The sequence below is a fragment of the Schistocerca piceifrons genome, chromosome 4 (genome assembly GCF_021461385.2).
Source record: "Schistocerca piceifrons isolate TAMUIC-IGC-003096 chromosome 4, iqSchPice1.1, whole genome shotgun sequence".
Lineage (NCBI taxonomy): Eukaryota > Metazoa > Arthropoda > Insecta > Orthoptera > Acrididae > Schistocerca > Schistocerca piceifrons.
This window is the reverse complement of record NC_060141.1, coordinates 683,136,754-683,280,932: the sequence shown is the minus strand read 5'-3', so window position 1 is coordinate 683,280,932 and position 144,179 is coordinate 683,136,754.

Here is a 144,179-nt window from a genome sequence, read left to right as displayed (position 1 = left end):
GCAGACGATGTTTCACTACCATACAATGCTGTACTGCAGACATACATTCTCAGAAATTTCTTCCTCAAATTAAGGCCTATGTTAAATACAAGTAGACTTTTCTTAGCCAGAAATGCCCTTTTTGCCATTGCTGGTCTGCTCTTGATGTCCTTGTTCCGTCCATCATCGGATATTTTGCTGCCTAAGCAGCAGAATTCCTTAACTTCGTCTACTTCGTGACCACCTGTCCTTATGTTAACTTTCTGGGTTCTCTCATTTCTTTACTTCTCATTACTTTCGTCTTTCTTCGATTTACTCTCAATCCATATTCTGTATTCATTAGATTGTCCATCACATTCCTCAGATCCTGTAAGACTTCCTCACTTCCACTCAAGTTAACAATGTCATCAGCCAATCCTAAAACCGATAACTTCCGCCTTGAATTTTAGTTACACTCATGCACATTTTAATTATTTCCATCACTGCTCCTACGATGTGGAGATTGAACAGTAGAGGCGGAAGACTAACACCCTTTTAAATCCTAGTACTCCGTTTTTGGTCGTCCGCTCTTATTATTCTCTCTTAGCTCTTGTACATATTGTACGTTACACCTCTTTCTCAGAATTTTGAATATCTTGCACCATTTTACTTTGTCGAGCGCTTTTTGCAGGTCAACAAATAATGTGAACGTGTCTTGATTTTTTCTTTAGTCTTGCTTCCAATCTCAACCGCAACGTCAGAATTGCCTCTCTGGTGCCTTTACTTTACCTAAAGCCAAAGTCGTCATCATTTAACATATCCTCAATTTTTTCCGTTTATCTTTATATTATTCTTGCAAATAATTTAGATGCATTACCTGTTAAGCTGATTGTGCAATAATTGAAGCACTTGTCAGCTCTTGTAGTCTTCCGAATTGTGTAGATGGTATTTTTTCCGAAAGTGAGATGGTATGTCACCAGACTCACATATTCAACACGTCAACGTGAATAGTCGTTTTGTTGCTACTTCTCCCAATGATTTTAGTAATTTTAAACGAATGTCGTCTTCTTCTTTATTTGATCTTAATTCCTCTAAAGTTCTTACATATTCTGATTCTACTATTGTTTGCCCAATATTTTTTTTTAAAAAATAACTCCTGTTTCTTCTTCTGTCACATCACACAAATCATCCCTCTCATAGAGACTTTCAGTATATTCTTTCCACCTATCCGCTCTCTCCTCTGCACTTAACAGTGGAATTTCCTTTGCACTCTTGGTATTGTTGCTTTTAATATCCGAGAGGATTGTTTTGACTTTCCTGTATGCTGAGTATGTCTTTCCAAAAATCATTTCTTTTTCGATATCTTCAAATTTTTCAATCAGCCATTTCATCTTAGCCTCCCTGCACTTCCTATTTATTTCATTCCCCAGCGACTTGTATTTCTGCATTCCTGAGGTTAACGCACCATTTTGTACTCCCTCCTTTGATTGATAAACTCATGTATTTATTCTGTTACCCAAGGTTTCTACGCAGTTACCTTCTTTGTACCTTTCCAACATCTGTGATAGCCTTAGAGAACTTTGAGCATGTCTTGTCATTCCTCAATACTTTTGTGTCCCAGTTCTTTGCGTATTGGTCCTTCCTGACTTATGTCTTAAACTTCAGCCTACTTTTCATCACAGCTATATTGTGACCTGAGACTATATCTGCTCCAGGGTACAATCCAGTATCTGGTTTGGGAATCTGTGGCTCAACATGACGTAATCTAAGTGAAATCTTTCCGTATCATCCGGCCTTTTCCAAGTGTACCACATCCTCTTGTGAATTTTTAAGAAATTATTCTCTATTAAACGCCGAAATTTATTACAGAACTCAATTACTATTTCTCCTCTCTGATTTCTTGTCCCAAGCCTATAATCACCTGTAAGCTTTTCTTCTACCCTTTCCCCTACAACTGCGTTCCATTTCACCATGTTCATCAGATTTTCATCTCCCTTCACGAATTGTATTTCCCTCTGAATATCCTCATGTACTTCTTCTCTCTCTTCATCTTCAGCTTGCGACGTCGCTTGTGTACCTGAACTATCGTTGTCGATGTTGGTTTGCTGTCGATTGCGATAAGAACAACGCTATCATTGTAACACGCGCTGTGCCCTACCTTGCTATTCATAACGAATCCTGCTCCCATTACACCATTTCCTGCTAATGTTGATATTACCTTATACTCATCTGACCAAAAATCCTTGTCTTCTTTGCATCTCATTTCACTGACCCCGCCAATATCTAGATTGAGCCTCTGCATTTACCTTTTCAGATTTTGTAGTTTCCTTACCACGTTCAAGTTTCTGATATTCCACGCCTCGACTAATAGAACGTTATCCTTTTGTTGGTTATTCAGTCTTTTCCTCATCGTCACCTCCCCGTTGGCAGTCCCCTCCGAGAGATCCGAGTGGGGGACTATCCTGGAATTTTTTGCGAGTGGACAGGTCATCATGTCTCTTTTTCAAGTGCAGGCCACATGTAACGCGTCCTTAATGCAGTGTTTTCCATTGCCTTTTGCATTCTCATGCCGTTGATCTCTGCTGATTCTTCCACCTTTAGGGGCATTTTCCCACGTCCTAGGATAAGAGAGTGCCCTGAACCACTGTCCGCTACTCCGCCCTCTTCGACAAGGCCTTTGGCAGAATGAGAGTGACTTCCTATGTCGGAAGACTTCGCCGGCCGATGCTGCTCATTAATCAAAATTTAAGCAGCGGTGGGATTCGAACCTGGGACCTTGAATTCTACTCCTAGTCCAGCTCATGTAAGGATATTTCAGTACGGGTCCTCTCGTCGTGTTGCGGCCCGTCTGTCCCATCGTCCAAGGTCTGTGGTGTCATACGTAAGTCGGCAATACACATCAGTACCACGGATATTAGCTAGGTCTCGCGGCAGTCTCCACTTCTGATGACCATGCCTTCTCTCAGTAGAGCATCGAGCTGTCACTGTGGTCAGTGTGGAGACAAGCTCGGGGGCACCCGTCTCCAGTTCGTGAATTCAGCTGAAGCAGTTAGCATTATCTATTAGGGTCAGAGAGTTATCCAAGTCTTAGATGGAAATGGTGAACAGAACAGTTTCTTAATTAGTGCACCAATAGTCAATGAGAGTTGCAAAGTTTCAACTCCTGTGTCAAAGACTTCTATCACATTAATTAAATTTTTTAACATGCATATAATAAGGTGAATAATATTTCATATGTTGTACAATACCTCGTGTAAAACATAAAGCACTCAGGAACAATGATCTACAGTATGCCACATTAGGAGGACATGTAGATCAGTGGAACAGTAATAAATATTTTAAGTGGCAGAAGGGTGGTGGGCACATAGGTCCAACTCGCCCTCCTTTGTATGTGTGCACAGGCCAGTGTTACTCAGTTTACAGTCGTTACAGAACTGTCATACGAAGTGCCACTATCCCTTGCCATCACCGGTTAGAATGATTGGTCTCCAGGGGATGAGTCTGTCGTTCCGCGACACTGCAGCTTCTACAGGGCGGGCTGCTTTAACAGTGAAGGCATATGTGGAACCAGGCAGTGAGAAGGAGGCCATACAAGGAGACGACAGGGAATTGAACGCCACAATTTCATCACAGCGCAGGATAACCACTATCTTGACTGTTTGGAAGTAACGGTCAGACCAGCTTCGCCCACAGTGTTGGCGCGACGTTGGAGCACTGCAACGGGCTTGGACATAACTGCGTCGACGGTTCGACGTTCTCTTCTGGTGGCTGGACTGGTGTCAAGCATGTCACTCTACTGCCTTCCTAAGATCAGGAACCACCAACGCTGCTGACTGCAATGGGCACATCAATACCGACAATGGACCTTGCTGCAATTTATCCTACGGTGATGGAGTTTGACGCTGCCATGGTGAACGCAATTAGTCACACTTTATTGTTGTGTGGTATAGCAGACAAATGGTAAGTGTGATGATCTGGTGCAGCATTGTATATAACACGCGATCTCGCCTCCTGGGATTACTGAAGAATCGGATACAACCCGTCGGCTTTGGCCACTGACGTCAGAAGTTACTAGAGACAATGTATTGCACATATTTACAACTAAGACGAATGTTGAGAAACAAAGGAATGCAGGACAGAGAAAGCAGATGGTAAACATATAACGTACATCCACGCTTGGAACATAATGTTAAGTATATCGCTTCTTTGAGTCCTATTCTTCAGTTGACCTATATAACTCAACTGAGGAATGGGATACTAGTGAAAATAAGAAAGAAAGAAGAAGAAGAAAAACAGAAGTAACGTTAGCATGGAATACTTCAGTTGACATATATAAGATGTATCGTAAACTGCCGGCCGGAGTGGCCGTGCGGTTCTAGGCGCTACAGTCTGGAACCTAGCGACCGCTACAGTCGCAGGTTCGAATCCTGCCTAGGGCATGGATGTTGTGTGATGTCCTTAGGTTAGTTAGGTTTAATTATTTCTAAGTTCTATGTGACTGATGATCTCAGATGTTAAGTCGCATAGTGATCTGTATAGTTAACTACAGTACGGGACACAAATTTAAGGCATGTCGAAAAGACAAACTTTCTTAAAACGTCTTTCCCATACTTCAGTTGACCTATATAGGTCAACTAGGAGTAGGATACTAATGATAGCGAAGATGAAAACATCGACGTACGTAACATTGGCATTGTCCGCAGCTCGTGGTCGTGCGGTAGCGTTCTCGCTTCCCACGCCCGGGTTCGCGGGTTAGATTCGCGGCGGGGTCGGGGATTTTCTCTGCCTCGTGATGACTGGGTGTTGTGTGATGTCCTTAGGTTAGTTAGGCTTAAGTGGTTCTAAGTTCTAGGGGACTGATGACCATAGATGTTAAGTCCCATAGTGCTCAAAGCCATTTTTTAACATCGGCAACCTCTACCTAAGGTGAACTACACCCAGGCGAAAAAAAGCGACATTCATAAAATTTGTGTCCCATACTGCAGTTTATCTATAAAGGTCAAATAAAGTATGGGATACAAATTTCTTTTGCGCCTTCGTCAATAGTACTATCGACTGAAAATTATTTTAGCAGTATTAGCGACGGTGAAAAAACTTACAACTATAAAATTGGTATCCCGTACTTCAGTTGAGCTATATATGTCAGCTGAAAAACAGGATACTAGAGGTAGCGAAGGCGAAATAACATTTGTATCCTGTACTTCAGTGACCTATATACGTCAGCTGCAGAACAGAGTACTACCTTCCTAGTTCAAATGTACAGTATTCCAATGTTACTTATGTGGCTATTTTCGTCTTCGCTAGCGCTAATATCCCATTCATCAGCTGACCTATATTGGTCAACTGAAATACGGGATACAAATTTTTAGTATGTCGCTCCTTTCCCCTTCGATGGTACCAGTGAGGACTGAAGAATATGGTAATAATACTAATTCTAGGGAAGTCGAAAGAAAGCAACATCTGTAAAATTAGCATTCCTTGCTGCAGTTGACAAATCCTACTTCAAGTCCTCCATAGCCATAGGAATAGATAAATCCATACCTACAAACGAACATCAAAAAGTAAAAACTGTCCATAATGAAAAACAATTCTTCCAAAATATCTCAAACTCTCTAAGAATGAAAATAAGTCCGAATAAATCGGAGTGGACAAATGGTTTAGATTAATACAAGCGACAAAAATTGTACAGTGACTAACTCTATTTTAAAAAAACACATTCATTTATTTCAATTTATAATGACGACGCCTCGCAACAAGAGATAACCGATTTATTATATATGGTTCGAAAATAAAGACATTAATGTCTGTCAGTAAAGTAGGACGTCATTGGTCAAAGCCGACGGGTTGTATCCCATCCTTCAGTTGACCCCTCCTCCTATGTCTTGAGGACAATCGGAGCAGCTACGTCTTCATCAGGAAGATCGTACAGCCCGAGGCATTGTGTCTCTTGTATGCCGTTTGACAAGCAATATTTCAGCGAGACAAGCCTCGGCTGCACGTGACGAGGAATGTACAAGCTTTCTTCGAAGAACCACTGGTACGACTCTTTCCCAGGCCTGCCCATTTACCTGACATGTCGCTCATCGAAGAAGTCTGGGATGTGGTCGGTCGCAAATTGTTCTTAGCCAGAGTGGACACTTTGTGGCGTGTCTCCAAACGGTGTTTCAAAGTATTACCTAGCTGCACATTCAGGTGATCTTTGAATCCATCCAGAATGTCTCGTGGCTATGACTGTAGCACGTGGTGCTGAATTTCCAGTTACAATACGGCTCTTTAATGGTAATCATTTGTGTAGTTTCATGTTCTTATTCGGTGGGATAAATTTCACTGCGATCAATTGCGTCAGTCTTGGTGTTTCTATTTTTCAAACACAGTGTAGTTCGATGAGCCATATCCACGATCATAAGCATTCAGATGATGTTCTGCAGACATGCTGGGGTACCCCACAACATTTCGCATCAATTGGTTCCACAACAGTCTTCGTCATACGTTGTATTACGTGAACTTTCAAACGCTTAAAGAACGTTTGTGCACAGTCTTTGCTACAGTTCACACGCCCTGGGTGATCGGTATCGATTGTCAGTTGTTTTGCAGCAATTCGCAGTTGTTCCCTAGCAAGCGTCAAGCAGTGTAAGTCAATCCCCAACAGGCACACACACACACACGCACACATACATATATATATATATATATATATATATATATATATATATATATATATATATACACTATTCAGGTCTCATATACATCCTACTAACTTAATTGTCAGTTGCTGCAGAAAACAATGTCTACTTATATCCCTTGGATACTGGCGTTACATTTCTGATAACTTATCACATGGCACATACTGGTCACCGCTGTAGTATTTTCAAGTTTACTGTAGAGTTCACAAGATGCTGCACTTGGCTTCCACTCTTAGCCAACTCACTTCATTTGGTAAAGGCTCCATCGCACTATGGTGCCACGTGTCTCAATCCGCAGGTACAGATCGGGCAAATACAACACAGATACCTGCTGCTCACGGCGGTCGTGCTCTGCGTATTACTGGCGCTGCCTCTCTCTCTGGTGTCCCCGGCGCACGCAGCGTCGTCGGTCATCGACACCACCCGACAGTTGGTCGCGCGTCTGATGGCTGACCACCAGCTGGGCCAGCAAGCGGTCGTCGAACTCGAGCTGTTCGCCGACCAGCTGACTCACTGCCCACCGGACTTCAGGCTGCTCGGGCCCCTGAAGCTGGACCTCAAGCTGCTGCTCTCCAGCCTTTCCGTCCTCACCACTTACTGTGTTGCGCTCGTCACGCTCAACTATGGTTGAGACCTGATTGGTAGGTACTCAGAGAACGCACAGGATGAGGTTGCGGATGGCTGTAAACAGTGACTGTGAGTTGCACAATCAGACACACAAATTTGTTTTTTCTAAGAACCACTTATTTACACATTGGCTTAAAAGATCACAAGTAAACACTACGGCTGAAGGCCTGGTTAAAGAAAACTTGAGATGCTCTCTGGCTTGAAGACCCAAAACCACACAGCAAACACAAGAACGGCTGAAGGACTAGCTTAGAATTCAAAAGCAATTAAAAACAGAAGAAAAAATAATTTAAGAAACATGCAATGGAAACAATTATCAGCTGAAGGCCTACACTACACGCCTGAAGGACATTAATAAACAAATTTTTTTAAGCAAGAAAATTTCCTTTTAATCTTAAAACATAACAACCGAAACCTGATTAACTTAATGCACAGCTGAAAGCCACAAAAATCTGAACAACGACTGAAGACCTGAACAACAAGTCAAATAAATAATTTAGAATAAACCCTTAGCTTCTTAAATAAAAAATTTTCCTTTAGAGAAGACACACTTGAAGGCCTTATTATAGGGTTCACGCAAATAATCGGCTGAAGGCCACACGTAACACATGGAACAACTAACGGCTTAGGGCCTGGATTACAAACAATTTCAGATAGAACAATTTCTAAGAATAAAATTTTTTCCCGTAACAATCAATGCTCTAAATTTTAATTTGACAAGGCTGAATGCCTTTATGTAAAATTTAAAAAAACCTGAATTAATACACTGCCAAAAGCCTCGCACATTACTTCAACTAAATTGAAAATAACAATTTAAAACAAACAGAACAAGCGATGCTCAGAAGTGTTCCTAGGGTCGGCCTGGGAAGGTTCCTCAGACGTAAGTTGGGGTGAGGCAGGCAGCCAAGTGTTGAAGTTAGGTAATCGGATGGCAACCCAAACTAGGGACGGCCCAAGGACCGACCAACAATTTAAGGAATTCCATTCCGTCAGACCAACGGCACAACGATGGAGAATATCGGCCGAGGACGAGAATACGATCAGCACTACGCCTCCAGAAATTGGCGTAGAAAAACAGTCAGGAAAACAATAACCACTCGAAGCAAATATGAACCAAACAACTTAAAAGGCGGTCAAACTACACGCGGTGGTGGACAGCAACAACACGACGAGGAAAAGGTGCACTGCCTACAAACCACGCTAACGACCAGAGCAGGTAACTGGACCGTAAACGGCCCCAGGGCAGAAAATACCGCTGGTGCACTTCACTGATAAATAACAGTCAAATTAATAATTAATCACGACATAGGAAGACGGCTGCAAGATTTCGCAGACTCCAACACAATCATACGATGCTGCTAGCCGGAATGGCCAAGGGAGCAACACCTTCAACTGAACGAAGAGATGTCACAATAGTTGAGGTTTGATAACAGATTAACTGATCACTCAACTTCAGCGTCCAGGTGCGCTGGGATACGAACCTGTCGCTCTCACACCTAGCGCCTCACCATCTGACAGCGTGTGCACACCGCCAGCAGCCCCGGCCTGGCTTTGTGCTACAGAAACTTATTTTCTGCTCCATCCCAGCTGACCCACTGTATCCAATACGCAGACAGTGAAACAGTAACTGGTCAAGCAAAACCACAAGCTACACACGGTTCCGTGAAAACACATAAACAACTCGAAAGATACTAAAACCAGTCACTGAGGAACAACAAGGACGAATCACAAGTAGACACACAGATGGAATCCAGAAGCGGTCGGCGACCAAATACACATCTTCCGATGAGACAACCAACCAAGATCGTCCACACTCAAGTCATGGGTGTCGGCAACGATCGGGCAAGTCATGGGTGCCCGGACCTCACTGCTCCTCCGTCCCAACTCCCTTGATGTCCGTTCGCTACTCGGACACACGACGACCCAAATACACCGGCTCGGACCCAACCATGCAGAGCGAACACTTGCCCATTGGCCACCCAACATCTCTGCACAAGGAATGACCCAACCCAAGTCTCACAAAATGACCATTTGAACGGGCCCAGAAGCGGTTGGAAGACCAACTACACGTCGCCCGATGACACGACCAACCGAACGACCAACCAACGGTCGTCCCCGCTCAAATCTCCCTCCGTCGGACAGTGCATGTGCGTCGCCAGCAGTCGGATGAGTACTTGGTGTCCGGATCTCACTGCTGCTCCATCCCTACTGAACTCCCCGACACACGACGACCGGGAAATACTAGCGGTCGCTCCAAAGATAGTACGACAGTGCTTTTATCGATAAGCGCTGCTGATGCTACTCACGGGCCTGCAAGCCAGCAACTTACTGAAGCCAATAAATCGAATAAGAAGCGGCACGGCACAACCGCAAAGACAAGATGTCAAGCAATAAATGGCACGAAACAAGCAACGCACGGCTCAAAGGTCTGATACCCTTCGCTGGTCTCCTCTGATGACGCCGCAGGCTCTTCGAACACCACTGGAGTCACTAGTAAGACACGTAATGGTACATAAGCATAAATAAGTCAGGGGAGACACACGGTAGTGGCAAAAGTCATGAAATGGCACCTAACATCTGTTGGACTTCATTTTTCCTGGCATAGTGCAGCAACGCGACGTGCCATGGACTCAACAAGTCGTTTTCTGCCCCTCCAGATATACTGAGCCATGCTGCCTCTATAGCAGTCCAAAGCTGCGAAAGTGTTGCGGGTGCTGGTTTTTGTTCACGAATTGATTAGATCACATAAATGTTTGATGGGACACAGACAATCTGGGTGGCCAGCAATTTGCTCGAACTACCCAGAATGTGCTTCAAACCAATCCTAAACAGTTGTGGCACGATGACATGTTTAACAACATGAAGTCCATGAATGACTGCAAGTAGTCTTCAAGTAGCCAAACATAACCATTTCTAGTAAATAATAGGTACAGCTGCACCCAATCAATTCCGTGTAAACCCAGCCCACACAATTACACCACCAGCTCTTACAATGTCTTGTTGACAACTAGGGTCCATGGCTTTGTGGTCTGTGCTCCAACCAGTGCTACCATCAGCTGGACTCACCTGACCAGCCTCGGTGTTCCAGTCGCCTACATCCAATAGACAATGTCACAAGCCCAGGAGAAGCGCTGCAGATCATGTTGTGCTGTAAGCAAAGGCACTCAGGTCGGTAATTTGTTGTCAAATCACATTATCTCCAAATTTTGCCGCAGTGTCCCAATGGACACATTGCTTTCTGCGGTTATTATGTGCAGTGTTGCTTGTCTGTTAGCACTGGCAGATCAACGCATATGGCCGCTGAAATCGATCATTAAGTGAATGCTGTCGATTACTACGTTGTCTGCAGAGAGAGATAACGCCTGAAAATCGGAATTCTCGGCATATTCTTGACAATGCGGATATTTCCAGACGATTTCCAAAATGGAATGTTCGTTGTGTCTAGCTCCAGTCATGTAGCCATAATGAAACCAGAAACCATTAAACATGAATCACCTGAGCACAAACGACAGCTCTGCCAATTCACTGCCCTTTTATACTTTGTATATGTGACATTTCCGTCATCTGTATATGTGCATATCGCTATCCCATGACTCTTGTAACTTCAGATTATTTCGGAAAATTTTGAAATTAAAGCATTATTAGATCAAGTGATCGACTCTCACCATTACGTTTCAACTCAACTTAGAAAAAGGAGTCTAACGCTAGCGAAAATTGATATCAGTGTTTACAATTGATAGGCCACCCAAATTAGGTTGGAACCAATAACAGAATAGACCTCCTAGCTTTTGCAGATGACTTAGCGACTCACTATCACAGCACTGACACAACGCAAGAACAAATAGAAATTCTGAAGGGAACAGCAGAACGAGCAGGGCTCTTAACATCGTTTGAAAAACAAACGTACTCATCCAGCGCTAACCTAGTAGCCAAAATACTAAAATCTATTACAAGAAATGAACAGAATTTCTCAGTTCTTATCTTTTGGTGAAAAGAATCAGCAAACAGGTCTGGAAAAGATGGGTTAACAAATTCTGTGTCACACAGTGGGAAAATCTTCCAGGCTTACAAATCGCTCTATACCAGAGAATGCATCTCAGAACAGACCAAAGTGAGACATCACAATGCAGCCATCGAAACAGATTATCTTCATAGGACTAAAACATCCATTGCAAACACAAAGAGGGACATCGAAGAATTAATCTAAAAGAAAGAAGGGAAAATACTGAGGAGAATTTTAGCTGTAAATTATATTGACCAAGTAACAGCAAGAAATTGAAAAATATTCCTCCTTTTATTTAGATATGACAAAGACGTCGCCTGAAAGTCTAGCACATACTAAAATAATGGCGCCACTCAGGTTAATTAGATCAGTTTCGCAATTTTGTAAATATCGAACCAATGAAATTGGTGGTTTTAGCAGAGAACAATTAAAACAACTTTATGTAACAGACAGAAAAGTTTTTGGGCAGAAAATTCACAACTAGTTGCTTAGCCTGGCAGAAAAAGCTGGGAATGCGGGGACAGTTTCGTCTAAGTAGCGGGAATGTGTTTATTCTGAGAGAGTGAAAGCAATCTGTCTACAAAGAAAATCGAACAAAATCCCTAAAAATGCCTCTTGTTGTATATTGTATGATCCTGTAGGGCCAAAGTGTCAATAATCAATGTGTATTTGAAATTAGCTTTGCCTTTTTTCTCTCCTTCTTTATTGTTCTTGGAGCTATAGCGATTACTTCCATTGAAATCTTTCATTTTTAATTTTTCTGTCCGTGAACCTTTACTGTGAGGTATGGAATGGAAATGTATATTGTATCACGTATACGGGAAAGAAAGCGATAAACCTACCGCTTTCACGATAGTGTGTAGCTAAGAACAGGAACCAATTTCCTGTGCTATTGAAGATGTAGGTATTTAAATATTGCTTTACTCACCGTATTTTAAAATCCTACAATTATGAGGAAATGAAAATGTAATATTATATTTCAAGAGAGGGAATTCTCATGAGCTTGTAAAGAATTTAGTCGACGATGAAGTATGACACACATTTTTAACATAAAAATTAAGGCTTAATTAGTTTACAGGTATGAGGAAGATAGATTAGTGTACAACTGAATAAGTATGTGGTTATGTTTCATAAATTTCTTTCAAAGCTTTGTAAAAGTTTGGAAGGCGAAGTCGGAGGCATACATATGTGCTGTTAAAAGCTGCTGATAGCTAATCAATGACAATAAAATTATTTCCATCAACAATATCATAATCACAGCACTTCCTTTCTCAATTGACAAACTACTATTACTGTAATGAAACATTTTGCTTTCATACCGCTGAACCATCAACAGTTTCGGTTTAAAATATTTAAAAAAAACAGGATCTGTAAAATTGTTTTCTTACTAGTAATGAGAAAGTCAGTTGCACAATGTTAAACTAATTATTTTTGATAATGTTTTCCTAACCTTATGTTGGCTCACAGTGACTTCCGTATGATAAACTGTAATCGTCAGTGAGGTTGCTCCTCTCATGATTTAGAAGTTGAGACTGCAACAATAAAGCCAATGAAAAGCTCACATCACAATATTTTGATCACATAAGCATGGCGCAAAAAGGAAATCATTCCACAAAATTTATGTGGCACATTCTTAGATCAGTACAAGATCCTAACGTGGATGAAACACTTTTATCGGTAAATGTCATCATGTTGCAAGTTGTGTTCAGTAGGGCCTTTTGGTCACATTAGGCGTTTCTTTCGTAGGAAACGAGGTCAGTTGAGCTAGGACTGACTTACAAGGTTACGTCTAATAAAGATCTAGACATAAAGTTACAGAGCGTCAGACAATGGAGCATCAATATGAGATCAGGTGCAGGGAGAGCGGGTGAACATAATTTTGGGAAAGCATTGCTCGTCTGTAAAGGAAAAACCTAAGGACCACTTGAGCAATCCATTCCTGACTATTCCTCGAATGTTTGGGATTCCAGTCCGTTTGCATTAAAGGAACACATGGAAGCAGTTCAAAGAAGTGCTGCTAGATTTGTAAGCGGCAGGTTTGATCAAAACGCGAGTATTAAAGAAATGCTTTGTTACCTCAAATGGGAGTCTGTTGAGAAAAGAAGATATTCTTTTCGCAAAATTCTGTTTAAAAACCTGCATTTGCAAAGGACTGTATGTAGTACAGGCACCAACTCTGTCACTCAAATTTAAGCAGGTGCCACAGAACTGTAGTCACTGGCAGTATTTGGAAATTTGAAATTGCAGAATGGGCAAAGTACCACAGAAAAGTAAAAAAAATGCAAGATATTGGGGAATTTGAAAAAATATATAAAAACGTCAACAAATTCACGACGGGGAAGTAGTTCAGTTGTGGTTTGTACCCGCTCTTCCCAGTCTCTTCACACTTCATCATGAAACACAAGCTAGTAGTTAACTACGCATTAAAATAAAAAAGCCGATTACTGACTAGTAATTGAAATGAAACAACCGATCACAATGTACTACCTCGTCAGCTAACCTGACCATTCTCAAAAGTACCTGATCAATTTAAATTTTTTGCGCCATCTTCTAAAGTGCATACAAATTACATACTGATTTTGCGATTCTGAAAGTCCTTCATTCGATCTCTCTACCATACTTGGTGTAACGTACAATGGACAGTCACTTATTTTCAACGTCTAATTTCTTCTAGAACGCTTATCAAGTGTCAGAAAGTCAATTCAGAGTTTAAAACTCTGCAGACGTGCGTAAGAACCATAAAATTTTGTATGTCAAGTGTCACAATGTTATTTTCACATACTTGTGTATACTGCGTCACAATTGATACCTAAGACATGAACGTGGACTTTCAAATAAAATTTGCGGAAGCCATTCCACATCTAAAGATCTACAAAACACATGGGGCTAAAAAATAACATCCTAAGCTAGAGAACTTCATAGGGCATTTGATGCGAAATTTTTACATAAGACATTACGAAATACAATGGTAGAGTAAGACAGAGAATAAAAATTGGTGTCTCCAAAATTACTGATGACAATAAGTAAATAGTTTGAGTACAAAAGTGCAGGCTACCTTTCGCCCATTGTAAATACAATTACAAAATTTTTCATTGCTATCATTAATTCGGACTTTGCACGAAAATAGAACATTATTATTTCTGAAAACATGTAAAGCCTCAAGTATCGAAGACGTGGCACTACTGTTGTAGCTTAATGGTTCTTTGGAATTGTACGTGTTTGATTTGCATAGTGGCACCTATTGATGACCAAAGTTAATTACCTGTTACACTTTTTGGAAGCCTGATTTGCCTGTATTGTTTATAAAATAAATGTGGTTCTACTGAAATAAATTACAGGTTAGTCAGCAAGTATAGTTCTAGATTCGTACCGTTTATTAAAGAAAAGAAATACGTAAAAATTAGTTTTATAACGCCAAAAAACACACACGGGCACTGCTGCACAAATTGTTGTACCTTAAAGTGCACATGGGACGACAGTGCCAAAGTGACATGGTTATTCACATACATTCGCATTGACAACTTCTTAACCTCGTAGAAAGAAGCCTCAGTTAGTTTAGCATTACTTATCGAAGCTAACGTTCGAATGCTTTTCAGGAAAGCATCAATGAAACGTTTCCTCTATTCTTGAGACCATAATACCAATAGAATTTGTGCCACCACTTAAGAAACTATAGCTTTGCTACAAAAGTGACAATCTGGTGATATTTCTATTATCAGTAACTGTAATAATAATAAAGATAATTGTAATGACTAATCTATTGTGGCTCTAGTAAGTAAAATACCACTTTTTATTCCCACTACAAAGACTTTCAAGGTCGTTCTCCACTTTCTTTTTATTTATGTGGCTGCCACCTAGCATGTCTCATGATCGTTGATTCCTACAAAATAGTGTTTTACATGAAGTTTAGTCAGAAATTATTTCAGAATTGTAACGACAGATGTAGCACAATCTTGTTTCAGTTAAATTAAATGATAACATGAGAGAAATCTAACCTTTGGAGCATAAGCGGTGATTGGTCCCCCCTATTTATATTTTTACATTTTTCAGCACGTGTAGCAGTACAACTATTAGATACAATATGTGTGGTGAACACTATTTTAAAATGCATTACTACGATATAAAAAGGTAGTCTGTGATACACTTTATAATATGGCGCTGTATTTATTAAACTTAGTTTTTATTGTACAGAAATGTGTCTAAACTATTTTACTGCTGAGTAAGTATTGTTATATGTATATAAATTGTGAAGAGACTTTAAATGCTTTCGAGAATATAGATGCTTAGCTTCACAAACAGATGTTTAGGTTCTCACACGAGAAAATCAATCATTTTTCCCATTCCATTTATCACATATTTAGAGACTTGTTGTCTAGTATTTTAAAACAGGTCGCACATTTTACAATTTTGCAAATGATAACGTAAATTGTTCTATCATTTCCAGCGAATACTGTATAAACCAATAAAAATTGAACTAGTAATAACGAAATTTTTCCACATCATTTGCCGGGATGGATCAGCAACCTGTTATATACGAAGAAGAAACGAATTGCCTTGGTTGCGGGTCTGTAATAACTACTTTTTTACCAATGATGCGTTTCGATTCAGGCACACTCAGGTTGGTTGATATTAGACGGTATTAGTCAAGTAGGGTAGTGAGCTTACAAAATGTCGCAGCGAATAATTGGCTTCGTCAGATATTCGGAAACATTGGCAAGACTGTTTGTTTCTCATTTTAATGACTTACAAAAGAAAAACATTATATTAACTAACACAAAAGGAAAGTTAAGGCTGTTAGAAAACCGTAGAAACTGCAGGAAGCTTAAAGGTCACGGGAAAGATGAGAAATGAGTTCTGGATTCCCACCGCCTAGACCAGCGGGGAGGAGTCGCCGGGTCTACCTCAGAAATACACAAGGCCATGTGCCCATCGCTAGTTCTTGTTGTCTCTGCGCTGTGTGTCTACTTCTACCGTATAGGTTTCACGTGACTCTAGGTACAATAACCTACCACGGCTGATATACTGAGTGACTCGTTGAAGAAAGTTATCATCGTCAGTGTCGTTCCTTCGATCAGTTTCGCCATCGTCCTCTGTGGTGTCTACCTTGTTGATTGCTTGCTGTGTCGTGGGTCTCATGTCAGGTCTTATCAGTCGTTTGTTAACGTGTTGAAGGTGACTGACTTTTGAGCTCGAGTCGGCCTTAGTCGTCCGGCTTGTGTGAGCAGTGTATTACAACTTGGTCTGGGGAACCTCTCTCCCCACAAGTACATTCCTCCCTTTCCATGAGATGCATGTCACGTAAATGCGTTGGGTGACAACCGTATCTAGTCAGTAAATGTACCATACCTCTGCTTGGATCGATGAACCTCACTCCTGACCATTCGTTATCTTGGGGAAACTCTCCGACATCATCATTGCTATCCAATTTCCGATGACAGCTACCTGATCGCCACATGTTTAAGTAACGTTTGTCTCATATTTTCGCTCTCGTTATCTTCTCAAGTCAACCTTGAGCTGATGCGCTGCTGCAGAGTTTCAAGCGATGTGGTCCAGAAAGCCTCTGATAGCGTATGCAACACACTTGCCTAAAGGATGTGCTATTAGTAACAAAGATCAGGCGGTGGGCCCAGGCATTGACCAAACAGCAAGCGATTGATCCAAATATCGCACACTGGTATGTACGAAGAGTGACAAGTGGTAATTTAAGTGTTCAGTGTTTAATCTGGCTAGTTTGTATAACATTCATTCAGCCTTGCCCGAAACTACTTGCACGTGTTTATGAAAGATTATTCGTTCGTCATCATGTACGGCAATCTGAACTATTCCAATCAAAATTCTCAGCTGATCATGTACAAGGCCTGGCTATAACACCCATTTTGTTTACTTGGTGGAATCACAATAGAGATAAGGATATGTTAATAGTGTGGAATCACCATGGAGTTAGTGGTATGTTAATGGTATAATTTGGAGGGCGGCACAGTTTATAAGACTCTGCCCTGCATGGTTTCATGAATAAAAGCGTTCTAAAACTTGTCGGAAAAAAATGATTGGACTTTAAGGGGAACTGATAAAATTCTACATAAAATACTGAATCACTACGAATGTGTCAGAATATCTTTCACAACGCCGCGCAGAAAAATAAGATTTTTCAGGGAACAATATCTCGGATTCTATGGGTGAGTCAAGTAGGCAAATGTTCCATATAGCCCTTGGGCTAGGGACGGCTTGTATATCAAACACAAGGGCCGCCTCACTACAACTATCCCACACTAGAGAGTCAAAGTTTGGATATGGCACCCTTCCTCCAACTTAGGCAAATGGAGCAAATCGGTTGGTTCCCTTTGTATCACATGTCTTCTATGGTGTGCCTTAAACTACCAAAATTGAGACCCAAATTCCGAGACGTTTTTACAGTATGTTCGTAAGATCATGATCTCAAAAAACTTTAAAAATTTAAATGATATCATTATCCGTTTATGTTTTACAGAAGATCAAAGCTACCCCACTGGTAAAAGTAAAAGCTGACGTGAGACGAAAACGTCACTTATAACAAAGTGACAGTTTATTCTTTGTTTTTCTATTCTTTCTGTCTATCTTTCCTTTTATTTTCTTGAGTCGGCAACCTCCTGCCTCATTTTTTTTTTTTTTTTTTTTTAGTTATCAATTTCGTGTCTGGTTTGATGCCTTCCGTCTCGAATTTCACACCATTTACTTGCCGCGTCATCATTTATTTGCTGAGTATACTTCAGTCTGTCTTCCTCTATGGCTTTTACCCTCTACAGCTCCCGCTAGATCCAAGGCACCTATTCTGTATCGTAACTGTTGTCCTATCATCCCGTCCCTTACTCTTATCAGTGTTTTCCTAATATTCCTTTTCTCGCCTATTCTGTGGAGAACCTTTCCATTGCATACATCATCAGAATTTGTATTTTTCAACGTTTTTTCTGCAGGACCACATCTCAAATGCTTCGATTCTCTTCTGTTTTGGTTTTTCCACAGTCCATGGTCCACAGCCTTACTATGCTGTTCATCAAACGTACATTCTCAGAAATTTCTACCGCAAATTAAGGACTATGTTTGATATTAGAAGAATATCCATTTCTCCAGTGTCAGTATTCTTTTTACCCCTCCCCCCCCCCCCATTCCTCCGTCCGTTACGTGTTATTTTACTGCATAGGTAGCAGAATACATTAAATTCATGTACATCGTAATCGTCTAAGTTTCTTGCTGATCTCATTTCAGCTACTTCTCACTAAATTTGTCTTTCTTCGATTTAATCTCAATCCATATTCTGTATTTATTACACTGTTCTTTCCATTCAACATGTCTTGCAGTTCTTCTTCACTTTCATACAGGATAGCTATGTCATCAGCAAATATTATCATCTGCATCCTTGAACCTCGAATTTTAATTCCATTCTTGAAACTTGGTTTTATTTCCATCATTGCTTCTTCGATACAGGTACAACAATTAGTTAAATTTGTCTCCTTCGTGATCACCTATTTCGATGTTAAGATCCTCGCTGTTCTCATTTCTGCTACTTCTCATTAGTTTCATTGTTCTTCAATTTACTCTCAATTTATATTGTATTCTCATTATACTGTTCATCCCATTCAACAAGACCCGTAGCTTTAAAATTTTCCCGGCGAATCAACTGTTGAAAGAGATTGCGAGATTGCAGCCGCTCGTCGTAAACTCCATTCCACGATATTTCGGCTGGGAAACTGCCAGCCATCTTCAGGTGAGCCGAACGAGGACTGACGAAGACGCTACCCGCCTGTGCACAAGGTAATCCCGTCATATCCGAAATTTGCTCGAGACGAAGACGCCAGAAGACTTCGATAGCTGCGGCCAGCGACAATACCGACAGCAGGTGAGTCTTGCAGTTCCACCAGCGAGGGCGCTGCCGCTGAGCGGTGTGGTCCTTCTGTCTCCGAGACAGTACCATCAGCGCACTATGTAAGACGGAGCGGAGAAAGTCTTCGTCAGTCCTCGTTCGACTCACCTGAAGATGGCTCTTCTTCACTTTCCCTGAGGATAGCAACGTCATCACCGAATTTTATCTTTGATATCCATTTACCTTGAACTTTAATCTCTATCTTCAAGCCTTCTTTTAATTTCATCATTGCTTCAGACTATGTGTGGACTAAACAGCAAGGAAAAAGGCTACGTTTGCTTTACACCTTTTTTAATCCGAGCACTCCGTTCTTGGTCATCCTGTGTTATTGCCTGTTTTCCCTACACCTTACATATTTTTTCTCAGAATTTTGAACACCTAGCTCAGTTTAAAATTGTCGAACGCTTTTCGAATGTATACAAAGGCTGCGAATGTCCTTTGATTTTTCTTTATCTTGGTTCCATTATCAAGAGCAATGGCAGAACTTCTGACGGTATTCATGTAAGCATGAGCTTTTAAGTTGATTGCACTGTAACTCTCGCACTTGTCGGGTTTTGTCATCTAAGGAAGCGTGAGAATACCTCGCCAGTATTACGTATTCTACACACCATCGTAAATAGTCGCTTTGCTGTCACTTCCCCTATGATTTTAGATAGACGATGCGATTTTATGTACCCCCTCTTATCTGATGTCAGATCCAATGTTTTTTCAAGTTAGGATTTTATTATTGGATGCTCTTTTTCTTCCCTGTCAACTCCTGTTCCTTCTTCCGTCAAGTCATCGGAAAAGTCTTCAAGTCTTCTCCCTCGTAGAGACCATCAATGTACGCTTTCCAGCTGTCCGCTCTCTCTTCTTCATTTGACAGTGAAATTCCCATTACACTCTTAATGTTAATACCCTTCCATTTAATTTCACTGAAAGCTCTTTTAACTTTTCTATCCGTAAAGTCCATCCTTTCGACACTCACTATTTCTATTTTTTTCACATTTTTCAAGCAGCCATTTTGCCTTACCTTCACAGACTTGCCTATTTATTTCCTTTCTAAGTGACCTGTTTTCCTACATTCCTGAATTTCCCTTCTTCTTTCTATCGCCAATCACCTAAAGTATTCCTTCTGTTATCTGTAGTTTCTTCACAGTTATCTTCCTTGCTCCTTCTGTTTTCTTTGCAACTTCCGTAATAAGCCCTTTTAGTACTGTCCATTCCTCGTCAACTGAACTGCCTACTGAACTATACTTTCTCGCAGTACCCTTAATCTAAGAGAACTTCAAGCATGTCTATTGATTTCTTAGTGCTTCCGTCTTTTACGCTATTGCGCACTGATGCTTCCGATCTCTTTCAATTCAGTCGACTCTTCAGCATTACTAAATTGTGATCTCTATATCTGCTCCTAGGTAATCCTAACAACCCAGTATCTGATTTCCGAATCTCTGCCTGACCATGATGCAATGTAATTGATATCCTCCCATATCTCGCGGCCTTTTCCAAGTAGAAGTCCTTCCCTAGTTATTCTTGGACACAGTATACGATGTTACTAATTCACATTTACTGCAGAACACAGTTAGCCTTTCTGCTCTCTCATTCCTTGTACCAAGCTCATATTCTCCCGTAACCCTTTCTTCTTCTTCTTCTTCTTCTTCCCCTACAACTGCATTCCGAGACTTCATCATGTTAGATTTGCATTTCCCTTTACCCGTTCAGTATCCTCATGTACTTTCTCTACCACTTGACCTTCTGCTTGCGACGCCGTCATGTATACCTCAACTATCATTGCCTTTTTTGGTTTGTGTTCGTTTCTGATAATAACCCTGTCACTGAACTGTTCAAAGTAACTCATTTTCTGACGAACATTCTTAATGACAACGAAACGTACTCTCGTTATACCATTTCCATCTGCTGTTAATATTCCGTATACTCAATTGACCAGAAATCGTTCTCTTCTTTCCATTTTCCTTCACTGATCACGACTGTATCTAGATTGATCCTTTGCCTATTCGGTTGCAGATTTTCTAGTTTCCCTACCACGTGCAAAATCCTGACATTCCACTCCCTGACTCGTAGAACGTTACCCTTTCGATGTGTTGGCTATTCAATAATTTTCTAATGGTCACGTCTCCCTTGGCCGTCCTCTCCCGGATATCCGGGTGGAGAACTAGTCCGGCATCTTAAACTGGAGGTGTCTGATATCAGAACTAAAAAAAAAGATAAATAAGGCCTCATTTAAAAGACTCTGACTGTAAAGTGTGGTACCAGCTGCCTGATCCCACCTTACTCAACACCGGTAAAAACTCTCCCGAAAAATTTTTATGTGAATATTTTTGCTCATTTTTATGCTGAGAGAGGAGACATTGGCAGTGGGAAAGAGAAGGAAAATCAATAGATACTCGACGATTGTATACAGTGGTTGTGATATAGTAAGAACCAAGGAGATAATGGCAGATGGTTGGCTGGTTGGTAGGTTGGTTGATTTGGTGGAGTGGACCTAACAGTGAGGTCATAGGTCCCATCGGGCGAAGTGTGCCGAGCCCTTCCAAAGGAATCATCCCAGCATTGACAATCGCAGTGTGAGAAAAGGAGAGAGACACAGTGGCAGTGGCACATAGTTGACAGTGACAGAACAGTGCTATTACAAGAGTGAAGAGTTAGTGCCAGTGGGAGGGGAATAACGGGAAAGATAAAGGGGGTTAGGTAATGAGATAGATTGTATGACAATGACAATGAGAGGCAGAGAGAGAGAAAGAGACTTTGACTGTGAGAAGATACAGCAACAGTAGGAAGCAAGAAGGAATGAATGAGTTAGTAGCAGAGAGAGAGCAAGAGCAAAGTGAGAGAATGACAGTACATGGAGACAATATTAGCTGGACAGAAAGAAGTAGACTTTGGCTGTGAAGCAGGAGGTAGTCACCGTTAGAGAAACACAGAGAGATAATGGAAATTAGTTGGTGTGAATAATTGAGTGTGAGTGGTCAAGTGATAGTGGATGGGTGGGAGCGACTTGTAGCGATGGGATAGTGGGTGTGAGCAAGTTACAGTTAGGGGAGTTTGTGGAAGTCATCGATGAGTTGTACGTTGAGAAGCGTCTGAAGATATTCACACGCCAAAGTCCTCAGTAAAATTTTTAAAGCTGCTGAGAAAGGTGGAATGAGGAAGCTGGTACGCCACATAGTATTTTAGACAAGAGTATACGCGCATGATTTGTGCTCCGATAGAAGAATCAAGAAAACTGCATATGATTTGCCGACCAGGAAAAACCGTTTTACACTGTAAAATGGCGCAAGATGCTCGAAATTCTGAGAAAAGTAAGGGCAAGCTATAGGGAGAGATGTTTATTATAGAATGTGTTCAACAGCCAAGAGCAAATGAAAAGAGTGGACGTCCGAAAACGAAGTGATCGGTTTAAAAAGGTTGTAAGACAGGGACGAAAACTTTACACCATACTGTTCAATCTGTACATCGGATAAGCAATGATGGAAATAAAAGAAAGGATCAGGAGTGGAATCAAAATCCAAGGTGACACGATATCAATGATACGATTCGCTGATGACATTGCTATCCTGAATGAAAGTGAAGAAGAATTACATAATCTGCTGAACGGAACGAAAAGTCTAATGAGAACAGATTATGGATTGAGAGTAAACTGAAGAAAGACGGAAGTAATGAGAAGTAGTAAAAATGAGAACGGTGAGAAACTTCACAACAATTTTGATGGTCACGCAGTAGAGGAAGTTAAGGAATTCTGCTGCCTAGGCTTTAAAATAACCAATGACGGACAGAGCAAGGAGAACATAAAAAGCAGACTAGCAGTGGCAAAAAGGGCATCCCTGGCCACGAGAAGACTACCAGCATCAGAAAGAGGCCTTAATTTGGGGAAGAAATTTTTGAGAATGTACGACCGGAGCACAGCATTGCATGGTAGTGAAGCATGGACTGCGGGAAAACCGGAACAGAAGAGAATAGAAGCATTTGAGATGTGGTGCTAATGACGAAGTTGGTAATTAAGTGGACTGAGAAGGTAAAGAGTGAAGAGGTTGTGCACAGAATCGTAGCGGAAAGGACCATGTGGAAAACACTGACTAGGACAAGGGGCAGGATGATAGGACATCTCTTAACACATTAGGGAATAAGTCCAATGGTACTAGAAGGAGATGCATAGGGCAAAAACTCTAGAGGAAGACGGAGATTGGAATACATAAACTAAGTAATTGAGGAAGTAGGTGCAGGTGCTTCTCTGAGATGAGGTGGTTGGCACAGGAGAGAAATCCGTGGCGGGCAACATCAAACCAGGCAGAAGACTAATGACTCAAAAAATATAAAAAAAAGGGAACAGAGGAGCTGTTTCCACTTGTCGTCATATGATCAGTATTACCGAAGGTTTCTTCCGCTTAGCATGGAAGGAAAGCTAGAAATAATTAAAACTCTCGTTGAATCACTAACGGACAAAAATCCTTTGACAGGGAGGAATGTGGTACAGACATAGAAATTAAAGATGTTTACCTTTAACAGTTAATTCTAACTGTAGGAGAATTCTTAGACTGAAATACGTTTCCCGTTAGCAAACAATCAAGCAGGCCCCGTATATCCGTATTTCTATAAATACAAGTCGTAACATTTTTTGTAAATACAATCCGTACAAAATTTAATTGAACTAAGTTATATTAAAATGAGATGAAATTAATATCATGGAAAAGAGAGTTCTACAATATACACCGTGGAAGACGAGATCAGGAGAGACGGAATGCGGTAAGTAATCCGGTATGGCATTCTGAAGGATTCACTATGGAATGAATTGGACGTCAAGTTTGGATACTCCTTGTTATACTGTTACAGGTAGTTGGAACGTTGCTTTTTAAAGCTGCTTCTCGGTGGAGACACCCCTTCGGTCTTCCAGTATTCCGGATTGGATCTCGTGGTGGGACACTGTCAGTTTCTACAGATTCCAAGTGAAGTCGGTGGGCGTCGTGTCTCCTCATGCCGGAAGCAATTCAGTTTGGTATATTTTTTGTTACGGAGGAAGTCGTTTGTGCGTTATCGTCTTGGAAGAGGGAACAATAGCCGATGTTTTAATCTAGGACAGGACAAAAGTTTGGATGATCCTGTGTCAATACTGCCCTATCAACAAATTATCATCGATAAAAATTTTTCCGACGTCTTTGCATTGTACGGGCACAAAACATGACACCTACAGCCGCGAAACTGGATGCCTGTGGTGTTTATTCTTTGTTGGACTACAGTCTTCTATAACGATTGTCAGAAAATCGTACAAACACTGCACTCACCTGTGAACAGAACCCAACGCCATGGGATCAAGCTCCATTCAAGACTTTTCTGGACCCACCTTAGTCAAAAATTTTGGTGCTGAGGATTTATGCTGTTTTTCGTAACGGAGGTGGAGGAGAACTCGGTTCTGCACCCTGTCAACTGACACGTCTCTCCCTAGTGCCTCCAGAAAAGGCAGTAGAACGTTCAGTCGCCCTCTACGAGCTTTCGTTTTTAAGTACGAGTAACATTAGTCAGCTTATATGGAGACTGTGAGGCGAGCAGGCATTTCTTCAAGTTTACAATAGAAATGGGAGGAGATCAAGCCAACTACGCAGTCTATACCACTGATATTAGTTTACAAAATGATATATATCTAAGATATATATTGGGCAAGAACTTCCACAGACACAATAATGTATGGCAAATTCAAGCATCCCATATCACACAAACCCGTAGCTTTCCACTCCATGATGCACGACTTTCCACTCGTACCGCAAACCAATTGAGAATTTAAAAATGATTTAAGAGTTATTAAAGAAACTACATATAGTAATTGTTATAGTCCAGCACTGTTTGGTAAACACAGCTATAACCTACAGAATAGCGTCAGTGCTGTACCCTAATGAGAAGGCACCAAATTATGTCAAAAAGATATCCCTTTCCTTGTTATGTGTGGACTTACCAGCAGGCTGATATGTAGGAAATACATGCCAGATTTCTACGCCACGATGACAGTTACCCTCAGTCAGGTTGACAACAAAGGCGAGACTTCGCGGCCAAATGGCGGGCAAGTGACGCCCATGACTATAGCGCTCAACTTCTTATTCGCGTTTTGTGATTGTGTTTTTGTTCCTTTTTTGTCTGTTTCGCCGTTTGAACACCTTTTCCGATGTACGTAATGGCTATAATACTGAAGGTTTGCACGTAAACTGAATTCTTCATAGTCGTTATTTACATCTGATATATACTACCGAGATTCATGCTTGTAACGAATTGTGTACATCTCCGCATATCTTTATACACATACTTTACTGTGGATAAACAGCCGTAATTTTTCCCGAGGGAATGCAGCTTTACTGTATAATTAAATGTTGATGGCGTCCTGTAGGGTAAAATATTCCGGAGGTAATATAGTCCCCTATTCGGATATCCGAGCGGGGACTACTCAGGTGTATATCGTTATCAGGAGAAAGAAGACTGGCTTTCTACGGAACGGAGCGTGGAATGTCACATCCCTTAATCAATCTGGGAGGTTACAAAATTTAAAATGGGAAATGCGTATATGGAATTACATATAGTGGGAATTAAAAAAGTTTGGTGACACGAGGAACAAGACTTCTGGTCAAGTGAATACAGGGTTGCAGATACAAAGTCAAATAGGGGTAATGCAGGTGTATGTTCAATAACGAATAAAAAATAGGAGCACGGGTAAGCTACTACGAACAGCTTAGTAAAAGCATTATTGTAGCCAAGATAGGCACGAAGCCCACACACACCTTAGTAATATAAGTTTATACACCAACTAGCTCTACAGATAAGGAGAAGACTGAAGAAATGTATGATGCTTTAAGAGAAGTTATTCAGATAGTTAAGGGAGCTGAAAATTTAATAGTCATGGGGGACTGGAATTCGATAGTAGGATAAGGAATAGAAGAAAAAGTTGCAGGTGAGTATGGACTGGGCGAAAGGAGTGAAAGAGGAAGCCGCCTGGTAGAATTTTGGGCAGAGCATAACTTAATCATAGCTATGTCTTGGTGTAAGAATCATGCAAGAAAGTTATATATGTGAAACATTCCTGGAGACACAAGAAAATTTCAGATAGATTATACAGGGTGGTCCATTGATAGTGACTGGGCCAAATATCTCACGAAATAAGCATCAAACGGAAAAACTACAAAGAACGAAACTTGTCTATCTTGAAGGGGGAAAACAGATGGTGCTATGGTTGGCCCGCTAGATGGTGCTGCCAAAGGTCAAACGGATATCCACTGCATTTTTTTAAATAGGAACCCCCACTTTTATTACACATTCGTGTAGTACGTAAAGAAATATGAATATGTTAGTTGGACCACATTTTTCGCTTTGTGATAGATGGCGCTGTAATAGTCACAAACATATGGCTGACAATTTTAGACGAACAGTTGGAAACAGGTAGGTTTTTGAAATGAAAATACGGAACTTAGGTACGTTTGAACATTTTATTTCGGTTGTTCCAAAGTGATAAATGTACCTTTGTGAACTTAACATTTCTGAGAACGCATGCTGTTACAGAGTCATTACCTGAAAATACCACATTAATGCAATAAATGCTCAAAATGATGTCTGTCAACCTTAATGCATTTGGCAATACGTGTAACGACATTCCTCTCAACACCGAGTAGTTCGCCTTCCGTAATGTTCGCACATGCATTGAAAATGCGTTGACGCATGTTCTCAGGCGTTATCGGTGGATCACGATAGCAAATATCCTTCAACCTTCCCCACAGAAAGAAATCCTGGGACGTCGACTCGATGAAAGTGCGGGCCGTAGTATGGTGCTACGACGACCAATTCACTTGTCATGAAACATGCTATTCAATACCGCTTCAACCACACGCGAGCTGTGCCGGACATCCGTCATGTTGGAAGTACATCGCCATTCTGTCATGCAGTGAATTGCATGGAATTGCATGGCGACGACTCTGAACGTCGTGTACCGTTCTACCACAGGGCACAAGAGAAATTACGGGACAATGACAGATGTTTTGCACGATTTCTATTTAGCGACGAAGCGTCATTCACCAACAGCGGTGACGTAAACCGGCATAATATGCACTACTGGGCAACGGAAAATCCTCGATGGCTGCGACAAGTGGCGCATCAGCGACCTTGGCGGGCATTATGGGAGGAAGGATAATTGGCCCCCATTTTTTCGATGATAATCTAAATGGTGCAGTGTATGCTGATTTCCTACGTAATGTTCTACCGATGTTACTACAAGGTGTTTCACTGCCTGACAGAATACAGATTTTAATTTAAAAAACCTACCTGTTTCCAACTGTTCGTCTAAAATTGTGAGCCATATGTTTGTGACTACTATAGCGCCATCTATCACAAAGCGAAAAAAATGGTCCAACTAAAATATTCATATTTCTTTACGTAGTAAACGAATATTTAATAAAAATGGGGGTTCCTATTTAAAAAAAAAACGCAGTGGATATCCGTTTGACCTATGGCAGCGCCATCTAGCGTGGCAACCATAGCGCCGTCTGCTTTCCCCCTTGAAGCTAGACAAGTTTGGTTCTTTGTAGTTTTTTCGTTTGACGCTTATTTCGTGAGATATTTGGTCCGATCTATGAACCACCCTGTATATTGGTAACACAGAGGTTTAGGAACCAGGTTTAAAATTGTAAGATATTTCCAGGGGCAGAAGTGGATTTCTTGGTTATGAACTGTAGATAAAAACTGAAGACTGCCAAAAGGTAGGAATTAAAGGAGATGGGACCTGGATAAACTGAAAGAACCCAAGGTTATAGAGAGTTTCAGAGAGAACATTAGGGAAATATTGACAAATACAGGGGAAATAAGTGCAGCAGAAGAAGAATGGGGATCTTTGAGAGATGAAACAGTGAACGCCGCAGAGGTTCAAGTAGATGAAATGATGAGGGCTTGTAGAAATCTTTACGTAATTGACGAGATATTGAATTTAAACGATGAAAGGAGAAAATATAAAAATGAAGTAAACCAAGCAAGTGAGAAGAAATATAAGCTTCTCAAATTGACATCGACAGAGAGTGTAAAATAACTAAGCAGAGATGGCTAGAGGAGAAATGTAAGGAGACGAAGGCATATATCACCAGGCCTAAGATAGATACTGCCTACAGGAAAATTAAATGGACCTTTGGAGAAAAGAGAACCACCTGTATGAATATCAAAAGCTCAGATGGAAAACCAGTCGCAAGGAAAGCAGAAAGATGGAAGGAATACATACAGGGGCGCTGTACCTGAGTTAAATACTATAGAAATGGATGAGGACGTAGATGAAGATAAGATGGGAGATATGATACTGTATGAAGAATTTGACAGAGCATTGAAAGACCTAAGTCAAAAAATGGCTCCATTAGAGTCACTGACATCCTAGGAGAGCCAGCCATGACATAACTCTAGACTCTGGTGAGCAAGATGTATGAACAGTTAAAATACCCTGAGTCTTCAGGAAGAATGTAATAATTCCAACCCATAAGAAAGCAGGTGTCTAAAAGTGTGAAAATTACCGTACTAACAGTTTAATAAGTTATGGCTGCATAATACTAACACGAATTCTTTACAGACGAATGGGAAAACTGGTAGAAACCGAACTTCTGGAAGATAAGTTTCGATTCAGTAGAAATATTGGAACACGTGAGGCAATACTCACCCTACGACTTAGCATTTGTATACTTGGAGAAAGCTTTTGACAATGTTGACTGGAATATTCTTAAATTATGAAAGTGGCAGGGGTAAAATAGAGGGAGCGGAAGGTTGTTTACAGTTTGTACAGAAACCAGATGGCAGTTATAACAGTCGAGGGCATGAAAGGGAAGCAGTGGTTGGGAAGGGAGTGCGACAGGGTTGCAGACTACCCCAGATGTTATTCAATCTGCATATTTGTAACTTATTTATTCATTTCTGGAACTGCTGAGTGAAACTAATGTACTGACACTTTGCTTGACTTTATCGTTTCAACACTGACCTACAGAATTTTCACGACAAATACAACTCCAACTTATTCTATTCATTTACGACCTACAATATACAAGGATAACGCAGTCTGACTATTAATTAAGACGAAAGAATGGCTCTTGAATTAAGAAAAAAGCCTAACAATAACCCATACATTTCATAAGCCACTTGCCCCACAGAAAATTTTCATGACACGAACTACAGCATATATACCAAATATACAGCCAGCTAAATAACAATATTGTAACTACTGTAGGCTCTAACTACTAACAGGCATGTGCTTAACTAAGGAAAGATTTTGTTCCAGAGCAAACAATGCATTTAGCAGATTTTAACTTAATAATGTGACATCTAGCTCCACAAATTATACATCGTCCATGCCATCCAGCTCCAAAATTATATAATTGCCAGTAATTCCATTACCCATATTTTGCTATCCATTTCTAACCACTATTAAATGTCCATGACGGACACATGTCCAGGCCGTCCGCTCGCTCTAACTCTGCTTCTTACCTCGGACACTGCTGACCATTAACTTCTAACTGCGACTCCAACCATCCACAGAGTCTCTTAAAGAGGGCCCACAGAGCTATCAGTGATACTAATGTAGAGCGCTGCTGACATACAAACATATAAACAGGCTACTTTCATAGCCCCCCTCCTCCTCTGGAAACGTTTTACGAAGTGTTTTAGGCAGTGACCAATATTAATTTCTTAAATGTTTTTTATATTAACAATTTAAAATAGAGCAGATGCACACAATTATAGTTTACTCTTGGTCAATGAAGCAAAAATTATCCTCGCAGTCCCTAAAGACAGTCCTAATCATTCATTAGAAGCGCAGTCTATGACAGTCTTATGCACAAAGTCTGAGCAGTAAAAGACAAGCACAAATGTTCAAATGGCTCTGAGCACTACGGGACTTAACTTCTGAGGTCATCAGCGTCCTAACTAACCTAAGGACATCACACGCATCCATGCTCGAGGCAGGATTCTAATCTGCGACCGTAGCGGTCGCGCGGTTCCAGATTGTAGTGCCTAGAACCGCTCGGCCACTACGGCCGGCTAGACATGCACAAGTAAGTAGTGGACCTCCATGCAGTCTTGAAGAAGTAGTGTTGTCCTCCCAACCGAAACACAGTGCTGACTCTTGACATGAAGACATGAAGATTGGTAATGGGCCACAACAGAGCCGATCCACAGTATTCCTTGTAGAGGTTATGGTTGTAATGGGCCTCCAAAGATGCAAACCTACTGTAGTCCTTGTAGAGATGACCAGCTGCCATCTGTTGCGACTGTGCAGGTGCACAATCACAATTGATGAGTCTTGAGGATAATCTAGCAAGTCCATGAACCACCATTTGGTTCTCAATAATTATTTGTAATGTCCTTAGAACCAGCAATACTGTTAACCAGTCCCTTGCTGAATTATCAACACTCATGCAAGCACTAACACAGTCATATAACCTCTGAGAATTTATGCATGTAGTATGACCTACAGACAAATGTGTGCAGTAAAATGAATCCATGCTATTTACTTAACTCGAAGAAATGGTGTCTATACACTTAAAATTTTACAGCATAAGAATACAATTACAAAGGTAAAGAAAACATCATTACAATAAACAACTACAGATAACATTTGTAGTAATGCAGACTTTACAAAAGAATAAAAATAAGCATATACATGAGTATTGCAGTAATTATGACATATGTAAATAAATGAAAAATGAGAATATCCTAAGAAACATTCACTTGACACATGAGGATTAAAGAAAACATAACAGTCTAAATAGTGTCTCAACATCTTTCTAAAGTAAAGAATATGCTATAAAAACAGATTAGATTTGGGGATAACAGTATTCATCATAGTGAATACAGCTTAGTATTAGAAGGAAAAAAATCTACCATACTTATCTTATCAGGGAAACACACAGAGACAGAAAGAACACAGATACACAAGGGTACACATAAACACATAGCGGAATAACACAAACGGAAAGTAGACGGTCTGTTTTCAGTGTAACATTTGGTACTGCAGTACTTGTGGTGAGCATTGTATGCTACTTTTTCATTTTTATCCTCTCAGTAATATCTTCCATGCTGATTCCTCTATAACTTTCAGCCAACACTACTTCATTTAATTCTTGGAGATCTCCCTTATTTCAATACCTGTTCCCAAAAAGAATCCTGTCTATCTATATTTATACTTTCACGTATTTCATACATCATTTGATTCCAAGAAAATCCTACCTAAACCTGTTGTCTCTGTACCCTACTTATCTGTTCATTTCGTTTTTCTAAATAATTTCTTCCTTATTGTAGATACTCTTTCGCCAAACAGTTTTCTTATAGCTCCTCAATGCACTTCTTCACAACTCATCATAACTTATTTTCTTAAATATCGTACCCCATCTTAAGCTAACTTAAATGTACTGAGCTCAGATATATAAAGTAGAGAATGAGGCAGTACAGCAGCCTATGCAAACAACAATGACAAAAATGCAAATTGGCAAAGCAAGCAGCAGCATATCTAAATTAGCAAAGAAAATGCAACATTATAACTAATATAAGGCAATATGCAGTAAACAAGAAAAATAAATAATTGGTAAAACTGATTTATCACAGAAATACAAAGTAAAATTCATAGGATATGGCCTGACAGATAGCAGGAGCAAATGCACTAACTTATATCTAAACATGAGAAAGCACAAGCAGAAAAAATAAAGACAGCAATGCAGATAAGGGAAATGTCTATTCACATCTTAATATCTATGTTACATCGCAACACTAGAGTGGTGCACCACAACATCTTATTCTACCAACAACTCACCAAGTCCTTGAAAAGAAAATTATCTATACAATTCCTGATAGTAGTCCCTTCTCCTTCTTATTGTTCTTTTATTTCCAAGTGCTCTTTTTTTGAGAATGTGGAACATAAAATTATTATTTAATGAATCTGTGGACAAAAAGCATTCACAATAGCATACATATTTAATTTCATTTTATAAAACCTTTGCTGCAGCAAAGCTAGAAATTAGATATCAAATAAAATAAGCAAATACTTACAAAGCAACGAATAAAAACATCATTCACCAGCCATATGGCATTTCATAAGTCAGTAAAAATTCTCTCAACTTTCGTAGATAGACACTTGTCATACTCAGGTGCACAGACAAAAGGATACTTCTCATCACTTCATAATAATTACAGTAAGTTGCCCAATGTACAAGCTCCAAACAGTAATCATATGAATCCAAGCAATAGTGTGTCGAGTTTGTGATGCATTCTGCAAAGAAATGACGATAGCTAGGTCAACGGCATCTCTATTCTACAGCACTGTGAGTGCTAGCGGGAGTGTGGCGTGCTTCACAGTGGCTTAAGTGATACCATTTAAAGTTGGAAGGCAACACGACAATGAATTTTTCCAGGCTGCTAGTGTGCAGCTGGGCACAGCATAGCATTACCTCAAGGTCACCTACACTCTTTACCGAAATATTTATGACAACAGTTTCCCCTACAATGACAGTTTGACACAAATAAAGAATTTCACAGATTGAAAAATTACAGAAGTAGTGTGTAGCAACGAAATGTCATAAATAAGTGTCCAAAAATTTCTGTCTACATTGTGGTACTCAAATTCACATCTAAACTCACATTTCATAACTCTTAAAGTACAATGCTATTTTTCCAACATTCTTTCCCATAACCAGAATCCCCCCCCCACTCATTATTCAATAAATATACGTCGATAATGCTTCAGTACCTCAAAATAATAAATATGTAGCATAATCACATTCCTCATATAGCATGGCCTTATTAATCATAAACATATCTCAACTTCATGATACACATCGTTTTTGCAATAATATCATCATAACGCATGAATAAAATTTCAAAATCTTCGTAGCTTCCTTCATTAATCTCAAAACTTTAAAAAAATGCTCTCTACTCGTTTCAATAGAGTCGTCTATCTCAAATGAACTTCAAAAATCATGATCCCATACAATATATATCACTCAAAGTTCTTACTGTATCACAATGGCTTCAAAAATATTTGCGAACGGCTCACAAAATTCAGACAAAGTACAATTTTCTAAATGCGAAGTAATCCAACTGTGTAATTACGTAAATATTTTTCAGAGATGTAGTAAAAAAAGTTTTTTTTTGGTCATCAGTCTACTGACTGGTTTGATGCTGCCCGCCACGAATTCCTTTCCTGTGCTAACCTCTTCATCTCAGAGTAGCACTTGCAACCTACGACCTCAGTTATTTGCTTGACGTATTCTAATCTCTGTCTTCCTCTACAGTTTTTGCCCTCTACAGCTCCCTCTAGTACCATGGAAGTCATTCCCTCATGTCTTAGCAGATGTCCTATCATCCTGTCCCTTCTCCTTATCAGTGTTTTCCACATATTCCTTTCCTCTCCGATTCTGCGTAGAACCTCCTCATTCCTTACCTTATCAGTCCACCCAATTTTCAACATTCGTCTATAGCACCACATCTCAAATGCTTCGATTCTCTTCTGTTCCGGTTTTGCCACCATGTTTCACTACCATACAATGCTGTACTCCAGACGTACATCCTCAGAAATTTCTTCCTCAAATTAAGGCCGGTATTTGATATTAGTAGACTTCTCTTGGCCAGAAATGCCTTTTTTTGCCATAGCGAGTCTGCTTTTGATGTCCTCCTTGCTCCGTCCGTCATTGGTTATTTTGCTGCCTAAGTAGCAGAATTCCTTAACTTCATTGACTTCGTGACCATCAATCCTGATGTTAAGTTTCTCGCTGTTCTCATTTCTACCACTTCTCATTACCTTCGTTTTTCTCCGATTTACTCTCAAACCATACTGTGTACTCATTAGACTGTTCATTCCGTTCAGCAGATCATTTAATTCTTCTTCACTTTCCCTCAGGATAGCAATGTCATCAGCGAATCGTATCACTGATATCCTTTCACCTTGTATTTTAATTCCACTCCTGAACCTTTCTTTTATTTCCATCATTGCTTCCTCGATGTACAGATTGAAGAGTATGGGCGAAAGGCTACAGCCTTGTCTTACACCCTTCTTAATACGAGCACTTCGTTCTTGATCGTCCACTCTTATTATTCCCTCTTGGTTGTTGTACATATTGTATATGACCCGTCTCTCCCTATAGCTTACCCCTACTTTTTTCAGAATCTCGAACAGCTTGCACCATTGTCGATCGCTTTTTCCGGGTCGACAAATCCTATGAAAGTGTCTTGATTTTTCTTTAGCCTTGCTTCCATTATTAGCCGTAACGTCAGAATTGCCTCTCTCGTCCCTTTACTTTTCCTAAAGCCAAACTGATCGTTACCTAGCGCATTCTCAATTTTCTTTTCCATTCTTCTGTATATTATTCTTGTAAGCAGCTTCGATGCATGAGCTGTTAAGCTGATTGTGCGATAATTCTCGCACTTGTCGCTCTTGCCGTCTTCGGAATTGTGTGGATGATGCTTTTCCGAAGTCAGATGGTATGTCGCCAGGCTCATATATTCTACACACCAACGTGAATAGTCGTTTTGTTGCCACTTCCCCCAATGATTTTAGAAATTCTGATGGAATGTTATCTAACCCTCCTGCCTTATTTGACCGTAAGTCCTGCAAAGCTCTTTTAAATTCAGATTCTAATACTGGATCCCCTATCTCTTCTAAATCGACTCCTGTTTCTTCTTCTATCACATCAGACAAATCTTCACCCTCATAGAGGCTTTCAATGTATTCTTTCCACCTATCTGCTCTCTCCTCTGCATTTAACAGTGGAATTCCCGTTGCACTCTTAATGTTAGCACCGTTGCTTTTAATGTCAGCAAAGGTTGTTTTGACTTTCCTGTATGCTGAGTCTGTCCTTCCGACGATCATACCTTTTTCGATGTCTTCACATTTTTCCTGCAGCCATTTCGTCTTAGCTTCCCTGCAATTCCTATTTATTTCATTCCTCAGCGACTTGTATTTCTGTATTCCTGATTTTCCCGGAACATGTTTGTACTTCCTCATTTCATCAATCGACTGAAGTATTTCTTCTGTTACCCTTGGTTTCTTCGCAGCTACCTTCTTTGTACCTACGTTTTCCTTCCCAACTTCTGTGATGGCCCTTTTTAGAGATGTCCATTCCTCTTCAACTGTACTGCCTACTGCGCTATTCCTTATTGCTGTTTCTATAGCTTTAGAGAACTTCAAACGTATCTCGTCATTTCTTAGTACTTCCGTATCCCACTTCTTTGCGTATTGATTCTTCCTGACTAAAGTCTTGAACTTCAGCCTACTCTTCATCACTACTATATTGTGATCTGAGTCTATATCTGCTCCTGGGTACGCCTTACAATCCAGTATTTGATTTCGGAATCTCTGTTGACCATGATGTAATCTAATTGAAATCTTCCCGTATCTCCCGGCCTTTTCCAAGTATACCTCCTTCTCTTGTGATTCTTGAACAGGGAATTCGCTATTACTAGCTGAAACTTGTTACAGAACTCAATTAGTCTTTCTCCTCTTTCATTCCTTGACCCAGCCCATATTCTCTTGTAACCTTTTCTTCTACTCCTTCCCCTACAACTGCATTCCAGTCGCCCATGACTATTAGATTTTCGTCCCCCTTTACATACTGCACTACCCTTTCAATATCCTCATACACTTTATCTGTTCATCTTCAAATTGCGACGTCGGCATGTATACCTCAACTATCGTTGTCGGTGTTGGTGTGCTGTCGATTCTGATTAGAACAACCCGGTCACTGAACTGTTCACAGTAACACACCCTCTGCCCTACCTTCCTATTCATAATGAATCTTATTCCAGCTATACTATTTTCCGCTGCTGTTGATATTACCCTGTACCCACCTGACCAGAAATCCATGTCTTCCTTCCACTTCACTTCACTGACCCCTACTATATCTAGATTGAGCCTTTGCATTTCCCTTTCCAGATTTTCTAGTTTCCCTACCACGTTCAAGCTTCTGACATTCCACGCCCCGACTCGTAGAACATTATCCTTTCGTTGATTATTCAATCTTTTTCTCATGGTAACCTCCCCCTTGGCAGTCCCCTCCCGGAGATCCGAATGGGGGACTATTCCGGAATCTTTTGCCAATGGAGAGATCATCATGACACTTCTTCGATTACAGGCCACAAATCCTGTGGATACACGTTACGTGTCTTTAATGCAGTGGTTTCCATTGATTTCTGCATCCTCATGTCGTTGATCATTTCAGATTCTTCCGCTTTTAGGGGTAATTTCCCACCCCTAGGATAAGAGAGTGCCCTGAACCTCTATCCGCTCCTCCGCCCTCTTTGACAAGGCCGTTGGCAGAATGAGGCTGACTTCTTATGCCGGAAGCCTTCGGCCGCCAGGGACAGAAGACGTTTTTGATTATGAATCAAAGACGCTACCCCTAGACCACGGGTCATCTAAAAAAAAAAAAAAAGTTTATTCCTCTCAATTAAATGACCAGATAGCTGTGTAAAGCTGTGTTAGAGAAATACGGTACCAAAGCAAATACCAAAACTGGTGGTTAAAAAAAAAGAAAAACCTCTGCCAGACACTTAAACGTGATTTGCAGAGTATCCATGTAGATGTAGATATTAGTTAGGGGACCTTATGCTTTCCACACACATATAACACTGAGTAGGTGTACCGCCATGAGGGATAATGTAATTATATTTCAGAAGTTACAGATTAAAACTATGAAATGAAATGTATCCCCAAAAACCTTCTCTGTATCATTTTAACTCAAAAATATTTCTAAAAATGTTATAAGTACAAAAAATAGTCAGTCAAAAGCGTGTCCAGTAGCGCTGAACTGTGCTTCTTGTTGTAAGATAATTTCTGTCAATGGCTAACGGTAAAAATGTACCAAGTGTCGTAGGTATCGTCGTTCATAAGCAAAGTTCTCCAAAAATTAATGTACTTATCATATACTTGTACTTGTCATATACATGTACATGTACATATGCATGTACTTGTCACATACAAAAGAATAGTGATGTGTGTATAAATGTCGTAGTTATTACGTTCATTGCCGTGACCTTGAAAGTACTGCACTGTAACGTATTGTTGTGGTATGAAAACACCTGTCTCAATGTCGCTATGCCACAAAAGTCATTATCAAAACATGTTTTACTTTCGAAAAGAATGTAGAAAAACTGTGGAGACATAAACAGATACAGCGTGAAAGCAATAATGAAAATTGTTACTCTTAAGTAGCGTCGTACTATGATCGTGCAGCTGTCGAACAAACGGAATAGTCTGTCGTCTTTGACCTTCTAGGAAGTACTTCCAATAATAAATGTCTTTTCAAGTAAACCAAAATGTTGCAGTAGAACCTCATTATCTGTATATGTTTCAAGAATGTGGACTTTATAGTCGTGATGTAATCGTGCAACTAACAAGCAAAAACGTACACGCAATAAGACTATCTCATCTATACTCCATAAAATTGGCCCCCTAAAATCACTTTATTAATTAATATTCTATCTAGATACGTCGTCAGTTTCATAGGTACGTTTTGTGGTTGCCTGCGGTGCGAGGCATGTTCTTTTATCTCTTTGTGGTCGCGCATCGTTACTGGGATTTGGAGGTCTAATTTCTACAACGTCAGCTTGTCGAGAGGACCCTGCCCAATTTGAAAAAAGTCAATTCTGATTTAATTCAGGTCTGGTGTCATAACTACTGAGTCAGTCGTTATGTTGACAGTTTGTGACATTTCTTTCTTGTCGACCACGTAGTGGAGAATTTTTCCCGAAATCGTAATTACGAGGTGGACCTTTGGGTCTGAAGTAATTTTGTCTCCCTTGATAATAATTGTTCTGGTTCCCATACTGACTGTTTCTACGTTTGTCTCTGTGATATTCATTGCTACGAAAGTGTTAGCTTTCTGTGTAACTATTGTTATTCTGCCAATGGTTGTCATACGAGTGATGTTTTTTTTTATGACGATTTGCGTTGTAAGAATAGCCCTGCCGTGTCCAGTTATTATTCCTCTCATCACTAAATTGTGATGGATGTGGCCTGCAATTGTTTTTGTTTTCCTGTTTTCGCAACACGTGACTATCTGTGTCGATTTCTAGTTCTTGTAAAATTCCCTCAAAAGCTTCAGTATCGTCATTACAACGTCCTACCAAAATAACATGTCTTAACTGCTCAGTCAGCTTAATCAAGCAAATGCGGAAGAGTTCCGAGGGGCTGTACGGCTTTGACAAACACTGATTCTTGTGCAGCATAACTTCAAAATATGTTACAGAGCTGTAAAATTCATCATCATCATCCTCATATACCTTTGTAGATAAATTTGTTAGCAGATCCGAAAGTTCGGCTACTTTTTCTGCTAATGTGCCGATTTCCTCCGTGTGTTTTTCTGAACCAAATTTTAAAGTGTCTACTATGTCCTTTAAGTTTTCATGACCTTTTGCTAGTTGTTCGACCGTATCGGTAGATGCCACTGAGTCAATTTTAGCCCGCAAAGTGTCGTGATTTTCGTGAAGAATGATTACAGTTCGTTTATGGCTCCTGTAATGTGTCCTCACGTCGCGAAAAAATGGGCTGAAAGTGCTCACAAATTTGTGTTTTTATATCTTTACAAATCTTTTGAGATTTCGATTCCATCTTAAGTAACGCAGCGGTTAAACCTTCACGTGTTTGTTCCAGCGTTTTCTCAGTTATGTCTAATTTTTGGAACCGTTGCTGCGTTAGTTTCTGATTTTGTACAATTTGTTTCACTAATTGCAATAAAAATATATCACTGAACGAAATATGTTGCTTTGTGCTTTTCGGCAGTGCATTTGCACTGGAAATATTCGTATTTCGAAGAGCACAGAATGAATCTTGACTTAATTCAGAAAAGGGTAATGACGCAAAACCTGAATCTGCGGAATTTGAAAGGTTTTGTTCTATTGTTTCATATTTCCGAGGAGAGCTGTTATCGACCAATCGATCGACAATATTTACCTGTTCACTGATTGTTTCACTGTCTACACCGTTATGTACTGCCTGGTCTATGTCCCTATGCACAATTATCAAATTATTGTCTTGAATATTTGTCATTTAGTTACTAGGCGATGCTAACATGCTACGCTCGTCTTCACTGTCATTTCTGAATTTACTTCGCAACCTAGTGTTACGTTTCTCATACACCATGATTATCACATTATTTCACACAATAATATAGAAGAAACACAACTTGAAAAGCAAAAATAGGATCACACACTAAAATAACACTAAAATAAAGAATGTCTAATGAGCTGCAAAAGCGACTGCGAGATACCTGGTGCAAAACCACATCCATGCCACAACTACTTTAACCATTACAATACAGTGTAGCAATAAGAAACTACAAATACAAAGGAAATTCCATATATAATTACACGCTAGCAGTAAACAATAACTAATTTCTAATCATGCAGTAATTATTCAAGCTACAAGAATATCAGAAGATTCCAGTGAGGTACCCTCGGCTAATGGTCGACAGGTGAAACTTCTAAATATAATTTTTGAAATAAACTGAAATAACTGAGAAGGTAAAATTTCTACGTTTCTACTTAAATTGCTTAATGCAACTGAAACTTCTAAAACTGCTGAGTGAAACTAATGTACTGACACTTGGCTTCACTTAATCGTTTCAACACTGACCTACAGAACTTTCCCTGACAAACACAATTCAAACTTATTCTTTTCATTTATAACCCACAATATACAAGGATAACGCAATCCTTATTTGACACAAAAGAATGGCCCTTGAATTAGAAAAAACCTTAAAAATAACCCATACATTTCATAAGTCACTACAGATGGGATAAACCTTTTGGCTATGGACGCAAAATGAGTGACAATTTTGGCTTTTATTTTCTTCTAAACAAAGACGTAACGCTTTGTTCCTCTCACTCCATGTTCTTGTTCCTTGATTATTGTACTGCTCTCACTGGTTATTGTAAAGCTCTCACCTGTGCAGATACACTATGTGATCAAAAGTATGCGGACACCGGGTTGAAAATAACTTACATGTTCGTGCCCCCCTCCATCGGTAATGCTGGAATCCAGTATGGTGTTGGCCCACCCTTAGTCTTGATGACAGCTTCCCCTCTCGCAGGCATGCGTTCAGTCAGGTGCTGGAAGGTTTCTTGGGGAATGGCAGTCCATTATCCAAGACGCGCTGCACCAAGGAGAAGTATCGATGTCGGTCGGTGAGGTCTGGTAAAAAGTTGGCGTTCCAAAACTTCCCAAAGCTGTTCTGTAGGATTCAGGTCAGGACTCTGTTCAGGCCAGTCTATTACAGAGATGTTACTGTCGTGTAACCACCCCACCACAGGCCGTGCATTATGAACAGATGCTTGATCGTGTTGAAAGATGCAATCGCCATCCCCGAAGCGCTCTTCAGCAGTGGGAAGCAAGAATATGCTTAAAACTTCAATGTAGGCTTGTGCTGTGAAACAACAAGTGGTGCAAGCAAACCCGACCACACTACAATAGCACTGACTCCGAATTTTTTTTTACTACTGGCACTACACACACTGGCAGATCACGTTCACCGGGCATTTTCCATACCCACACACTGCCATCGGATCAACACATTGTGTACCGTGATTCGTCACTCCACACAACGTTTTTCCACTGTTCAATCAGTGCATTAACGTAGAATGTACACAAAGAGAGACTGAAAAGTGTCTTGTTCATAGGCTTCTATCGTCCGTTTGTTACAGCAAGTTACATGCAGTGACATAAAATTCCTATGCACGCTCAATTCTCAGGTATCAGATTATTGTCAAGGGACAGAAGGTACAAAAATGGATACAAAGTTTCAACTGCGTGAAAGGGCCGTAAGAGGAGCAGCAGAGCTCATTTTAAAGAACTATTTAGAAAACTAGGTATCATTACTGCACAAAGTGAATACATCTAAGAATGTAATTTTCTTATCAGAGAAAGCACGCTGAAGTATTTCGCTAATTTACCGAAAGATATAATGGAACGAGAGCTAGTTTGGACTTACATTTACCTAGGAGAAACAAAGCAAAAGTTCAAAACAGCATTTGCTACTAGGTTCATTCCATAAGTGATGGCCACTGTGTGGTGTATTACAATAATGTGACAAGGCGACAATTCCGCAATGTGCGTTTTACTGGTAGTGTATGTCTGAATGCCAACATATAATAGTGTTCCATTGCAGGACTCCGCAGCGAAGGGTGACATGGAATTCACGCACTGGAACTCTGTGTAAATTTATTGTCCACGACACAGATGTTACAAAAATGCATGAGAATCTACTACAGTCCTTCACAATAGTTCCCCAGTTCATCCAGACAGCGTTGCCAACGATGAGGAAGGCCCTGAATGCCATTAGCGTTGCCAACAATACGTGCCACCTGTCGCCGAAGCGCTATGAGGTTCTCCTCCTTGTTTGCAAAGTGCCTCCCTTACGATGGTTTCTTCTTTTGTAGAATGGAACTAGGGTTGCATGGATTGTGGTCTGGAGAGTAGGATAGTTAGGGGTCGGTTTCTCATCCCAACGCTGTACGCAATTCTTGATGACGTCTGCTGTGCGAGCTGTAGCGTTATCATGAAGTGAGATTTCATTATCCAGCATTGGCGGACGTCTTTACCGCCACCCAGTTCCCCTCTGTTTAGGCCATATTGAAGCACGGCGAAGCTCAGACAGAATGTTTTAGGCGATGGTACGGAGACATTCGCGCCAACAGTAGCCATTTGTCGATCGATTTCGTAACTTGTTCACACGATATACCAAGTTTCTATGACGTATGGAATTGCCCAAGGAGAAGAAAGAGCCTACTACAATACATTTGTTTCAAAACAACAGCTAAAACGTTTTTCATTAATGATGAACACTATACAATAGGGGAGTCAGAGTAGCGGTTGATAAAGAAAGAAGATAAATACAGTACCTTTTCACATTAAAGTATTAGTAATGTTCTGTCACTCTCCTGACTTCAACATCACTGCCATGTGTCTACTCAGTTGTCCAGATGGGCTGAAAGGAGAACATGAAGACGTGCATAGGGGATGGTGACATGTTAGTGGGAGTGGAGTCAGCTTTACAAAGTGACTGAAGTTAGCGCAAGGGGGAAAGCAGCAAGTTCATGGTTGGGAAATCGCCATTCGATGTCCTTGATACAGTCAGCAATGCAGAGAAAACCTGTGTTTACATCAAAGAACATTGCACTGTGGCAACGAACCGAATGAAGCGTGCAATTGTTAAGATAGTGAGCACAGACTGTCATCTTAATTTAGGTTCAGACAATTACGGAATTGTTTCCTTCACCAAGAGAATGATGAGAATGATGAACCATCTCTCTTATTCTCATAAGGCATATTTTTATATTCCACCTGTATGAATACTTATAAGCTATTTATTTTCATTGCATTATGAAGACATACGTAGTTTCGTTGCAAGATGAGCCCTGGATGGATAAATATATAAGTAAACAATACAACAAAACAGAGTGGAGTTTATAGTCTTCACAAAAATTTTGTAGCAAATTATACGTGGGTGCATCAAGTAAGGCTAAATGAATACCAGATTACTTAGCAGCAAAGGAGTTCGAGACTAAAATAGATATTTGCCATTTTTCGGAGCATTTTCTCAATGAATATCATTCAAGTTTTAAATGAGATGTTCTGCATAGATCAGATAAAAGCAGAAATCTAACACTGCTCGAAATTACAGCTATCAATAACATCAGTTAGAAACCAGAACTTGACTTACTGCTTAACAGCCAAATATAGCTGCCTTATTCGATTATTCCTAACATGACAGCACACAATTAACATATCTCTAACCATAAGATGTTACACTTATTCCAAATTCTGTAACTGTTTCCTACTCCCCACATTGCATCATCTACATCGCTACCTCTGCTATCCATCCTCATTTTGAGTTCATCAGATTTCCCAATCTCTGGGTTTTTATACCACAGTAGTCGGTGCAAGTACCCACTTGATTAACTGATTTGCATTTTATATTCATATACATTTAACACCTTATTAAGAGGTATTATTAATTTTATTTCTACTGAGGTGTGTTTTGAGACGCTTTGATAGTGTATGTTTATTTACAGTTAAGATACTTTAACGAATACCTGCCTTAACGGATGTAGTACAATATGTTTATATCAGGTAGTCTGAGTGTTTAGGGATTTGTACTCACACCTGTAGTACGTAGAATATGTATGGAATATTACATAATACTTTTTTGTTTTTTACCCATGTCAAACTGAAGCTTTGTAACTTTGTGTTTTCTGTACTGATGTCTAACATTCAAATATAACATATCTTTCGTGACTTCTTGTGGACTGTCTGTTCAGTCTTAATTTAAGAATGGCCAAGAAAGCTGAAATCTGACTCACAACATAGTGTAAAAATGTTGTTGCAGAATATTAATAGTGAGTATTTAAGTTTGTTATAGATCTTTCCTTAGGGTAGACGACTTGCATAACGAGGACAAAATTTTACCAACAACCGAAAGCTACTGACCCTTAGCTACTCACATTTCACAGATATTTCTTATTCTTTCGAAACATAAACAGTCAAGTTACTACAGTCTCAGTAAATTTTATTCCTGTGTGCTTGGTGACTTTCAGTGGTTGTTTATACATTTACATTTCCCTTACTGTAGTGGATGTTAGTTTCTTCTGCCACACATATTGAATGTTTTACCTGTACTACAGTCACTGATTCCAAACCTTCCCCAAAACAGCCAAAAATAAACGGAAAACAATACTTCATTAACATTGAAATTGCTACAGTAATTTGGTATAGACTGCACCTTTGCTTTCAAAAAATTTTATGACAGAGTAGCAAATACTAATATATGGTCTTGTCTGATGTAGAGGACAAAAAGTTAGAATGTGGTTTAAAATATAACTAAGTTAGAATGTAGTTTAAAATATAACTTATCTCCATCATCTGCGATAAAACATTAAAAAACTTATTGCATGTACAAAAATATTAGTGATCTAGCTGACCGTAGAGTGGGAAAGAAAAACCTCTTTTCCTGTAAGGGAGATAAACTTGTCAAACAACGTGTCAGTGGGAGTAAGAGAAATCAACTCAATTAGTTTGAGTATCATATTGCAATAAGTCAACGAATAGCTTGTTGAACAACAGGATGTAGTGCTAAAAATAGATATAGGTAATTTCTTAGTTATTTTATGTGTTAATGACTACATTACAAAATGTAGGAGTTCTTTGATTGTGATAATGCTGCTCAATTAGAGAATGACCTCACAGACTCTTTCCCAAAATCCCTCAACTATAATGTAGGTAAAGTTCAATAGCTGCCTCATGATTTTCAAAAAAGAATGTTACTGTAATGAACTCAAAATCAACTAGATTTACAGGCCAACCAAAGCATAATAGATAACTAAAAAAAATTCTGTATGGAATATATATGTCAAGAAACGCAAAAAATTAATTTATATACATGGACAGTTGTACGAAATACTATCCCATATCATTTTTTTTCTAAGACAAAAGACGAGAATTTCAATGATTATTATTCTTCTCTTCTGTCTTAAAAATTTGGAGAGGAACATATTAGCGTAATCTAACAGATGCTGTACAGTTATTTACTTGGTAAACAAAAATGTCGGTGTTTCATTTAAAATGACAGTATACTGACACTATTTGCTCCTGTAACAAGGAATTTGTATATGAACTTCAATATTTCGAGCAATCAGCCAATATAAATTGATGTTGCATTATGGTGCTTATTTAATATTGTGTCATCGGTCTCATAGTGTAATATGTATGCTTTCAGACCAGCAAATTAAAGTCTGACATTTCCTTGTCTGGAGATCGTAGAAATTCTAATTTGAGACCGCAACTCAGACCTCTAATAAGAATAAAACTCACCGCATCAAAATAATTCACAACAGCAGTATTACAGACTCATTTACGGACACGGTGGTTTTTCATACTTAAATAACCAGCAAACTCATTGGGAACCGATAACAAGTGTTCTGCAGCAAAACAATAATTGAATGTATCATGGCCAACCAAGCAACAATAATATGACAAATCAAAACACGACACCACACACACCAAGCCAAAACAACCACGACTGGAGCAGACAATATCCGAGTGTAAATATTGTGGACGTGGCGAGTGAAGTCACTCCAACAACCACACATTCGACAAGCTAAATAAGGTCACAACTAACCCCCAACGCGGTGACAGGAATGCTTGGGGCTCGATGCTACAATAACAGACATGTTTGACGTACCGAATGAAAAACAGTACACAAACACAACTAGCGATGTAAACAGCATTAGCGCCATATCTCACAATTTTTATAAACAAATGTTTGTATCAGGATCCATTCCTGAATTTCCACTAGAAAAATGCCGATTTTGTCTGCGGTTGGATGCAAATCAAATAGGGCAAGTAAGCAAATATTTGTGACTATGGAAGTGGGAAATGGTTCAATAGAACAACCGTTCCTTGTAGAAAACCTGGTCATAAATTGCCTGACTGGCGTAGATTTATTAAGAGAGAATGACAGTATAATTGACTTCTCACAAGGTAAATATTATATGAAGCACAACAGCACTCAGATCGGCATTACTCTGGATAAGCAGACACTGAACCAACCAGCACTGCTCGGGATACAAGATCCAGTTAGTATGTGAACAGGAAAATACTACTATCAATAAACCTATGTTTGAACTTGAGATGGAGGATCTGCAATCCCTAATAAATAATGAAGTAAATGAAACTACAGCTACTATCAAGCAACAACAAGAAACACTACACAAACTTTTGCTAAACTACAACTACCTATTTACAAAGAACCGGGTGTGATCAATACATATACTATGTGATCAAAAGTATTCGGACACACCCCAAAATACACGTTTCTCGTAATTAGATGCCACCAACTGCCAGGTATGCCACATCAACGAGATCAGTAGTCATTAGACACAGTGAGAGAGCAGAACGAAGCGCTCCACTAAATTCACGGACTTCGAACGTGGTCATGTGACTAGGTGTCTGCTGTGTCATATGTCTGTATGCGAGATTTCCACACTCCTAATCATCCCTAGGTCCACAGTTTCCGATGTGATAGTGAAGTGGAAACGTGAAGGGACACGTATAGCACAAAAGCGACCTCATTTACGACTGAGAGAGGCCCCCGACAGTTGAAGAGGGTCGTAATGTGTTATAGGCAGAAATCTATCCAGACATCACACAGGAATTCCGAAGTGCATCAGGATCTACTGCAAGTAATATGACAGTTACGCGGGAGGTGAGTAAACTTGGATTTCATGGTCGAGCGGCTGCCCATAAGCCACAAATCACGCCGGTAAATGCCACACGACGCATCGCTTGGTGTAAGGAGCGTAAACATTGGCCGATTGAACAGTGAAATAACATTGTGTGGAGTGACAAATTACGGTACACAATGTGGTGTTTCGATGGCAGGGTGTGGGTATGGCGAATTCCCGGTGAACGTCTTCTGCCATCGTTTCTTATGCCAACAGTAAAATTTTAAGCGGTGATGTTCTGGTGTGGTCGTGATTTTCATGGAGGAGCTTGCACCCGTTGTTGTTTTACAGCACAGTCCTACATTGATGTTTCAAGCACCTTCTTGCTTCCCACGTCTGGAGAGAAATTCGGAGATGGCTATTGCATATTTCAACACGATCGAGCACCCGTTCATAATGCGCAGCTGGTAGTGGGGTGGTTACGCGACAATAATATCCCTCTAACGGACTGGCCTGCACAGAGTCCTGACCTGTATCCTACGGAGCACCTCTGGGATGTTTTGGAACGCCAACTTTGTATCAGAGCTCACCGACCAACATCGATACCTATCTTCAGTGCACCACTCCGTGAAGACTGGGTTGCCATTCCCCAAGGAACCTTCCAGCACCTGACTGAACATATGCCTGCAAGATGGGAAGCTATCATCAAGGCTAAGAGTGGGCCAACACCATATTGAATTCCAGCATTACCGATGGAAGGCGCCAAGAACTTGTAAGTCACTTTCAGCCAGGTGACTGGATTCTTTTGATCACATAGTGTATGTATATAACATGGAAGTTATCCCTCACGATATCTTTTATTATAACGCATATAAGATTCCTCTGTCCAAGCAACCCACAGTGGATAATGAAATCAATAAAGTGCTTAAATGGGATCTTTGGCGACCACATTTACCAATTCTCCGTGTTACCATTCGGACTCAATGTAATTTCAGGTGTTTTCCGTACTGCTCTAGACACACTTCTGGGCACAGAATTGCTGGAAAACTTAACGTTGTATATTGATGACATCCTTATAGCCACACAGATTTGCACAAGGTGGTTGGTTGGTTGTTTCGGGGAAGGAGACCAGACAGCGAGGTCATCGGTCTCATCGGGTTAGGGAAGGACGGGGAAGGAAGTCGACCGTGCCCCCTTTGCACAAGGTGTGTTGCACCAAATCTACAGAAATCAGAGTCTCTGCGAAATGAGAATAAGTGTTTGGGACACATAAATAGTTGTGAGGGCATTAAACCAGATCCTAGTAAATTGGATAAAATTAAGAATTCTCCTTACCCGCATCCCAGAAAACAATTAAGATCTTTCCTGGGTTGAGCCTCATTTTCAGGCTCATCGTGTCAAATCAATTACTCAACAGCAAACTGTTGCTGGTATTTTAAAAAAGAATCATGCTTGGGTTTTTGCGGAGCGATGTACACGAGATTTTAACAGAATAAAGGAAGCATCGGTAAATTCAAGTATTTTTAGTCTTCTAGAACTTAATGAAGATTACTGTATTGCAAGCGATGCATTATGCACACAGCTGGGATCTTGTGTTTTTCAGGTAATAGGAACTGATGACAACCAAGAGATTAAAATTATTGGTTTTCCTAGTCGAACTCTGAGTGTGAACGTACTTATTCAACTACAGAGTCGCAAAAATTGAGAATTACATGGGCCTTTAAGAAATTTAACTATTATATTTTTGGATACATTTTGAGATGTACACTCACTACCTCCCGTTATCCTGTTTAATGACATGTAAGCTCGCACATCCACGATTATCGTAATGTACAACGACCTTGCAAAACTACTCGTTCGAAACAGTACATTAAAGCAAACAATCGTGTCGAAGGAACATCTGCAACTGAGTGTTATACCCGAGGTTGAAATTACCGCTACCACTGTAGGGTGCTTTTTTTAAAACACGACCGGTTTCGGTGTCTTATACGCCCATCTTCAGGTGTCGTACTGGACATATCAAAGATTATCGCATCACGTTGGTGCAGGACAAGCACTACCGTCAATATTATCTAGCCTTTTGTTGGAATGTGTCAACACTGCAGAAGTCTTACAGTAGGTGGAGCAAAGTAAGATCGAAAATAGCAACCAAACCTTACTACACTATTGGAAAGCATTATAAACCATGTCAGGACGTCTTATTCTACCGGCGACGTTCAGAAAATAAGCAATGGTGCGTCAGTATTCCACAAGAACCAGAAGCAAATCTAGTATGGCATAAACATTTTACTTGCGGACACTACGCCACAAAGAAATTTATGCAGAATCTATTGTTTCACAAATGAGAAGGAAAATTCACAAACTTATCAGAACATTTACTATTACTCAAAAGGTAAAACCCGAGAATCTAGATTGAAAAGACACTGTACTGACAGACAAAGGTGGGCCATATCCTAGAAGTAGAGTGGGTATCAAGTATGTATTCGCTCTGCATGGCCTTTTCTCAAAATTTGTGAGCCTATATGCCATAAAATGCGCGACAGCCAACATAATCATTAAAAGGGTAAGTAGAGATTATGTGTCTATCGTTGGCAGACAAGTCGCCATCCTTTCAGACAATGTATCATATTACACAGGTGGAGGATGTTTTTGAAAGGCGCTGACATCAAAATTGTCCTTATCTCAAGATTTAGCCTTAAGACTAAACGTGTGGAAGGGTATTCAAGGAACTAAGTCGTTTTATGTGAACGTACACATCAGGGAATCATTCCAAGTGGGTGAACTATTTGTCTCTTTTCGAGAACGTTTACAATAATTTGCCAATATCTGACTCTATCTATACACCTACAGAAATTACGTTAGATTTAAAGGAAAGTAACGGATGGTGTGGTCCCATCCAAAGATTAGTGGATTAGTGGAACCCTGAGTCAACAAGATAAAAAATGGATTAATTATGCTGCCATAAACGCCAGAATGAGAATAAACGAAATTGACAGAACTATAAAATGAACTCGAGATTTTACAACAGGCATGCAAGTACTTACACTTATTCACCAAACATCTTGTGCACTGAAGCGACGTAATGCTAAATGGGCGGTTTTTTTATGAAGATTCATACATCATTACTCGAATTCCACATGCTGGGTCGTATTTCTTACAAAATCCAGAACAAACCAAATTGTTGGTTTATACCAACATAGAAATTTACGTAAGTTTCATAAACAAAGTTATTAAGAGACAAGCAGGTAAGTAAATCACAAACGACGAATATAAAGTACACCCTCGTGTCTACACCTTTCAAATATACAAAATCGCCAAAGATATTTTATTTCAGGTTATCAGCTAAGAAGACAGGAGAGATGGCAAAGAAGAAATCTTTATTATGATTTAAATCGTGTTTGCATGATTAATGATCTATTTGATTTATTAAACTGCAAAACAAATGCTATTCACTCTCGAATATTTTATGTAACAGTAATGACAAAAGATGGAGAACGAATGAACCTAACGCAAACAGAAACCATTCCCAGAAATGAACTACGTATCGAAACACAGAATGAAATCATATAGGAAAATGTCGAAGGGACCAAAGAAAAGATGTAGATGAACGAAATCATTACACAAAATTTGAAAACGAATTGTGGTACACAGACGCAGCAAGTGCTGTATCTCGCTTTAGAGTAATTTTAATCCTTACCTTAACTGCAGTATTTGATTCATAGACATGCCCTTGTGCTCATGTGTCGTTACGCGACTTGTGCCCGGTCTAATCTTTTCTTTCAGGTTACAGGAGTAATTTTATAAAAAGAAATTGTGTGGTGACACAAAAGAAACATAGAATTTCTGCAAAAAACAAATGTGTAGTCGAATGTTTAGAATGACAGAAGTAGTTAGACAACAAAACGTTGAGAACAACGAATGAAATTTTATAAATGATGACAGGACCGTTCTAAGGTACCATAAACTGTGATAAATTCAAAAACTGAAGGTCACTGTGGTATACAGCGGAAGATGTGCGAGGCTACGGCAAGTAGCGAAAACAAATATAAACGAGTGAATACTGTGGGTCTAAGTAGTACTGGAATTTGGAGGGCGAAATGTTTTCGAAAACGCGATGACAACCTACCTGCCAAGTACAGCATCCAAAAACAGAGGTCGACGCAGAAGAAGTATAGTATGAATTGCCACCACGAAGACCACAAAATGGATATTGCTGTGTAAGTGTGTTATTCTCCAAAAGAAGGAGCATTGTAAATAAAATATATATTCTAATTAAAGCTTCGAATGGACGTAGATTATGAGCAAAGACCCTCTCACCAGTGACGTCGAATAAACTATTAACTAACCTTAGAACGATTTTAAGTGTGTCTGAGCACTTAGCAAGCACTGTGTATGATGGACAATCTGTAATGAAATTAAAAATCATTAAATTGATGACATCAGTATGTATATACCGGGTGATCAAAAAGACGCTATAAATTTGAAAACTTAATAAACCACGGAATAATGTTGATAGAGAGGTAAAAATTGACACACAAGCTTGGAATGGCATGGGGTTTTATTAGAACCAAAAAACCCCATATTGCTAGACGCATGAAAGACCTCTTGCTCGTGTCGTTTGGTGATGATCGTGTGCTCAGCCGCCACTTTCGTTATGCTTTGCCTCCCAGGTCCCCAAACCTCAGTCCGTATGATTATTGGCTTTGGGGTTACCTGAAGTCGCAAGTGTATCGTGATCGACCGACATCTCTAGGCATGCTGAAAGACAACATCCGACGCCAATGCCTCACCATAACTCCGGACATGTTTTACAGTGCTGTTCACAACATTATTCCTCCACTACAGCTATTGTTGAGGAATGATGGTGGACATATTGAGCATTTCCTCTAAAGAACATCATCTTTGCTTTGTCTTACTTTGTTATGTTAATTATTGCTGTTCTGATCAGATAAATCACCATCTGTCGGACATTTTTGAACTTTTGTATGTTTTTGGTTCTAATAAAACCCCATGTCTTTCCAAGCATGTGTGTCAATTTGTATCTCTCTATCTACATTAATCCTTGATTTATTCAGTTTTCAAATTTATTCTGACTTTTTGATCACCCGGTATATTGCAAATATACACAACATTTATTTGGTGTGTGAAAAAGGAACTGTATTTATTGTACTATCTGTTTTACAATTATCTTGTTATTTCTGCGTTAAAAAGTATGATTTTCTCTTGTATTGATGATCTTGATGTAACAAGCCAAATATTTAACCACGCTTGATAACATATTGAAACGATGCAAACTGTGCTGCAGAAAGACTGGTATACAGTGAGCTACTGTGCATATTACTGACTGTTGAACTCTAAACCTTGCGTGAAGTCGGTTTTGACCTATTCCGTTGGCCCTAAGACTAAAAGAACGCGCCAAGAAGCGCGGCGCGAGAGTTTCAGTCCGATTATTGTATAAAAATGCAAGAGAGGACTAACATATCTATGTTTTTGAAGAAGATTGTAAATAAATCTTAGTAATAAATAGTTAGACTGTTGTTATTCACTCAGCCTGCAGTCTCATATTGTAATACGAGGGCTGTTAAATAACGAATGCTCATAATTTTTAATGATCGTAATTACTTTCTCGAAAATTTAATCTTGCGGTATTCTGTTAGCTTAATGTGCAACAAACACGACGTGGTAGTTTCATTGTTGGGACTACTGATTCCTGCCTGTGAGAGGCAAGAAATGTCAGACATGTTCAGTATCGCCTACCGCTGTAAAGGAGATAACACACGAGGAAAAATATGAGGTTTTGAAATTCTGCTTTCGTCTCAACAAATCTTCAGCTGAGGCCTATATAATGTTACTGGAGGCCTACGGAGAGTCTTCCCAACAGCACAGCTCGAAGGTGGTTTAAAATGTTTAAAGAGGGGAGACAAGCAATTTCAAAGGAAAGATGATCCGGTAATCCAGTTACAGCTCTTATGGAAGAAATCATCAGCACCGTAGCTGTCATTGAGAGAGAGGATCGACGAATTGCCTTAAGATCACGTTCTGAAATAGTAAAAGTGTCATTGCGTGCCACCCACACGTTAGTGACAGAAAAATTACACATAACACGTGTATGTGCACGATGGGGTCCAAGACTGTTGGTTCCTGGACAAAAAGAGATTCGCTTGCAGGTCTGAATGCAGTTAAAGTTGATGTTAGAGGAAGATCTGGAGTTTCTTTCCAATGTAGTCACAGCTGATGAAACTTGGCTACGTCATTTTGATCCTGAAAGGAAACAGCAAAGCTCAGTGTGAAAATCTCCTTCATCACCAACCCCAAAGAGCAAAAGTGGTTGCTTCTGGTGGGAAAGTTATTGTCATCTCATTGTTTGTTATTCATGGAATGGGTTATCAGCATGCTGTACCTGCACACACATCAGTAACTAGACAATACTACAAGGATATCCTGAAAACACTGCAAGTCCACATCAGGCGCAAAAGACCACATTTCCGTGAAGCAGGCTGGATGCTGCACCACGATAATGAGCGGCCGCATATTGTCAATGATGTTGCTGACTATCTTACAAAAATCAACGTAAAGTGCATCCCTCACTCTCCCTCTAGACCAGATTTAGCCCCTTGTGACTTTTTTTGCACTAACATGAAGAAACGCCATCTAAGGAGACATAATCAATCATCAAAAGCAGTAGTGAAGGTTGCAGAGGCAATTTTGAAGGACCTCTCAAAAATTGGTTTCCAGCATATATTTGAAGACTGACAGAAACGCTGGGACAAGTGCATCGCATTCATGGGAGACTACTTTGAGAAGGACCATCAAAGTTATGAGGATTAGTAAAGGCATGTTGTCAAAAAAAAATTATGATCACTCTTTATTGATCAGCGCTCGTATGTGTGCTTTCAGACCAGCAACCTGTATCTTCTACATATCGAAGTCCGGCAAAAGTAGAAATTCTAATTTGTGAGACCACAACTCAAACCTGTAGAAAAAATAGTAACTTAATTTTATGAAGAAGTCAACTGTTAAAAGGTGCATAAAAACGGAATTGCATTCAGGTTGATTGTCAATTATATCAACAACCCAGATTACTTACTTTGTCAAAATATCAACTGCCTCATTGGTAACAAATAAGAGCTACGTCTTCCATGAGGAACGTATAATGAAATTAGTTAGGTACTTGAGTAAAATTCATGTCCCTGAGAGAGCCACGCTATCTTTCTTTGAGGTTGTGGATCTACACACTAATGCACCAGTAGTTGGTGCCATTAAGCCAGTAAGATGAAGCCTTCGCAACATAAGAAATTAGATGTTCCCCAGTATACTGAAACAATTGAACTGTTGTCCCTGTGCGATCTCATAATTACTTATGTTTCAATTGAAATTTTTTTAAACGACTTACTGCCCTTGCCATGGAGTGTTGTCTTGCCAGCACCACTTTCAACAACTCTCTTCACAATATTAAAAACAAAGTTGTGAAAAATAATTTACTTTAAAACATATGTAGATGACACCATGGTTTTAATTGACAGTGACACCAAAGATGCACATGCCTCACATCGATTATTTGATGGCATGGGCCCTCCCTTAAATTCACTATAGAAACTGAATAAAATAAGGGAATAAATTTCTTGAACATCAAAGTGGAAAAATAAAAAGACAAACATCATTTCAGTATTTACAGCTAGCCCACTACTACAGATACGCTGATTAATAATAATTCGTGTCAACCAAAAACTTACAACCACGCTTTTTCCATTCAGTGCTCGACTGGATGATGCCTGAAGGCAATGCTGATGAAAAACCTAACACATTGGAATATACAGCTGACAGAAACTGTTTTGACCCCAGACTGTAATGAGATTACGTAGAAAGAAATTAAAAGGGTAGGAAAAGGCTGATAACTCTGAAATTACATTGGAGAAAATAAATGAGAAACCAAATGTGAAATATGCAATCCTGCTTTATTGTCTCCAATAAAATTAAACAGATTTTTAAAATAAGTAATATAATTGTATCACTTTATACAGATAACAGGTTAGGTACAAAATTACTGCGTGACTTTGTACATGAACCAGTATTTGAGCAGTGTGGTTTTTAAAAAATAAATTGTCAACAATGTGATAAAATCTATGTAGATCAGACACGAACGAAATCAAGAATAAGATACAAAGGCCATGTGTACAAAGTAACCTGTGTGCTTTAGGCACCCACTTGATAGAACAAAATCACACTTTAGGAACGGAGGATGTGGAATTGCTGTACATGGTAGAGAAGGTATTAATGTGATCCTGTTAGAAGAGACTGAAATTTTTGGAAACATGACTATACACTATGATAAATTTCTTAATAAAGAGACCAATTGAAAAAAATTAAATTATTTATGTAATTTTTGTGGCATATTCAAAAGATTACTTATGACTAGCTGGGATAAGTTAATGACCCACATAAAATTTTAGCTTTAATTTACATTCCCCCTCCCGCCCACCTCTCTGATTCACCCTCTATACATTTTTCGATCAGTAGAGTTTTGATGGTATATCTATGCATGAACAGCAATTAACGAGCATGGTATTCAGAACATCCTGTTAATGATTTGTGTTTTATTGTTGTACTTCAGCGCTTTTATGGTGTATTAATGGCAATATTACAATGGTGGCACACTGATGTAGGGTGTAAATAAATACTCAGTATTGTTAAACAATGGTTCCTCAGTGTGTACTTAACTTCTCATAATGTAAGACATCCACGACCCACATTTCAAGAAAAAAAGAAAAGAAGAGAAAATTAAAAAATAAAATAAAATTTCAATTTATATGTTGCCTAATTTTCAATGAAATGGCCATTCTTGTCACATCATAGACAGCTGCCAACACTTGCTTCAAGTTAGACATCCTTTTCTGTCATTGGGGACCTGATACTAGATGGGTTCCACACAAATGCTACAAATGAGTAATAATCTATGTACTAACGGTGACAATATACATACTATTTGAGATGCCATGGATATAAAGTTTTTATATTTCTCAGACCTTAACTGCCATTTTTATACCTCTACATTCCTGTGATATCAAACCCATTTTCGCTTTATTTAATACCCCGTATTTTTTATTTGAGACATAATATGACAATGTGTCCACATACATGATGCAAATATTATATAATATATGTGTCATGGGGTAGGCCATGGAGACCCAGAGCATATTTTATTCACATGTTTGCCCCTTCTATTCTTTTTAATTTTTTACACTTTTAGAAGTGACTTGAAGTGGAGTTATTTTTGTGATGTTTCGTGTTATGTTCTCTGTTTATGATGGTATTGTTTCTGATAATGCTTCACCATTACCTGATATGGTGTTGTTATCACCAAATCGTTGGTTGGTTATGTCACATTGTAATATCATTGGATTTTTTAATAGTATCATCAGGTTATTATATTACATAGTACTGTGTAGAGTTCCTCATTTGATTACACGATTTGTGTCCTTGAACCTCTGATATGGATATGGTGTTTGAGTTGTTTGCTGCAGCCAATCGGCCGCCTGGTGCCACTGAGCGGTTCTAGGCGCTTCAGTCTGGAACCGCGCGACAGCTATGGTCACATGTTCGAATCCTTCCTCGGGCGTGGATGTGTGTGATGTCCTTAGGTTAGTTATGTTTAAGTAGTTCTAAGTTCTAGGAGTCTGATAACCTCAGATGTTAAGTCCCATAGTGCTCAGAGCCGTTTGAACCATTTTGCTGCCAGTCTGCACGATTCATGGTAGCTGGATTGCCAAAATATATTTGTTTCAACATCACATATCTATGTCAAGTAGGTGTTACTGCATGGTGAGTTTGCTTCTCTCAAGTGATATTATATCATGTGACATTGCAGTAGCACTGTGTGACTGTTGTATGGAATATTTTTGTACGTAAATATATAAATTGTCATATATGGTGGCTATCAGCAAATGATTCTCTTGTATTTTTAATATAAGATTACATAACATTGTTTTGAAACTAAGTGAAAAATAAAGTGGAAAAAATAAAAATTAAATTAAACTGAACAATAATAAAATAAAATAAAAATGTAAAAAGCAGGAAGGAAGAAGTTGGAAGAAATGTACCGTACTGAGAAGAAAAATATATTTATACATTTCTGTCTTATTTTATTCTATTTGTTTTATGTTAATTTGAGTGAATGTGTATCTGTGTGTGTTGTATTGTACACATATTTTGGAACTTGTTCTTTTACCTTGGCCTTTGTTATTGTCCTTTGAATTAGGTTTGCAGCTTCTTTGATCAGTACTTGTGTCTTACGATGTTTTCATGTCAGCAATAACGTATACATTTCTGGTTAACTAGGATGTATGAAATGTGGAGTTCGCACAATAGATATTTTTCGTAAGTTCCCTTAATTTTTCTGACTAATAAATCTCATGAAAACGTAATTTTTTGCTGATATTCACAGTTTTCACTTTGTTTCCTTTTGTGCTGTCGCATTTCAGAAATCAGATACCGCACCAATGCAATCCCTTTTTTTGAAAATTTCTCGATCTTAAATAGATGAACGTTTTGACACTTTTGCCCTCCTAACATCTCTGGTTCTTGAAATGTCTTAAGATTGTCTCTTGATTCTAAGGAAGAGCTACCATAGTTAAAAAAGAACTGAATGTTTTTACGTAAAAAGTTGCTAGGTCTTCTACAGTTGAACTTTTTGACACTTCACTAACATAGCTGGCAGGAGCTCTTCATGAAATATTACAGTTTTCCCCATAAGTAACTAATTAAATTTTTCTTAATTACCTTGAGTACCTTAAAGCCTTATATATGTATATATAGGGGTGAGAATGACATAATCCAAAGCAATTAAATGTAAATTTGTCAGTAGAGCATCTTAAAAGTTGTAATATATCCATAAACCACTTATGAATTTTTGTGAGTTTTCAATACAAGTAATTTTTTTCTGCAATGTCCTATTACACATGGCAGCACGTTCATTTTGTGGAAAAGTTGCATTTTATTGATAAAGCATAGGTCTGGGCTCTGGACTGCCTCATACTAAAAGAAGGCTTACGAAATTGTAAACATCAATAAATAACATAACTTAGAACAATAGTGACTACACTATTTTAAACAGTATTGTTGACACTTCCCTTCGTACCTCTAGTGTATATGTGGCAGTAATGATATAGCGTCTCTCACTTTTGCTCTCGATTTGACACTTCCCTTCGAAGCCTCTAGTGTATATATGGCGTTAATGATATAGCATCATTCACTTTTGCTCCCTATTTGGAGTGGATTTTAAGTATTTCCCTGATAGCTGGAATGGATTAAGTTCCTTAAGCGTGACCCCTTTTCTAGTGATATTTACAGTTCTGAATTTTTCGGAATCAGTGTACTGATACTTCACTTTTAAATATGACGGCATTTCTTCATCAAAACGAAAAGCGGTTTCTTCCAGAAATCACAGCTGAGATACACAATCATGTTTATCCGTCATTGCATTATTTACCAGCAAAGGTGTCAGATATATGAAGTCTGCTTGACTCACTGTAACAACTGAAAATGGCTTCTTCTTTGAGGGATCTTAAATGCCTCTAACCCCATCATCAGGGTTGTACATTACGTGGTTTTTATTCTTAACATGCTTCTCATTACGACTGAAATCTCGGTTGCAGGGCTGTCGTGTATGCTCAACATGTAGAAATCAATGTCCAATGACATTAAATTTCCTTGACTGCACTATTGGTCTCTCTAGTTCAACAGTTGTCCAGTTTGTACCCTGGCCTCTGCAGTTATCACCACTGATGGGGACTGTGGTTGCTTGAGACTGTTCTGTTTCTAGAAATTTTATGAGACAGCTTTCCATCTCATCAGATCCACGCTTTCTCCATCAACGTTCCACACAAACGTATGTCAATTTTCAGACCCACAATTAAGAATACCTAAATTGCACGAGCGTAAGTTCCTCTTATAGTAAGCAGACCCAGAGGTCAGTTGCAGTGTTGGGAAAGTTTGTTGTAGAATGTAGATCAAAGATTATTGTAATATGTTCTGTGGGATTTTCTCTAGCTAACTAGGAAAACTTTGTAATGATATATTGTCCTGTGGATGCTTTGGCCTGATGTAGGTCTCTTAAAAATTTTAATTTTCTAATCATATCTTCAGAGTCAGTCAATTTTGCATTTTGTATATGAATTTTAAATTCATCCCATGCGTGACATGTGTCTGAATGAGGAAATTTAAAAACATTCTTAAAATCATGGTCTAAAATATCTCAAAAATTTGGAATATTTCCTTCTGATGCATTATTTTCTTTAGGTATTTCAAATAACGTTCTTGATCTAATGAAAAGATCAACATGTCATGGTTGAAGTACATTTTATTAGGGTTCTGTGAGTGGCTGTAATGACTGGCATACTTAGGGTTTGAGCAGCTAAACTGCTTCTGGTGAAGTTTTTCTTCAAGAATACCCCCTATCTCCAAGAAACCAAAATAGTTGCTTTTAAAGATTAATGCCCTACTCAGGGAAATTTGGTCAATTTGTAACTGAAAGTGATACTTACTAAAAAAGCAACATAAATAAGTAGAATCCAACATGCTTATGTAATTTCTAGGACCCTACATTAATTAAATTTTTGGATAACTTTTATGCCTTTTGGATAACTGTGATGACCATCTTGCAGGCATTTCTGTATGTTCTTAAGAAGTCCTTAATTGTTCTCGATCCCTAACAATGCTTCTCTGCATACCAAAATATTGCAGCTGTTGAGTGCAACCTGATACAGAAAGATAGCCATTCCCTGAGAAATTGCACTTTTCTTTTTCTTTCGGTATCCGAATTATGTAATATAAAAATGTAATTTCTGATTTTCATTCATGATAGTTACCTCCTTTGCACTTGTTCCACCTCAGTATTATTCAGAAGGTAATTATTTTGATAATTGAAGCCACCCATATTCCAGAAATAATGGAATAATTGCTCTATACATCCATGACTTTGCCTCCAACACTTGCTTTTACATGTATATCCAGTACCAAAAATTTCACCACCAATAGTTTGCCCTGTTTTACGAGATATGTATTCTCTTGTTTGTTCATACTTCTCTTCTTTTGCCTTTAGGAGTATCATTGGGTGACAGTTTGTCAGCACCCTAAGTCAAACAAAATATTCAAAATCAGAAAGACCACAGCTATTTTAACATAAACAACATACACTTGTATATTATACAAACACCTTGAAATATTTAAATTATCACCAATAATGCAGTAATTAATAGGAGCAATATAATTTTTTTTATGATTTGCACATATGTATTTTAATTAGTGTGACAAAAATAGGTAGACTTATTCTATAACATAGTAGTAAGAAACAAACATTGCTCTTAATGTGCTTATTATTTCCAAAATTAAGTATTTTCGACTTGACATGTTAGTTTTGGATGAAAATTCATCAGAGTCGCCACAACTGCTTCCACAGGATGAATAACCTTTATCAGAACTAGCCGTTTCTTTCTCAGAATCTTCCTTTTTGGCTACATATGGAAATATACTCTTCTTTGGAAGCGTCATTTTACTTTGGTTTCAGGTTGTTTCACACCCAAGAAACACTAGTTTCGCAATGCATGAGAACATAAGGTGTGAACTGTTCTGCCATCAGGTGGGTGTAAGTTATAATATCTTTGCAATAGTTTCTCCTATTGAATAAAATTTAACACAAAACGCGTGTTTGGAGGAAAGTGTGACTTTGGACTAAATCATTCTCACCTATTTATGTATATTGCAGAACTAGATCCCACACTGGTGAAGTTAATTGCATTATGAACTTACTACTAGCCGTTTGGCTGTAAAGATCTGGAGAAGCTGTTTCTATATGATTACTAATTACTTTTTCTTAATTTCCCTTATTATTTTCCAGCAATTTTCAATTCGTTTGCAGTTAGACATAATGCTGGTCAGTTTTTAACTCATTTGCCCATTTTGCATTCGTCGTTTGGCTAGCAAAAATCGGAATATATCTGTGTCATTTACGGGGAGATTTAGTGTTCGCTCCGCCAAAACCTTTAACCAAAAACAACGATGTGCTCTGTTGCAGCTGCCACGTACACATAACGAGGAAATAATATTCCTAGTGATGTGCCGTCAAAGTTTGGAAGGCTTCATGGTTTCGATTTCAAACTGAGAGCATAATTTTCTCCACATTCTAAGAATGTAAATCATTTGCGACTCTGACATTGTCAGTTATGCATGACACGGAGCGCTCTTTCTGTATTTAGGTACGAAAACAGCCAACACGAATCGATGGCAATTTAATTACTGCGGCTGCACCATTAAGAAAGGACAGTGACAGCGCCTTGGCCTGCTGTAGTGGTTGGATCGACCGCAGGTGACAAACGACTCAGTGTTCCGGGGCATGTGGAAGGCGATAGTTCGTGTTCTGGGGTCAGGCGGTGAGGTGTGACAGGTAAGCGTGAACCACAGCTTGGGTGTCCTGTGGCGAGTCACATACCTTTAGGGAATCTTCGGTAGAGGATGATCTGGAGTTTCTGTAGACTTGGCAGGGAGCACCTCGTGTCGACATGTTCGGGAGCCAAACGAGCTCTAATTTTAATGTAACGTGTTACTGACAGAAGATACGACGCAGGGGGTAAAAATGTGTCAACTGAATATACGCCCTAATCTGCGATCACTGGGCCTTGACTCAGGACTCAAAGTTCGGCTCACTGTTGCGTCCACATTAACCCTTCCAGTAATAATGGGACAATAAGCTCATGGGACAAAGAATTAGCAACGACTAAAGAATTGAAGACAAACCATGTAATACCGTGGAATCCCGCCCCTACTTGAGAGACGTCTGGTGTTGGTTTGGATTGAGTCCAAAAGGTTATACAGGTAAGTCGCATCCAGGTTAAGACGCTCGTTGAGGATCTGCCCGCACAATTCCTACAAATTACTGGGATGATGATGAAGTTTTACGCGTCATTCCAATCTGAGACGCAGGTTTTCTGTGGATTTCAAGTGAGGCGATTTTGTAGGACATTCGAGATTTAACAAGGTGGGAGAGTGTTCAGAGAACCAGCCACATATTCTACCAGGTGGACGAATTTTACTGTTGTCATCTTTACATGCTTGTGTGAGCAATTGCCTCTTGCAAAGTGACTGATACGAAATGTTCATTCCTTGCAATTCAAGTCACATTGTTCTGTTGCTAATTGGTTGGGATGAACCTGCATTCGCCGACTGCCGTAATTCCTGTCCACCGAGTGGGTTGGTGCAGTGGTCAGCACACTGGACACGCTTTTGAGAGGATGACAGTTCAAACCCGCCACTAGCCATCCTGCTTTAGGTTTTCCGTGATTTCCATAAATCCTCTCAGGTAACTACCGGGATGGTTTCGTCGAAAGATCAAAGACGATTTCATTCCCCATCTTTCTGGAGGGACTGATTTTCTCGCTGTTTGGTCCCCTCACACAAATCAACCAATCAACCAATTCCCTCCGGTTTTGGAAGAGATTTTGCTTCTTAAAACGAGAAACGCGTCTCTGACCGCTCTTAATCACAATTTTTTCCGGCCACAACACTTACGTGGTGTGTCCGTGGCCACATGTTTTACGCTGACTACAGAAAATTCGAACAGTCCGTCGCGATACATCAACCACATACACGGTATGTCCAGGGCACGTCCTTACATTTTCCCGTGTTCACGTACAATGTGCGCTAGAAAAATAAATGTCTCACTAATCACTACTGTTTTATCCCCAGATAGAGGCACTGCGCCTGCTGTTGGGCACGTGAATCGATCGCTGCATCATTTGCAAAGGTTTAATGTTTTGCTTTGTACTGAGGATACTGACCTACATCAGCTTGCACATCTAGGTAAATATTCCGCAAGCCACCCTACGGTGCTCGGGGAGAGCACCCTGACGCACTATTTGTCATTTCCTCCCTGTTCCACTCATAAATAGAACGAGGAAAAACGACCGTCTGTATACTTCCGTACTTTATTTTTATATTTTTATTTTACACGTCCAATTCCGTCAGAGAAAACTGAGGAGCAAATCTTCAAGGTCATGGAACGTGTCAGTGCGTGAAATTACATCATAAAAGTAGTAACAGATAAAATAAAATATTTATTAACTCAAAGAATAAGTAAGCCAGAAGTATATGTAAAGGAAAAAACCAATTTGACACAGGAATGAGCTTAATTTTTCAAGGAATAGTAGAAGTGACTCATGAGGAAACTCTTCAGTTTAGATTTGAAAGAGCGTGGATTACTGCTAAGATTTCTGATTCCTTATGGTAGCTTACTGAAAATAGATGCAGCATTATACTGCAAAAGAGCCAATCAAGTGCGATCCAAATGCTGATTAGGTTTCTGTCTCGTATTAATTGAGTAAAAGCTGCTAATTCTTGGGAATAAGCTGGTACTGTTAACAAGAAACGACAATATATATGGGTTGTTACAAAAAGGTACGGCCAAACTTTCAGGGAACATTCCTCACACACAAATAAAGAAAAGATGTGATGTGGACATGTGTTCGGAAACGCTTAATTTCCATGTTAGAGCTCATTTTAGTTTCGTTCTTCCACCTACGCTCAATGGAGCACGTTATCATGATTTCATACGGGATACTCTACCTGTGCTGCCAGAACATGTGCCTTTACGACACAACATGTGGTTCATGCACGATGGAGCTCGTACACATTTCAGTCGAAGTGTTCGTACGCTTCTTAACAACAGATTCGGTGACCGATGGATTGGTAGAGGCGGACCAATTCCATGGAATCCACGCTCTCCTGACCTTAACCCTCTTGACTTTGATTTATGGGGGCATTTGAAAGCTCTTATCTACGCTACCCCGGTACCAAATGTAGAGACTCTTCGTGCTCGTATTGTGGACAGCTGTGATACAATACGCCATTCTCCAGGCTGCATCAGCGCACCAGGGATTCCATGCGACGGAGGGTGGAGCCATGTATCCTCGCTAACGGAGGACATTTTGAACGCTTCCTGTAACAAAGTGTTTGAAGTCACGCTGGTACGTTCTGTTGCTGTGTGTTTCCATTCCATGGTTAATGTGATTTGAAGAGAAGTAATAAAATGAGCTCTAACATGGAATGTAAGCGTTTACGGACACATGTCCACATAGCATATTTTCATTCTTTGTGTTTCCTGAAAGTTTAGCCGTACCTTTTTGTAACACCCTATATACAGGGTGAGTCACCTAACGTTACCGCTGGATATATTTCGTAAACCACATCAAATACTGACGCACCGATTCCACAGACCGAACGTGAGGAGAGGGGCTAGTGTAATTGTTTAATACAAACCATACAAAAATGCACGGAAGTATGTTTTTTAACAAAAACCTACCTTCTTTTAAATGGAACCACGTTAGTTTTGTTAGCACATCTGATCATATAAACAAATACGTAATCGGTGCCGTTTGTTGCATTGTATAATGTTAATTACATCCAGAGATATTGTAACCTAAAGTTTACGCTTGAAACCTCCGACGTTCAGTCGCGTGTTGTAACAAACACGGGCCACGGTCGGCGAACAGCATCTGCAGGGACATGTTTACGATGACGACTGTGTTTACGAGTGTGGCTGTAGTGCACTGTTGTGGTTTGGTCTAGCTGTCACAGTGTCCGCATGTAGCGCTTGCTGCTATTGTTATTCTGCATTCGTCTCCGCACGCAGACCAACTGTAGTACACCGTTTTACCAGACGTCTGTGATAGTGTAGTGTTGTAGGAACTGTGATCATGGTGTATTCGAACTCTGAAAAGGTGGAGATGATAGTCATCTATGGCGAGTGTCGAGGAAATGCAGCTGAAGCCTGCAGAGTGTATGCAGAACGGTACCCGGACAGAGAGCATCCTACGGGCCGCACATTGCAAAACATCTACCGCCAACTGGATGCAACAAAAGAAAAGTATGGGAAATCTTGTGGGACTTAACTGCTAAGGTCATCAGTCCCTAAGCTTACACACTACTTAACCTAAATTATCCTAAGGACAAACACACACACCCATGCCCGAGGGATGACTCTAACCTCCGCCGGGACCAGCCGCACAGTCCATTGTATGCAACAGGTATGGTCGTAGCACGCAAACGGGTCCGTAACAGGCCCGTCACAGGAGAAGCGAGTGCAGTTGTTGTGTTAGCTGCTGTTGCCATGAACCCACACATGAGTACACGGGACATTGCGAGAGCCGATGGACTGAGTCAAAGTAGTGTCATGCGCATACTGCATCGTCACCGCTTTCACCCGTTTCATGTGTCGCTACATCAGCAATTATATGGTGATGACTTTAATCATCGAGTGCAATTCTGTCAATGGGCATTAACAGAGAATGCGTTGCAGTTCTACCTGTTTACTGATGAAGCGGGTTTCACAAACCACGGGGCAGTGAATCTACGGAACATGCATTACTGGTCCGTGGACAATCCTCGCTGGCTCAGACAGGTAGAGCGACAGCGACCGTGGACTGTAAATGTATGGTGCGGAATCATTGGCGACCACCTCATTGGTCCTCACTTCACTGCTGGGGCCCAAACAGCTGCAACATACATCGCATTTCTACAGAATGATCTGCCAACGTTGCTCGAAAATGTCCCACTGGAAACGTGTCGACGTATGTTGTATCAGCATGATGGTGCACCTGCACATTCCGCAATTAACAGTAGGCTGACCCTTGACAGGATGTTCGACGGGCGTTTCATAGGACGTGGAGGACGCATAAATTGGCCGGCCCGTTCTCCTGATCTTATACCTTTGGACTTCTTTCTGTGGGGTACGTTAAAGGAGAATGTGTACCGTGATGTGCCTACAACCCCAGAGGATATAAAACAACGTATTGTGGCAGCCTGCGCCGACATTACACCAGATGTACTGCGGCGTGGACGACATTCATTACGCCAGAGATTGCAATTGTGTGCAGCAAATGATGGCCACCACATTGAACATCTATTGGCCTGACATGTCGGGACACACTCTATTCCACTCCGTAATTGAAAACGGAAACCACGTGCGTCCGTGTACCTCACCCCTCATGGTAATGTACATGTGCGTCAGTGAAAATGACCAATAAAAAGGTGTTAGCATGTGGACGTAATGTGCTGTTCCAGTCTCTTCTGTACCTAAGGTCCATCACCGTTCGCTTTCGATCCCTACGTAATTCGGTGCTCTCCGATACGCACGATCGACCAGCGGAGGAGTGGTACTCAAGCGTCAACTTTAGGTTACAATATCTCCGGATGTAATTAACATTTTACAATGCAACAAACGGTACTGATTACGTATTTGTTTATATGTTCGGATGTGCTAACTAAACTAACGTGGTCCCATTTAAAAAAACATACTTCCGTGCATTTTTGTATGGTTTGTATTAACCAATTACACAGCCTCTCTCCTCACGTTCGGTCTGTGGAACCGATTCGTCAGTATTTGATGTCGTTTACGAAATATATCCAGCGGTAATTTTAGGTTACTCACCCTGTATATATATATATATATATATATATATATATATATATATATATATATATATATATATATTAAGAGGCCAGTGTCAGAATACCCGGAATAATGAACAGGGTTCGACAAGAGGTTCGCGAACTTACACCATTTATTACTGAAACCGCCCGTTCCTGAGCCAACAATATCCTTTTAGAACCGGAAGAGTTAGACCAAAATATAATACCATAGATCATAAGCGAATGAAAATAGGCTAACTAGACTACTTTTCGTGTCAAACTTCCACTGATTTCAGGTATCGTTCGAATAGTAAAAATGGCAGCTTTTAGTCTTTCAACAAATCCTGCACAGGAGCTTTCTACGACAGTTTGCAATCTTTTTGAACACCTGAAATTTAAACCGTTCAATTTCACCAATCACAGGCCCATTCTGTGAAATTAAAACGTCGTATTTTGCTGAATTGAGTGTTCGAAACTATAAAAACTGGGTCTTAATGTGATTTAGCGTCAGTTTGTTTCTACAAGCCATGAGCTTCTGTCGCTCCTTTCTACAGGTGCTAGAAGTCTGTAACTGGAATTTCCGAACACCCTCTATAACACAAATAATACATCGCTGTCACCACTATGATAGGGATGGATGGGTAGTATCTACTGTTTAACAAGCCGTTTATTGCGTCACACATATGGTGACTTCAGGACGGGAGGAGTAGGATATTGACCAGTATCTGCACCACGCACCAAACAGCCGACCCCGCAGTTCGAGACACAGTGGTCGGAGTCGCCAGAGTCAAGAGTACCTCTTCACTCCACACGCCCCCGAAAGTTTCCGTGGAACACGAAGGTTGATTCACTTTACCCATAAGTAACAGCCACCCATTCACGAACAGGTGATAACACACACACACATACGCAGGCCAAAGAGCTGGGACATTCACACTATACATAGATAAATGCTGTTTTGTCCGACATTCGAATTTTATAAATGACGTTCTTATTGTCAGGAATGATACATTATTATTACTATTATTATTGTTATTAAGATTGCTACACCTTGTGCTTTGCTATAAACACATTTTGGTCACTAACTTTTAGAGTATAAAACTCCAGGTAAGAAGTGCGGGTACGACATAGTCATTTTATTAGAGCACACACACACACACACACACACACACACACACACACACACACACACACACACACAAACTCACGCACGCACACGCACGTTAACAATTCCACTGCTCATTATGCATATCAGGTAGAAAACCAGCTAACAAAGTACCTCTGCCACACATCCTCAGCCATGCACAATTTAAGGTATGTGCTATTTGTGCTGTGACTGAAAACTTTCTGTAACAAGACTTGTAACAGCCCTCCCAATGCGATCCTTTAAAAACAAATGGTGTTAGAAAATAAATTCATTAAGACCGTGTTCTTAGAGGAATAATTGTTAATAGCAGGAAAACTAGCGAAGATGAATGAATAGTTCTCCAATGATTAAATAGAATTCATTTCTGCAAATTTAATTATTCATTGCTTACTTTTAATATAATGGCGTCGATGTAGCGTCTTTTGTGTATTCTTATGTTCTCAGAGGGCAGAGAGCCGTAGTTTGGAAAGTAGGAGACGACGTACTGGCAGAAGTAAGGCTGTGAGGACGGACCGTGAGTCGTGCTTGGGTAGCTCAGTTGGTAGAGCACTTGCCCGCGAAAGGCAAAGGTTCCGAGTTCGTGTCTCGGTCCAGCACACAGTTTTAATCTGCCAGGAAGTTTCATATCAGCGCACACTCCGCTGCAGAGTGAAAAGTTCATTCAGTCACAGATGGTCATATGACCACCTATAGCGATAATCGCGTCCGGCACCAGTGTATTCCACGCATTTGTATCTGTCTTGTGCTAACATATAAATCTGTGTGCTGTTGTGAAATGTGAATGTGCGATTCACTAACGCCGGCCTGGGTGGCCGAGCGGTTCTAGGCGCTACAGTCTGGAACCGCATGACCGCTACGGTCGCAATTTCGAGTCCTCACTTGGGCATGGATGTGTGTGATGTCCTTAGTTTAGTTAGGTTTATGTAGTTCTAAGTTCTAGGGTACTGATGACCTTAACAGTTAAGTTCTATAGTGCTCAGAGCCATTTGAACCATTTTGATTGACTAACATACTATAAAGCTAAAACAGTGGGTTAACCCTATAACTTCCGAAACTTTTAAGAACTTTTCCATAGGATTTAATCTTTGGATTACAGTATTACGAAAGAGGGTAGAAGGCAGAGTTGTGCATTGTAATATAAATATTTGTTTTAATTAATTTCCAAAACTGAAGTGAGGATTCTGAGACGCTTTATATCTGGATTGTGCACTTATTTCATTAGCAACATCAGTTTACATTAACTACAAGAATACGAAATCGTTATTTGAACATCGAAACTCTTTCACACTGGAGTACTTGTACTTTCTTATGACGAAATGAACAATGCTGCATTTCATGGTATTCTGTGCTCTGTAGGCATAGGTACTGAACTATCACAATTGAAGAGTCAATGTGCTACAGAACACGTACACATACGTCCAAGCTTTCTCACGCCCACGATAGAGAGATGTGGGTGTTTACGGCTCATACTACCGTATACACAGTGACTGATGATGGTCAGCAGATACAGCGTGCTAGCATTCCTATGAGATAATGAATACTCCCAGAACTGTTTGACACCAGGTGTTTCACACAAAAGGTAATGATACAGAATGTCAGAGAGTGACTGTGTCACGTAAACGTAGAAGAGGTTTGCAAAGAAAAGTAAATATTTAGAAGAGGAGTGGCTGAGAATAATTTCACATTTCTAGAATAACTACACATTATTACACATGTGTAGTGGTGCTTCATCTAATTTACACAACGTAATCATTTGATGGTGATGTACAGGAGGAAGGAGTGTTAATCATTCTATAGAGCAATGAGCAGTTAAATCTGCATGTAACTTCAATTATACTCTGCTAAGTATAGTACAACAGTTTATTTCTGTGAGGTTCTTGCACACTCTCTATTCATTTTCTATTTGAGACTGTGGAATTAGATTTCTGCTAGAGTATCACATATCTTCTTCTACAGTACAATATGCACTTGGTAATTCATATGTATTTTTAATAACCACTGCATCTGCTATAATGTAGTTGCCATTGTAATAAAATTGATAGTAGTAGTAGTAGTAGCAGTAGTAGTAGTAGAACTGTACTGAATTTCTTTCTATATGTTACCTACACTATCCCTGCGATTTGTTGTAGTATGCCGGCATGTCTTCCGCTTATAGAAAATGGCATTCAGTTACCGTGTGTATTACTACAACAGAAGTATATCCCTCCATTAAATGAATTGACGTTTATTATATAGACATCACTGCCACATTACAGCTCTTTCCCATGCTTATAAAAGCAGTTCATTTCTTTGTGTCCTCTACATCATGCTCAATATCCACGAAATTCAAGAACAATACCACTCCTCATATTGGGCTGACAAGTTTCAACTTGAGAATCCTCTCACCACAACTGCACTACTGTTATTAGTATACAGCAATTGACAGATTGGTATATAAATGTGTCAGTCCATACACAGCTACTTAGCTGTCAGGGGGACGTTGCTGCTAGCCAGTAGCAGTCACTTCACCACCAATGTCTAGCAAACTGTTAATGTTGGGATAGCACCCTACATTAACATCGAGTTTACTGCTGAAGTTGAAAATGTATGGCAAGGTGTCAAGTCAAGGCTGATTCAGCTGAACAGGAATCTGTCCTATATAATCAGTTAACAGCTATCATTGCGTTCCTGTCTCTCACAGCAATAGCACTGTCAGTGCATCAGCAGTCATTGTGTTTGGTGGTGCTGTGTTAAAATTAACAGCTCAAGAATTCTCGAAGAGCATATTGATACTGCATCAAGCGTTGTGAACAGTGTGGAGTATGTGGTACACAATCTAGTGGACAAACTACGTCAAGAGTGAGTCTATACCATTACACTTTTGAAATATATTGTAATGTGTGCATTTGAATGTAATGTTCATGATGATAATGTTGAGTTAGGTATCTGAAAGAATGATAAGGTGTTACCACCAATGCGTAGGTGTGTGAAGGAGCACCAGTCTCACTTCAGTGTAGAAGCATCTCTAGGTATATGCTAAAAATGCAAATCATTGTTGATATTTTATGAAGCGGTTGGAATAGAGACCCATACATAGTGTTGGCATTCAACAAAAATAGTGACAAGTAGTAACAGTTGTTATATTTTCATAATGAAGTCCCAGAGCATGACTACGGAATGAGACAGGCCTAGAAAAAAGCTGTGGGTGGGGGTGGGGGAACAGATTATGAATGAGCACTAATATGAGCAGGTATGAAGTGCCTCTAATTATTCCCTTATGTTAATCTCTTGGTAATTTTAAAATATGAAGTGCTGATCTAAAGCTTATTACGTTTGTCCTTTGTTCTGTATCTAGAATAAGCTATGAATTATTTAAAATTGCTTAAAGCAGTTATGAGCCTACAGTTCTTTTCATAGTTATGAGTGTTTGGTTCCATTAAAAATAAAACCAACCAACCTAGTTATGAGTTCCTCTATGCAGCAGTTGACATGCTTGCTTTGCATTCCTCTTCAGCACCGTAGCGTTCAATCTTCCAAATTACTGCGAACCTCCCTGGCTGCTTTCACCACATTGACCTGCTGGTAATACGACACATGAACACACATCACACCAAACTTTAAGTATTACTTTGGTTTTATACACCTGGTATCCTGTAATATAATGCATGGAGTGTTTTCCAGTAAGGTATTTCTCACATTTCTTCCATTCTAAACACTTATGTTTTGTATTACAGAAATAATTTTTGGATGATAACATCTCATGTACATATAGTACATTCATTATTTGTTCCCCCCACCCACCCACCCAAATTTTTTTCTAGGCCTTTTTCATTCAGCAGACATGCTTTCTACATTTTTGATAGAGATATTTTGCGTGTACTCAATTTTTTAAGTTAACCCATTAGCGTGGTTTAACCCATAACGTGAATAACTACCTAAATGCTGGGACTCTGAATTGTTCATCTACATTATGAAAATACAGCACTGTAAGTACTTGTCATTCTTTTCTGTTCAATGCCAACAATACTCATGGAACTGTTTCCTACAGTTTCACACAGTGCTTTGTGTTCTTCGCAGATAAACCTCAAGATATGCCTAGAATGACATGAAACCGGTAGTAGGGAATAAAAACCGCCTTCACACAGCTATGCGGCTTTTGGAAACACCTCATTATGCTTAATTTCTTAATTGTTATAATTTTTATCATAATTTGAATGGTTATCTACGTTGAATGTATTTATAGTTACTCGCAATATCTCTGGGATGTGGTTGTCCTGCTCACTGGTGAGAGAGTTGCTTGAGACTAAATAATGTAGGGAAATGCTATTGATTTTTGTGCCACTTAAAGCCTCAATTCTTTCACCTGTTTGACAGTTACACCCAGAAACATATGTCCAGGTCGTCATAATGAATTAATAAAACTCTATATTGATTTCGTGGGATATGAATGAATGCACTCAATAGCGAGAAATACACCTCACACAATCTGGCTAGGAGAAATTGCCGAACACTGGAACAAGTTGGTGCTACCTATGCAGGAGCCAAGACCAGCAGTTCTAGTGTATTCAATGACCGTGTGTGGTGGCCGTGGAGCAGTAGTGGCCTCCCCGACCCAGTATTTGTAGCAAAGTGTCCAAACATTACGTTATTTCTGTCTCATAGATGCGTGTTGTACCTTATGTCACTCAAACGATGTGTACTGCATGTATTGGACTGTGATGATGAAGAAAGCAGTTATAATCACTCACGATTTCGTAATGGTAGCTGTACTGTGTGGGCAGAGTGCTACGTTTCTTATTCTGAAAAGTCTAACGTCATTGTCAAATGCGCTAGATAATATTGGCTTGATGATGTTATCTCTATTTCACGATGCTTGTGCATTGTTATATGTAGGGCACACACAATAAATCACAATACATTTATGCAGTTACTATAAAAACGTAGGAAGTTAGTACATTTTCTTGAAATAAAGCCCTACAGTAAATGTGAAACGAATTAAGTCTTCAAAAAATAGGTATTTTTATTTGGTTTGTCGCTGATGTCTCTTTGGTTCTACAGCGCAGTTTATTATCCTTCAATAACATTCACAATGAAAAATGCAAAATACGTAATTGCATGTAACAATGGTATATTGCTACATCATCATAGTTCGTAACAAGCTGTCCATACATCATCACTTAATATATCGGTTACAGACAAATCCCTGCATATTTCAAATATAACTATAGATAACAGACAATTCTGAATCTTCTCTGTATGTAAAGTGTTAGAAAGTTTTAGATATACAAAAATAAGCTTCTGTTACATGCACTTATTCTGCTGCTTAATTCAACTTGCATCATTAACACTATGTTCAAATACACTCTTTACAACACCAAGTTTTAGCATGGGCCCGCCCTTGACTTTATCGTACACTACAGCACATACCACAAGCTAAAAACAAAGTGTGTTGGCACCTTAGAACTATGCTTCATGATTATTTTTTAACTATGAATTTTAACGCAGCAGTACCACACGTAAAGACTGGAGATGCAATGTTACTGATGCTGCCGCTGCCAAAGACAGGAATGTCATGAGAATGTGGTCAGTACTTAGTTGTCAACGGGTCCTCAATATTTTTCGGATGGATACCCAGTTTCCTTTTATTTTAATGTACCAGACTTTCTACATTGCAATATATCTTCAGCTTTAACCATAACCTCAGTGTCAATGGTGTATGGAAACCTAACATTAACATACTCCAATCTGTTGGCAGTCAAATGACTAGTACTGCTGTGCAGCAACATCTCATTCACAGCTAAGTAAATGTATGTAGACTGATGGGATTACACACCGATCTACCAACTGCTGTCTACCAGTAGAAATAGTTTGGTGTTGGTGGGATAACTGTCAAAGTGAAACGTACCAGGCCACAGTGGCATATTTAACTGATTTTATAAGCATAGAAGCTGGATGGTGGCAATACTACGTAAATAACAAACTGGGCATGGATTTCACATGGTTTCATGTGAGAAAAGCGAAATCATTTTTGTATCATAATGTATGCAGACGCAAGATGCAAATGTCTATATAAGCAAGATATGCTGGTAGATTTTAGTTAATTACTGAGAGTCTTGAGGTAGACTGGATGTAGTATACACAAGGAAAGAAATTCAGTACTGTTTTCACTACTACCATATTAGTGTGGGAACCAGTCGTTACCACAAAATAGATAGGAATAACCACAAGTGCAGTGTCCATATAGGATAGGATATTTTGTACACTAGCTGAAAGTAAGTTCCACATTCTCAAATTATGCATGAATCATGCATGTGCAAGCACCTTGTGGAAGATACTTTAGTAGTATTCTAAGTATATGATAATAAAAGATGGAGCAACTGCAGGGTTTAATCGGTAATTGCTGTAGGATACGACTAATCCACCTTCCCCCAGAATATCATCATCAGCAAAATACATGGTGTAGATGAGGCAAAATGCTGCTGAACAAATGGGATTATCCTTTATCTCTCAGCTATTCCTCTTCAACATATATAGGTCTTTTCACGTATCCTCTGCCTCATTATATCTAGCGTAGTCGTTGTTTGATGTGCTGTATATTTGCTTTTGTGTAAACATGTGGTGCCTTATTACTACTGGAGAATCCAGCATCATATTTGTTTGCTACCATGCTCAGTTTGCTAACCAGCAGCCACTGTATGCAGAGTGTGTTAGCTGTAACAGTGACCTCTCTCTACCATCATCATCTGTAAGCTTGCACGTCAGTTTATCTCTTCTGTAGCCCACAAAACTCTTCGACTGTGTACAATATCTCTGGCAAAGAGGACAGAACACCAAATACTGCTGCGCTGTGCATTTCGTGATAAGAAAGTACGGTATCTGTTGATGTGAAAGGACATAATTTTGAATTTTTTTATATTTAAATTCTGGTTTTGTATTCTTGCAGGTAATCTAAACTGATTACTAAGTGATAAGTACATAACCTGACCAGATGTGGTGAATGTATGCTGACAGTACTGAGAATTCACACTTGCCTTTTGTACATGAATTAAACTAAATAAGTGTATAACACAGCACTATTCTCTCATATTAGTAATTTCGGTAACATTGTCCCCTAAACATTAAATCCTTAGGCATAGTTTCGTAGTTTGAGCAGGATAGGGCTACCCCAAACTTTCATCTTGGCTGTATGTTAAAACCAGTCGCACCTCAGAGTTCTCAGCTGCTTCCAAAGTCACATGATAGCACAAAATACATAAAAATGCGTAAATACTCACAGGCTGCAGACGCGTTTATCACTATAGATTGACCGATCATGCCTAACATTTAGTCTAAATAAACTTCGTCAAGGCTATAGCAGAACAGTATGGCAATTAATACATCTTGGTAGATCCTACATAAGACCCTTTAACGGATACTGAATGAATCTTATACAATAAACAGCACTCATCTGAAATTTCAAGTATATGATCACATATCTGCACCGTGCATACCATAGAATCACCTACAAATGAAACCATGCTCCTAATGTTTAATAGTTTTCCCCATTGTGCCCCTTCAAACTATAAGAATACACTGAAGAATCTACACCACTGACGTGGTATTAAAATTGGGCAATGTATAGATAATTAAATGTGCAGAAGTGAGGCTTGGTTACTCCTTCCTCTGCAGTATTGTCTTACCTTTGCCAACATTCCGGCCAAAGTTAAGTTTATCACAACAACTGTTTTTTTTAGATAGTCGTTTTGCAAAGGCTGTTACTACCTAACTGAACTTTCCTAACTGTGAAATTTGAAAGGTGATTCACACTCATTACATGAATCGTACATTTTTAGAGATTTAGTTCCATTTTATTGACTCTGTAGCAAATCACATTACCGTCCGATTATTGTATTGACGTAGGCTTCGAATTATTTTAGCCTATTTCACTTCTAAAGATGACAGTATATGTTGTTGTTGTGGTCTTCAGTCCTGAGACTGGTTTGATGCAGCTCTCCATGCTACTCTATCCTGTGCAAGCTTCTTCATCTCCCAGTACCTACTGCAACCTACATCCTTCTGAATCTGCTTAGTGTATTCATCTCCTGGTCTCCCCCTATGAGTTTTACCCTCCACGCTGCCCTCCAATGCTAAATTGGTGATCCCTTGATGCCTCAGAACATGTCCTACGAACCGATCCCTTCTTCTGGCCAAGTTGTGCCACAAACTTCTCATCTCCCCAATCCTATTCAATACTTCCTCATTAGTTAAGTGATCTACCCATCTAATCTTCAGCATTCTTCTGTAGCACCACATTTCAAAAGCTTCTATTCTCTTCTTGTCCAAACTATTTACCGTCCATGTTTCACTTCCATACATGGCTACACTCCATACAAATACTTTCAGAAATAACTTCCTGATACTTAAATCTATACTCGATGTTAACAAATTTCTCTTCTTCAGAAACGCTTTCCTTGCCATTGCCAGTCTACATTTTATATCCTCTCTACTTCGTCCATCATCAGTTATTTTGCTCCCCAAATAGCAAAACTCCTTTACTACTTTAAGTGTCTCATTTCCTAATCTAATACCCTCAGCATCACCCGACTTAACTCGACTACATTCCATTATCCTCGTTTTGCTTTTGTTGATGTTCATCTGTTTCTTTTGTTTCCTTTACTGCTTGCTCAATATAGAGATTGAATAACATCGGGGAGAGGCTACAACCCTGTCTTACTCCCTTCCCAACCACTGCTTCCCTTTCATGTCCCTCAACTCTTATAACTGCCATCTGGTTTCTGTAGAAGTTGTAAATAGCCTTTCGCTCCCTGTATTTTACCCCTGCCACCTTTAGAATTTGAAAGAGAGTATGCCAGTCTACATTGTCAAAAGCTTTCTCTAAGTCTACAAATGCTAGAAACGTAGGTTTGCCTTTCCTTAATCTTTCTTCTAAGATAAGTCGTAAGATCAGTATTGCCTCACGTGTTCCAGTATTTCTACGGAATCCAAACTGATCTTCCCCGAGGTCGGCTTCTACTAGTTTTTCCATTCGTCTGTAAAGAATTCGTGTTAGTACTTTGCAGCTGCGACTTATTAAACTGATTGTTCGGTAATTTTCACATCTGTCAACACCTGCTTTCTTTGGGATTGGAATTATTATATTCTTCTTGAAGTATAAACTGTTGAAAACCGTAGAGAGCATCAAATAAAGGTTTTCTTGTGCTGATGATGACCGACTTTTTATCATTGTGGAAATTTTTTCCTGTGCTGAACTACGTCTATGATCAAAATCATCGACTACTAGGCCATGGTGATATCGTGGTCACCCCACTCGTAAATGATGTCATAGTGTATATGGGTCATCATTCTTTTTAACACCAACGTGTTAGATCAATGTATATATCTATACAATTTTGGCTAGTAATTTCCTATACCAAAATTGGCTGTTAATAGTTTAAATGTGTAAATTGTTTAAATAATACAGTTTTTGGTGAGGGAGGTAGTGGGTGTTCTGAGTACTTGTTTAAGCCTCTACTTATGAAACCAACACCTCACTCACTGGACTACAGTGATTACACGTTCTTGTTAGTACATATTTAATTTGACAGAATGGAGTTTGGGAATTTTTGTTGGATAATATTGTTACTCATTATGTATTTTGATACATCAGTAAACATCATACATTTGGTGCAGTAATTCGTTACCTTTTAAAAATTTCACTGTTTTCATTACATCGACAACTGTGCATTATTTTCCTAATAATAATAATTTCGTCCTTTAAGCCCTAAATTCTTTCTCATAGTCTTCAGACAGATTGCTGCAACACAAAAATAGGTGATGGGGGTAACACTAATGGTGGTGATAGCAGTCGACTTTGGTACTGCATGGACACATGAATATGAACGCTGTTCTAAGTCATCTACAAGTACATGGCACTCTTGCAGATAACACTCAACGTCTCTGCATACAGATTCGACATACTGTTGCCAATAATTCAATCTGACATACACAATCCATAATCCCACTAACTAAGTCCTTTAAGTTCATGATACACGAATGACGTAAGTAAATGGATTTCCCTCGAGTGCCGCATCCTCATAAATACTGTATCTATTCTACACGGAGGCAAGCCAAGGAGGTGGATGCCGGGAGGAGGACAAGATGGGCCATACTCTATCGTCATATGATTGGCATTTTAGTAATATGTACTGATGGACGCGACCATTTAGCTGAGACTTGACAGTTAGTGGTTGTGGTGGTAGTGGTGACGGTGCAGGAAACGCTTGAGTGTACTGATCAGAAAAATTTGTACGTTTCTGCTGCTGCTTGAATAGTTATGGTGCAGTTGACATATCAGATAGTGATGCACCAGCGGTTTTTTTGCGTTGTGGAAAAGAAGGAAAACCCTAAGTACCGCGAAACAAAAAAAATTGTTCAAATGGCTCTGAGCATTATGGGACTTAACTTCTGAGGTCATCAGTCCCCTAGAACTTAGAACTAGTTAAACCCAAATAAGGACGTCACACACATCCATGCCCGAGGCAGGATTCGAACCTGCGACCGTAGCGGTCGCGCGATTCCAGATTGTAGCACCTAGAACCGCTTGGCCACTCTGGCTGGCACAGCGAAAGAGTAGAATAATAGTTATGAGATAGGACAATTGGTTAACGAACTCTACGTGGTAGTTTGCGTTTCTTATTTTATGTGGAAATGGTTGTGGTAGGGAAAAGTTTCGTCCCCTTCTCGGATATGTCAGGTAGACCATCGACGTGTTGCGGCTCGATAAGCGATGGTGCATGGAACATATCAGCTAGGGTCACATAAGGTGACAATCGTGGTGTTGAAAACAGAAACACATCACGACAATTTTCGACATTACACACACGTGAAATGATTAATAAGATTGAAGAGTCGATAATAATGACATACAGGCGTCTTATTCTTTTTATTCTGCCTGTGAGCTAACCTCTACTGATACGTCTTAATGATACTCTCACCATAGATCTACGTAACACAAGTAAGGGGCAAGTCTGATGGTTAGTAATACCAGGGGTATGGTGATTCTTTTTGGGGCAGTGGGGAGAAACCCTTCTTTCTGGTAATGAATCGCTATAAGTGTCTGATAAATACGATATGTCATTAATTAAAAGGTAAATAATGGTTATAAGAATGACAGGCAATGCATTATTATAGCTGACATGCTTTTGTATGACATAAGGAAACTAGGCCAAGTGTCTGACTTCTAGAGAAAAACAACTGACCCTCTGTCCCAGGAGGACTTTACCCCAGGACGACTTTGACCAAGGAGGACTTTGACTCATAATCTTGTAGTATAACTCCGACCAAGGAGTACTATCGCCCCTTAGGGGAGATCTGGCAACACTGTAACCTTAACCCATGACCTTTGGGAGACACGGCAATAATGCAGACTGGTTTCGGACTGTAGCTTCCCCAGCACTAGTAATGGTTATTGTGGTAATCAGCAGTGGCAGATGTAATAGGGAAAAAATGTTCTTGTTCAGTATAAATTTCTATGTGGACTAGAGAAATAAAAGTATGTATTTATTCATAACAGCGCACAGCAGCAAACACAAAACAACTGTAAAGGAGAGTAGACAAAATAAATCGTGTGACTGAGATGGAGTTAGGTAGGAAATGAGAGACTACAAATCCTAATATAAACGGTATGGGCAAATGAGAAAAGCATCTTTCAGAATGTGAGGCTACAGAACACATCAGAGGGTTAGGTATTCAGACTGGATTTATACAATACGTGCCATCTTATGAAATGAAGTGACTGTTTTATAAAGCATATGCAGTGGCATGGAGTATGGCCAATTTACTTCTGGAGAGGAAAGAATAGAAGTGAAAGATGCTGGGGGAGACCAAAACTTGACTGCAGTAAATAGTTTGAAGTGGGTTAAGGTTGCCTGTATTGTGGAGAGCTGCATCAGACCAGTCTTGGCACCTATAACGGTAAAGAATAACAATCTGTTAAGTTTTAATCATAATAACGCCATATGTATGTCGTGGAGAGTATGCCAAGTTGTTTATTGCTGCAGGAGGTTCTATACTGGACGCAACACGTTACCAAATTATATACTCTTCTGCGTAACAGTTTGTTCCTAAAAATATTGTTGTTCTAGTTGATGATTTCCTAAGACGTTAATCAATGAAAAGGGAAGAAAATAAATCAGTTATCATCTCCAAAGACTGCTGATCTCTAGCAAAAAATTCAAATCGTTTATAATTCGTCACATAATCAGCTCTAAATCTGTGAATACCATTTAAGATTATTATAACTAGAAACTCCTCAGAATTTAAAACATCCTGTTCAGTTTATCGATAATCTTTACCTCGAGGGACAGTATCTTTGATTAGTAATCAAAACGTGCTCGTCCCTGGTTAAGGGCCTCACCACCGCGTGAATTTCTAATAAAAGTCATCAGCTTTGGGGCCCGAAGATTTCCCGCATATAAGGTCACCCACATTTTGCCAACGGCCCTTTCAGAGATGGCGGTGGAGCACGCAGAGTTTCAGGACACCATCATGCCCTCTGGATGGGAAACTGACCCTAAAGACGGAAGAATCAGGGATGATCAGCGGCATGAGGATACAGAAGACAATGGAATCCATTGCACAAAAGACATATAATGTGTATCACTTGTGGCCTGTAACTGAAAAAGGTGTCATGATGATCTCTCCATTCGCAATATATTCCGAAATAGTCCCCTGTTCGGGGAGGCGACCATGAGAAACAGATTCCATAAACAACAAAATGATACGTGTCAGGACGTGGAATGTCTGAAGTTTCAACATGGTAGAGGAAATAGAAAATGTGAAAACGGAAATGCAAAGGCACAATCTACATATAGTCTGGGTCCAGAAAGTTACACGGAAGATGTCTATGATTTCTGGTCAGGTGCATACACGATAACATCAACAGCAGCAGATGATGTCACATCGCAAGCAGGATTCGTTGGGAGTAGGATGGTAGGACTGTGAGTGAGTTATTGTGAACAGGTCAGTGACAGGGCTGTTCTCATCAGAATCTACAGCAAACCATCACCGATAAATTTACTGCAGTTATACATCACAAGCAGAAGATGGAAAGATACAGAAAGTATATGAAGATATCGAACAGGTAATTCAGCATGAAAAGGGAGATGGAACTCTAATAGTCATGGGGGACTGAAATGCGATTGTAGGGGAAAGAGTAAAAGGACGCGTTACGGGGAAATATGGGCAAGTTACTAACAATGAAAGAGGAGAAAGGCTAATCGAGTTCTGAAGTAAATATCAGAACCTAATAGCGAATACAAGAGGAGGAGGAGGTAAATTTGGAAAGATAGGGAAGAATGGGAAGATTTCAATTGCATTACATCAGGGTGTGAAATGCGATACTGAGTTGCAAGGCTTAATGCTAAGAGACTAGTCAGGAAGAGTCAATGTGCGATGAGGTGGGATACCGAAGGTCTAAGGAATGAATAGATATGCTTGAAGCTCTCTGAGGCTGTAGATACTGAGGTAAGGATTAGCTCAGTAGGCAATTCATTTGGATATCACTAAAAGGCGCAATCGTACAAGTAGGAAGGGAGACCGTAGGGACACGGAAGGTAACTGTGACGAATCTCTAGATAACGGAAGGAACGTTTCAATTGATCGACGAAAGACTGAATTAGAAAAATGTTCAGTGAAATTCATTAATATGAAAGTATAAGTCGCTCAGGAATGAGATAAACAGGAAATGCGGGGCACTTACAGGAAATGGCTGAGTGAGAAAATGTGAAGAAATAATAAATGGAATGATTGTTGGAAGGGCTCAATATATATTAGAGTCAAATAACCCTTATGTGAATATAAAAGCAAGGGTAGTAATATTAGGAAGGCATTGGGAATTTCTCTGTTAAAGGCTGAAGAGAGAGCGGATAGGTGGGGAGAGTACATCGAAGACCTATATGAAGGGGAAGATTCCACTGATGTGACTGACGGAGAAACAGCAATCGATAGGGAAGAATAGGGGATCTACTATCAAAATCCGAATTTATAAGAGCTTTGGAAGCCGTAACCTCAAATAAGGCAGAAGGGATAGACGATATTCCATTACATTTCTCAAATCATTGGGTGACGTGACAACAAAACGAATATTCCTGCTGATGTGTCGAATGCAAGAGTCTGGCGATGTATCATCCGACTTTCGGAAAAATATCAACAAAGAATTGCGAAGACTGTAAGAGCTGACAAGTGCGAGAATTATAGCACAAACAGCTTAACAACTCATGCATCCAAATTGCTGACAAGAATAATAAAAAGAAAAAAGGAAAAGGAGATTGAGGATGTGTTAAACGACGACCAGTTTGGCTTTAGGAAATGTAAAGGCACCAAAGAGGCGACTCTGACGTTGCTGTTGATAATGGAAGCAAGACTAAAAAAATATCAAGGCATAATCATTGGTTTTGTCGACCTGTGAATGCGTTCGACAATGTCAAATGATGCCAGATATTCGAAATTCTTAGAAAAATAGGGGTAAGCTATAGGGAGAACAGGATAACATGGAACATGTACAAGAACCAAGAAGTAATAATAATAGTACAAGACCATGAACGAAGTGCTTGGATAAAAGACTGTGTAAGACACGGTTGTAGTCTTTCGTCCCTACTGTTCAGTCTGTATACCAGAAAAGCAATGATGGAAATAAAGGAAGAGTTCAAGAACGTAATTAAAATTCAGTGTGAAAGAATATCAGTGATAAGATTCGCTATCGACGTTGTTATCTTCAGTGAAAGTAAGAATTACAGGATATGTTGAATGGAATGAAAAAGCTAATGAATTCAGAATATGGACTGAGAGTAAATTGGAAAGAGAGAAAAGTGATGAGATGTAGCAGAAGTGAGAACTGTGAGAAAGTTTACATTAGCATTGATGGTGACGATGTAGATGAATTTAAGGAATTCTGCTACATAGACAGCAAAATAACCCATGACATACAGAGGAAGGGGGACTACCACTGCACTAGAAGAGTTTACTAGTGTCAAACGCAGGGCTTAATTTGAGGATTAAATTTCTCAGAATTTATGTTTCATTAGCAGCATGGTGAAACATGGACTATGGGAAAAACGAAGCAAAAGAGAATCGAATAATTTTAGATATGTTTCTACAAACAAATGTTGAAAATTAAGTATACCGATCAGGTAAGGAATGTGGAGGTTCTGTACAGAATGGGAGAGGAAAAGAAAATATTGAAAACACTGATAACAAGAAAGGTCAGGATAGGTAGGACATCTGTTAAGGCATCAGGGAATAACTACCACGCTATTAGAGAGAGCTGTAGACGGTAAAAATTATAGAAGGAGAGAGAGATTGGAATACACCCAGAAAATAATTGAGGACTTAACATGCAAGTGCTATTCGGAGATAAGAGATTAGCACTGGAGAGGAAGTCGTTACCGGCCGCAGCGAAACAATCTGAAGACCTTTTCTAATAGTTGTACTGTTTTTTATGTTAGTTCTTTGTCACTCGGTGAGAAATTGGTAATAATTTTCAAATAAACAATTATCAGTTGTTTCAATTAAAATATGTTCAAATTGATTCATTATTCCTGCTTGTAGTAAACTGCGAGAACGACATTTCATCCCATGGATTAATAGTGGCAAGTCATTTACACGTAACAATGGCACGAGGATGAAGTGCAGTATCAATTACTTTGATACACCTACAGTGATTATTGCCCATTCTGCAGATATTGCTTCGTTATGCACACTTCGTGACTTGATGTTTTTTCAGGTGATAGCCTGTATTCTTTTAGCACAATAACGGATACCTGCAGGATGTCTGATACTATAACAGTTGCAGTTCTTTGGTAGAGTATTGTGAACTGTACCATCACATCATTTTGAAGAATCACCGTGATAGCATTAGACATTAATTTGGCACGTAAAATCTATATAATGTCATTATTGAGTTGAAAAGTGACACGTCTTGTTGAGAGACCCTTTCGAATCAAACAGACACTGGTAGCACTCCTATTTTCAGAGAAGTACTTTAGAAAAGAAGTAGTGAGAATGGTTCCCAAACATTAATACTCGTATCTCTCTTCAAGTCGGTCTGTAAATATCATGTGTGATAGTGATGTATTGCATTTGTGAGTGAATACACTCCATATACATAAAAAACTGAGTTTGACTATTTTACTTGAGACATTATCATCTCCACGAAAGTTTTAGCTTTTCAGGGAGCTAATTAGAAGTGCATGGTGGTAAATACTATATCAAATTTTTAAGTGAAAACTCTTAGGACTTTATAGTTAAAACAGATTTTATTAACATTATACACCTTTATTGTTTAAGTCTTCATATACACTTGTCAACCTAGTCACCATGACGACGAAGTTATTTCTCCCTACATGAGACCAATTTGTTGATACCGTCACGGCAGAATGTTTGACTTCGTTGACGAAGTCATAACCACACCTCTGCTTGTACCGTCTCATGACTGTCAAAGAGATCTCCTTAAAGATATTCTTTATGTTTTGGAAACAGCTGGCAATCAGATGCGACCATGTCGGGACTGTATGGAGGATGATCGGTGACGGTGAACCCCGGGAGTCGGATTGTTGCAGATGTTGCAACAGTCATGCGTGTTCTGGAATTGTCATGCTGAAGAGGAAGGCGCTCCATACGTGGACGAATTCTTCCCATTTCAAAGTCGATTCCAGTGTGCTGTTCCTCAAACGCCGACATAGCTACCCTACAAACCATCATGTTACACACTACAATTTGGAGCCCTCCCGCGGTAAAGGGCCTGAAAATATGTAGGCATGAAGAAAACTGATGTAGAATGTTAACAACGTCTGTTTTATTTAATAAGCTTCAAGGGTTTCTTAAAAAAATCATAATTATTTTGGTAGAGCCCGGAAGTGATTAGATGGTATGTATAGCGTATTGGTCATTCTTCTTGCGTGTGTTATGCTGTTTTGTGTAGCGTCGTCATATAATGTATTGAAACTCACTGTAAAATTTCCAGGGAAGATGCTGGATACGAAAGAGCAGACACCTGGTGGGACGCAGCAACTACTACTGACTGTGAGGCCGCTCCATGCAGTCAACAGGATACTGGCTCTGGAGCCGTTCACCATCGACGTGAAGGGGCAGAAGCTGATGACCAGCTACCTGCAGATAGCGTTCATGTGCCTCTCTCTATCTCTAGAGCTGTACTTTTATATACTAAACTCTTACGATCTGATGAGCGACGCACACACTCAGTCTGCTTTCGAGATGATTCGAAGTCTTACCGATATTGGGTACAGGCTCTTGAGCCTGACGAGCATTGTTGCAGACCTTTTGGGAAACCGGAAGAGATTGGACAAGATGGTGCGCATCGTACAATATTGCGAGGAACACATAGGCAGGGATACCAGTGCACTCATCACCAAGACCCGGCGTGTTATTTGGATGTTGGTGGGGCTGATTTGTTGCATCACTGGACTACTCATTTGTGTAATACTCCTCGCTGATTTCATGAAAATACTCCAGAAAATATTCGCAGCACTGACAGTCATAGGAGGACTCAGGATTTTCTCCTGCAGCTTCAGATTTGTCAGTCTGGCTTTCCTGCTCCGCTCGAAGATCCGCTCAGTGAATGGCCAGTTGGCCAGCCTGCGAAGAGCACGGTGGGAAAGTGGCGCCACGGAGGATGGGCGGTTGTGGAGCGTCACACGGGACGACGCGGGCACTGCCGGCGCAGTCTTGAAGCTACGACGTGTCATGTGGGCACTGCGCGACTTGTCCCACCTGATGATGGACGCTCATCGCTGCTTCATGCTACTGTCACTGGCATTTGCCATGGTGGGCAGTGTTTTGATTCTTTACTGGACCACGAAGGTAAGTTGCGAACGGTGCATAAAGGTCTTATACAGGGTGTTACAAAAAGGTACGGCCAAACTTTCAGGAAACATTCCTCACACACAAATAAAGAACAGATGTTATGTGGACATGTGTCCGGAAACGCTTAATTTCCATGCTACAGCTCATTTTAGTTTCGTCAGTATGTTGTATCACGTTGGATTGAAGACTCATCCGTAAAGAGAACATTTGCACTGAAATGAGGGTTGACATACTGGTGGATGAACCTATCGCAGAAGTGTACCCGTGGAGGTCAATCAGCTGCTGCACACGCTGTACATGGTACGGAAACAACTGGTTCTCCCGTAGCACTCTCCATACAGCGACGTGGTCAACGTTACCTTGTACAGCAGCAACTTCTAAGACGCTGACATTAGGGTTATCGTCAACTGCACGAAGAATTGCCTCGTCCATTTCAGGTGTCCTCGTCGTTCTAGGTCTTCCCCAGTCGCGAGTCATAGGCTGGAATGTTCCGTGCTCCCTAAGACGCCGATCAATTGCTTCGAACGTCTTCCTCTCGGGACACCTTCGTTCTGGATATCTGTCTCGATACAAACGTACCGCGCCACGGCTATTGCCCAGTGCTAATCCATATATCGAATGGGCATCGGCCAACTCGGCATTTGTTAACATTGCAATGACTGCAAAACAACGTTCGTGATGAACACTAACCTGTTGATGCTACGTACTGATGTGCTTGATGCTAGTACTGTAGAGCAATGAGTCGCATGTCAACACAAGCACCGAAGTCAACATTACCTTCCTTCAATTGGGCCAACTGGCGGTGAATCGAGGAAGTACAGTACATACTGACGAAACTGAAATGAGCTCTAACATGGGAATTAAGTGTTTCCGGACACATGTCCACATAACATCTTTTCTTTATTTGTGTGTGACGAATGTTTCCTGAAAGTTTGGCCGTACCTTTTTGTAACACCCTGTATTGTTACTGAAGTTATTTTAGACTTTAATTCATTTAGAGCATGGAGTTATCCATTCTGCTACACGTTTAATATCTTTTTTTAAATTTTATTTTCTCGTGTTTCTATAACCTACTGAGTGTCCCAAAAGTCGCTGTGCCTCTCTTGACTTTGTTTGGTTTGTGAAAATAGTTTGACTGGTTTCCCAGCGTTGTTACTAAGAAACTAATCGTTATTGGTACCTATTCAACTGTTCTGTTTCGCAATTAAGTTGTTTTTGTTGTGAAATTGGGCAATTAAAGGACTACGCCTACTCGTCGTATCACAGATTCTGTCTAAATTGATGGTGCATGCAGGGTTTGGCCAGAATTGAAAGTAACAAAAGTGGGATAATTAGATGGCCAAGCGATTAAAAAAGTAGCATTTTTTGGGGCGGATTAGGTGAGGTACGAATAATTTATGGTAGAGTTGCAGCGGTTGGCGCAGTGGAAAGAATATAGAATGGTGTTCTTTCCTTACGAGAAAACATATTTTTTCTGTCCTATTTTATGTGACCTACATAACAAATACATCGAAATAATGCTCAGTATATTCTGTTTATCAACATTTTCGTAAAGTCCTGAAATGGAAAGGCAAATGAAATATAGACCTTTCCGCGTAGTGTGCCGTGTTCATGGCGCTTGCTGTAATTTTAACGCCGTGAAGCTGTTTCTTTATTTAGTGTTAAATTTTAGTTTAAAGTTTTTAATTTTGGAGTGATTTTCTATGACAAAGGCGTCAGGTTTATACGGGTATCTAAGGCATGGTAACAAAATGCAGTATTTCGTTGGTACCACCAGTTTTTGCCAGTGAGTAGTTCAATAAGAAGTTCCGAAGTTTCCGTTTCGCACAAATTAGCCGTCAAGCTAAGACAGTGTCATAACAGTTACATTAACTTTCACATTCCTTCCATGTTTTGGTGGAGAACACAAGACACTTTGGATCTTGTAAATGGAAGACGTTGAACTTCCATAGACCTCAGCCTACTTAGGTTTGCCATCTTTCCCTATTGGTGGTGCGAATATTGGTACGTGATCAGAGTAGCTGGTAGGCCAGATTTCTCTCTTTCTAAAATGTGGCTTGTGAGGTTATTCGATATGCGAATTCTGTCAAGTCAGCAAGCCGAATTGGTTGTAACATGGGTAAAACTGGGCAGGGCGCTATGCTTATACTCCCAAGAAACAACCAAATCTAAGTCTTTAACTATCTGTTGTAATTTTACCGAATTGTTAAAATTTGGTAATTAGTGTCTGGGGTTGATGACACAATTAAAATCTTCAACCAGTATATCGTCAAACAGTGCTTAAAACGTGGAGCAAAGTCTTATTTAAAAACTTTGTCTCGGTAGCCCCTATTACTTGTGCCAGACGGCCCATATATGTTAATTTCGCTTTGTTAACGGTGGCTGTTAGCCCTTACTATTGGCTACTCTGACCATGCCTGTAATAATAATACCTTCTTCAGTAGGTAACCAGTACCGAACCATTCCGTCGATTTGTTGCAGCCTTATGGCCTGGTATTTGGTCTAAATTTAGGTTTATCACCTCTTGTGGCAAAATGACATCAACGTCGGCTTTGTATAAGAGATCTTCAACATATTTTAACTTCAGGGCACTGCGCATCTTATTCATGTTTAACGTGGCGATTCTGTATAATTATAGGTTATCCATCTTATAACAGAATTTTTCATTTGCTACACAGTCTGAGACAGTATCTTTTTTTATGTTCAGGACATCCATTGTCATATTTGCAGGTGTAACAACGTCGTTTACTGGAGACTGTCCTGTGTTCCTGTCATCTGTGCGAGTGTCTGTCAGTCAGGCGTCGGAACTTTCTTCTGCTTCTATTGTCCGATCGTCAAAGTAACAAGTTGTTTCTTAATTAAAGTTGTAGAGTTTTTGGTCTGTTTTTGGAATTCCGTCGGTTCATCTTCATTAGTTTCATTTGATAGCTTATTGGGTGCCTCTTTGGTGCTTGTTGTCGAAGTCAACATGCTCTCTAGGATTTTTGTTTTGTCTGATCGCTCTGTGTTTAGGGTTCCACTGACGAACTTGGCTTTGTATCGCAGAGCCGGTGCAATCTTCTCCGCTCCTTGAGGTGCAATTCTCTGTTTTTCGTTTTTTATTTTGACACTGAATACGGGAGCTGTTTTCACTGATTGCACCGACAAATCGGTGCTGTTACAAATCTGTTTTTTCATGGATAATCACTGGTTTGGTATCAATTATGACCTCCTGGTATATTAACGGAGGACAGGCTTTTTTGTTTCCTGACGAATACGTGTACCACCTTCTTGTCGCTCGTTGTAGTCGATAGGAATCTCTGTGTTATTCAGCAGTATTCATTACGCGTCTCTGAATGCATTCCGAACGTACGTGATCAACGCAGTTACAGTTATCACACGTTCTAGGCTGACTGTCATGGGTAAGGATCGCATGGTACCTACATGCAGTAATACTTAAATGTATAACTTGAGAATGTCGACTTTTAATCCCGATTCAGCACGAGATACATCAGAGAACTAGCTCATTCCTCATCAAAGCTACTGATAGCTCTCCCAAAAGGTGACACAACCGTATTTATTCTATCTGCAGGGACTTCAAATGGCAACTCGAATACTCAAGTCGTTCGAACCGCTATACCAGCGTGAAAGTTCACAAATCGTACCCTCATTGCGATTGAATTTCAGTGATCTTCGGGTAAATCAATTACTTTCTCACAGTGGTAAGATGTTTTCAGGTTCAGGAACACTACTGCACTTGTTATCAAAAAACGTATACCTGATAGTGTGATCCACTGGAACTTCCACAACAGCTTCCAGCGAATCATCAAATCCATATCATTCCGGTTTAGTGAAAGAGCAATCGACTGTGAACTTCAAGGTGTGTTTTCGGTTAATCTTGAAACCTTCCAGTCTCCTCTATATCCCTTTTATTACGCAACCTTCCCTTCTACAATAACCTATGAAACCTTCCCTTAGGATTTATCTCTCTTCCTTAATAATAACAAATGAAATCTTCCCTTGCAAATTAATTCTCTTTCTTAATCTTCGCGTACAAATTTAAACGCCGCTTGTTAAAAGTGATTTGCTGATTATTTCGACGAAACATAGAATGTGTCGTCGTCGTGGCCCTCAGTCGTTACCTGCAATAACCCAAAACTGTTCGTTACCTTTTTTACTGTCACTGGGTCGCCATTTGACTGCTACATCGAACTGCGACATGAATATACACTACTGGCCATTAAAATTGCTACAACACGAAGATGACGTGCTACAGACGCGAAATTTAACCGACGGGAAGAAGATGCTGTGATATGCAAATGATTAGCTTTTCAGAGCATTCACACAAGGTTGGCGCCGGTGGCGACACCTACAACGTGCTGACATGAGGAAACTTTCCCATCGATTTCTCATACACAAACACCAGTTGACCGGCGTTGCCTGGTGAAACGTTGTTGTGATGCCTCGTGTAAGGAGGAGAAATGCATACCATCACGTTTCCGACTCTGATAAATGTCGGATTGTAGCCTATATCGATTGCGGTTTATCCCATGGAGACATTGCTACTCGCGTTGGTCAAGATCCAGTGACTATTTATGGAATCGGTCAGTCCAGGTGGGTAACAGGGAACGTCGTGCTGGATCCCAACTGCCTCGGATCACTAGCAGTCGAGACGACAGGCATCTTATCCGCACAGCTGTAACGGATCGTGCAGTCACGTTTCGATCCCTGAGTCAACAGATGGGGACGCTTGCAAGACAACAACCATCTGCACGAACAGTTCGACGACGTTTGCACCAGCATAGATTATCAGCTCGGAGACGATGGCTGCGGTTACCCTTGACTCTGCATCACAGAGAGGAGCGCCTTGGATGGTGTACTCAATGACGAACGTGGGTGCACGAATGGCAAAACGTCATTTTTTTGCATGAATCCAGGTTCTGTTTACAGCATCATGATGGTCGCATCCGTGTTTGGTGACATCGCGGTGAACGCACATTGGAAGCGTGTATTCGTCATCACCAACTGGCGTATCACCCGGCGTGATGGTATGGGGTGCCATTGGTTACACGTCTTGGTCACCTCTTGTTCGCATTGACGGCACTTTGAACAGTGGACTTTACATTTCAGATGTGTTACAACCCGTAGCTCTACCCTTCACTCGATACCTGCGAATTCCTAGATTTCAGTAGGATAATGCACGACCGTAAGTTATAGGTCCTGTACGGGCCTTTCTGGATACAGAAAATGTTCGACTGCTGCCCTGGCCAGCACATTCTCCAGATCTCTCACCAATTGAAAACGTCTGGTCAATGGTGGCCGAGCAACTAGCTCGTCACAATACGCCAGTCACTACTCTTGATGAACAGTAGAATCGTGTTGAAGCTGCATGGACAGCTGTACCTGTACACTGTTTGACTCAATGCCTAGGCGATCAAGGCCGTTATTGCGGCCAGAGGTGGTTGTTCTGGGTAATAATTTCTCAGGATCTATGCACCCAAATTGCGTGAAAATGTAATCACATGTCAGTTATAGTATAATACATTTGTCCAATAAATACCAGTTTATCATCTGCATTTGTCCTTCGTGTAGCAATTTTAAAGGTCAGTGGCGTACTTACTCTGTTTTACTATACTCTATTAGCTATTGGTGGGCTATCATAATCAGTGGCTGTGTTTATTACCAAAGTTGACGTTATTCTTTAATTAATTTGACTAAAGTCACGTAATTCATAGTTAAACTTTTTCTTGAAAAGAATAAAGTTTTTCAAAGTTTTACGTTGGTGGTTCTTGGGATGGATTACAATCAGTAATGCAATTTTGTTGCCAAAAATTAATTATATTCTGAAAACGATTCTTGAAATATCTACGGTTGGTAATGAAATTATTTTACAAACGTTCAAATGGGACTTACTTTTAACAATAATCTTACAACTATCATTGCGCAAACATACCTTCAGTAGTCTTGAGTTTCTCAAAAAAATAAAATAAAATAAAATAATATAATTCAATGATATAAGTTTCTTTTATGATAATAGTTAGTTGATGTCTCTGTACGTCCGTTTATAATCTCCTGTAAATGACAGCTGGTGCCTGGCAGGCACACTGCTCCTCTCAACCTCTCGCTTCAGACCTGCTACCAACTCGCTTCACATCTCGCTTACTATTGACTTCCTACGAACGCTAAAGTGCGGTCTCTCCCGCCAACAATGCTTTCTTGTGCAGTCAATCCCTGCTAGCATTACAAAATGTATCAATGCGCGATCTTTTCCTCTCTTTTCTTAAAATGTATCGTTACGCGGTATATCCCGCCCTTTTTAAAGTTATATCAATGTGCGGTCTCTCCCGCCAACAATACTTTGGTGCAGACATTCCCTGCTACCACAGTTATTTCCAAAATGACAAAGATTAGTTATTCCTACTTAATCCTATTAATAAAATATAAACATCTTTCATAAATTGTTGTTTGACAATAGACAATAGAAGTATACACGTCTTACAATCTCAGCCATAACTTCATAACAGTTTCAACAAACACAATTATAGTTGAATGACGCAGCAAGCTCCCTACCTATCGCACCGATTTAAATAAAGCCAGTCACTCAACAGATCCGCACATCGTCGCTCCGCCAGGCAGAATGCCTTTAGATCGACGGAGGTACGCAATCAGACCCACAACAAATCCCCACTGCTATGCTTCCATCGGTACCTCAGCTCCTACTTTCCAAAGTTCGCAAAGTATTCCCTGTGAAAGTAGCACGTCTATGAACATTTCATGCTGTAAACATACCCCAGGCTGAGGCAAAACCATGTCTAATCCCGCAAGTTTCGCAAGAAAACATCTGCGAAGTTTGGAGGGCAGACGGAAGTAAAGAAGTGACGAGGTGTCGAGAGACGTGCATTGGTGGCTCAGTTGACTGTTCCCAGTCGGTAGCATCATGACCTCGTTTGCACTCATCGCAGCTTTCATTCCGGAATCCCGTTATGTTTGCAGCGAACTCCCGTGAATGCACCGGCAGTGGGCAAATAGATTTCTACGTCCTTTCCCTGCGTGGCGTCGCCCCTGACGACGTATAACGCAAGTTCCCATTGTTCACAGGGCGCCACAACAGTGGCTGACTCTCCCTTCTGCGTCGTCTACCGTAGTGTCGACAATGATTACCACCAGACGTTTCTGATGTCTGGTTGTTGGGACGACAATTGGTCCCGTGTTTTCTGGGAGTACCGCCGCATGTTACTGGGCAACAGTCGTTACTTTACCTAGCGATGGACTATTTTCCTGCCAGAAACTCTCGGGTGTTTCTCTGGATAAAGGCTCTCGACTTTGGCATATCGATATGAAAATGTTCCTCACTCGCGACTCGATTGTTTGCAGTGCTTAGAGACTGGACATGCGAAGGTTGCACGCTGTTCCCGTTATCGCACGTATTTTGTCAAATACCTTAACAACATTTTTACTACGCTGTCACTAAGTTGACATGTTCCCAGGGAGGTATCCACCCGCCGGATTAGGAATGAAATGTGACACGCCTACCGCTTTGACTCATTCCTCCCACCAGTCTTTATCCCCTTGAGGGCTTTTCGTGGCTCCGGGTGGGTGGACTACTTTTAATTTGTTCTTCCAATGTATATGTGCAAAAAGAAATGAGTCCTGCTGAGACGCAGCTGAGCGATAGGGGAGGGGAGGTACCGTGACAAGGACTCGGGATTTGGCACCTTGTCTCCTCCAGCCTGTAGTTGACTGTGACGTTAAAAAAGTTAAATTAAAGAGAAAGATGCCTTATTTGTTTCACAGCATTGTGAATACGTGATTAATTTGGAAATTTTAAAAGTATTGCTCCAGGGCAGAATTTGATAAATTGTCTACAAATCGCAAAGGTTCGAGTTAGAATCTCGGTCTGGAATGCCATTTCAGTCTGTTTGAGACGCTGCAGAGCGAAAAAAAATTCTAACATCACCAAAGTAAAGGTTAGGATTACAACAAGTGAAAGCAGGTTCAGCGCGTGATCACATGATAAGCGTTTATTTTATTTTTTTTTTTTTTTTTAGAAATTCAGAGCTCCCGACTTGACCCCAGCAATATCTTCAAAATTTTTTTCTGGTGGAAAGGTCTGAAAGGCGGTTCACACAGACTCGTAAGGCAAAGTCTGATGTATGATTGTGTCATTATCTCCTACTGTGAATCATATCATTGTGTGTATTATGTTCATATCTGCTGTTAGTTCATGTGACAAAGAAAGGATACCATCCATGAATCTGACCCAAGAGAGCATGTTGAAATTATTCGTGATAATTTTTTTAAAAATCAGGTTGTCTGTATGAATTGTGAAAATGTTTGCTAGGGCATCTGACACTAAGGATCCCATTTGTAGCTCATCTTCTTGCAAATAGTATTCATTATTAAACTGAAAATAGTAGTTTTCATTTGTCAAATCCAGGAACTTGTGTATTTCTTAGATGTGCTTATGTAAAGTCGTCAATTGTGCTGTCTTCTACTTCATACGTTGCAGGCAGCAATTCAGTTGTGTCCTGGAAGTTTGTATGTGGTCGGCTTCTTTAGTTTAAAATGGTTCTTACTGTAATATTTGTCTTCTAGATTACTGGCTGCTACCGTTGTGTCGGTGCAGTAAGGCTACTCCGTATTAATTTCCCTTTGTCTCTGTCATATGGTGTGTTGTCTAGATTATTTGTTAGATTCTTTTATCTTAAACTGAAGTCTGTTTGTTGGAAGTGATTTAAATTATTATTAGTTTCTGAACTGAGGTCTTGCGTTTTGTCAGCGTGTGTATCCTTTTTGGTCTATAGAACAACTATATTTCCGTTGTCTGCTTTGGAAATAATACTGTTTCCATTTTGAAGTATATTTCTGTGTGTTTTGAGTGTCATGATTTTTTTGTTTTGTTTTCGTCATTCTGCTTTTTCATGTCTGTTATAACTTTACGTAGTTCTATTGTTGACCCAATGCTCACATTGATATTTTCACTTTTCTCCTCTCACTTTAGAAACGCTTCTGACTGCATTGACAGATTTTCCCTGTATTCTCCAGCTATTTTTGTATTCTCTTTATACATTAAACTTTTTTCTAAAATCTCTTTTTCCTCGCTGTTTAGTTGCGTACCTGCGATGTTCATCAGTAATTGGTGTGGGTGTTTTGATCGTTTCCTTTCTCGCTGACCACATAAGAGAAAACAGCAGTGGCATTAATGTTATGTGCAAGATGTACATGAGTTTTGTACAGCTTTTGAAATAAAGCTTTTTTCTGTGCCAGGAGAGAAAAGGGCAGTTCCGCCTGGAATTTTTGTCTTTTCATGGGGTTTTAAACCGTTAATGTTACTTATAGATCTTCAATCTAGTTTTGGAGAGTAATTTCAACATGTATGTTCCAAATTGGCATGTGGGAGCGTTCTTAAAGATTAAAGTATGTATTACTGTAATATATAACTACCATCAGAGAGAGAGAGTGAGTGAAATAAAATTACTCTGTATTAATTTTCTGTGTCTTCTAGTGTGTAGTTTATATTTTTAAAGCTAGTTTTTACATTGGCTTAAAATCGAAGTGTTGTGTTTTGTCAAAGTATATTGTTTGCCTATAAGACTAACGCTGTTTCTTTCACGTTTTTGGAAATAATAATGTTTTCTTTTTCAAGATTTTTGTTAACATTTGAGTCATTTAGATTCTGTGTTTTTATTGTTTGTGTTATACCTCTTTTTCATTTTCTGTTACAATTTTGGGTATCTATTTCCTCATTAGTTCTCTTGTTAGCCAAGTGTCACTTTTGTCCTCTCCATTTGGAACAGCTTCTAACTGTATTAAGTGGTTTTGTGTATATATTTCATTTACCTTTGTGAAGAAACTATTTTTCAGTCCTTTCTCAAATTGCGCTTTTCCTTCATTATTTAATTATTGACCAGTGACGTTCATGGGTAGGATTGATGTGTGTGATTTGGTTGTTAATGCATTGTGTTTCTATCCTTAGTTTGTTGTCTTATGAGCTGTGTTACCTTTTTCTTATGTTCTTCTTCAATATATTTGATGAACCAAATCCATCTATCTTTCAGTCTTGTAGACTTTATAAGAGAATGGAGCAGTGTTGTTAACATTACATAATTTCTTCCCAGGAGTTTTATCCAGATTTTCGTACAAAGCGTGTTTTTGTTTGAAGACATAGGTTTGATTTGTTTCATCCAAACTTTCTGTGCTGCTTACTTTGCTTATTGAGTGATAAACAAGATATTGCGCTTAATGTGATGCTTCTTTTTATGGTCATAGAAATGTATTCTGAGAATATATTGTCAATGTCAACTGGAAATGCCTTGCTGGGATTATGTAACTATTTTCTTCTATTGGCCATATTCACAGCAACAGTACATAAATTGCAGAAGTTTAAAGGAAAATCGTTTTTTCCTAATGCACATTCGTGATTTTGATTTCCTTTGTGCGCCCAGACATGTTTTGGTTTATTTACAAGGTTCTTCAGAGGGTGTTCTGATAGATTATATGATGTTTCCGATTGCACATAAAGGTTATTGACAGAAAGCAGTTCATGGAAGTTTTTATAATAAGATGGGAGGTAATTAACATTTCTGCTTGAGTTATTATTTCTAAGCCAAACGGTTTTCTCTCTGCTGGAATAGTAGTTGAAAGCTTACAGTTTTTGTTTTGATTTCTGTGTCTTCGAAACATAGCATGGTAACTGCCGCTTTCTGGATCTGGAGTGTAGTTCATTCTCATATGTGTTGTGAACATGTACACTTACCATTGGTGTGAGTTCCTGCAATTCAAAGGTATATAATCGCAAGTACTCTTGTAATCTACGCGATTTTTATACACTCAAAACTATTTAATCTTCGGTTATACCAATACTTTCTTCCCGACATGTTCTGTGGACATCTCAACCTCATAGTGTATGCTCAGGATTCTTGGTACTGCGATACTAATAACAATAACAGTCCTATTTTAATTATGTTTTCTGCTTATACATAAAATCAGATGAATGGAACAACACAACAGATAACTCTTGTTGCACCAAAAAAAATCAGTATACTTTCATTATGGAGGACTGTTATACTCTCCTGATAATGAAAAGAATGGAAATTTTATTTTCATATTGTTCTTCTAATATTTTCATATTGTTCCACACACATACACACACACACACACACACACATATATATATATATATATATATATATATATATATATATATATATATATATTCAATACAATGAACTTGTAGTAAGGAGAAGGACAGATGATCTGGTTAGATTGACCTCAAAATGCAGTTCTTCATAATTATCTACATTTATTGATCTAAAGCGCAACATTCACCTTTAGGTGATGTAAATCTGACATTTCTACTAGTTATGATAATCACGTTTGAACTAATGACAATAGTAATGAATTTTGCATTACTTCATCTCCTACATACAAAAATGGCAGCTCTGTCAGGTTATGTGGAAGAATTATAGGTTAAATTCAATGTTGTTCCACATATCACCATGTAAAAGACACCCAAAGCATGAAAAACTTCACCCAATTGGAATGGTCATCACATGGAGTCTATTTCGATTAATTGTATCAGCTTGCACTGTAGGAAAGCGAGGCAAAGCAGATTCCTGAGAAGCTTTGTTCACAAATTACTATTCACACTATCAGAATAGACAATGTATCTGATACTGCCTAGTGAACTATATTGATGTGGATGGTCTCAACAAAGAAAGTCTACCATGGTGTCTAAAATTTGAGATAAGTTAATGAATTTAACTTTTACAAGTTAGTACTGGGCACCAAGGGATTGAAACAAATTACTTGACAGACGGGAGTAACAAACTCACAATAGTGGAAAGATATGGTAGTCAGTTAGGATACATATAAGGAATTCACAGGAAATTACTAAATTAAAAAATAAGGTTTCGTTGATGGCCATGAAAACCATCATGTTATACTGCAGGAAATTAAGTAACATTTGAATCACTATCAAATTTATGTACTATATTAACTACTATTACTCACATGTCCAAACAATACTCACAAAGAAGTTAAAATAGAACAAAAGTTCTCACAAAAGGGGCTATCAAACTCACTTTTGGGGAACATTATTACACTTGAGCACACTTTTACATCTCAAGTCGGTCCAGGAAAATTCCATACACCCACTGGCGATCACAGTAAGTGCATTATATGTAACAAAGTAAATGGCATAAAATATCTCAAATAACTGAGTGAATATACAGTGAACCTGTTTCCACTCTCATTACAAGCATTAAGGAAGTTTAACCAACCGCAAAAACTTGAATTTCTAGTTGTTAATCTGTACTCACATAATTGTCACAAAGGTGCACTTGTGACAATATCACAAAGAAAGCTGATATAAAATTTAATTTTACCCTCCAAATCTTTGCTAATTAAGCAATAACTTGACACATTCACACAAATGAATACATTTTACCCACAATTATTACACTATCAGAGTGCACAACTGAAGGCTAACTCTCACACTTGATATTCATGTCACGAATTTACCAGTTATTTTATACCAACGAAATTATGATAATTAAATCATCTCCTGACATTTACCTGACAAAACTGACTCAAAACTACACATAATAGACGCTATGTATGATAATATAACTCAGTTATATACCTTTTTGTTCAACATCCATGAGAGCTCTGAAACAGTAGCATCCATACCATATGGCAGCCTATTAAACAGTGCCCAAGCATGGTGGACTTCTGGAGTCAACGACTCCTTGTTGAAACTATCCAGAGATGAACCTCTCACATTGCCCATTGCCACCTGACAACCACTAATCTCTCGACCTTTTCTGAAGCCTTTTTCCTTTTACTGCAGGTCATACCTTGACCAAGCCCACTACAATCTGTGTTTGGCTAGTCTCTCCCCTTTCTATATACCATCACATCCAAACTTCGTGAGGTTACACACTAATGGCAGGGTGTAGCTAGGAGCTTGGAATTGTGATATATCAAAGTAAGAACCAGATGTGTTCATTCTATTGTCTACAGCACATATTTCATGATTAAAAGATTAGAAAAATTCTGTTGTGGCACAAAGTACCATGACATTGAGTCTACTGATATTCTAACGTCACTGCTATGCATGCTATTTAAATGAAGTGTACTAACACTGCTACTCCAAACATTCTCAGTTTCTGCTTTTAATTCCTTTAGGTCTGACAGTGAGTGGAGTTCATGTAAGTTTTTTCTCTGGGTGTATGTTTCTATGCTGTATTCAGTTTTAACTTTTTCCTATTTTTTATTTTATTTATTTATATTCTCATTCTTATACATTTTTACTTCGTTTCCATTTTCTTTACTTATTTTTTTCTATACTTTGGAGAGAAATGGAAATTGTGGTCATCCATTGGCATCATCTTGGATTCAACTTCCTGTTTCAAATGCTATATTTGTGCCTCTATTTTGAAAATTTTTGTATTTTAATGTGCGAGTATGTGCATGTGTACGATTTTGAATCTTCTTTCTTGTTTCCATGTATTCGTCATGTGGTGGCTGTCCTGTCTTGTTTATGTGGTGTTTCCCTGTTTATTGCCTATATTTGTTGTTTAATGTTTTGGTTTAATTTAGTGACTAGACTACTATTGCACCAATTGTTTCTTGTTCTTTATTTGAAGATGTTTAGATCCTACTATATAGGGACACTGAGGATCCCCTCTTGTCGTCGAATTCACTATTAAAGTTATGTTACAAATTGCAGCAGACTGTATTTCTCTCATGTTTTTATGTTAAGGGTGGTTATTATCAGTCACATTTTATTCCATGATGTTTATTGGTTTTTATATGTGTATGCTAGAGTACATATTTCCCATATCAAAAAAGGGAAGTATTGCTTTGTCTGAGATTTTCATATCACTCGTAAGTTTCTTTAACTATGAGTGGATCCTTATAGTTTTGTTATATACTGTTTTAAAGTTTTCAGATTATAATTTGAAGATGTGTCCCTCAAGTTTGTGATCTGCACCTTTCTTACAGCTCACAGTAGGACTGACAGATATTTGATTTATGGATTTTTGGTTGCCACTGGGCAATAGGTATAGTGGGATTGCTTTATGTTAATTTCCCTTCATCTCTCTTATCTAGTGTGTAGTCTAAATCGCTATGATATATGTTAACTTAGCCTGATAGTTTTATTGGATGTAATTTCAGCTTTTCTAACTATATTTTGTGACATGGAGCGTTGCGAATTGCCAATGTCTTGTTGTTCGTCCATAAGTACAATTATATTTCCCTAGTCAGGTTTTTAAATAATTTCTTTTAAGTTTTGAGCATCTTCGTGAGGTTTCTCAGTGTTATGGACACTGTGTTTTCATTGTTTCTGTCACACCGCTTATCACGTCTGCTATAATATCATAGACTACATCATATTTCAGTACTTTTGGGGTAAGTTTTTTGTTCATGGTTTAGTTGTCATTTCGTGAGATTAATCAGTCTTGAGCGAAGGTGGTGAGTTTATTTTCGTTGATTATGTTTTACTTTTATGTGTCTAGTTTGTTGTTGCTTGATCTGTTCTAGCATTTTCTTATGTATTTCTTCAATTTCTTTGATTACAGCATCTGTGTAGCTTTTAGCCGTATTGAGCAGACGAGAGAAAACAGAAGTATTGTTAACGTTATACGCAGTTGTAACTATGCTTTAAACAAATTTTGAGATAAAATTTCTTTTTTTAGTGTAAAGGCGATTATTCACATCACTCTTGTGCACAGACTTAACTGTATATTCACATAGCTTAGAACATACATAATACAAATGCGAGTTGTAATAACGTTCTGTAATTTTTCGATTTTGGTAGCATAGTTTGAAATCAAAGGAAATGTGACTATAGGTAGTTTCTTGCAACCTAGTTTGGAACATGTCCATGCTAAGTAAATACACTAGTATATTTTGTAATTATTGATAGTTTTATACTGTGCAGTATGGTTAGATGCTTAAATTGTGCAATCAACATTTAGAAAGCACTAAAGTAGGAGAATCTGGTATCGGCCTAATCATTGTACTCAATCTAATCTGAATATTACCACTTCCGGTAAACTGGTGAACGGCACATAAAAAGGCCACGACACGTAATTCCATTTTCACTGTCCAGATCAACTAAACCGCTGTCTGTAATGATCAACTCATTATTACTTTTCTTTCATATAGTGCAGCCCATCTGACATATAAATCCCCTTCCATAATCCGAAAGATAGTCGATTCCTGAGCGACTGGCACACACATAAATCCTTGATGGCATCGCTTGGTCTTGTGTTGTTTTACTGCAATGTCATACTTTCATTTTTCTGAGAGAGTATGGGCTTATAGTTCTGTACTAGGATCAGAGATGAGAAATTGTTAGGTCTACAAACTTCCACTGAGCTTTTGATGTTTCTCCATCCTAATACAAATTAGTGGCACAACTAGGACCACCTTTCACTCAGCAATATATGCTCCCAGTCCATTAATGTCAAGGCACGTGACACTTATTCCACCTGCATAAATCCCAACCTGCACATGTCTACTCAATAAGACACCTTGTAGTGTGCGGAGGAGCGTATTTTTTGTTCTACTGTCACTTTCCCTATTTCCAGTTCCTGTCGTGGTGCGTTGGAAAATCGATTGTTGTTTAGCCCCCACGTGAGCTGGAATCTCTCTAACGTTACCTTTGTGGTTTTTCCTTGAGATACATATTGGAGGAAGCTACTCGTATATTATTGATTGAATATTCTAGGAATGGACGCTAATGGGATGTTAACAGTAAACGACAACGCTGTTCGAAATTCCATTACAGTAGACCACTGAAAGTGCAGCTGTGAGTGAAGTAGTGTGTGGAGTTTTGAGTCTATCGAAGCGAAGCATCGGTTAGCTGTGTTTGTGCTCGAACTGGCTAAAATGCCACACATCTGCACTCGTGAGGAATGTGAGTATATGGTGTATGTTTACAACTTATTCGATTGTCATGCATCTGTTGCTGTCGAAGATCACCTTAGAAGTTTCCCGACTTATCGAAAGTTGAATTCCTAATCACGGAGTTTGTCCTAGCGTTTTCCTAACATGACTTGAAACGCGTAGTCTTCCAAATCCCGTTTTTCTCCTGAACGTGTAACTCAACAACCTCTACAGAAAGAGGAACACATTTTTGAAATGACACAGCGTAGTCCTACTGCCAGCACATGGTGACGTTGTGCACATGCCAATATGCCATAAACACGTGTATGGTTAACATTACGTTCGGAAAACCTATACCCATTTCTTATACACCGTGTCCACAATCTTCGCATTGTCGATACTGCTTCGTGATTTAAATTTCGCCACTAGTTAAATGAGATTCATCATTTGGGTCCATTAATACTTTTCAATGGTGAAGACACGTTTAAACGAAATGGAATTTGTGATATACATACCATTCATCGATGGTAGCAGGAAAATACGAACGCTGCAGTGGAAACCTATACTATGTTATCAAAAGTATCCGGACAACTGGCTGAAAAATGACTTACAAGTTCGTCGTGCCCTCCATCGGTAATGCTGGAATTCAATATGGTGTTGGCCCACCCTTAGCCTTGATGACAGCTTCCACTCTTGCAGGCATACGTTCCATTAGGTGGTGGAAGGTTTCTTGGGGAATGGCAGCACTTTCTTCACAGAATGTTGCACTGAGGAGAGGTATCGACGTTGGTCGGTGAGGTCTGGCACGAAGTCGGCGTTCAGAATCATCCCAAAGGTATTGTATAGTATTGACGTCAGAACATTGTGCACACCTGTACAGGGATGTTATTGTCGTGTAACAACTCCGCAACAGGCCGTGCATTATGAACAGGTGTTCGATCGTGTTGAAAGATGCAATCGCCATGCCCAAATTGTTCTTTAACAGTGGGAGGCAAGCAGGTGTTGGAAACATCAATGTAGGCCCGTGTCATGCAAAACAACAAGCGGTGCAAGCCCCCTCCATGAAAAACACGACCACAACGTAACACCACCTCCTCCGAATTGTACTGTTGGCGCTGTACACGCTGGCTGATGACCTTCACCGGGCATTCGCCATACCCACATCCTGCCATCGAAACGCCACATTGTGTACCGTAATTTGTCACTTCACACAATGTTATTCCACTGTTCAATAGTCCAATGTTTACGCTCCTTACACTAAGTGAGGTGTCGCTTGCCATTTACCGGGATGTGTGGCTTATGAGCAGCCACTCAACCACGTAATCCAAGTTTTCTTACCTCACGCCTAATTGTCATAGTACTTGCAGTGGATCCTGGTGCAGTTTGGAATTCCTGTGTGATGGTCTGGATAGATGTCTGCCTATTACACATTACAACCCCCTTCAGCAGTCGGCAGTCTCTGTCAGTCAATATACAACGTCGGCCTACGCGCTTTTGTGCTGTACGTGTCCCTTCACATTTACACTTCACTACCACGTCGGAAACAGTGGACCTAGGAATGTTTAGGAGATATAGAATATAGACGTATGACACAAGTGAAACCCAATCACCTGACGACGTTCGAAGTCCGTGAGTTCCACGGAGAGCCCCATTCTGCTCCCTGGCGATGTCTAATGACTAGTGAGGTCGCTGACATGGAGTTCCTGGCAGTAGGTGGCAGCACAATGAACGTAATAGGAAACACGTATGGTTTTTTGGTGTCTGGATACTTTTACAATTTCGTTATTCGACCAGTGTTTGGTGTGGCACGATCGGTAACATGTTGAGCGATCCAGTTATCTTAGAAAAGGAATTCCTTTGGTTTCGGGAACTGAAATGCCATCCAACGTCACGGAGACAATCCGCATTCTACCAGTCGTGTGAGGCAACGCCGTGACTGCACGTATCCTACTCACGGGAGTGGTCATAGTATCACAATTAACGAGTTACCAGGATCGACAAAACTTACATCTTTTTATTGTGTTGGATGAAGTCTCAGGTGTACAAACGAAAGGTGAAAACAGGAAATAAAGTATTTGGTCGTATTGTGGACGCTCTTGCCCTCAGACGCAGACAAGCGACACAAGTTATTTTCCGCTGAGCGCACAAGTACATTGAAGCTAACGGTGGAATATTCGAACACTTATTGTAAACTGCGCAGCAGCTCTAATGTGACATTTTCTATAACAAAAGATATCTCTCAGTTACGAATTTCGTTCTAGGAACACTTCGTTTGAGTCACAAATCAGGGCTGATTCTCTGCATCCTTGTAATTCGTTCAATGGGCGGATGGTTGACAACTGCTAAGGAACGTTTTGTTGGGCAGGAATGATCACAGGCAATGATGGACGACATGAAATATAGTACATACGTAGTAGACACAGAGTGGTACATTTATAACGAGAAATAGTACACATTTCAACACATTGGAAAGCATGATACAAGATATAATAGCGTTCATGTTTGACACAGAGTGCCAACATAAAGATCGATATTGAACTCTCTGTAAGGAATATGGTCTCCTCGTACACTATTGCACATTTTGCTACAGTTATTCATGCTGGCTATCAAACTGTTAAGTAGTCCTTAGAGGATACTGTCCCATGTCTCTCTAAAGGCAATTACTGTACACTTCTGGGAAGGATGTGTTGATTCAGAGTCGCTTCTGCCAAGAGCATCCCATGTCCGCCCCAGAGGCTTTAGATCCGGGATGTAGACACATCATTCTATACATTCATTATCTTCACTTTCCAGCGTGTCAAATACGTCAGTGCTCATGTACGGGCGGCCATTACCGTCCATTTACAGAAAGTTCGGAACTACCACACCCCTAAACAGTCGGATAAACGCCCTTGCAATACCGCTATGTTGCACCTCGCAAAAAGATATGTAGTGTTTTCGGACATTGTGCATAATGCCTCCACACACCATAACGCCTAGACTATACTAATGACGTTTATGAATATTATGTAGCGTGTAACGCATTCCCTTCCCTCTTCACTCTAACTAGTGGCCTGAATCACCTATTACAGTGAAGCGAGATTTTTCGGAGCACTTCACCCTGGAATACTTTTGCTGACCCCAACCAACAAGCTGCTTACACCAACGAACTATTACTCTATGATGGCGTTCTTGATACTGAGTTCATTCAACAGTCTTCAGAGTATACAAACCAAACTGGTTCAGTCTGTGTATATTGCATGTGTCAGAGACAAGTGTACTGATAGCGGATCTAAGATCTGAAGCAATGTGCCTAGGAGTGAGATGACTATTCCTTTTCGTCAGTAAGACTACACTTCGATCCTTGGTGTGTTGGTCCATCTGTGGTATCTTCCGTAGATCTGATGTTCCACATGGAAGTTTACAACACACATCACCACCACAGATATTAGCGATGTATTGCTACAATCTGCACTTCTGAAGACAATACCGCTTTCTCAGCACAGCAGTGGCCACTCTCTTAGATCAATATACAGCCGAGCTTGAGAACAATCCATCCCATTTCATGACCTCAGCTCAAGCAGTCAAAATCATGGAGCAGGATCGAAGACTTATTCAAGTTTCAGGCAGAAATGTTCTTTTACAAATTTTGAACATTGTACTTCCAGAGAGCAGTGTCTTATTAGTAGTGCTTTAATAGTCAACTCCTACGGCCAAACCACAGTTGTAGCTTTGTGGATAGTCCTACAAACGGTGTGGTGGAGTATACCCCAGCTAAATGTTTAGGTGTTCTTTGATTCCAAGACAGAAAATCTAGTGAGTCTGATTGCAGTATGTTATGGCACTATTCCATACTGAATTTTCACAGCCGCTGTACAGGTCCGTAAAGTTAATCATTTGAGTAGTGTCTCCTTAATCGGTAGAGTAAATTTCATTGTCATAACATATCTCTTTCTTGCTGTTTCATTTCTCTCAAACAGTTGTGTAGTTCGATGATCAATCGCCCAGAGCATTCAAAGAAGCCTCAGTTATAGACGGACGAATATAGTTTTGACTGGTCATAACTGTATACGACCACCAGTTTACTTTTGCACCGGATTTCCACCTTCGGCGGCTATTTTAATCGCGAGATGACACTTTTGGGCTACCCAATGAGGTGGAAACAGCAATGGCGCATTGACCAGCTTCGAGCAGTCCAATAGCTCGTCCATGACCATTATCATTCAGATAATGTTTTGCAGACGTGATGCTGCACCACATATCATGTAGCAGTAATTGGCTCCACAGGAACCTTCATCACACATCGTATAACATGAACCGTCCAAACCCTACAGAATTGTTTTTGCACAGGCTTTGCTGCAGTTAACACATCCCAGGTGTTCGGTAGCGAATGTAAGTTGTTTTTTAGCAATTGACAGTGGTTCATTAGCAAGTGTCAAGCAGTGTTCCCTAACAGTCACAGAAATGTAATCTATGATCCAGGCCACGAATTTTACTGCTACACATACATCCTAATAACTTAATTTTCCGTACTACAGGCAACTTAGGCCATTTATAATTCTTAGATATGGTCGTTACATTTCTGTCAACTGATCACATGGCACTTACTTCATAGTGATTGTTGCCTGTCAGTGCTCCAGTCAGTTCCATGTGACAATGGAGTTCACTCGTATAATACAGCACATGGCTTGCACTCTTAGCTACTTCACCTCAATTGGTAAAAGTTCAACCAGTTTATGGTACCATGTGGTCTTCATTCCGCAGATTGTGTTCGGCCGAATGGACCTGTTCGTTCAACTGATTGCGGCGGTCTTGCTGTGCGCATTCCTTGCGCTGCCCGTATCACTGGTGATCCCGGCACACAAAACGTCGTCGGTCGTCGACACCACAAGGCAGTTGGTTGCGCGTCTGATGGCCGACCATGCGCAGGATCAGCAGGTGGTCGTCGAGCTCGAGCTGTTCGCCGACCAGCTGACTCACTGCCCGCCAGACTTCAGGCTGCTCGGCCCCCTGAAGCTGAACCTGATGCTGCTGCTCTCGAGCCTGTCATTCCTCACCACTTACCTTGTGGTGCTGGTCACACTCAACTAGAGTGGAACACCACGTTCCTCCAGCGCCCACAACGTCATCAGAGGCGAACAGCACTATAATTGTTAGTAAAACGCTAATGTTAAAAAAAGGTAAAAGTCAGAGGAGATACACTGACATGACTAAAGTCATAGGATACCTCCTAATATCGTATCAGACCTCATTTTGTCAGCCTTAGTGGATCAACTAGACGTGTCATGGACTCAAGAAGTCGTTGGGCAGTTCCATACAGAATAAGTGACCCATTCTGTCTCAATAGCAGTCCATAATTGTGAAAATGTTGCCGATGCAGGATTTTGTGCACGAACTGACCTCTCGATTATTTCCCATACATGTTCGATGTGATTCATGTCAGGCAATCTGGGTGGCCGAACTGTTCGTTCGAACTGTCCAAAATGTTCTTGAAACCAGTTGCGAATAATGGTGGTCTGGTAACATATTTAGGAAAATGAAATCCACGAATGGCTGAAGATGTTCTGCAAGTAGCAGATCACAGCCATCTAGAGTGTGATCGGTTTCTTTGGACCGGATTATCACGTCCATTTGAGAGTCACTGCCAGCTTACATAGTGCCCTGTTGGCAACTTGAGTCCATGGCATCGTGGGGTCTGCGCCACACTCGAACACTAGCATCAGCTCTTACCAAGTGATACCGTGCCCCATCTGAGGAGGCCATGGTATCCCTGTCGTCTAGGCTCCAAACGATATGGTCACGACCCCAGGACAAGCGCTGCAGGGGATGTTGTGCTGTTAGCAAAAGCACTGGCCTCGGTCGTCTGCTGCGATATAAAGTCAAATTTCGCCACGTTGTCCTAACGGACACGGTCTTTGTACGTTCCACATCGATTTCTGCGACTATTTCATCCAGTATTGCTTGTCTGTTGGAATTGACAGTTCTATGCAAACGCTGTGGCTTTCGGCCGTTACGTGAGGGGCGTCGGCCACTGCGTCGCCTGTGCAGAGAGGTAATGCTTGAAATCTGATTTTCTCTACACACTATGGACAATGTGGATCTCGGAATATTAACTTCCCTAATGGTTTCAGAAATTAAATGTTCCATGCGTCTACCTCAACTACCATTCCGCATTCAAAGTCTGTTATTTCCAGTCCTTCGTCCATAATCACGTCGGCAACATTTTCACATGAATCACTTGAGTACTAAAAACAACTCCGCCAATTCACTGCCGCTTCATACCGTGTGTTCGCTCCATCTGTATAACTACATGTCACTATTACACGACTTTTGTCACCTCAGTTTATCTAGGAAAGTTTTGAAAATAAAACGCTAGTGAGACCAGGCAATGGACTCTCGCCACACTTTTCAATTGAGCTTAGAAAAGAAATCTGACGGTGGCGAAAACTGATATCAGTGTTTAAAACTGACGAACCAACCAAATTGTGATGGAACCAATAAGAGAGTGGACTGCTCAGATCTGGCAGACCTGGCACTGAAACAGCGCAGAAACCAATAAAAATTCTTAAAAGGAACGGCAGAATGAGTTGGGCTCCAAACATAGTTTGTAAAACGAAAGTACACACCCAGAGTTAACGTGGCAGCCAAACTTCTGAAAACTATATACGAGAAAATCAAGTCGATTTCTAAGTTCAAATATTTAGGTGAAACAATTCAGCAGATATATCAGGAAAACGATGTTTAAGAAATTCGTTACCACAAAGGCTTAAAGCAACACCTATAACGAAAAAAGCATCTCCAAACAGATCAAACTCCAATACAGTCATCAAACAAGAGTGTTTTTATGTGACGGAAACATTCATTCCAGATACAGAGAGGTATATTGAAGACTAATCTAAAAGAGAGGACATAAAGTAATCCGGATTTTGGCCGCAAATAATACTGAAAAAGGAACTTCCAGACTCAGAGCAGATAAATTCGAAAGTCTTCCGACATTTATTTAGACATGAAGAAAAGTTGGATAAAGTTCTAATGGCACATTGAAAGAATGGATCCAGTCAGAATAATTTGCCAAATTACGTAATTTTGACGTACCTACAGTGAAGCCTAAATCAAATCAGTTTAATGGACTGTTGGAGTAAAGACACCTCAAGCAACTTGATGCACCAGACAGAAAAATTTTTGGGCAAAAGATTAGCAACTGGCTGGTTGGCCTGGTAGGAAAGCCTAAGAAAATGGGAACTGTTTGGCCTGAATAGCGGTAAAGTGTCTGTTCTGAGAGAATGAAGGGAATTTGTGTGCAAAGAAAATGTAAACGTAACCCCTTCTTGTATTGTATACTGCGTGATCCTATTATGCACATATATGTGAAATTAACTCCGTTTCTCGTGTTCTCCTTCTTTCTTATTCTTGGAACTACAGCCGATTAATTTCACATTAATCTTCCAATTTTAACTTTTCTATAGGTAATCCTTTTATGTGAGGTAAGAAAGGAAATGTGCATTATTTAACTTATACCGAGAAAGGAGTGATAAACCTCTGTATTGGGTTTCATGTCAGTGGGTAGCCAAAAACAGGAAGCAACTGTCTACGCAGGCATTTAAATATTGTGAAATCAATAAAATAAATTATTCGTGAATTCAAAGTTTTGTAGTACTCACCGTTACTTTGAAACCCTGTTATTTCCGAAATTATGTGGTAACGAAAATGAAATTTCATTTTAAGGGGAAGGGACTATCATAAAGTTCTATTAAGAAATTAAGTCGACTGTGGAGTACGGGCTGCAATAATAAATACAAACATAAAATTTTAATTATGTTTTCAGTGGTGAGGAACATAAATTAGTGTACAATTTCATGTATATGTGGTTTCATTTCATTACTTTGTTTCAAAGCAGTGTGAAAGTTTCTAAAGCAAAGTCGAGGCACAGGTACAAGTATGTTCAGTTGTGTAGGTAGCTAATTAATGATAATGAAGATCTTTTCATTAACAGTACTAGAATCATAGCACTTTTTTTTCAATTTATAGGCTGGCATTACTGTAAGATAAAGTTTTGCTTTGTTGTGGTTGAATTATCAACAGTTACGATTTCGAATATTAAAAAAAGTTGAACATGAGCCACAAATTTTGTTCTGTGTTAGCAATTAGTAGATCAACTGCGTTATAGTAACTAATTATTTTGTAAATGTTTCACTTATTCTTATCGGTTGCGCGGAAGGTGTTGAAATGACATATGTCAATGTAATGTGACTGATCAGGTTTCAGGTTGCTTCACTGTGTTTATCATTTAACAAAGTGTAAGCATCTGTCAGGTTACCCACCTTACGACATAAAAGTTGATGCAGCAACAATAAGGCAAATAAGAAGCTGACATCACAATATTTTAATCACTTTTAATAGATACTTAAGCATAATTCTAGAAGGAAGTGATTCAAAATATTAAGATTGCATTTTTTTACGTCAGTATAATCTTCCCCACCTCAATGGAACATTTTTACGAGTAAATGTCATTATGTTGCAAGCTGACATCACTAGCGCGTTTTGGTCACATTAGGTGTTGCTTTCGTAGGAAACGAGGTCAGTCGCACGAGGAGTGCTTGACACAGTCACGTCAAATATAGATCTAAACGTAACATTACAGAAAGACCGGCAATGAAGCATCCATATAAGGTCAGTTGCAATGTAGATTTCTAGGAAAGTGTAGCTCGTCAATAAAGGAAACGATGTGGAGAATGTTTGTGCAATCCAGTCTTGAGTACTACTCGAGTTTTTGGGGTTCCCATTAGTTTATGATCAATGAAGACGTCGAAGCAGTTCAGAGGTGTGTTGCTAGATTTGTAGCCGGTACGTTCGATCAGTACACGGGTATTAAGGGAATGCTTTATGATCCGGAATGGGAGTCCCATGACAGAAGAAAACATCCTTATCATGAAAGTATATTGGGAACCACCAGTTCCAACAGACTATATATAATATAGCTGTCAACTCTTTTACTCACATTTCAGGAATCTGTTTCTAGTGAGGTCTTCTCTTGTAGAATGGAAGTAACTGGCAATGGTTGGAAATTAATACATGCAAGATGGGCCAAGAAGAAAATTTAGAAAATGCCAGATATCGGGAAATTTTTAAAAATTTAAAAATATAAAATATCTTTGAATCGAAAGTGGGGGATCTAATGTAGTTGTCCTTTGGAACACCTTCCCTCCCCTCCTACCTTCCCCATCAGCACCAACAGAGCCTAATAGTTGACCTATCTTTAAAACGATATAACCAACCACAGCCTAAGAATTAAATGTTCGTTAAAATGAAATAGTCAGTCGCAACGTAGCACCAGAGCAGTCATCTGCTCCATTCTCCAAACTATCGGATCGATATGAGTTTTACGCCATGTTCAGAAATTTACCCTTATGGAGATGACATGCAGAATTTTAATATCTAAAATGCGTCCACTACACACACACACATATACATTAAAACACAAATTAACTCTTCTGAATTGCGACTGCAAACGTCCATCTTTTGATATTTATACCATACTTGGTGTAAGGTACAATAGACAGTCATTTATTCTCAATGTCTAATTTGTCTAGAGTCCTTATCAATGTCAGTTCAACTTCTAAAGCACTGCAGAATTACGCCAGACGCCTAAAATTACATGTATATGTCAAGTGGCACAGTTTTATTCCACACACATGCATTTATCCGTCAAAATTTCAAAATGAAATGTACAAATCCTATTTCCATATAAATATTTACAAAATACATGGGCCTAAATAATAACATCCAAAGCTAGAGAATTTTATAATGCATTCGAATGTGAAATGTTTACCTATAACATGGACAAAGACAGTGGTAGATGAAGACACAGATTGAGTACAAAACACACACAGGACGCCTATGGTCCAGTGTACGTACAATTACAAATCTCTGATTACGATCAGTAATATGAAATTTGCACAAAAATGAATTTTTATTATTAAAAATATGTAAGATTTTAAGTACGGATAAAACTTATAGCTTAAGAAGTACATGTTGATGACCAAAGTTAATTAGCTGTTTCATACTCTGCTGACACACGTTTACAAATCTGAATTTTCTGTACTATTTATAAAATACACGTGGCTTAGTCACTGGCACTACTGAAATGAGTTAAAGGTTAGTCAGCAAGCTTAACTCTAGTTCAGTGCCATGCGTTGAAGAAACGTAAACACTTAAAAATTTTCGTCAGGTTACCCTCCATTCAGAGGCTGTTGCACTCAGTTCCATGAACTGTGTACAAAGCCAGACCAACAGACATTACATGCATTGACCAAAAAAGGATAGTGCATTGAGAATGGCTAGTTGCTAGCCGAAATCTAGATTTGCCAATAAAAATTCCAAGGTCGACTGATAGCTGAAATCTATCATTTACAAAACTTAAAAATTTGTTGTATAACGCTACAAAATACATAAGAGCACAGCTACACTTGCACAATAACGTGTACTTGCCGACAGTTTTATTCATATACATTGGCATTGACAACATCTTATGCTCACAAAAGGGAGTTTCACCTAGTTCATCATTACATTTCAAAGGGATACTTCGAATGTATTCAGGAAAACATCAATACTACATATCTTCTTGACACCACAAAAAAAAATTTCTCATGTGTCATCATTTAAAAGGAATTTAATTTTGTTACAGAAATTATATTCTGATAATATTTCTGCTGATACCAATAATAATAATCATAATTAATCGTCTATTTTACTTGGTCACTTGGGCTTTAGTAAGTAGAAGAACAAGTGTTTTTTTCCTGCTAGGAAGACTTCTGAGGTCTTTGCCCATTCTTCAATTACACGGTGGCCAACAAACATATCTCCTGATTGTGTCACAGTAAAATGATTTGGGTACATAAATTATACTAAGAAAATATTTCAGTATGGTAATAATCGATTTAATACCATTTGCTTTGTTTTTCAGATGATTGAAATGATGATATGTGCGTAATTTAATGCAACTATTAGATACAAGACAAAGAGTGAGCACAACTTTAAAATGTGCTGGTACAATATGACAGAGAGTTTTTATACATCCTTATTAAACTTACTTTTTAATATACAGTGACTGCGGCGATTTGAAATGTTTCTGAGCTATATTATCGCTGAATACACACTGAAGCGCCAAAGAAACCGTTTCGGCGAGCGTATTCAAATACAGAAATATGTAAACAGGTAGAAGACGGCGCGGCGGTCGGCAGCGCCTATATAAGACAAGTGTCTGACGCCGTTGTTACATCGGTTACTGCTGCTACAATGGGACGTTATCAACATTTAAGTGAGTTTGAATGCGGTGTTATAGTCGGTGCACGAGTGATGGCACACAGCTTCTCCGAGGTAGCGATGAAGTAGGGATTTTCCCCTACGACCATTTCGCCAGTGTACCACGAATATCATGAATCCGGTAAAACATCAAATCTCCAACATCGCTGCGCCCGGGGACAGATCCTGCAAGAACGGAACCACCGACGACTGCATAGAATCGTTCAATGTGTCAGAAGTGCAACACTTCCGTAAATTGCTGTAGATTCCAATGCTGAGCCATCGACAAGTGTCAGCGTGCGAACCATTCAACGAAATACCATCGGTATGGGATTTCGGAGCCGAAGGTTCACTCGTACAGCGCAATGGACTCGGTTTCTGGAGGACGACGGTTCAATCCCGCGTCCGGCCATAATGGTTTACGTTTTCCGTGATTTCCCCAGATCGCTTCAGGAAAATGCCGGGGTGATTCCTTTGAAAGAGCACGACCGACATTCTTCCCCAACCTTCCCTAATCCGATGAGGCCGATAACCTCGCAGTTTGGTCTTCTACACCCAAATCAGTACAATCAAATCCCACCCGTACAACCTTGATGACTGCCTAACACAAAGCTTTAAGCCTCTCCTGGGCCGTCAACACCGACATTGGACTGTTGATGACGGAAAACATGTTGCCTGGTCGGACGAGTCTCGGTTCAAATTGTATCGAGTGGATGGACGTGTGCAGGTATTGAGACGACCTCATGAATCCATTGATCCTGCATGACAGCAGGGGACTGTTCAAGCAGGAGGAGGCTCTGTAATGGTGTGGGGTTTCCGCAGTTGGAGTGATATGGGACACCTGATACCTTTAGGTAGGACTCTGACAGGTCACACTGTAGGGCGGCGAGTGAGTTACATTTCACTAGTTTAAAGTTTTGATGCCGTCTTTAATCACGTGAGCCTGGCAACTAATTTGGTGGTCAGCCAGAAAGCGAAGGGAAACATCCGACGGTATTGAGCAATTCCAGTAGGACAATGCGACATCTCACATATCCAGAATTTGCTACAGAGTGGTTCTTTTGAGTTTAAAGTCTTCCGCTAGCCACGAAACTACGCTGACTTGAACATTATTGACCATATCTTGCATGCATTGCAACGTGCTGTTCGGAAGAAATATACACCCCGTCGTGTTCTCAGAGATTTATGGACAGCCCTGCAGAATTCATGGTGTCAAGTCCCTCCAGCACTATTTCAGACATTAGTCGAGTCCATGCCACGTCGTGTTGCGGCACTTCTGCGTGTTCGCGGGGGCTCTAAACGATATTAGGCAGGTGTGCCTGTTTCTCTGGCTCTTCTGTGCAAACAGTTGTATGTATATATATTGTGAAGAGACCTTAAATGCTTAAAAAAGTATAGACATTTACCTTCACAAAGAAATATTTAGTTTCTCAATGCATAAAATGAATTTCTTTTTCTTTTCATTGCCTGCTTATTTAGAGACTTGTTGCCTAGTATTTTATACCAGGTAGTACATCTTACAATTTTTCATGTGGTGACATAAATTTTCCACTAATCGAAGGAAGTATTGAATACAGCATTAAAAATCGGAGATAAAAACAATCTTGGTTGCGGTGGCCTTCAGATTGGCTCATATTAGATGGTGTTAGGCTCATGGGATACTGAGTATACAATACATTCCATCAAACAATCGACTCGGCAAGTACATTGGCAAGACTTAGTTTCTTCATATAATAACAGGTTACGAAGAAAGAAATTACGTTACTTAATTAAAACATATACTAATTGATAGGGTCTAGAAAGTTGTCATCATATTGTTTCGTGGGTCAATTTCATCATAGTACTTTGAGGTGCCTGTATGTCGATTATTTTCTGTGTCCTGGGACTGATTTCAGTTCTATTTTGTCATTCGTTTATGTCTTGAAGGTGAAAGGCTCTAGACATGGAGTCTGGCGAAATGTTGATTACTTTCTATGCTGTACGGGATGACAGTTATTGAACTGCAGGAAATAAAATCTTAATAGCTTCCGAACGGTTTGCGTTAGGACGTTCAAACTGCACGGTTGGGTACGGGACGTGACGGTAATTAGGATACGCTGTATGGTTTGGTTTAACGACGAACCCCACTTTAATCTGGATGGAATCGCCAATAAGCAAAACTGGCGCAGTTGAGGGAGTCAGAATCCGCATTTCACGATCGAGAAGTCTCTTGATCCTCAACGGGTGATTGTGTGCCGTGCAGTGTCTAGTCACGGAATAATCGGTGCGATATTCATTGATGGTACAGTGACGACTGAACGGTACGTGAAGGTTTTGGAAGATTATTTCACCGCTGTTATCCCAAGGGAGCCTGATTTCGACGTGATGCGGTTTATGTCAGACGGAGCTCGAACCCATCAAAGCAGGAGATTGATTGATGTTCTGGAGAAGTTTGAGACCGCATTCTGGCTTTGGGGTGCTTAGAGGCCACTGACTTGGACCTCGATTGGCAGCCATATTCTCCGGATACGAACACATGCGACTCGTTCTTGTGGGGCTATATTAAAGACAAGGTGCACAGCAATAGCCTGAAAACTCTTGCTCAGCTGAAAACACTCATTCAGGAGGTCTCCGACACCATCGACGTTCCTACACGTCGGCAGGTCATGCAGAATTTCGCTATTTGTCGGTGCCACATCATCGCCAATGATGACAGGCATATTTAACATGTAACCTAAATCCGAATATCTGTAGTGTCGTTTACAAATTGAATAACGTATAGTTTGTGACTAATTAACTTTTTTTCATAAAGTTCAATAATAGTCACCCTGGACGAGTGCCTTTATCGTCCGTCCTTATTGAGAAGTGTGTAGTGTGTTACGACATGCTCCGGGGACTCTTTCCCCACAGGTACGTTCCTCTCTCTGCATGAGATGCGTGCTGTGTAAATGCATTGTTTGCTGGACATGTCCACTCAGGAAGTGGGCCTTGCGTCTGCTAGGGTCGATGTGCTTCACTTCTCGCAGTTCCCATATGTTTGGGAATAAGGTACAAACTGTCCGGCCTTTTTCACTTCTATCCCATTTCCGCTGGCAGCTATCTGATCGCCACCTCATTAAATGGCGTTTGTCATCTATTTCCCTGTTATGGTAGTAATCTTCTAAAGTTCTCCATCTTGAGCCAATACGCTGCAGCCCGATAGCATATGGTGTAGTCTATCGGATAGATACCCAAGACGACAGAAAGAGCTTCAAGTGGTGTGGTCCAGGAATCCACCGATAGCCTAAGCATCGCACTTGCCGTTCTGGTAGTAACAAAGTTCAGGCTGTGGGCCCCACTGCGCACTGGTATGTACGATGTGTGAAGTGGTAATCTAAGGAGTCTGGTTTTTATCCTGTCTCGACTGTTTGATATTTATTCTGCCTCGTCGGAAGCTACTTGTATGTAGCTATGAAATTAGTAATTTGGTAAGGTGTATTCCAGCCTTAACTGCTCCACGCCAAAACTCTGAAGGCTCAGTCGATTTCGCCAGTAAAACACCTAGCTATAACATAATAGCTATTTCGTCCAACATATAATTTAAAAGGCGGAACAGTTTATATGATTCTGCCGCCCTCAGTTTCGTAAAGAAAAACAACAAAAAAACAAAAAAAAATTGTTTCTGAAGTCTTTTCGTGAACAAATCATTCGATATGGAGAGTAACTGATAAAAATCCACATAATATACTGAATCGGTATATGCTTCCTGTGGTGTCACCGCCAGACACCACACTTGCTAGGTGGTAGCCTTTAAATCGGCCGCGGTCCGTTAGTATACGTCGGACCCGCGTGTCGCCACTATCAGTGATTGCAGACCGAGCGCCGCCACACGGCAGGTCTAGAGAGAGACTTCCTAGCACTCGCCCCAGTTATACAGTCGACTTTACTAGCGATGGTACACTGACAAATTACTCTCTCATTTGCCGAGACGATAGTTCGCATAGCCTTCAGCTACGTCATTTGCTACGACCTACCAAAGCGCCATTACCAGTTACTATTGATGCTGTAAAACATGTTCCGTCAAGAGCCATGTTCACTGTTTATGGATTAAAGTATTCCACAGCTACGTCCTTTTTGCTAGTCTAATTTCCTTGACCTGTTCCAGACCTCACGCCAGCCTGTGTGAGTTAAAACGCGTGACTTTCGGCTTCCTCCATTCATACGGGTTGGCTCTCCTGCCAATCCACAACACTTCCTATCATCTTCCAAACATATGGCATAAACTGGCACTTGGTGTAGCGTCTATTTGTATATCCCAGAGAAGGGTCGCCTCCCTACAACTATCCCACACTACAGGGCAAAGATTGAATACTATGCAATGCCTTCAGCTTAGGAAAACGGAACAAATCGTATGGTGTTTTTCTTAATTATACAGGGTGTTACCAAAAGGTACGGCCAAACTTTCAGGAAACAGTCCTCACACACAAATAAAGAAAAGATGTTATGTGGACATGTGTCCGGAAACGCTTAATTCCCATGTTAGAGCTCATTTTAGTTTCGTCAGTATGTACTCTACTTACTCGATTCACCGCCAGTTGGCCCAATTGTAGGAAGGTAATGTCGACTTCGGTGCTTGTGTTGACATGCGACTCATTGCTCTACAGTACTAGCATCAAACACATCAGTACGTAGCATCAACTGGTTAGTGTTCATCACGAACGTGGTTTTGCAGTCAGTGCAATATTAACAAATGCGGAGTTGGCAGATGCCCATTCGATGTATGGATTAGCACTGGGCAATAGCCGTGGCGCGGTACGTTTGTATCGAGACAGATTTCCAGAACGAAGGTGTCCCGACAGGAAGACGTTCGAACCAATTGATCGTCGTCTTAGGGAGCACGGAACATTCCAGCCTATGACTGGCGACTGGGGAAGACCTAGAACGACGATGACACCTGCAATGGACGAGGCAATTCTTCGTGCAGTTCACGATAACCCTAATGTCAGCGTCAGAGAAGCTGCTGCTGTACAAGGTAACGTTGACCACGTCACTGTATGGAGAGTGTTACGGGAGAACCAGTTGTTTCCGTACCATGCACAGCGTGTGCAGGCACTATCAGCAGCTGATTGGCCTCCACGGGTACACTTCTGCGAATGGTTCATCCAACAATGTGTCAATCCTCATTTCAGTGCAAATTTTCTCTTTACGGATGAGGCTTCATTCCAACGTGATCAAATTGTAAATTTTCACAATCAACATGTGTGGGCTGACGAGAATCCGCACGCAATTGTGCAATCACGTCATCAACACAGACTTTCTGTGAACGTTTGGGCAGGCAATATTGGTGATGTCTTGATTGGGCTCCATGTTCTTCCACCTACGGTCAATGGAGCACGTTATCATGATTTCATATGGGATACTCTACCTGTGCTGCTAGACCATGTGCCTTTACAAGTACGACACAGCATGTGGTTCATGCACGATGGGGCTCCTGCACATTTCAGTCGAAGTGTTCGTACGCTTCTCAACAACAGATTCGGTGACCGATGGATTGGTAGAGGCGGACCAACTCCGTGGCCTCCACGCTCTCCTGACCTCAACCCTCTCGACTTTCATTTATGGGGGCATTTGAAAGCTCTGGTCTACGCAACCGCGGTCAGAGACTCTTCTTGCTCGTATTGTGGACGGCTGTGATACAATACGCCATTCTCCAGGGCTCCATCAGCGCATCAGGGATTCCATGCGACGGAGGGTGGATGCACGTATCCTCGCTAACGGAGGACATTTTGAACATATCCTGTAACAAAGTGTTTTAAGTCACGCTGGTACGTTCTGTTGCTGTGTGTTTCCATTCCATGATTAATGTGATTTGAAGAGAAGTAATAAAATGAGCTCTAACATGGAAAGTTAGCGTTTCCGGACACATGTCCACAAAACATATTTTCTTTCTTTGTGTGTGAGGAATGTTTCCTGAACGTTTGGCCGTACCTTTTTGTAACACCCTGTATGTGTCTATGGTACACACTAACGGGCTTACGAAGACGCCTTTTGCATGAAGGGCGGGTCCTGAGAAAAAATAAAAAACGTAGCTTTAGGGTACCGAAATCGAACCGAAGTTTTCAATACGACTATACATATAAAATGGCAGACACTTTTATAGTATATTTGTAATAACCCGATCTCGAACAGCCTTGAAAAGTTTATTGGTATCTTCATCCATTTCCATGATGCGAAGATTCAAAGTTCCCTAAAATGTACACGCAAAATACGTAAGTAAATTCCGATAAGACGAAACATAAATAATAAATGACCTTACAAAACTGTTCAGACTTTTTACGTCATACTCTCTAGGTATTTATCCGGAAGTGCCATCTTTCCCGTTTCAAAAATCTTTATCCGTTATCGAGAAGCACTAGAAAAACAAGGAGGTTGAGTACCAAAACTGACCACCAGATTCCCAGACGGTTATGCACAGCAAGTGGCTGACTTTTTTACGATACATTCCCAAGGTTCCGGTCTTGAAAAACCTTGAAAATTTTCTTGATATATTTATCCGTCGCGGAAGTACAGAGGTAAGAAGTTACCCCTACTTGTATATGTAAAATACACACCGAAAATACTACGTGAGATGAATTCGTAGTTCAAAAAGTTACGTGGCACGGAGAAATATCCTGTAAAATGTCTCCTTTGTCTTCCGTAAGGTTCTAGAAATTCTGTAGAGTAGCACTGAAGCACATGCAAAGTTTTTGTGCACCTAAAATTCAGTCTAATATGTTAAATTATATTTGTGTTACTTCAGTTTTACGTAAGTATACCATCAAAACATTACCAACCCACAAACTTTTTTTTTTTATTTTCAAATGAGTTTGGAGGGCAACGAGTGGGAACCACTGGGAAAATTTTCCTCCTTTTTTTTCTTTGTCATCATCCTTCTGACTGTTTCCGTGTGGCCGCAACGAATTCGTCATCATCAAGAGACTGGCGTCCGCTTGCTTAGCTAGGAGGTAACGAGCTCGCCTCCGATGAAAGCGAGCCCTGGTTTGATTTCCAGCCGTGGTGGAAATTTTCTCCGCTCTTGTTGTTCTCATTATGATTTCATCCTCATCACTGACGCGCAAGTTGCCCAATGTGGCGTCGACTGAAATAAGACTTGCCCTTGGCTCTCTAACTTCCTCGGTGGGGCCTCCTGGGCAACAATGACACACACTCATTATTTTAATCTCAGAATGCCACTTGCAACCTACGTCATCATTTATTTCCTGAATTTATTCAAATCTCTGTCCTGTACAGTTTTTACCCTCCACAATTCCCTCTAGTACCATGGAAGATAATCCCCGGTGTCGTAACAAATGCCCTATTGGAAAGTAACTTGTTTGGACTATTTAATTGATTGATAATGTAGGCAAAATTTAGTGTACTAACAACATTTATTTTACCAAACAAGATGTAAATTATAGTAAGAAAGTTATAGATAGAATTCCCTAAACATCTAACAGATGGTTAAATATGAAACTGGGTGGCGCCTGGTTGGCAAAGACGATGAGTCAAGTACTGTTGCTCTAAAAAATGTGGATAAAGCATGCTGAATAGATCTGACGCTGAGCAGACTTGGTCTGATCAAATCTACTGAAGTTTTTCTGCACATGTGCAGCTGAGAGCAAGTGGTGATTGGGATCTGTATGCCCTGGCAATACCGGAGTGGCAGTACGTTACCTGTCTACTTCGACAGGTGACATGACATCGAGTTGGCGAGATGTATGTGGCGGAGGAGGTAAGACGTGGAGGTGGCAGCTGCGAATCGATCTCGGAAACGACAAAAATACTAAAATGTCACGGTCTAGCGATCAGGCAGGCGGATCGCAATTTACTCTCTACCAGAGCCCTAAAATCACGGTAGATATCAATGTGTGACACACGCGTACACTGATCGTACCAAGGACCAATTTGGCTCACTTATACGACAGAGCGCACAAGGATACCAAACGTCAAGACTGGTAAACAAAAATAAATAAGTGTGCCCTCGGCAAACGAGTGAGAAATTTACCACAGTCCCCCCAGTCTAAACTACTCGCAAGTGATGTCTGTCTCAGGGCAGGTCCCAAGTACCAACCACACATGCCAGAGCTTTGACCAGAAGTCCATTACCAGACCAAAGTCCCGCACCCCAGTGCATCGCACGTATCCAGAAAAAATTTCCGATTTCCCACAAAGTGCACAAACAACACCACGTTCACCCCATCTTGAGCCAATCACAAGGCTCTGGAGGAGCTAGTTCTCCCCTCCCACACGACAGCCCAAACTAATGTCGAACCAGGGCAAGAGTTAAGAAACCTGCGTCTCTGAAAAAGAAAGAAACCGCCATTAGTGCCTTTTTTTAATGTTTCACAGAGAGGAGAGATTGTTTTCTCTTAAGTCATGGCTCTTCCCACAGCAACAAGCGAACAGATACAATATCAAAGATCTTTATCTGAATCGCCTGTGCCTTGGAGCTTGTTGGTCCTAGATGAGGTGTAATAAAGATTATATCTCTGAACATTTCTCAGATGCCAGAGTGTTCTAATACAACAGGGGCAGTCGAGGGAAGTAGCTCACTGGCCACTTGCACTATCTGAAAAAACAGAAATATTTGAATTTTTACTACAAGTGGCTCTGCATCCATCGCCCAGTTTACATCTCCATTGTCTCAACGAGAGGCTGCCCCGTCTGCTCTGTACAGCTGTGGGCCTGCCCGCCAAGATTTACTAAGGGATGGACTTGCTGCCAATTTCTTTCAACTCCCAACTAGCCGTTTCTATGAGCTTAGAAAAATACCTCACGCTTTTAGTGACCTGCCAGGTTCCATCAATGTCAACTCAGGCCATTAACTTTTTGGATTCTCAAGTTGTGTAAGGTTGTAATAGAAGCATTAATAATTGTCTATATGCAAAAAATAGGTTACAGGTCAACTTTTCCTCTCTCACTATCATCCCTCCTTCTTGTAACTGTTGTCCATATATGCATTTCCTCATCGATTTTGCAAACAACCTCCTCATTCCTAATCTTATCCATCCATCTAACAATCAACATTCTTCTGTTGCTCCAATCTCAAAGACTTTGATTCCTTCTGTTCTGGTTACCCACTGTCCATGATTCACTCCTGTAGAGAACCGTACTCCAAGCCTACTTTTTCAGAAATTTATTTAGCAAATTAAGACATGTGTTTGATACTAATAGACTTCTTTTGGCCAGGGATGGCCCTTTTTCCGTTCCTAGTCAGTTGTTTTATGACCTCCTTGCTCCGTCCGTCATGGGTTAGCAGAATTAATTAAATTCATGTCTTTCATCATCCACAATTCTGACATTAAGTTCCTAGCTATTCTCGTTTCTCCTACGTCTCATTACTTTGGTCTTTCTGAGATTTACTCCCAGTTCACATTCTGCACTCTTAGACTGTTCATTCCATTCAATATGTCCTTTAATTGTTTATCACTTACACTGAGGATAGCAATGTAATAGGTAAATCTACCATTGATATTCTTTCACCTCGAATTTTAATCCCACACCTGAAACTTTCTTTTATTTTCCTCGTTGCTTCTTCGACATATAGATTGAACAGTAGGGGCGGAAGATTAAACTCCTTCTTTACACCCTTATTAATCCGAGTACTTCTTTCTAGGTCTTCGTATCTTATTGTTCTTTTGTGATCTTTATCTCACTCCGTTTTCCATTCTTCTTATGGTTCTTTAACTGATTATAGGCTTTTGCTAGCTGATATTTAATGCAGAACTTTACCAAGGTTTCTCCCCTCTCATTCTTAGTGGCAAATCCACTTTCCCCCATTACCGTTTCTTCTACTTCTCCATATTCAACCACCCGTAAGTATTAGATTCCCATTTATATTTGTGTACTGAATTATCCGTTCACCATCCTCATATATGTTCTCCCATCTCTTCATCTTAGGCTAGCGAAGTCGGCATGTATATTTGAACTGTCGTTGTCGGAACTGTGATGACAACAGCCTATCATTAACCTGTTCACAGTAATTCACTCTCTCCCTTACCCTCAGATTCATAACGATTCCTGCTCCTGTTATATCACTTTCTGTTGCTTTTGATATTACCCTAAACTCGTCTGACCAGAAATCGTTGTCTTATCGTATTTCCATTTCTCTTAATTGGTCCTCACTATAGACTGAACCTCGGCATTTCCCTTTTCAGATTTTATAGCTTCCACACTCGAACTCGCAGAAAGCTACCCTTTCGTTCGTTATTCAATCTTTTCCTCATGGTAACCTCCCCATTGGCAATTTTCTCATGGAGATTCGAACGGGGGATCAACCTCGAATCTTTTGCTAAACGAGAGATCTTCTATCATAGGGCAAAAAGGCAAGTATGCTGTTTCTGGGCAGTGGAGTGGATGGGTATGACCGACTTGCAGCGATGGACTAGTGAGTGTGAGCGAGTTACACCTACGGGCGTTTGTAGGAATGAGTTGCACGTTAAAAGGTTGTGAAGATATTCGCATGCCAAACTCCTTGGTAAAATTTTTAAAGCTGCTGATAAACGTGGAATGAAGCAGCTGAGACACCACTTTTCAGTGAGAGTCCTTCTAAAAGTACCTTATTCACCTCTTCTGTGCTCTTATAGGAGATTTTATTCGCTGTTGGTCTTATGGTCGGTATTATTGAAGATTTCTTTTGCACAGCGTGGAAGGAAAGCTAAAAGTTAAAACTCTTATTGAATCACTAATAACAATAAAATCTCTGGCAGGAGGAATGTTGTACTCAAATAGAAATTAAAGATGTGACTCGTTAACAATTCCTTCGAACTGTAGACGAATAGTTAAGGGGCTCCGGAAAGGCTCAAAATCATGAAAAGTTCAATTTTTACTTTTTTGCGTTTTCTGAATCTGCAGACTATTACCTTTTAATAGATATATAATTTATTCAATTCTGAAGACTACAACTATTTTTAAATTTTTTTTGAAATGTGTTCTACATGGGCGAGACCCACTGTGGCGCTGTTAAACTGCTGTCAAATGGTGTTATTATTAACGTCCGTGTTCATCAGGTACATTTTAGTGATGTGAGATAAAGTATGTGTTGTGGCTAACCTGTGATGGTTCAATATATATCGCTGGTGTGATTGTCGACTGTTTCATTTTTATTTACTCTGTCGTTATCTCAAAAATATTCGTAATTAATTCTGTTTCTTGAGTCTCTGTTTTGTTGAAGTATAATAATGAGTAAAAGTAAAGGTATTAGAAATCCTCTGAAGGCTTTTAAGAAAAGGAGAAATGTTGGAAAGTCAAAGGTATGTGTTATTACTGTAAACAATAAAGAAGATAACCAAGTGACTGAACCTAACCTCTCAAGTACACCTGCCCATAGCAGTCAAAGTGGGAAAGAAAATACTTCACAGAAGAAGCTTGGTTCAATGAGTGAAAACTATGAATGTTTTATGGGCGAATCAGATGTGAATGAAATATTTGATATGTCGGTTCTCAAAGGAATTTTTTCAAACTGTGTAAGATGTATTCATTGTAGTGAAGTTGGTCTGGAACTCTCCATAATAAAGCACGTAGGACTTGCTAGTGAAATACAACTGAAATGTGATAAGTGTTCATACATGACCACCTTTTGGAACAGTGTTGCAGTAACTGCAACTGAAGAAAATGGTAGCAAAATCTACGAACACAACAACGAGCGATGCTTGCTTTAGACAAGGAACGCCTTCGGGCTGCAGACAGGGCTGTAAAGAGTCTAGAAATACAAGCAAGAGTAAACAGGAGGAGGAACAAGAGGAAGCTGGAGGAGGATTTTGCAGAGGATGAAGATAATCCATCCTATGGACCTGGAATGCACTAAAAAGTTAATCCAATCCTTGTCGCTCGATTCCCAAAACTTTTATTTTCTCATACTAATTACATGTTTTCTAAGGATCTTCCAAACATATTTGTTTCAAACTTACAGTAAATGTTACACAGTACCTTCTGCATAATTTAACACAGCCTTTTTCTAAAAAACTGTATATTTTTGAATATATAAATAAAAAATTGCAAAAAAATGTTGTGAATTTTCATTACAATTGAAAAAATCATCTTTAATAACTGAACTAAAATTTTGTAAAATCCCTGTGTTAAGTTGTAGCCCATATTCCAATAAATAATCTGTAAAAAATTCAACTTTCTACCTCAAATACTTTGTGAGGAAAGATGTAATTTATAAGCGTTGTTTTAACATTGCAAGTATAGTGCGTTCCGGAGCCCCTTAAACAGATATAAGTTTTCAATTAACAAACTTTCAAGTGTGCCCCAACTACGTGTCTGTATTTATTCAAATATATGTTATAACATATCTTCTGAATGTATATTTCTTCTGAATATAATCTAATGAAAACTTAAATGAACGAAGTAGTATTAAACTGAACTGGAAGGAATCATCCTGGGATGATCTGGGCATCACACTTGGATACTCCTTCTTATACTATCTACAAGGCACTCGGGGCGTTGCCATTGAAGTGTCTCCTGGTCCTCGGTGGATACACGTCTGAGGTATTCACAATTTTGGAAGGGATCTTGTGATGATCCAGTGCAGTTTCTACAGATTCCATGTGAGGTCGGTGGGATTCAGGCCTCGTATGTTGCGAGCCAGTGAGTTTGATAGATTTTTGTGTTACGGAGTAAGGTACCGGTACAATATCGTCTTGGAGGGCGAACCGTCGCCGAAACTTTGGTCTAGACGAGGACAAAAGCTTGGATGTACCCCTGCCAGTATTCCCCTGCTTACAAATTATCCCCCATAAAAAAGAGAGGTGTCCCACTTCCATACAATGTAACTACACAAAACGAGAGACCTACAGCCTGTTGAACCAATGTGAGTGGATGGGTGTGATGTTCATTGGTTCCTGACCATGTCCAGTCTTCTACGACCATCATCAAGCATCGTATAAAGACTAAATGCTGCACTCGCCGGTGAACAGAATCCAACGCCATTGAGTCAGGATCCGTTCCAGATGTATCGTGGCCCACTCGATTCAAGTACGATGTTCGTAATGGAAGCCTAGGAGCGAAATTGTTATTGTGAAATCAATTCTGTACCCTGTGGATTAATACAGCTTTCTCAGGCGTCTCCAAAAGTGATGGTATACTGATGTGCCGCCTTTGTCACCTGGATTCTACGAGCCATTATTTGTAAGTATCAGTAGTCAGCTGATATGGAGATTATGTGCCTCTTAGCAGTTCTTCGTGTTTGAAACAGAAATGGCTGGAAGCTAAGTAAACTTCATAGTCCCTACCACTGAAATTAGTTTATAGTGAGATATATATTTAAGATGTACTGGGAAGTAACATTTGCGGATGAAACAATGTCTGCCAAATTCAAGCATTCTTTTACAGACAAACTTATAGCCTTCCACTTCGTGAGGCACCGATTTCTACCTATACCGCAAACCCAAAGATATTTTAAAAATTAATTACGAGTTATTAAAGAAATTGCATACCATATTGGTTTAGTCCAGCACTGTTTGATTATACACTTAGGAGCTATAGGATCGCTGCACTGGTGTACACATATATACAAGAAATGGATTCTCTTGTTATATGTGGACCGAACTTCACAAGCACTTTCCAGCAAGCCGAAATCTAGGAAACATACACCAGATTTCTACACCACGAATACGGTTCCCAAAAGTCAGTTCAACAACTAGCATGTAAGGTTATCATACTGAAGGTTTACCGGTAAACTGAATTCTCGTCTGTTGTAATATACATCTCACTTACGTTTGCATAGGCTACTGTACTATATACCCACAACGAACAGAGCACTCCCCTGTGTCTATATAAACACATTTTCCTCTGTATAACGATTTAGTGTGTTTTCCCTTGTGACACAAATGAAGATTTGACAGCTCTGCGTTTAGAAAAGAAAACGCATTGTGTTGTTTTGAATTTCTGCTAGTGCAACTTGCCTCTAACGTTTGTTTACGTACGTCTGAAGTTACTCAGCTTGAGCTAATTGTGAATTCAACACATTACAATAAGTTAATTTCTTTTTATAGCGAAGCAGACGCAGTTCATCTGGCAACACTCCTTTATTTTCATATATGTAAGGAGATTTTTGTTTCCTACATATGTTTTGTTGGACAAAGAGCGGAAACTGTGCGAGTTGTCGTACGATAGTAAGTAGTGGGATGCTTGTTGAAGCTGCAGCAGGTGGATTTACTGGCCGCGTTGTTGTGCGGACCCTGCAAGGGGGTGGGTGGTAACGGCGTTCCTCTCCTGGAACTGGAAAGTACACACATAAAAAAAAGTCTTGCATCACCTAGGTTCCGTGAGTTCCGGAACCTGTACAGAAAATTGGGATAGAGATCAACATAAATATCGTTTCTGCCCTTTTTATTGCTAATGAAAACCACACATTTCATGTTGTACCACCATACAGCGAGACTTTCAGGGGTGGTGGGCCACATTGCTGTACACATTCGAACCTCTAATACCCAGTAGTACGTCCTCTTGCATCAATGCATGCCTGTGTTCATCGTGGCATACTATCCACAAGTTCATCAAGGTACTGCTAGTCCAGATTGTCCCACTCCTCGACGGAGATTCTGCGTGGATCCGTCAGAGTGGTTTCGCGTCGTCCTTAAACAGCTCTTTTCAATCTATTCCAGGCATGTTCGACAGGGTCGAGCGATGTCGTTATCCTGAAGGAAATATTTCACATTCATTTGCACGATGAGGGCACGAATTGTCGTTCATGAAGACGAATGCGTCTCCAATATGCTGCCGATATGGTTGCACTATCGGTCGGAGGATGGCATTCACGTATCGTATTGCGTCTTCCATGAGCATCAGCAGCGTACGTCTGCCCCACGTAATGCCACCCAAAAACAGCAGGAGCCTCCACCTCGTTGCACTCACTGGACAGTGTGTCTAAGGCGTTCAGCCCGAACGGGCTGCCTTCAAACACGTCTCCGACGATTGTGTTGTTGAAGGCATATGCGCCATTCATCAGTGAAGAGAACGTGATGCCAATCCTGAGCGGTTCATTCGGCATTGTTGTTGTGCCCATCTGCACCGCGCTTCATGGCTTCGTGGTTCCAAAGATGCCTCGCCATGGACGTCAGGAGTGAAGTTGCTCGTCATGCAGTCTATTGCGCACAGTTTGAGTCCTAATACGACGAACTGTATCTGCACGGAAAGCATTATTCAACATGGTGGCGTTGCTCTCAGAGTTCCTCCGACCCATAATCCGTAGGTAACGGTCATCCAATGCTGTAATAGCCCTTGGACGGCATGAGCGAGGCATGTCATCTACAATTCCTGTCTCTCTGTATCTCCTCCATGTCCGAACGACATCGCTTTGCTTCACTCCGAGATTCCTGCACACTTCCCTTGTTGAGAGCCCTTCCTGGCACAAAGTAACAATGCGCACGCGGTATTGACCGTCTAGGCATGGCTGAACAACAAACAGCACGAGCCGTGTGCCTCCTTCCTGGTGGAATGACTGGAACTTATCTGTTGTAGGACTCCCTCCGTCTAATAGGCGCTACTCATGCACGGTTGTTTACATGTTTTGGCATGTTTAATGACATCTCTGAACAGTCAAAGGGACTATGTCTGTGATACAATATCCACCGTCAACGTCTGTCTTCAGGAGTTCTGGGAATCAGGGTGATGCAAAACTCTTTTGGATGTGTGTATGTAGGTTGGGTTGTTGTGGGGGAGGAGACCAGACAGCGAGGTCATCGGTCTCATCGGATTAGGGAAGGAAGTTGGCCGTGCCCTTTCAAAAGGAACCATCCCGGCATTTGCCTGGAGCGATTTAGGGAAATCACGGAAAACCTAAATCAGGATGGCCGGACGCGGGGTTGAACCGTCATCCTCCCGAATACGAGTCCAGTGTGCTAGCCACTCCGCCACCTCGGTCGGTGTGTGTACGTAGGGGGAATAAATTAATAGGGGAGCAAAAGAACCAAAAAATTTTATGTCTAGCTAGGGGAGAGCTAGTGAGGATGAAGGTTCAAAAATTGTTCAAATGGCTCTGAGCACTATGGGACTTAACTTCTGAGGCCATCAGTCCCCTAGAACTTAGAACTACTTAAACCTAACTAACCTAAGGACATCACACACATCCATGCCCGAAGCAGGATTCGAACCTGAGACCGTGGTTCCAGACTGTAGCGCATAGAGCCGCTCGGCCTCCTCGGCCGGCCGAGGATGAAGGAAGACAGTGGCGAGGGGATTGGCTGGGAACTGGCAGTTGCTACGAAGTCTAGGAGGAGGAGAACGTGTCCGACAGTTTTATTATGTTTTCACCAACTGTTTCAAGCTTCCAGGATTGAGAAGAGAGAGAACACAAGATCGTTTAAGAGTAGGAAATACGCCGCAGACTCAGCACGTGAATAGGAAGCTTAGGAAAGACAGAAATTTTAGAAAGAAGAGGGTACTTCATTTAATTAGCAGTCATGCCAGATGAGTAGGTCTTTAGTTACAAAATCAGTTATGGGAGGAGTATCAGATTAGCTGAATTTTCAAGCCGAGGGCTGGACTGAATCATGTCACTGAGAAATAACGGCGTTCTTGTAAGATGATCATGCAGTGACAGAGGATGGGCAGGGAACAGTTTGGATAAGGATATGTGTAAAACATTGATATTGAACCATTATAACTTCCTTTATTGGTGGCACCAGCGTGGGAGTGGTTGTGTTGTTTCACTGGCATGTTCGGCGTCATCTTAGCAGTGATGTACACAAGCTAGTGCAGAGCTGGAGATGGTGCTGATGACTGCTGACTGGCCGAAGTTTGGAATGGTGCTGGTGGGGAGATGGAGTTACAATAGGTGTGGCATATATTTCAACGGGACTGAAGTTAATTATTGAGAGTACAGTAGATGGGTGAGGAGCTGCACGTGATCAAATTTCCTGTTGTCATAGACAGAATGACTAGGCATTTTTAGGAAAAGCCATGATAACAGGTTCCCTACTTTTAAAGGATGTCAAGAATTTTGGAGATTTCTTCGCCGTGTACACAGAAGACAGAAAGTTCTGCGCCATATTGTACTAATATCACAGAAATTTAATCATGACTATCCACTCTTTATGAAAAACTACAGTTGATTAAGTACAAGAACTAGAAATTTAAATAAAGTCTTTTTCAGAGCAATTGTATGCATTAGAAATGAGGAATGAAGTGCTATCGTCTTACAAACGTGCAAGTTGCTACTGTAGCACCACCTAAAAATGTGGGGATTATGTATTTATATCAGAGGTGACACGCACTTTGAATGCAGAGAAAAGCTAATCACAGTTAGTGTAGACACACATTTTGAATTGACAGCCGTTGAAACTATAAAGCTGGAAACCTATGACAAGTTAATCATTCTATGTGCGTACCGCTCAGATGGTGTTTAAATGGACACGTTGTTAACCACATTAAATAAAGTCATTGAAAGAGTCTCAGCCCAAAAAAAGTTGGATGAATGATATTATCAAAGATATGGAGGGTGAAATTAGTTGTAACTTCCTAAACGTTTTGAGTACTTTTGGCATTGCACAAATGGTAACCACCACTACTAGTTCAGCATCAGTCTTAGGCAATGTACTTACAGATATCGACCAAAGAAAACTGTTAAGCACTGATAAGACGTATTGATTTTTCTGATCCTTACTATCCCATAGTAAACCGTCTCTAATGACCTCGTTGTCGACGGGACATTAAACACTAACCACCACCACCACCCATAGTAAAGTTAAAGACTCGAGTTTAGATAACCCGCAAAACCTTACTGATACGGAAGATTTTTCTGGGAATGTAAAATACTTTCTTTTTCTAGGGAACTGCCAAATCACATTTGGGATGAATGTCATATGGAAAACAGTGGGGATTCCAAGTTCTCTAATTCTGCAGAGTGTTTAAATTAGTTTTAGAGGAGAGATTTCCCAAAGCAACCACTTCTACAGCTGTAACCAGGATAAACAGACGGATAATTGTGGGTATCTGAAGGTCTTTCCCGACACCGAAATCTTTCAGTCTTTCGCAAACTCCATACACAAATCCACAGTTCTTAGGTCACTACCGGAGCTAAAAAAGACATACAAGAGAGTACTGCTTGAAAAAGAAACTGGATAACATATTAGCAGAAAATAAGAGCAAAGTGGTGTGGGATGTAATCATCATCATGGTTTCCGCAACCGACACTTCCACGCGAGGGGCTTCACGCGGACTCATCCTGCATGATCGACTAACCTACTGACCTACTGGCCATCGGGCCCTCACCAGAAATTTGAATACAGTGTAGATGGAAAGGACCTTCTGCATGTGTCAGCAAGTGGAAACCGGATATAAACCACTAGAACCAACCCTTCAGCAAGTCGTCATAGCTGCACCATCCGATGTAATTACGACAAACCTCCACCAGGCTGCGAACCAACGGCTGCTGTTTCAGTTTCCAACTCGGGCACCTTGAAATAAGGATGTTAATCTGACCGACAATGTTGTGACAGTGCAAGAGTGGCATTCCAACTCTCAAAGATTGGTTTCCGAAATGGGAGAGGTACAGCTTCAGCCATTACAGAGTTTGTATAAGTGATTCTTGAAGCTTTCTACAAGGGTGACTGTACTACAGGCGTATTCTTAAAGTTGGCCCAGGGTTTTCATACTGCTGAACATAAAATGTTACTGAAGCTGAAAGCACTCGATTTAAGGGCTACAGCGAATGAGTGGTTCCAGTCTTACTTGTAAAGCAGGGTGCAGATGGTACATGTAACCCACACGTCAGCTGAAAATAAATTTACATTAAACCGATTGTCAGACAAGACACAAATAAACACAGAGGTTCCTCAAGGGAGTCGATTCCGAACCTAAATACATTTTCATTATGGTCTGAAATTTTGCCTCTAAACGAAGGGATGCCTCAACCTTGCCTGTCAGCTCCTGACCATTGAGACCAGTATAAAATGAGGGGGAAAATTCCCTTTGCCGATGACAGTAACAGCTTTATGACTGATGAATCTACACAACTCATATGACGGAAGGCAAATCAAACTCTCAAGTACGTTTACGACTGGGCAGTATGTAGAACGATACTGTTCAGCGTAAAGAAGGAATATAGTTTCGTCACATAATGCATACGTGATCAATCTATAAATTGTCTAACAAACACTTATTACAGATGAATACTGGCTGTCAATTAATATGTGGTGTATAGACAAAGATACTCCTGTACTGAATGTTTCATCAGAATGTCTTACTCTTACGGTCCCATCATCAGTTTGCAACAGCCAGTGACATGTAGAGACATACAATTCTGATGCACACTGATTTCTCACTTATAGTATTATTTTAAAGGCACAGAAATGACAAAAACTGACACAAATTTTATATTGCGGAATCGGACGTAAGATTAAGAAACAGAAGGAGCAGTAGCGCTCATTTTAAAGAGCTATTTAAGAAACCAGATATTATTGCAGCACCAAGTCAGTACACTTACCTATTTGAAGACGATAACAGAGAGAGCATTATTAAGTATTTCGCAAAAAGACCTGTACAAGTCATGAAAGAAGACCTAGTTTGAACTTAAATTTACCCAGGAGAAAGAAATAAAAAGCTCAAAGCAGAATTTTCTACTAGGGTCATTTCGTAAGTCATGCCAGATACACTACATCTTACCATAATGCGACAACGTGGTAATTCCACGACGTTTGTTGAACTGGCAAGGCAGTGTGTACCTGAACGCTAACATGCAACAGAGTTCCAGAGCAGGAGACCATGGCAAAAGGTGAAATGAAACACACGCAGTGGGACTATGTGCAAAATTTATTTTTGACGAGTACAGATGGGAAATAAGCGCACCAAAATCAACTGTTGTCCTTCAAAGTAGTCTCATAGTTCATCCAGGAAGGCACTGAATTCCATTAGCATCGTCGTCAATATATCCACCTAGTTTGCAAAGCGCCTCTCTCGCAATGGCATCTGTTGTAGAATGAGACTGGAGTCGCATGGATTATTATCTGGTGAGTGATGTGGTGGGGGAGCATTTCTCACCCAAACTCTGTACACAGTTCTTGATGACTTTGGTTGTATGGATTTTAGCGTTACCATGCTGTATGACTGCGTTATCCAATAAATAAATATTACATACAGGCATCAGAGTATCGGTTGATAATGAAAGACTATAAATACAACACCATCTCACGTTGCAGTACAGTATTGCCTTTACGAGATAATCGTCTGCCGTGATCTATAGTGCAAGGTAGTAATGTCTTTTTCCCTCTCCTGAGTTCAACGTCGTCTCATTCATCATGGTGGTATGCTGACTGAGTTGGTACGGGCTGAGGAGAGAACAAGAAGACGTGTAAAGGGGATAGTGACATGTTAATGGTCATCTAGGCAGCTTTCTAAACTGACTGAAGTTAGTGCAGAGGCAACAGCAGCAAGCTCATGGTTAGGAAATCACCAGTCAGTGTCCTTGATATGTGCAGTAAAAAGCGTAGAAAAGTAGTGCTTATATCAGAGAGCATTGTACACTAGCGACGAACCGAATGGAGAAATGAAATTGTTAAGACACCGAGCAAAAACTCGGAAGAATGGAATGTACTCTACCCTGTCACCTTGATCTAGGTTTTTCTAAATGATTTCAGACAACTGCCGGAATGGTTCCTTAACCAAACCAATGACCGGCCATCTGTCATGTTCTGATAAAGCATATTTGTATATTCCATGTGTATGTCAATTTTTTAGCTGCTTCCTTTCATTATGTTGACATATGCAGTTTCACTGCAGGATGAGCACTAGATGAATAAATAAATAAGTAAACAATAAAACAAAACAGACCTTAATTTGCAGTCTTTACAGAAGTTTTGTAAAAAAAATATACGTTGGTGCGACAAGTAAGGCTATGTAAATTCCAGACAGAACATGAAGGGAGTTGAGACTAGACCAGAGACATTACAGTTTTGCTGAGCATGTCCTCAGTGAACACCATTCTTACGATTTCAAGTCGGACGTTCTGAACAGATCAAATAAAACCAGAAATCAAGCACTGCTCGAAAATTTGGCAATCAGTAACATTAGTTACAAACTAAATCCTTATTCGTTTGTGATACGTTTGCCTTATTCTCTACTTCTATAATGACACTTAACGTTGTTCTAATTGTAAGATAATATGCTTGTTCTAAATTCCGTAATTGTACCCCACTGCCAACATTGCATCGTCTACTTCCTCCCCTCTGCTCGCAATCTTATTTTACAGTTCTTCATGTTTACCAACCTCTGGGTTTTTATGTCGTAATATTCAGGGGAAGCAGCCTCTTGGCGTACTGATTTACTTTTTATATTCGGTACATTTAATTCCTATAGTGACGTTCTTTCTTAATATTTCGATACGCTTATGACAGTTTATGTTTATTGAGGATTAAGAGAATTTATCAATTATCCGTATACCTTGTGTAGTACAATATGTTTAGATCAGTCAAACATTGTGTTTAAGTATTTGTACTCATATATTTAGTGTCTAGAACATGCAGTGCAACATTACAAAATATTTATTGTTTTGTATCCACGACAAATTGAAGCTTTGTATTTATGTGTTTTTCGTGTTGATGTGTGATCTTCAAATGTAACTTATCTTTCGAAATAACAGTTTCTATACAGCTAGAAGCTCTCAGTGATGTTGTGTGTACTGTCTTTTCAGTCGTAATTTGATAATGGCGTATAAAACTGAAAGCCAGCTCACAAAAATTACAGAAAATGCTATTGCAGAATATTAGAGAGTATTTCAGTTTATAATAGATGTTTCCTAAATGCCTTTGGACTGGCGACTCGTCCAGCTAAGAGAGCATTTGCCCAGGAATCGAAAGCCAGTAACATGGGACTGTCTCCACACACCATTTACATTTCAAACAGCTTTCTTATCTTTTGGAATATTAGAAGTATCTTTTTGCTTCACGTTTAGTAGATGTCAATAATTTACGTTAGTAAGTATACTACAGTCTTAATAAATTTAACTCCTGTATTTCTGCTGATTTTCAGTGGATGTTTACGTATTTTGATTGTTCATACTATATTGTTCATTAGTTCCTTTCGCTACACACTCCAACGTTTTACCTGTAATACAGCCACCAGGACCAAAACTTCCAAAACAGCTCTAAATAAATGGAAAATGATACTTCATCAAAATTCAGTTTGCTCTTGTAATTTTGGTACGGACTGAATCCTTGTTTTCAAAAGATGTCAATTTACTCTTAGTGCACTCTGGGATCATCATATGGATGAATTAATATACATAAAATACCGATATTTGCTTTTGATGTTTGTACTGAATATCTGAATTAAATGCCTCCTTTTTTTTTTTTTTTTTTTTTTTTTCTAACTTGTTATTATTACTTTTACTAACACCTTACTGCATAGTGGTCTATTTATGAGCCAAACTGGAAACCGCTATGTATTTTGTGCATAAACTGTTACGGAAAAATATTTATGCATTAACTTTTGAGGGTACTACGCCGTACTGACAAACTGTTTCAAGAAACAGTTCTGTTTTCGAAAATACAAGGTATTAACTGTTTGGAACATTTCTTACACACCATGCATGTAAGGTGAAATACCTACAAGTTCATTATTTTTTTACTATTACATCACTGAACGACAAGACTACTGCTACACTCATTCTATCCTATGGCACACGATCTACATCAGTGCTCCTTTATGCAAGGAATATGGAACATTTGGAAATAGGTTTTGTACTTATTCATAGACAAACGAATTGCACACTTCACAAATTCGGCAGTGGATCTGCCCACCCTTCATTTGTACAAAGTAGCATCGCTGTCGATCTGCCAATATAGGTGAGTGCAAAACATCGTTTCTTCTGTGTGTGAATAGTTAAAGAAACTTTCAAAATGTGACATATTGCACGAATAAAGGAGTACTGATGTAAATCGTGTGCACTCAGCCCTCGTGAGGCACACTGAGGAGCTACTTGGTTGAGAAGTAGCGGCTCCGGTCTCGGAAACTGACATACGGGCAGGAGAGCGATGTGATGACCACATGCCCTTCCATATCCGCATCCAGTGACGCCTGTGGCCTGAGGATGACGCGGCGGCCGGTCGGTACCGTTAGGCCTTCATTGCCTGTTCTGGAGGAGTTTAGTTTTTAGTTTATTTTAGACCTAAGTCGTGTGCCTTTGGACAGGATGACTTACTTTGTGTAGTACAGTACTCGTGAGAAAAATGAAAATTTTTTATCCAAAATTTCTTGTGAACATGATCTAGTAATCCCAAAACCAGTACATAAATATTTTCCACTAACAGTAAGCAATAAACCAGAAAGGGGTTAACTTGCTAAAATTTCGATTACTTCAGAACATTGTTAAGTTAGGCTTACATTCGGATTTACCCATTTTTCAGTGATTTAATACCCAGTGCGAAATTAAGTGCATCGAAAGTATTCCTAAAGTAATATTTGCCATCAAACACTGTGACTGCCTATTGAATATAAATATTGTAAAGTTTTGCGCTTTTAACAACGCTTAATATAATTCATGTTACACTGCTATAAACATTACGTTACAATCATAAATATAGCTGAGCCGTTGCGCCATATTTGATTTCGCTTGGGTCTTGTCTGGCGCCACTGGCTCGAGTTTGTTATCGATTTACTAATTGTTCAGTAAGCATCTTTGGTCGAAATCGGTCTAGGAGGAAGTGTGGTTGTTTGTGGTGTCGCTGGGTGGGAAGACAGTTGGTCTGAGATAGCGTAGTTGCACGTTAGTGTCGAGTTGTTTGTGACATTGGATTCCTATGTGAAAGCCGAGTTGGTCTGCGAAAGCCACATCCGTCCGACACAGGAAACTGGCTGTCGGACGAGTGGTATGCGGGGCGTGTTGGTCAGTTGGCGGGGTCTGTCTTAATCGCGTCCGCCAGCTAGTGTGGGTCTCGGGCTGTGGAAAGGGGCAACTTTGTGGCCGTCTGATCATTGGTTAGTGTCCCCGCCTGTTTATAGGGTTGAATGGACTGCCGCCTCACGTTGCTCGGAACCTGGTTCGTCTGCTTCGCCCTGAACCGATCTCCCGGATACGACTGTTTCTTTAAATATTACCATCTCTAGGCACATCTTGCATCAAAGCAGAGCCAACACGGTACGCAAGATGAGTATTAAGTGTGACTTCGTTTGAGTATAGTGGTCTGAGAAGAGTAACCTTCTAGTCCTATTTCTCCAAGCTGTGGCGTTAAGACTTAAACTGCAAATTTCACCTGAACTTTTATTATTATTATTAAAAGCATGTTACGTTTCTTTTAAAATGTGGCCTTAAGATTTAAATCGTAGCATTTATTTCTTTGATTTAAAGGTAAATTTAACTTATCAATAAGTTATTTGCATGAAATAATAACCAGTAGTTTTTTCGGCCCGGTCATTCCAGTTTTCTTTAACTCACGAATAGTAGCGTTTGAAAATTATTTTAGCTCCCCGTCAATTTTCTGAACAATCTAGTACTACTGGTCTTCTCCAAGAAGTTTCGCAGAGACTGACGTCGACTGACGACTTCTATCGCAACTCGTATCAATAAAGAATGCGAGCTGCAGCATAATTCTAACGAGTTAGAATAATATGAATTCCTGAAAATTGTGAGAAGCACAACATGTAAAAAACAATTGTTTATTTCTACTGAGTAATTAAATAGGTCACTTAGAATACAGTCTGAAGAGGAAACGTCGTAGGACGGTGGAAGAACAGGAACTTTTGCACTGTTGTCGACAGAGGGAGTACTGGGATCAAAGGGGTCATGACGCTGCGGATACGGTCACCGTAGCTCCCTTGTTCAGACAAGCAGTTCCCAGTCAACTGCAGATGCCCCGCTCAGATATTTACATAGATTGCAACGCTGTAACCAAGATATGCATGCATATCAGAACGACCCTGACCACAACGTAAAAACCTTTTTTCTTTCCTTCACAAACTTCTTTTTTTTTCTTCCATCTCGTCTTCCTCGCGCCAGTGTATTACTGTTTTTGATACTCTTTCTTTTTCCTTTTCTGTTATCTACTGGCGTGGCTCTTCTGCGGTTCGCCAGTGTACGGTTATCGGCCTTTCATCCAAGATTCCATGCACGAAAAACTGTCCGCATTTAAATAAATAACTCGGGGCATAAAACAAGAGGAGTTAGCCCCCGGAGAGGGCTGCCGCCGAGAAACAGTGCCGGCGTTGTTTTAGTTATGGCCGCCTGGCGCGCAAAGAAACAGGAAGTTCCGCGGCCGTGCTTCTGGAATAAACTCGACTCACCCCCCACACCGAACCCACCCTCCACACTGCAGGCCGGCGCTGGCTGTAGGGGGGTGGGGAGCGCCGGTCACTCCTTGGAAAACGAATGGTCCCCACCCCACTTCGTGCTCGATTCTCGTTATTTTATTGTTTTATAAGCAAAACAACAGTCGGTTGTCAAAAATATCAACAAAGAATCGTTTATCCCAACTACATAGAACGAATAAATCATCCGATTTTTTTGGAACATACGATGTATAGTGGTAAAGTAGTTGTTTAACTATGGATGTTTCCTATGGCGACAGATAATATGGCCCATAATTCCATTTCTTCAGTGCATAACATATCGCAAATTGTATCCAATATTAGCTACAGCAGTTTGTGAGATGTAAGTACACACAAGCTTTGCGAACTTTGCATCAATTGAACCCCTCATTACGCTCTCTCTAATCAACTCCTTAAGGACAATTTTAATTGATGAAGCACCGTTTCCCTGTATTAGTGAATACTGTTCGATTTGGAGGAGTAGTGAGATCGATATTGTACTTGTATTTGGAAGATTGCGGTTCAAATCCCAGTCCAGCAAATTTCCTCAGCACATGTTTATTCTTAAACCTCCAGAGTAACAGATAGTTTTGTGCGTTGTGACGTCAGTGCCCAATATCTGTCTAGCGTCAAACTTTCAATACTTCGAAAATACGTTACGGACCGTTGTAACATTTCAGGATCCATAGCTCTACAAAAATTATAGATCAATTAGCAGTAAGTATACTTCTGTTTATGCATACATCTATAGAGGTCAGTGCACGAAACTGCGTGAGACCAATAAGTTCAAAAACCGCCTGCGAAAATGCGATTCCTCAGGGGCTCATACCAGGGGTTCCGTTGATCACAGAGGTAAGGATCAAGTGCTTTGGATGCCCTTGGCCTTACGAGCATTTGTATAGCTAGCGGAAGAATGGACAAACTGTAGCTATCATGCAGTACAGGAGCAAAATTTCAATACTGCACACTTCCTCCAGCCCAGGCAATCTGATCGTATCGGTTGGTTTTTTGCTTTAGGTGTGGTCTAGGATGGACCTTAGGCGGCTTTAAAAACCACCACTTTCACAATGGCGGTTCCTGAGAAAACCCGCAGAAACCATAATTTTTTGTTATGAAAAGTATTAGTTGTAAGGATGGACACTTCTACAACTTATATTCATCGCACATCGAGGAATTTTTATCATTCATTCTATTGGGGTAAAGGGTGTTTGACCCGTCCGAGCCACCGAATTTTAACATCTATCCATCGGGGAAGTCTCATTCTGGACCTAATTCTTAAAGATGTGAGTGTAGGAGAAGAAATATGTTAGAACCAGTAGAATTTTTGAGCTGATGAGTATAGGTACGGCGGAGAAAGTGGCAGTGGAATAGAAAGAGAGAAGGAGACAGCAGAAGTGAGAGAGTACACAGTGGCAATGGGATATACTGTATATCAATGGAAGGAATAGGAGATAGCCGGAGAGAGACATATACAGGATGTTTCAGATAAAGTGTAGACCTCAGTAACTTACAAAATAATAGGTGACAGGAATGTTTATTAAGACAGGTTCACATGAGAAACGTTGCATTTTGTGTGTGGCTATGAATACAGTTTATCGAGCTATTTTCCACATACTTACGGCAACGAGCTACAGTTTTTAAAACAGAACAATATTTTTTCTGTCCTGTATCAGATGTGTTTAAAACAGCCGTATAAAAATCAATTTACATCAAATTTCTATCAGGTTTCGTTTGGGAGCTGGAAACCTACAAAGTATTAGCCTGTCGCTCAGTGACTCCGACGATCTCGTCTGCTGGTGATGGTGATGGGGGCAGTTTTACGAGCTGTTGTCCCAATTTTTGAAATAAACTGGGAGGAGATAGTAATATATATATATATATATATATATATATATATATATATATATATATATATATATATATATTCATTTACGAATTGTTTCTTTTTTGTGATTGTTTGGATGTAATCATGTAGTTTCTTCTTAAGTCTTTTCAACACCGTCATCACAAGGGCAGATAAAGAAACTAGTAGGACTTACGGATAAAGTGCAATACATCAACAAGACAGAATAAAATAAAATTACAAAACAAAAATCAGACCCATCTACTAGATTCCAAACAAAGTTGAGAAAAACTTTGTCAGACACTGCACACATAAGAAGACAACGGAAAAATAAAATGTGACACACAAATCCCAGTGCACTTTCTATCGAATACTAACAAAGCTACACAAGAAAGACCTCTCTGTAACAGCAATTGTCAATCATACAAACGCTCCCACACCCAACTTGCTAGGTACATATTGAAAGTCTTATCATCATCATCAGTTATCTGCTATATTAGCAGGTCTTTTGCCTCTCCATTTGCTACGATCCATTGCTTCCTTCTTAAGGCTTCTGTATATTGTACCGTCCATCATGTCATCCAGTATCTGGAATCTCTTCCTTCCTCGCTTCCTTTTCTCTTCTACATAACCTTATCAGTCCGTCATTCTTTCTTAATATATGCCAAATCCAGTTTCTTTTTCTACTCTTTATTACATCTAGTAACCGTCTTTTCTCTCCCACTCTTCTCAGTACCTCTTCATTTTTTACTCTGTCCATCCAACTTATTCTTTCCATCCTCCGCCATGTCCAGATCTCAAAAGCCTCCAGCTTCTCTCTGTCTTTTTTCCTCATAGTCCATGTTTCAGCGCCATATAGAGGAACACTCCATACAAGACATTTTATGAGTCTCTTTCTGAGTTCTATGGCCAGACCGCAGTCTTATCGAAAAACTACAAATTGTAAGAGGATACGTCTGAAAGAAACAGCACAACAGAAACAGTGCATAAAATACATTCAGGCTCCATACACAACCGCCTTCCTGTCGTTTGATGTAATGTATTCCTATACACCAACAACTGCAGCAATAAAAATTACAAAATAAAATCTTACGACGTACAGTAGACTTCCACATGAATACATCAAAGAAGCAGTCAAGGTGCTAGACGTAATAATAGAAATGAACAATTCACTATTTACAAGGTGCAGGATTTGAAAAAGGAACCCAGTATCCGGAAACGTACCAAACATCTTTATGAGCCATGTAAAAATATGTCTCTCTCTCTCTTGCCACGAATTCCTCCCTTGCGCCAAACTCTTAATCTCAGAGTAGCTCTTGCAACATACGTCCTCATTCATTTGCTGGATTTATTCCAGTCTCTGTCTTCCTCTAAAGTTTTTGCGTTCGACAGCTCCCTTTAGCAACATCGAAGTAACTCACTGGTGTCTTGACAGATATCCTACCACCATGTCCTTCTCCTTGTCAGTATTTTCCACATATCTCTTTCCTCTCCGATTCTGCAAAGAGCCTTCTGGTTGCTTACCTTATCAGTCCACTTCATTTTCAACATTCGTCTGTAGCACCACATTTCGAATGCTTCAATTCTCTTCTGTTCCGGTTTTTCCACAGTCCATTTTTACTACCACACAGTGTTATGCTTCAAAGGTATATACTCAGAAATTTCTTCCTCGAATTAATGCCTATATTTGATACTAATTGACCTCTCTTGACCTACAATGCCTTTTTGCCAGCGCTGCTTTTGATGTCATCCACTGATTATTTTGCACAATTCCTTAACGTCAACTATTTCGTGACCTTCAATTCTGATGTTAAGTTTCTCGCTGTTCCCATTTCTGCTACTTATCATTACTTTCGTCTTTCTTAGATTTACCCTCAATCAATATTTAGTACTCATTATTTTGTTCATTCCATTCAGCAGGTCATGGAATTCTTCGTTTTCACTCAGGATAGCAATGTCATTAGCGAAACGTATCATTGATATCCTTTAACCTTGAATTTTAATTCTAGTCCTGAACTTTTCTTCCATTTCCATCATTGCTTCCTCGACACAGATTAAACAGTATGAACAAAAGACTATATCCCAGTCTTACACTTATTTGAATCCGAGCATTTCGTTCTTGGTCATCCACACTTATTATTCCCTCTTGGCTCTGTACATATTGTACATTGAAGCGCCAATGAAACTAGTACAGGCATGCGTATCCAAAGACAGAAATATGTAAACAGGCAGAACACGGTCCTGCGGTCGGCAACGCATATGCAACCCAACAAGTGTCTGGCGCCATTGTTAGATCGGTTACTGCTGCTACAATGACAAGATTTAAGTGAGTTGGAACGTGGTGTTTTAATCGCGCACGGGTCATGACACACAGCATCTCTCAGGTAGCGATTAAGTGGGGCTTATCCCGTTCGACCATTTCACGAGTGCATCATGGATATGAGGAATCCGGTACAACATCCGACGTTGACATCGCTGCGGCCGACAAAAGATCCTGTAAGAACTGGACCAACAATGACTGAAAAGAATCGCTTAATGTGACAAAAGTGCAACCCTTCATCACATTGCTGCAGATTTCAGTGCTGCGTCACCAACAATTGTAAGCGTGTGAACAATTCAACGAAACGACATCGATATGGGATTTCGTAGCCGAAGGCCCACTCGTGTACCGTTGATGACTGCACAACCCAGAGCTTTACGCCTCGCCTGGGCCCGTCGGTATCGACATTGGGCTGTTGATGACTGGAAACATGTTGCCTGTTCGGTGAGTCTCATTTCCAGTTGTATCGAGTGGATGAAATGAATCCATGTACCCTGCATGTCACCATAGACTTTCAGCTAGTAGGGGCTGTGTAATGGTGTGGGGCGTGTGCAGTTGGAGTAATATGGGACCCCTGATACGTCTAGACACGACTCTGACAGGTGACATGTACGTAAGCATCCTTTCTGATCACCTGCGTCCATTCATGCACACTGTGCATTCCGACGGACTTCGGCAATTGCAGCAGTGCCCCACACGCGCATAATTGCTACATAGTGGCTCCAGGAACACTCTTGTGAGTTTAAACCCTTCCGTTAGTCACCAAACTCCCTAGACTTGAAAATTATTGAGCATATTTGGGATGCCTTGCAACGTGCTGTTCAGAAGGGATCTCGTACTCCAACGGATGTATGGGCAGCCATACCAGATTCATGCTGCCAGTTACCTCCAGCACTACATCAGAAGTAATTTGAATCTATGCCACGCCGTGTTGCGTCACTTCCGCGTGCCCGCGGGGCCCCTACACGGTATTAAGCAGGTGTATCAGTTCATTTGGCTCTTCAGCGTACATTACCCGTCTCTCCCTATAGCTTAGGCCTATTTTTCTCAGAAATTCAGTAATTTTGCACCAATCTTTATCGAACGCTTTTTGCAGGGCGAAAAATCCTATGACTGTGTCTTTATTTTGTTTTAGTCTCGCTTCTGTTAACAACTGCAACGACAAAATAGCCTATATGGTACGTTTACCTTTCCTAAAGCCAAACTGATCGTCATTTAACAAATCCTAAACTTTCTTTTCCATTCTTCTGTATATTATTCTAGTCAGCAACTTAGATGTATCAGCTGTTAACTGACTGTGCAATAATTCGCGCGCTTCTCAGCTCTTGCAGTCTTCAGATTCTCTAAAATCACTCTAAAATTCACTCCATCGTGAATAGTCGTTTTGTTGCCAGTTCCTCCAAAGATTTAAGAAATTCTGATAGAATATTATCTATCCCTTCTGCCTTATTTGATCTTCAATACAAAGCTCATTTAATTTCAGATTCTAATACTTGATCCCCTACCTCTTCTAAATCGAATCCTGTTTCTTCTTTTATCACATCAGGCAAATCTTACCCCTGAAAGAGGCCTTCAGCGTATTCTTCCAGGTCTCCGCTCTCTCCTCTGCTTTTAACTGTGGAATTCCCGTTCTACTCTTTATGCTACCAGTCTTGGCTTTAATTTCACAGAGGATTGTTTTCACTTTTCTATATGCTGAGGTAGTCCTTCTGACACTCATTTGTTTTTCAATTTCTTCACATGTTTCATGCACCCATTTTGTCTTAGCTTCCCTGACTTCCTATTTATTTCATTCCCCAATCACTTGTATTACAGCAATCCGTAATTTCCCTGAACACTTTTGTACTTCTTTCTTTTATCGATGAACTGAAGTAGTGCTGTTACCCATGGCTTCCTCTCAGTCACCTTCTTTGTACCAATGTTTTTCTTTCCAACTTCTGTGATTCCCATTTTTACAGCTGTCCATTCATCCTCAACTGTGCTGTCTACTGAGCTATTCCTTATTTGCTGTATCTATAGCTATAGAGAACTTCAAGCGTGTCTCATCATTCCTTAGTATTTCCGTGTCGCACTTCTTTGCGTATTATTCCTCCTGACTAATATCTCAACTTCAGCCTACTCTTCATCACTACTAATTTGTGATCTGAGTCTGACTGCTCCTAGGTATGCTTTGCAATCCAGTATCTGATTCTGGAACCTTTTTCTGACCATTATGTAAAGTAACTGATATCTTCCCGTATTATCCGGCCTTCCCTAAGTATAACTATTCCTTTTGTGATTCTTGAATAGGGTATTGGCTATTGCTAGCTGAAATTGACTACAGAACTCGATTAGTCTTTCTCCTGCCTCATTCCTTGTGCCAAACCCATATTGTTGTGTAACCTAATTCTTCTGCTCCTTCTTCTCCAATTGAATTCCAGTCCTGTATGGTTATTACATTTTCATTTCCTTCTTTCAATATCCTCATACACTTCTTCTATCTCTTCATCTTCAGATTTCGACGTCGACATGTATACCTGAACTATGGATGTCGATGATGGTTTGCGGTCGATTACCATATCAACAACCCTGTCACTGGACTGCTCACAATAACACACTCTCTGCCCTACCTTCCTATTTACAATGAATCCGACCCCCGTTAAACCATTTTCTGTAGCTGTTGATACTACCGTATACTCGTTAGTCCAGAAATCATCGTCGTCTTTCCATTTCACTTCACTGACACTTACTCTATCTAGATTGAGACTTCACATTCTCTTTTTCAGATTTTCTAGCTTCCCTGCCATGTTCAAGCTTCTGATATTCCACGTTCCGACTCATAGAA